General features: G+C 35.8%; 3 protein-coding genes, 1 long non-coding RNA gene and 1 other non-coding gene across 21 annotated transcripts in view; 2 read left to right on the forward strand and 3 right to left on the reverse strand.

Annotated features, from left to right (window-relative positions):
• Positions 1–5,403, forward strand: part of LOC125675355 (uncharacterized) — a 35,042-nt gene extending 29,639 nt beyond the window's left edge. Inside the window, exons 7-8 of the mRNA XM_048912967.2 lie at positions 798–847; positions 4,724–5,403. Of these exons, the coding sequence (XP_048768924.2) occupies positions 798–847; positions 4,724–5,134 (461 nt within the window). The 3' untranslated portion in view covers positions 5,135–5,403. The remainder of the gene's footprint in view (positions 1–797; positions 848–4,723) is intronic.
• A 14,107-nt stretch (positions 5,404–19,510) lies between these two features.
• On the reverse strand, positions 19,511–21,458 carry LOC125677423 (uncharacterized). Its single transcript, XR_007371121.2, has 3 exons — positions 21,214–21,458; positions 20,367–20,492; positions 19,511–19,702 (listed from the first exon to the last, which is right to left on the reverse strand). It is a non-coding gene; the product is annotated as an uncharacterized LOC125677423 (long non-coding RNA).
• A 3,471-nt stretch (positions 21,459–24,929) lies between these two features.
• LOC125673309 (USP6 N-terminal-like protein) lies at positions 24,930–95,417 on the reverse strand. 17 transcript variants are annotated; one of them, XM_056158106.1, is made up of 14 exons: positions 95,212–95,417; positions 91,802–91,897; positions 70,598–70,677; positions 62,813–62,898; positions 61,685–61,727; positions 58,482–58,562; positions 51,969–52,076; positions 49,102–49,211; positions 47,719–47,833; positions 38,332–38,386; positions 32,855–32,949; positions 32,641–32,706; positions 32,362–32,461; positions 24,930–28,943 (listed from the first exon to the last, which is right to left on the reverse strand). In XM_056158106.1, the coding sequence occupies exons 2-14, from the start codon at positions 91,806–91,808 to the stop codon at positions 27,880–27,882; spliced, it is 2,010 nt and encodes a 669-aa protein (XP_056014081.1). In that variant the 5' UTR covers positions 91,809–91,897; positions 95,212–95,417; the 3' UTR covers positions 24,930–27,879. The 17 variants fall into 17 exon arrangements, with proteins under 17 accessions (XP_056014081.1, XP_048765798.2, XP_056014080.1 ...); XM_048909841.2 differs by having other exon boundaries at positions 38,305–38,386; XM_056158105.1 differs by having other exon boundaries at positions 95,099–95,255.
• A 42-nt stretch (positions 95,418–95,459) lies between these two features.
• Trnad-guc (transfer RNA aspartic acid (anticodon GUC)) lies at positions 95,460–95,531 on the forward strand. Its single transcript has one exon. It is a non-coding gene; the product is annotated as a tRNA-Asp (tRNA).
• A 6,491-nt stretch (positions 95,532–102,022) lies between these two features.
• Positions 102,023–110,871, reverse strand: LOC125677439 (prostaglandin E2 receptor EP4 subtype-like). The gene is made up of 2 exons (XM_048915504.2): positions 104,485–110,871; positions 102,023–102,460 (listed from the first exon to the last, which is right to left on the reverse strand). The coding sequence occupies exons 1-2, from the start codon at positions 105,244–105,246 to the stop codon at positions 102,272–102,274; spliced, it is 951 nt and encodes a 316-aa protein (XP_048771461.1). The 5' UTR covers positions 105,247–110,871; the 3' UTR covers positions 102,023–102,271.
• Between the last annotated feature and the right edge of the window lie 1,929 nt (positions 110,872–112,800).

Consider the following 112,800-nt stretch of genomic DNA (forward strand, 5'->3'; position numbering starts at 1 on the left):
AAACGTTTCGCCGGATAAACCGGACTTCGCCGAACAAGGAACGCGTTGGCCGAAAGAGAAACGGACATGAAACGTAAAGGAACCGAGACGAACGGATTAACAATTTTGTTTTCCGTTGGACGTCCGTTAGCGTTTTCCGGTAAGGTGTCATACCTTTAGCAAAAGATAATTTCTGAATTTTGTTTTTTGAATAACAGTCATATTTTTAAAATGCATTCAATGGAAATTTGTGCGAGAAATGAAATATTTGCAATTTAAATCGTCATTGTGTTGCGATATTCATCAAAACAATGTTCCTATCCCTTCAAACATTTGTGCATATGATGATATTATGGCGTTCTAAAATGATGGCCCGTGAGAAAGAAATATGAAATTTATGAAATGAACGGTTGGATTCGACATTTGATATTACTTTCTGATATATTTCAAAAACAAATTATACATTATTCCAAAACTTTAGAAACATTAGCGAATGTTTAACGCTGAGAGATGTACAAAGCTGAAAATATTTACATTTTGAATGTTTACCTTCGATATCTCTACCAATGGAAATGATATATGAACAATGAGCGTATGAATCTTGTTATATAAAGTTCGATTATCTTATTATTTTAACGGCTAGGACTATTGCAACAGAAAATAAATTTCCTTTCTGAAAATACATGAGGGTATGAACAGCAACGTTTCACGCCAGCAGACGATACTTTACATGAACAGCAACGTTTAAACGCTTAATTTTAATTTTACATTTTCCAACTTCAGAATGCAAACCAACGGTCATTACTATTATTTTGCAGATGATCGCCCTGTAATCAAACCTCGAAAACGGAAGAACAGAATAAAAAAGGTATTTAGTCAAGCTTAGGGGTATGTTAACCACAAAGTAGAGTTTAGGGTGTGTTAGCTATAGAGAAGAGTTTAGGGGTGTGTTCACTATAGAGAAGAGTTTAGGGTGTGTTAGCTATAGAGAAGAGTTTAGGGGTGTGTTCACTATAGAGAAGAGTTTAGGGTGTGTTCACTATAGAGAAGAGTTTAGGTGTATGTTCACTATAGAGAAGAGTTTAGGTGTATGTTCACTATAGAGAAGAGTTTAGGGGTATGTTCACTATAGAGAAGAGTTTGGGAGTATATTCACTATAGAGAAGAGTTTAGGAGTATATTCACTATAGAGAAGAGTTTAGGAGTATATTCACTATAGAGAAGAGTTTAGGAGTATATTCACTATAGAGAAGAGTTTAGGAGTATATTCACTATAGAGAAGAGTTTAGGAGTATATTCACTATAGAGAAGAGTTTAGGAGTATATTCACTATAGAGAAGAGTTTAGGGGTGTGTTATCTATAGAGAAGAGTTTAGGGGTGTGTTATCTATAGAGAAGAGTTTAGGGTGTGTTCACTATAGAGAAGAGTTTAGGGGTGTGTTCACTATAGAGAAGAGTTTAGGGGTGTCTTCACTATAGAGAAGAGTTTAGGGTGTGTTCACTATAGAGAAGAGTTTAGGGGTGTGTTCACTATAGAGAAGAGTTTAGGGGTGTGTTCACTATAGAGAAGAGTTTAGGGGTATGTTCACTATAGAGAAGAGTTTAGGAGTATATTCACTATAGAGAAGAGTTTAGGGGTGTGTTCACTATAGAGAAGAGTTTAGGGGTGTGTTCACTATAGAGAAGAGTTTAGGGGTGTGTTCACTATAGAGAAGAGTTTAGGGGTGTGTTCACTATAGAGAAGAGTTTAGGGGTGTGTTCACTATAGAGAAGAGTTTAGGGGTGTGTTCACTATAGAGAAGAGTTTAGGGGTGTGTTATCTATAGAGAAGAGTTTAGGGTGTGTTCACTATAGAGAAGAGTTTAGGGTGTGTTCACTATAGAGAAGAGTTTAGGGTGTGTTCACTATAGAGAAGAGTTTAGGAGTATATTCACTATAGAGAAGAGTTTAGGAGTATATTCACTATAGAGAAGAGTTTAGGAGTATATTCACTATAGAGAAGAGTTTAGGGGTGTGTTCACTATAGAGAAGAGTTTAGGGGTGTGTTATCTATAGAGAAGAGTTTAGGGTGTGTTCACTATAGAGAAGAGTTTAGGGTGTGTTCACTATAGAGAAGAGTTTAGGAGTATATTCACTATAGAGAAGAGTTTAGGAGTATATTCACTATAGAGAAGAGTTTAGGAGTATATTCACTATAGAGAAGAGTTTAGGAGTATATTCACTATAGAGAAGAGTTTAGGAGTATATTCACTATAGAGAAGAGTTTAGGAGTATATTCACTATAGAGAAGAGTTTAGGGTGTGTTCACTATAGAGAAGAGTTTAGGAGTATATTCACTATAGAGAAGAGTTTAGGAGTATATTCACTATAGAGAAAAGTTTAGGAGTATATTCACTATAGAGAAGAGTTTAGGAGTATATTCACTATAGAGAAGAGTTTAGGAGTATATTCACTATAGAGAAGAGTTTAGGAGTATATTCACTATAGAGAAGAGTTTAGGAGTATATTCACTATAGAGAAGAGTTTAGGAGTATGTTCACTATAGAGAAGAGTTTAGGGGTGTGTTCACTATAGAGAAGAGTTTAGGGTGTGTTCACTATAGAGAAGAGTTTAGGGGTATGTTCACTATAGAGAAGAGTTTAGGGGTGTGTTCACTATAGAGAAGAGTTTAGGGGTGTGTTCACTATAGAGAAGAGTTTAAGGTATGTTCACTATAGAGAAGAGTTTAGGGGTATGTTATATAGAGAAGAGTTTAGGAGTATATTCACTATAGAGACGAGTTTAGGGTGTGTTAGCTATAGAGAAGAGTTTAGAGGTATGTTCACTATAGAGAAGAGTTTAGGGGTATGTTCACTGTAGAGAAGAGTTTAGGGGTATATTCACTGTAGAGAAGAGTTTAGGGTGTGTTCACTATGTTCACTATAGAGAAGAGTTTAGGGGTATGTTCACTGTAGAGAAGAGTTTAGGGGTATGTTCACTGTAGAGAAGAGTTTAGGGGTGTGTTCACTGTAGAGAAGAGTTTAGGGGTATGTTATATAGAGAAGAGTTGAGGTGTATGTTCACTATAGAGAAGAGTTGAGGTGTATGTTCACTATAGAGAAGAGTTTAGGTGTATGTTCACTATAGAGAAGAGTTTAGGGGTATGTTCACTGTAGAGAAGAGTTTAGGGGTATGTTCACTGTAGAGAAGAGTTTAGGGGTGTGTTCACTATAGAGAAGAGTTTAGGGGTATGTTCACTGTAGAGAAGAGTTTAGGGGTGTGTTCACTATAGAGAAGAGTTTAGGGGTATGTTCACTATGTTCACTATAGAGAAGAGTTTAGGGGTATGTTCACTGTAGAGAAGAGTTTAGGGGTATATTCACTGTAGAGAAGAGTTTAGGGTGTGTTCACTATGTTCACTATAGAGAAGAGTTTAGGGGTATGTTCACTGTAGAGAAGAGTTTAGGGGTATATTCACTGTAGAGAAGAGTTTAGGGGTGTGTTCACTATAGAGAAGAGTTTAGGGGTATGTTCACTGTAGAGAAGAGTTTAGGGGTGTGTTCACTATAGAGAAGAGTTTAGGGGTATGTTCACTATAGAGAAGAGTTTAGGGGTATGTTCACTATAGAGAAGAGTTTAGGGGTATGTTCACTATGTTCACTATAGAGAAGGGTTTAGGGAATGTATCTGTAGAGAAGAATTTAGGGGTTTGTTCACTATAGAGAAGAGGTTAGGGGTATGTTCACTATAGAGAAGAGTTTAGGGGTATGTTCACTATAGAGAAGAGTTTAGGGTATGTATTTTATGGAGAAGAGGTTAGGGGTATGTTCACTATAAAGAAGAGTTTAGGGTATGTTCACTATAGAGAAGAGTTCAGGAGTATGTTATCTATAGAGAAGAGTTTAAGGGTATGTTTACTTTAGAGAAGAGTTTAAAAATATGTTAACAATAGAGAAAGATACCATGTCAGTAGATGTATTTGAATCAATCACCACATGGTAAGGAGACACCTGATACTATAATTTTTTTTAATTATTTTTGCAGCTATTCCCTATGTATAGTTCATGATTTATACTTTACAAGAGGGTTTTTATTCAGATATAAACACGCTAGAAATTCGCATTCTATTCATTTAATACTATTTGCTGGCAACCGGAAGTAGAGAATATGAATATGTAACCGTGCATTTAAAGATATACCTGATTATCCCTGAAAATTGTAAAAAAAAAAAATAAAAAATAAAAAAAATAAAAAAAAGTTCTGGAAATCGTTAAAACATATAATCGTTTGTGAATTGTTTTTTAGGAAAATCTTTCAAGCAATTTGCAGAAAATTAGAAATTTGAAAACAAGAGAAGATACTCATTTTGGGTACTAATGGGGGGTATAAATTTTAGAGACCTTCTAGTATACCTTTTAACAATTTGAACCTCACCATTTTGTTATACATGTAATATCAAATGTACTGTACTAGATTTTGTTTTATTTCGACATACTTCAACATGTATAAAATAGTAGCAATGAACAGTAATCGAACGTGCCCTAGCCGATATAAACCACCATGACGTGAGCCTTTCTGCAGTTCTAATACGTTCTGGACAGAGTTGTCTTTGGATATCTAGCAATATATGACTATTTTACCGTAGTCTATAACATTACACCTTTGTAAATACATGTGGTTGAGTTTTTATAGCAATGTCATCTTACATGTAGATATTTAGAGAACGTATAGGGTATTGATATTTCTTCTTTTTTCTTCAATGGAGGGTAAAACTAAAGAAAGCATGAGAAACAGTGTTACTGCAGAAAATGTTTCTGATCGGAGAGAAGGCGGATCAGAACAATCAAGTACAGATCTACAAACAATCGGGGAGCATGGTGGGAATACTAGTACTCATGAAGAACAGCTTGTTAATCCAGAAAGTGCACAGAACACAGACAGTGGTTTTCAGTACGTGAAGGATCGCGATCCTAGTGAGAATTCTCGTTTTGAAGTCAGACAAACTGGACATGCAAGAAACACAGAGGGTATGCCACCTGTTGAACAAACGGATCGTGAGTGGTTGCTTACAGAAAATATCACTCCAAAAATAAGAGAATACTCAGAGATAACAATTGACTACGATGAAAAAATTGAAGATTACAATCAACAAGTGCTGAATGTTTTGCCGACTTGATTTTCAGAGCCGAAAAGTAGCTAACAGCCATTCTTTTTCCTATCAACGTGCATATACTTTATTTCATTTGCAAAACGCGGTTTCATTGCTTCATATGTTTGACTTTATCAATATTCTAATTTCGCATCAAATAAGTTGACATTAGGTTGCACCGTATGACGTCCTGGGAATGCATCACCATACATTTTGCTCTTTTTCTCATGTTGTTGCTATTGTAATAATGTGCCGTGTTAAATAGAATTCAAAATTCTTATCTATAATAAAAAAATAAACATAGAAACAGTAATTAATCTTATCTATAAAGAAGTAGAACAAAACGGATACCTGGAAACACCATTGATGGCGTCAGGTGGCTAAGAGGACTAAGCATCCCCTGTCGACCGGTCACACTCGCCTTGTGTCCTATATTGTAATCAGGTAAACGGAGTACTCCGTAGTTAAAATCAGTATGTAAGGTAATAGAAAATGATGCAGGAAACTTTTCCTTCGTTTCAGTACATATATTTCTTTAATTTAAAATATGTAAACAGTTTTATATTTCAAGTTAAGTGTACTGTATCATACAGTCTTATTCCGCCTATACAATGATTGTAAAATTTTGATTCCATATACATACATATTTCTTCGAGTGGAAATTCAAAGGAATGGGTGAATTTCAAAATGGTCTATGACAAATAAAGATCTATGACTAGTATATCATTAATATATCATCTTGAGACCTCTAAACTATGTTAAAACATTATTCCAAATGAACATTAGTTCGAATTCGCATAGATCTTTATGTTGCGATATTAGAATTTCTAGAATGCGGCTTTAATTTGTCTGACCTTGAAAAATATTTAGCTTGAAAAAGATAATACAGTATCTTTTTCCTTAGACTTCTCTCCCATTCACCTCTTGGATTGTTGATTTTAATGCGAGATCTGTGTCTTTTGATTGACTTTGTAGTTTAGTCGTGTTCTTCTGGCAATCATATTATTATTTTTCGTCGCCAGCACTATTTACCATATCAGAAGCATCAATGGTACGGACTACCAAATATTGTTTTGAACTTAATCACTCCATATCATTATCTTCCCACCATTTTATTTCATAGTCACATTGTTTTGGAAGTTTTCCCTCTAAATTTATCTGATTTCTGTAATTTCAAGAACAATTCTATTTTCATCCCGACCCGACCATGGTACAAACTCTCTACACCATCTGACGTCAGTAAACACGCTTTACCAATCTCTACCCAGAGGTATCGTTCCTTAAACTCTCTTACAATTGAGAGCAAGGAACGAGAACTCTGGGTAGAGATTGACGCTTTACAACAAAACCACGCGGGTACGTTAAGGCAGGTTATTAAAATTTTTACTGGGATAAAATCCGCGAAACAATGTGACGTCATAATTGAAATAAGTATATCACTAAGTATATATTAAATTCCGATTTTATTTTTTATTTAAGTTTTATTTATGCATAAAATAAACCATGCAGCTACTAAGATCCAACGAAATTCGAAATGCTATACTGCTGTTGTGTAATTTCTGTCTGATCGATATGAAAGTAAACTGATGACGTCATGACTATACATCGAGTGACGTTGACACATGCAAGGAATTTGTTTATGTGTGCCATGCAAATATCGACAAAATGTAGAGTATTTGAAATATATGACATGGGATATATGGAATATATATGTGAAACGCTGAGAATTTATTGATATTAAGAAGGTATGTTGATATCATTCATTGACAACTTTGTTTAACGGAGAAAACATTCCATTTAGCATGTCGATCCGATTTTCCTCTGTCACAGACTGAAATAAAACTGCAAAAGTAGCACATTAGCCCGCATACCTTTAGAGACTTTTTATACACCGTTTGAAAGGTCCTAAGCTAATGTACACGGCAATTACTGATAGAATCCTCTGTTAAGAAAACTTTTAAAGAAAACTACATAGCATCATGCAAAATGTAAAACATGAGCTAGATGGTTTCGTGTTTAAATGTTCAATAATTATTTCTTATTGAAAGTGGTAGGATTCTATCAGTAATTCTGATATACTATGGGTATTTTACCGTCATTATCGCCAGTTAGACCAATATTTGAATCTTGGGATAATGTGTTACTTTTACATTTTCTATTAAGGTACCTCCATGATCTATTTATAACAGTCATGCAATGACGTCATACGGAAGCGCATGTTTGTCATGTTGTTATGATACAAAATGTTCTCATGTAAACAACCAAAATTGTTTTTAAGAGTTGGTAGCTCCCTCTCTCTGTGTAAGACAGATTTTAAAAATTATGCAGTTTACGTGCATAAATGAAGCATGACCTGTCTTAACATACCCGCGACCATTCTTATCACCCAGTACAACAATGTATTATTCTTGTTACCAATGTAGTTTATTGATACTTGTCGTTTTTCGTGGAGTGTGTTATTTGTTTATGTAATATATGTCTCTTGATAAAGACGAGGGTTGCGGCGAAAATTTGAGTTTTAAATAACCAACAGTGCTTTTATCTTTACTGGCCTTGTATCTTCTCAGATCCGACACTTTAAGAAAGTAGGGTGTTGTTGGGTTTTCGTGCTTTTATATATATATATATATATATATATATATATATGTACTAAGTTCCAACAGCACCCGATGCCTAAAAGTGTCGGATCCACAACATATTTATACAAAGCACTAAAATGACCTACGACACGAACAACCAGATTAATTCATGTTTCGAATTAATAAATGTCAATCGCAATACTCATGGGCAACTTAGCTCACATGAGAGGTTATACATCAATGGTGATAAGTAGGTTGTATTGAAAGGATGGAAAGAAATAAAATTGATCACACTTTTCATTTTCTGATATTTTTGAACAATTGATTTTGCCACCTTACATGCAAGAAAGTAAATACACATTGATAATTCAGCTCACCAGAATATTACGATCTTAGTCATTAAGTACCAATGAATAGATTGATATGATGAAGAAAACTATATGATGTGGGGTGCTTTATTATCTCAAGACTGATCCTATTTTCATGTGCCAATCCCTTTAGAATCATATTGGATTAAAAAATTTCTGTAAATTAGCTCACCTGAAGAGAGATAATCATTGCTTTCTAACAAAAAATTCAACGAAAGAAATGTTTTGAGAAAGTGTTGTATGGAAAAAGGATTCAATAATGAAATATACACTTCCTCTGTAATATCTGGGGATAATACCTCCATCCGGGCAATGTTTCAAATTACTGGATTAGCTCACCTGACTTTGACATTCCGCATGATCTGCTAAATAAAGTATATAAGGGGTGTGATGCCTGCTTTAGAGATATTATCTTTGCAAATAAAGCGGAACGAACATCAAGGCAAGGTAGAAGACCACAAGGACTATCATTTACCGCTCTCGGTTTGGGACTATCATTTACCGCTCTCGGTTTGGGACTGTCATTTACCGCTCTCGGTTTGGGACTGTCATTTACCGCTCTCAGTTTGGGACTGTAGTGGTACCACCTGGTGGCTCCTGTTACACTCTAAATCGTCGTTCCATCCCAAAATCGTCGCCCCGGCGACGATTTGGGACAAGATTGTGCTATCATTAGGGGCGACGATTTGGGGTGTACACCCCAAATCGTCGCCCGTCCTAAATCGTCGCCCGCCAATATTTCATTGACGTTTATACGATAGATTACACAGAATATATTTTATTGTGCCCCCTTTTATATGCAGGAAGGGTGGTTTCACTTGGTCTGTTTGTTTGTCTGTCCGCACTCATATCTCTGGTGTTTGTCGACCTATTCAAGCCATTGGGCTGGAATTTTGTATGTAGATTACAAGTGACCATCTGACATGCCTCCCCAAAAATGAGAATTCTGGAATGAGATTTTAGAGCGCCGCGAGCTGTGTACAATTTTCAGCAACTCTGCAATATCTCTGGTGTTTGTGAACCGATATGTTGTGTTCCTGGCATGTGCTTCCCGTAACATGAAATCTCTTGATCGCGTACTCAAAGCGCCAAGAACTGTCATAGCGAACTATTTTTGACTGTCACTCTGGTATTTGTGAACCGATTGAGCTGAGTTATATGGGACGACTAAACATATATGTTTCATTTCATAGAAAGAGAGATAGCAACGGGTCAAACAAAATTTTGAAAAATAAAGAGGAAGGATGGGCGTTTCTCGAGGTTTTCACGAGTGTCCAAACGGTGGCTAACAGGCGTAATCTAATTAATCTGAGGTCACTAACACATCTGCGGTGCACAAGGCCTAACAACCCCATTATCAGCAGAATGACCCTACAACAAAATGCAAAATGATTTATTGTCGGATCTCTCTCTCTCTCTCTCTCTCTCTCTCTCTCTCTCTCTCTCTCTCTCTCTCTCTCTCTCTCTCTCTCTCTCTCTCTCTCTCTCTCTCTCTGGTGTATGCATTATACAATGACAAACAAGAGGCTATATTTATTATATGCATTATACAATGACAAACAAGAGGCTATATTTATTATAAATATCATAGTGTACAATAAAATATATTGGAGTTGGTAATCAAATTACTTTTATCTCCAAGAATGGTCAGCTGTAAAATAGAATATATGGACAGTCTAAAATGCATGATATTTGAATGTATAATAATGCATGATGCTGAACTTTCTAATTATACAAACTTTGACCACATACCTTCATTATCCGTAGTAAGTATATCCAGGGTAAGGATAGGGGTATGGTAAGGGGTAGGGAACATATTGTACTCGTCTTCCGCCGCCAAAAGCACGTCCGAACAGAGGTGCCAACAGTAAACCCCCAAGGAAGGCCCCACCCCAGTTGTTCTGGGCCGTTGTCAGTCCAGCAACACAAAACATCACCACAAGGACCAGGAGTCTCTTCAGCATCTACAATATAGGCCTGACAATTTACAATATAGGCCTGACAACTTACATTATAGTCCTGACAACTTGCATTATAGCCCTGACAACTTACATTATAGGCCTGACAACTTACAATATAGGCCTGACAACTTGCAATATAGGCCTGACAACTTACATTATAGCCCTGACAACTTACATTGTAGGCCTGACAACTTACATTGTAGGCCTGACAACTTGCATTATAGCCCTGACAACTTACATTATAAGCCTGACAACCTACATTATAGGCCTGATAACTTACAATATAGGCCTGACAACTTGCAATATAGCCCTGACAACTTGCAATATAGCCTTGACAACTTACATTATAGGCCTGACAAATTACATTATAGGCCTGACAACTTATATTATAGGCCTGACAACTTACGTTATAGGCATGACGATTTACATTATAGGCATGACAACTTACATTATAGGCCTGACAAATTACATTATAGGCCTGACAACTTATATTATAGGCCTGACAAATTACATTATAGGCCTGACAACTTATACTATAGGCCTGACAACTTACAATATAGGCCTGACAACTTACAATATAGGACTGACAAATTACATTATTGGCCTGACAACCTACATCATAGGCCTGACAACTTGCGTTATAGGCCTGACAACTTACATTATAGGTCTTACAACTTACATTATAGGCCTGACAACTTACATTATAGGCCTGGCAAATTACAATATAGACCTGACAACCTACATTATAGGCCTGACAACTTACATTATAACCCTGACAACCTACATTATAGGCCTGACAACCTACATTATAGGCCTGACAACTTACAATATAGGCCTGACAACTTACAATATAGGCCTTACAACTTATATCATAGGCCTGACAACTTATATTATAAGCCTGACAACTTACGTTATAGGCCTGACAACTTACTTTAAATCAGCATGTGATATTTACTGATACATTCAAAATACCGGAAATCATATGTATACACACAGTAGATAATCTATAGGTAAAATTATCTATGTTGAATTAAACCACAGTATTTTACTTGAGAAAGAAAATGGGCCTGTAAAAGTAAAATTTTGCAAAAATCTAGTGGTACTATGAGTTTTACTATATTTTACAATTTTTATATAATATGTAGTAACAATTCATCTCAACAAATTTTGCTTTGGTTTTTAAAGTTATACAATTATACATTCAAATAGTTTTTTATCTTAAAGAATTTTATTCAATTAAAATTTGGATCATGTCATTCAGCGCATCATATGAGAGTTAACTGTAAACTAGAGGATTTATTTTGTTTAACAAAAAAAAAAAAAAAAAACATAATCAAAGTCTGCTAAGTCTGAAGAATCAACACATGTCAAAATCTTGCATCATAATATTTGTGTTTTGTACTCTTGTTACAGGAAATAGTTTTCATTGATACTGAATTGCCAAATATGTTTGACTGATTAAAGGCTTTAATTAATTTGTAATGAATCATGTAGAATCTATAATTAATGGTGTATACGTTTAACTTACAATAGCGTCTAGAAAATATATATTTCAACGTATTTGCACTTACCTTTTCTTTCTAAGCTTTGGCACTGAATATCGACTTCTTTAATTCTGACCAAATTTAAGTCTGTAGTCCTGTAATGAAACTGTCTAATGTTGATCGATGCTCAACATAGACTACTATACATAATTAACATAGGCAGTAATTAAAATTATCTACTTATTACAGTCGACATAATGAGCATGCCGTGTACCTAGGCGTTGTACAGAGAGGTCCTTTATGGCCATTTCTGTTACTATGCGTGTACAACATGTTTACAGACTTGGGGGTATATTATGTGAACCAGGATTTTATTGTCTATTCGGCTATGGTTTTTGTCCTGTAGACTGTGTCTCGATCGGAGAGAAAATTTCTGAAACCTGTTTGTAACTGATTAAATTTCAGACGTTATTTAGATAACACTATTAGTGCTCTGTAGTACAATCACAACTGTACGCACATACCAATCCAGTGAAAATAGGAAAAACCATTGTACTTGTGAACTACTTCTGTGGATTAGAATGTAAAATGCATGTTCGTCCTTACAATGTTCACGTTCAATGCCCATGCGAAGCAATTCTAAACCTGGGGGCATAAAATTTGCTATTGGACAATTTCTTAACTGGGTTTCTGTGATTTTTTTTTATTATCAAGTGCATCCTATTCATGAAGGACTGTGTTGTGCGAAGTCCGTTTCCTCTCGTTTAGTCCCCCCCTCCCTTATATTGTCGTCAACATTATACACTGTGGTACTGTTCCTCACTGGTTAATCTATTGCAATAATTTTCTAAGTTATTACGTGTAGACAACAAGAGGCCGGTGGGCCACATCGCTCATCTAAGTCACCTTAGCCCTAACATGGTTCACCTGTTGTGATATTTAAAAGATGTTTTATTTTCATGAAAATTTGACCCCAAAGGATCACAGCATAACTAAAAATGAATTCACATCAATATGACTGACATTATCTTGCTCTTCTGGATAAGACCAACGTCACAAGGTCATAGATGATGGTATGATATGAAAGACCGTGACGTCAGAAATCTATATACAGAACAACAAAGCTCCATCTTAAGTGCATATCTATGATTAAACCATGCAGAAAGCTTTTGTGTTAGGTTTTCAGTGTCATAATTATTCATTTTAAGACTTTTCCAAGAATTTTGTCAAAATCTGGTAATGGACACGGTGTACAGTGCCTTATTTGGTTACCATTGGCAACGTCATCTTACCGTACTCCAAATAAAAGTGAAAATTTTGAGGTTTTTTTATTAAGTAGATTTATTTCATTCATTATCAACTTCAGGAAAAAAATAACTACATGTCTATAATACACTGTACTTGTATTGAGTGCCATATCCAACATAAAAATAGTTCAGGAGATATTGAATTGGTAAGATTTTATTTAAACTGGTCAAACTTCTAGGTCAAAAGATCAAACGCCATTGCATCACAAGGTACATGTATCTATATACAAAATATTAAAGCACTGTCTTACATAGTTCAAGAGATATTGAATAAATCAGGGTTTTAAAAAGTAGGTTACTCCAAGGTCAAAAACACCATTGTGTCACGCCTTGCCATAAAGAATTTATATACAAATTATGAAAGCCCTACCTAAAATAGTTCCAGATATACTTAAAAGGTTATGTTTTCTTAAAAGTAGGTCAAAATCAGAGTGCAAGGTCTGTGGTAATGCACTTTTAAAAAGTTGCGCACTTTGAAATTTTTTCCCAAAGTGCGTTAAATTTGGGACTAAATCAACGCACTTTGAAAACATTTTTCAAAGTGTGTTGTGGTTGTACATCATAGGCTAATTAGCAGCGTGAATAATAAGTGTTCTATTTCTTTCTCAAAACGAGAGGAATTGATCTACCGTTGTTGGAAACGGGGAAGGGAAAACCAAAGATACATGCCAATCTTTATGATTTTTACAGGTAAATAATTCAAATGGATTGCATGTAGATGAGCCCTACCCCTAATTTAATGAAAATTTGAGTTTAGATTCGCATACTTACTACACTAGCATCTACAGAGTCTCGTTACAGGTCAAATTTGAAATGATGACCATCTCAAAGGATCCTGCTCTTAGCAAAATACATGCAAGGTAGCTTTAAAATATTGTTTTCGGAGGGGACCATTCTGTAGTCAGCAAATTTTAAGGTTTATGGGTGAAGTTTGAGCCTGGCAAAGCCAAGGGGAGAGCAATATGCTCCAAATAAGGATTTTATACAGAGAAGTTAGTTCGCCTTTGACCCTTGATCTAGAAAATTGGTTCATGACCACTGCACAACCTCCACCCATGAGCACTCTATGGGTGAAGTTTGAACCCGACTGTGCCAAGGGTAGAAAAAATGTGCTCCAGATGAAGATCTTACACAGATAGGTTTATCTACAGTGACCTTTGATCTAGGAAATTGGATCAAGATCACTGCATACCCTCTACCCATGGGCAGTCTATGGGTAAAGCTTTGGCCAGACTTGGTCAAGGGAAAGGAATATTGTTCAAGACAAGAAATCGGACGGACGGTCGGAGGGACGGACAGTCTAATCATTGCGGGGCTCTCACAGAGCAAGACCCTTACAATTACCCAAATCCACAAAGTGTCTAAATCTAATATCCGGAAGAGACGTCATAATCAAATTTTAAGGTTCAAATAATTCTTTATCATCTTTGAAGGCTTCAAGAAAATCGACCGAGTCGTGCAAAATTTGTTTTTGGTGGGTTCTTTTTTATTTTTATTTATTTATTTGCAAATTGCGTCCATATGGTCAATATTCATGCACTTTTTAAAAAAAAAATTCAAAGTGCGTTGACTTTGTCCCAAAAACGCACTTCAAATGATTTTTTTTTCAAAGTGCGTTGTAACAAAGGTCACAATGTCAAAGGACATGATATGATATGAATTGTCTTGTCGAAGAAAATTACATTCAAGATTTGAAAGATTTACTCAAATTAAGCCCGTTTTGGGCCCAAACTCTGTGATACCATAAATATAGAAAGGGATCTAACTCTGACCCAGATAAAAAAAAAAAAAAATAGCCACTTGCTTCAAATGCCTAAAAATCAAAAACTAAGTGCGATATGCGTAATGTGCTGGTCTCCTTGAATAGATTAATGTTTTAACTACTTACATGCCAAATGCAAGCCACGGGGTTTTAAAATAACAGAGATATACGTCATCGTTCTCTCGGTTTCACTTGTTTAGTTTTACTAGGACATTTACCGGTCCAGGTCACGGAGTCGTTTCTCGCCTATGACAGCAGCAAAATTCAGACTAGTGAGGAAGATTTCGGTCCTGTCAATTAAAATTTCACATCAATTATACACTACTTACTTCCTCATACTTTAATAAAGTTTTTCGTGTAGACGTTACACGACTCATTTTTTTCCTCAGCAGCATCAACTGTTTACAAGATCTGCTATTTTAATGAGAGCACTACGCTATATACTTAAAATCTCAAAAGTCTTAAAATTGATCGAAGCATTATTCTTGTGATATTGCACCTAGAGAAGGAAATTAAACATTAATTTTTGGCTTTCTTCATTTTTTATTTTTGTTTATTTTATTTCATTTAGATTATCTTTATGCATTTTCCGGACACACCTGTGGTCACGCGGAATGGACCCGTGTATTCCCAGGTATCCTCAGGCGGTGGCGAACCCTATTTCACCCCGTCCTTGCCTTCCTTCCTTTCCTGTTTGAGGGAGGGAGGGGTAGGTTTAGGGATGCCTCAGGTAGAGGAGTGAGGTTTTCTGGCATTCAGTTTGGCTCCAAGGAAGGTTATAGCTTAGATTGGGATATGCAACGTAGGTGTGACTTCCCAGGGAATCTAATGGGATTAGATTCGCCCAAGAAAAGGTCTGGACATGGCACCCTAGGGTTTAGCGATTGGGATAGGTGGGAGGAGAATTTCTTGTCCCCTGGTGGGGGGACAGTTATTCCTAATGTCCCGGTGAGGCCTACTCCAGTCAAGGGGGGTAGTTATGTACCCAGCTCTTGGAGTCTCCCGGAATATCATAGCCCTTCTCTGCATTCCTACATTCCAGTGTCAAGAAGGCCAGCCCCACCCCCTCAGTCATGGGTTGATGATCATGCCCTAGGCCTGCTTAGTCAGGGTTTACCCCAGATGAGCTTGGGTTCACGCTTGCATCACCCCACTCCTGGACCGTATTCCCCAGTTTCCCCATTTTCGGAGCTAGGGATTACCTACGGGAATTAACAGCCCCCACAGCCCAGCCAGGGCCATGATCTGCTAACAGGGTCCCCAGCCTCGCATGCTTACCCATCCCATGTGCAAGACCCCCCCCCCCAAGCCTTTGATACCTCCCATGTCTGGCGGTTACGCTAGCACACATATGCCCTACACTACCATGGTGACTCCTACACTACCATGGTGATTCCTCCCTATCAACAGCAGGGGCCCTCCACCTATCCTGGCACCACAGTTTGTGGGTTGGGGGATGAGAGGGGTAGAGTAGCCAACATTCAACCCCAGTCAGGAGAAACACACGGCTACCCATGTCCTAAATCATAATGTATCGGTTATGCAAGAAAATTCGTTTGGAGTGTTTCCGGTTACGAGTTAAAAGAGAACAACACGCCGCTTCGACAGGTAGGTAGATCTGATTTTTTTCTTGTTTATGATAATTTAACCACTGTTGACGAAAATCGGGGAATGTAGTCAGCTGTAGAAATGATTAAAGTACACGAAATAACCACAATTACCCATATCTAAAGCGGCAAGACGATACGAGATGATTTTCCGAGAGCAGAAGGAGGTTGAATTTGAAAATTTCTCACAACTCTCGATTGTCAGGGTCAATATCGGCTCAATCAGCTAACCAGTAGAAATAAGTTGACCACTCTAGGGACGATTTGTGCAAGTTAAAATTAAACTATTCTGCTATTTTGATGTTGGTATTTGTATTTTGCCAAAATTTCATGTCTTACGTTTTACATTCTTTTGTTGAATGCATTTATATCTACTTGTATAAAGGTTGACCTACTTTCCGAACTCTCCATTCCTGAAAAATAATGGAGTGTTCGAACAAAAGAATGACGTCATAGGTGGATTTTAATTAGAGGAAAAGTTGGTTAATACACACCCGCTGCATCTTTTGTTATTACAAAAGGGAAGCAACGTGTAGTGTCCAATTTTTTGCTATTTTCAATGATCTGGTTTATCAAGAAACCAATGTCATGCGACTAGGATTAAGTTTATGTTACTCGGTACCGGAAACATTTGAAAACCATGCAAGTAGTATTTCATGTATCACTGCGTCTGTGTTTATTAAGCAAACTTTTTGTGTGCGGAGAACACTGTTTGTCAATTACTTCTTAGACCCATTTTCTACAAAAAACACAGGCACCTGGAGTATGGATATTACTACCCTCCCCCCTTTTATGATAATTTTTGTGGCAATAATTTGTCTTTTTAAACCACAGGCACTTGTTTCATACACGAGTCCCCCCCTCCTTAATAATACCACAGGCACTTGTTTCATACATGAGTCCCCCCCCCCCCCTCCTTAATAATACCACAGGCACTTGTTTCATACACGAGTCCCCCTCCTTAATAAGGAGGGGGGGGGGGGGCTCATGATGTATGAAACAAGTGCCTGTTGTATTATTAAGGAGGGGGGACTCGTGTATGAAACAAGTGCCTGTGTTTTATACGTATTTTATTATACCGGTAGAAGGCCAATCTCTAAAACTTACAAAAAGCGTGAAACGATTACATGAAGCGAGAAAGGGATGAGATAGACCGGGAATTCACACATTTCAGAGAATTTATTGGACCCCCCCCCCCCCAATTATCAAAGGGGGGGGGGGTAGTAATATCCATACTTCAGGTACCTGTGGAAAAAATACAAGTACTGATACCATATTAAAGTTTTTTTTACCGCTAACTTCAGCTGTTCCTATGCAAAGATTCATTGAGTGTTTTCATTTCCATCCCAATACAACATACACTATTTATTCTATTATTTTGTATTTTACAGATGGAAAGAACTCAACACATGTGTGAATATAAAGAATGCGACAAAGTTTACCATCAATTAAAAGGGGAAACTGACTTTGCATATGAAAATTCAACATAGCTTTATTGACATCGGTCACTTACTTGTTTTGCCTTTGTTGTTTTTGTTTGGTATTTAACATTAAAGAGAGATTACTTGAGTATGGTCTCTGCATGGTTATACCTACTTCCGTTCAGGTTTATCAGCATTTTACAATCTGAGAGTTGTCCCTTCTTAAAGGACACAACGCATGTTTCTAAACTTTCTCATTTTTTCAGCAAAATTAACTCTTTTTATGCCTAAAACTACTTTAAATGTGTTTTAAATGAAATATTTTGCGTAGTTTTCGAGTTTGAAAGCGATGAAATTCAAATCTTGCGATATGAATATTTTCTTTCGCTAGTTTACGCGCCATTTTGTGTGACGTCAAATGCGCCCTCTGGTTTGAAAACATCTATTAGCCATTTCATAAACAGATTAGATTTAATCGACAAAAAACCAATTGTCACGTTAACGGCTTGTAGATAATAATGCATTTTAAAGATGTTTTGTGCCGTGCTCGGGTGTACTAGTTGTCGGTAGAAATTTAAAGGATTTAGACTGAGTATTTTTCAATTTTTCGAAGGAAGGTACGAGAAAAAAGACGTGGATAATTTTTTTGTTGGAGCAAGAACTTGACCTTAAAAAACACACCCAGTCACCTTTTCAAACATCGCTTGGACAGAGACCCTGATAAACTGCGAGAAAATGGATATATCGAAGCTATAAGCACTGGTAGCATACATGTATAGCATACATTCTGTTTTGCTCTTCAAATTCAATACACACTCGGATCAACTGACCTTCACCTTGTAACAACATATATCGACGATACAATGTAACTTCTACCAACTGGTAGATTTACAACAACAAAAAATAAAGATACAAAATAATTGAACTTTTAATTATACAAATAATAGAATATTGTATTTCCTAACTTTAAATTGAATTATAAAATTATTTCTTTATTGAACTCGTAGCATCTTGAGTGCGTCAGTAGGCTATAACGCCGTGCTCCCACTTCGTACTTCCTAAAGACGTGCAGATCACAATTCAAAAATAGTAATAAGGTTACTTTATCAAAATAAAATAATGTGATTACCACTTTAAATTTGAATATTTTTATTGATTTGTGTGTGTGTTGTCTTTTTTTCTTCTTTCTGAAATGCACGTGTGACAATAGCTTGGCATAGGGCCTTGTTGTCAACAATTTAACGTATCATAATTTGTCTAATCCAAAAATAAATGATTGCACTGTTTATTTTAGAAAAACAGCGCCAATTACAGATGTATAAAGGAATAACATCCCCAAACAGTTTGTAGACAGCGGCCCACATAAACATTATTTACTCACAATTTTGCCGATTTCATACACGCTTTACTCGCTATATTTGGGTATTTACATCGTTATATGTGTGCTCTCTTCTAAAACATTTCAAAGCAAACGTTACAGTAGGTAAGACACTTCACTTTGTATACACGGATGTTTCGAGTGATGCTTGTGACAACATAATGTTTTACGGGCTGTTATTTCTTTGCATAGAAAAAACCGGTATCAAATTGCAGGTACCTTTCATAATAGCAGTTTAGAGAGAAAACGTTTGCTTTGTTTTATAGCAATGTTTTATGATTTTTGAGAAAGAAGTAGGTTTTGTAGGGCATCTACTCTCACCATTATCTTAACGAATCTGATTTAGGGAAACAGCAATTCTGGAAGAACTCTACCCCGTTTGGTTAATTTTCATTCAGTGGTTCTCGTGTGGAATTTAGTCAGCGGACAAAAGACGCCAAATGGTGACAACAACTAATTTGATATTATTGGTCAGATGACGAGTATTCCGAATGTCAATTTTTGTTAGTTTATTAATTTATTCTACCACGCTCAAAATTAACTAGTATTTTTATTACACATTAGATTCTGATATGTAATCAAAGTTTAGTCCAAGTCTCTGTGGCTGCAACAGCTTAGAGTCGTTTATTCTGTAACCATCATGTTGCCTGATGGGTTGTTCTCTGGCATGTCGATTTGGTGCATTCGGTAAATATATTTTTTTGGAGGCGATCTCTGTCTAATGGTCCCTGTGAAGTAGAGAAAACGTTATCATAATCACAAGACCATATCATGATAGCTTCCATGCTTATAAATTCATCCTAAAGAGTAAATTGACAAAAGATCGACACCTACATGTATATAGTGTATCACCCCCCCCCCCCCCCCCCCCCCCCGGGAATCTGACTATGGCCTCTTAACCATTTTACTAGAAAATCAATAAATTTCTATATCCTAATATGAACTAATTCCTTATAGAATTTAACATTTTGTGTTCTGAATTTGAAGTAAAGGACTAGACCAGAAAATGCAAAGTAACAACATATTCTGTGCAACATCATGTAACGATTGGTGGACCGTTCTTGGCACACTGATTTTGGCTGCGGATAACTCCGTTTGCCTGATCGGGGTGTGGAGCTCACGGCGGGTGTAGCCGATTGACGGGGGATGCTTACTCCTCCTAGGCACCTAATCCAACCTCTGGTGTGTCCAGGGGTCCGTGTTTGCCCAACTCTTTATTTTGTATTGCTTATAGGAGTTATGAGATTGGTCACTGTTCGTTATCTTCACCTTTCATCAAGAAAGCATTAGCGTTACCTAAGTATTTGACAATTAAACGTCATGCATAAGTATTCGACATTTACATAATCCGTTAATTTTCTACATAGTCATAAATAAGTTGCTTATACACACCTTAGAATAATACACTCTATCTTCTTCAATTCTCTGCACCTACTATACACACAGTTGATATACTATCTGGGTCTATCTTTGGTTCCAGATAAGCAGCATCTTTATTTAGTTTTGGTGAATACGTTCCTGAATAAATATACATATACGAGTACAATGCATGTACATTGAAGAAAAATATCTAAAGCTAATAATTTTTTTAAAATTTTTTTTTGCATAAAAAAGAATAGAGGTGAATTCGCAAATCGAAAACAGTATCAATCTTTTTCTACCTAACACGACTAATATTTTTGAAATACCTTCGTTACAAATATAAAAAAAAATAATTTCAATAAATTCTTATTGCAGATCCAGAATCGTACATACTAATCTAAATTACATCACGTAATACAAACTCATTCAGGTGCGTAATACTACTGTATCTATCAGCGGAGTGTGTATTAACCAAATTTTCCTCTAAATCTTAACCAATCCATTAAATCATAACTTATCCCCTAAAGCATTACCTGACCCGTTTGGATAGAAATTTTGGCAAAATACAAACACCAACATGAAAATAGTAGAATACTTTAATTTAACTTGCACAAATCGTCCCTAGAGTGGTCAACTTATTTCTATTGGTTAGCTGATTGAGCCGATATTGATCCTGACAATCGAGAGTTGTGAGAAATTTTCAAAATTCAACCTCCTTCTGCTCTCGGAAAATCATCTCGTATCGTCTTGCCGCTTTAGATATGGGTAATTGTGGTTATTTCGTGTACTTTAATCATTTCTACAGCTGAATACATTCCCCGATTTTCGTCAACAGTGGTTAAATTATCATAAACAAGAAAAAATCAGATCGACCTACCTGTTGAAGCGGCGTGTTGTTCTCTTTTAACTCATAACCGGAAACACTCCAAACGAATTTTCTTGCATAACCGATACATTATGATTTAGGACATGGGTAGCCATGAACAGAACGACACGCACCATTCTCTGGATATTCTGCCCAGGGCTAGATCCAGTGTCTCGCACCACGTTCCAGGTCCCCCCGTACTCTTGTGTAGGGGAGCAGTAAATGGCCTTCAGTAGACACGCACTCCAGTACAAGGATTTGCGGTGTGATGGAAAATCTAACTGGAAGTCCTTCCTGCACAAGTTTGTTCGCCTGGCCCGCAGCCAACAGTGGACTGAGATGGAACAACATGACCAGTTCTGCTTTTCATTGGAGGGGACGGCGAGCGACTACAACACCCTGTTGATGGAAATAGACCGCAGTCTCTCTCTGGCTGACATCATTGGGCGGTTCGAGAAACGTTTTGGGTCATCTACACCAGGTTTCACGCATCAGTTGAACTTTCAGTCAGCATCACAGGGTGTGGGCGAGTCATTACGACATTAGTCAGACAGGGTGCTCATCCTGGCCACCCAGGCTTTCTCGTCTGTGCCGGATGTACATGTCTATGCCATCCCATGGCTGTGCTACGGTGCTGAGGACAGGGACGCAGGACTCTATGACCTGGACGGCCAGCCCAAGACAATTGGGGAAGCAGTCGACCGAATGCAGTACTATCAGCATTCAGTGAAGTCAGATGAAGTCATCCAAGCCCGTGAGGGATGTGAGCCAGGTAGCTGGGGATGAAGCCCCCAATCGGGCAGGTACGCCCAACCACCGGGTTCATGGTTGAGATGGTGGTCCAGGGAGTGACGTTGGGAAGAGGACAAGTACGAGCCCTCTCCCAGGGACATGTCACAAGGATTCAAGCCCCCCCCCCCCCACTAAGGATATCCTGGTGCCAGAACTGCTGGGATTTGGGGCAGAGAACCAGGGAAATAGGGATGACTTGCCGGATCTGGAGCCCTCGCCCGTTCAGGAGGAGGCCTGCGCAGATTCCGCGTCCAGGCCTAGTTAGTGCCAAGAGCCAGTAATGGTGCAATATCAGCCCAAGGAGGAATGCGGGCTGGAGGTGGTCAGAGGCCGAGCCGAGAGCAGGACAGGAGACATACCCTTACGGCATGCGGGAGAACCCTGTGGAGACTCGTCTGTGCCAATCGGGCAGGTACGCCCAACCACCGGGTTCATGGTTGAGATGGTGGTCCAGGGAGTAAGACTACAGGCAGTGGTAGACACTGGGGTGGAGGTGAGTGTGTTGTTCACCCAGGTCTACGAGGAGCTCGACCCCAAGCCTCCCATCAAACAGCATGTGACGTTGGTACAAGCAGGGGAAAATGCCAGGATGAGGGGCTTCATCATTGGCCCTGTGGGAGTCCGTCTTGGAGACACAGAACATAGTGTTGTTCTGTATGTGGCCCCCTGCAGGACCAAATGCTGCTAGGTATGGAGTTTCTCCATCAGCAAAAGGCTCATTTAGACCTGGAGCATGGTACCATGACTTTAGGAGAGGAGAAAGTCCCCATGACGTTCGGACGCACAGGAAGGGGACAGGAGGCCCAAGTTTCAGTAACTAAGTCCATCTGGGTCCCAGCTGCTTCAGTCGTCCTATGCCCTTGTTGTTTGGATAAGGAGTTGGAAGATATTGTAGCCAGCTCTCAGATGACCTATTGGTGCCACACTTCTGCTAGGGAGAGCACGGTGATGACCAGCATTGTCAACGCTTCTTATGATAAGGAGAGCACGGTGATGACCAGCATTGTCAACGCTTCTTATGATAGGGAGAGCACAGTGATGACCAGCATTGTCAACGCTTCAGATGAGGAAGTGTCTATCTCCGGAGACAGTGTGATAGGGTCAGCCTTGGAGGCCGAACTACGGGTGCTGGCGCGTGCGGACCCCCACACTGAAGCAGGGACTAAGCTCAGCACATTTACAGCAAGAGTTGATGTTGTCCCTTTAGCTTACCCTGGAACTTGGTCAAATTCCAAGGAGGTCATATTGGATTAGGGGGGGGGGGGGATCCCCCCCCCCCTCGAGCCGACTAACATTGGTGAGAAAATCAGTGTGATTGAAGCCCCAGCTGTTGGCCTCACTCAATGTGCGCCTGGTGAAGGTGTTCCGGATGGTTACAGTGCCTCAGTTAGCGAGGCGTCTTGGAACTATGTCTCCCGAGAACTTATCGGGTTCCCAGATTGGACCCAAGAGGCGGAGTTGGACTTCGAGACGGATCTTGTGGGACACGACTCATTCAGGACCCAAGTCCGACAGTTCAGAGGTATCAGGTTACCTTGGCCCCCACCTGGATTCAGAGCTGATGGGAGGATCTATTGATCTTTTTCAGCTAGGGGTGTGCGACCCAGGGCTAGCCCTGGCCCACACTGGTTGGGATTAGATTAGTCCCAGTCAGTTTTCTCTGGGGCATTTACCTGGACTTTCCTGCCGGAGCCCTTTCCGGCATCCTCGGATAGTCCCTTCAAGAGGACGTGTTGCGCCCACCTTGACCATTGATTGGACCCTTTTCTCCGTCCTTCAGAGAAAACGGGGGGGGGGGGGGTGTAGTATATGGGGAGTCTTCACCAGTACGACTTGTTTATTCCCGGATTGGAGTGGAAACGAGATTCCCCGCGGTTATGGAATATGTACAGTAGGACCTACCCGAAGCTGAGACCGACAGCAGACAGAGCAGTTAAGTTCGTGGGACCCATATTTTATGTAAAGACATTGTAATAAACTCCACAGATACTTTCTCAGTGTTTCTCAAAATGGCTGATAGAGTCAGGAGTTGATGTTTTGAAAAATAAGCGACCCAGATATGGCGAACATAGAGAACTTTATTAAAGTATGAGGAAGTAAGTAGCGTATATTTGATGTGAAATTTTACTTGATAAGTTCGAAATTTTCCACACTAGAATCCACCCGGTGACCTGGACCAGTAATTCTCCTAGTAAAAATAAACACTTGAAATCGAGAGAACGATGACGTATATATCTGTTATTTTAAGAATTGGCATGCAAGTAGTTAAAACATTAATCAAGGAGACCAGCAAATTACGCATATCGCACCTAGTTTCTGATTATTTAGGCATTTGAAGCAAGTGGGTAGTTTTTTTTTTTTATCTGGGTTAGAGTTAGACCCCTTTCTATATTCACAGGTGCTTGGGTCATAATATATGAATACACATCTAACCTTATACATATATTTACATATGTATAAGGTTAGATGTGTATTCATATATTATAACTCTGGTATCACAGAGTTTGGGCCCAAAGCGAGCTTAGCCCCGGTAGTGTTTAAATGTTCAATGTCTATTTAAATGTTGTGAGAGTGTTTTATATATTGCGAAATTGTGTTTTAGAAATACATAACCCTGACTAATATTGTAAACGGACGGACAGAAATACATAACCCTGACAATTACTGTGAACGGACGGACAGAAATACAGAACCCTGACAATTACTGTGAACGGACGGACAGATGACCCTGACAATTACTGTGAACGGACGGACAGAAATACATAACCCTGACAATTACTGTGAACGGACGGACAGATGACCCTGACAATTACTGTGAACGGACGGACAGAAATACATAACCCTGATAATTACTGTGAACGGACGGACAGAAGGAAATGCATATACAACTGCCCTGATCACTCTCTACACCATTATTAACTCAACAAACGTGCCCATTACGGTAGGGGTTTTAATGTATTTATTAATGAAGCAAACATAACAATTCTAGACTACAAAACAAAGTTGCATAACTTAAAACTCAGGAAGCACCTTAATTAAGACAGTTCGTTTCTACTCAGTAGTTGGTATCACATAAATCTAATATACAACATGAGGGGGGTCTACCTGCGTCTATGTCCAGCTATCTTGATGTACAGTGTTTCAATCTATATACAGATGGATGTTGTTTTGTCCTATAAATTCCTCATTACTTTCACTAAGCATGCACTCTGAACAACGAAATTAAAAACATGAACACTGAGAGATTCTTTTTATAAAAGATACTTTTCCCTGTTACAATATATGTACTATATAAATCCTGTCTTGTTTCAAGCTTTAGTCCTTGTAACAATGTGAACTAAATGCTTTAGTCCTTGTAACAATGTGAACTAAACACAATGGATGAAAGGTTGAACTGCAGTCACAACTGTTGATGTTTGCTATATGAATTCAGCATCTTTCATACTAAAATAAGTGAACAAACCAATTTCCTTGTTAGGTCTTTACCTCAAGTATACATATACTTTATAAAAGGACACAATTTATATATTGGAAAAGTACAAAACATCTGCTTCGAATTCCTCTTTGAGGTAGGATAATGACCAGTGCTTTAAAATGGAGTATCTAACGGTCTTCACAATACAGAGATTCTACTACAAAAATTCTGAAAGCCTGAAATGCAAGCCTTCAAGTTGACAAATTAATTATCAAAATGCATTAACATATTACATGAAGAGTGTGATTTTCAAAATACACAAATGGATGCAGTAGCCACTTCTGTTCCTCCTCACAACCCCTCTTCTATACTTTGAACCAACTTTATAAAATTCACATTGAACATTTTCAAACAGTTTGGTAATACATTTCCACTTTTTGTAGAAATGTGTTGATATGAACACAGAATATAGAAGACAAGTACTTTTTATAATATCAAATATCCTCTATCTAAGTATATTTTAATATGGGATAAACATTTGAAAATCACATACATATTTAAAAATAGAAAATTTTCACATTCATTAAAGAATACACATGCATGACCTTAATTAACATGTACAGTCTTTAAACCATCATTTCCTATATATTGTAAAGATATGTCATGATTAGGACTTCCACATGATGTGAAGGTAAACATTACATAAAACGCCCGCTAATAAAAAGTCATGAATTCACTGGGTTTCTATCGCCTTTAGAATCCCACATTCAGTCTCACTTCTCCAGGTGAGAGTTGTGAAATGGACTGTGGATTTCTGATGATGAGTTTCCCTTGGCAAGTATGTTTAAAACAAAATAAAACACACAACTTGCCACTGACACCACATGATTGATACACACGTATTTCATTGTAATCTACAGTGTGCCCTTATTTAGCTTCATTACATTTTGCTGATTGTACAAAGTCTCCAAACACGTGTCCCCCTACAATACCAGCACTAAGGATTTCGTAAAGCTATGTTCTAATACATACGAAGACCATTTATAGTCCATATTGATTGGCTGATGCATTGTGGTTTGAAGCACTTAAATGAGTATAAAGAACAATCATAACACCTAATGTATCCATTTCTTGATGGTTTAACACTCACCCCCACCCCCAAAAGATTCTGGCTAACATCATGTGAAGCACCAATCTGTAGCAGGTAAAATTAACTTTGATTGCTAAACTAAAACTAACAACTTCAAAAGTTATAATCCTTAAATGTAGTTGTCTGATGAAATTTAAAAATCCTTTTCAGTATCACTGAATTTCTCAGGTGGTGCAAGTTTCATGAAGAAAAAAATAATAATAAAAATATCAACCCTTATATCTCTCCTCAATCATGAACATATTTCTTTTTCTTTTTAAAAATGAAAATTAAAGACTTTGAAATTGCTCCAACTAATTAAATTTACAGCATTCCAAATTACACATCAAATGTTTCTCTTCACTAATCAACATTCTCTCTCAACAACTGACAAGTGTTAACTTTTAATAGTTGTCATGAACAGCTGTGAACAATTCTGAGTATTCTACTACAATAAAAATGAACAGACATTCATTGTCTCAACACTTCACATATATTTTCCTGAACTTTACATCTAGGCCCTTTCATCCTATTTTGAAATCTAAGTATTCCATTCTCGTGTCTTTATCACAAATTTGAAAAAAGAATGACAACATGTAAAATATACAAAGATATTTACAAATTTTCTTCTCAGAGAAATTTAATACTTTGTTTTTACATATCCCCCAACACTGAATTTTTCAAGTTTTAAATAAAATAAAATTGAAAATGGATATCCACATATTGTTTATCCATTTCCAATTAACTTGAACTTTGAACCTTATTTCAAGTTTTTGTGTTTTATTTTTCCTCTTTCACCTCAATAGAGCTAAGTATCCAATTTCTTTCCCCTTTACTAGAATCAAACAGTATCCATATACGACACTAATTCCATATCAAGGAGGTCAAGTTTATTCTGTTCTTATTTTGAATGAATTAATATACATCATCCATATGCTTTAAACAAATCATGTCTCCAATGTAATAGGACACAATAGACAAACTAATAATAAAAAAATGGTACATTTAATACCACACAATCTATAGGAAAGACAAATAACATGCATTTGTAGACAGCATATGTAAGGACATCACCTACCACAAAATCCTGGACAGTGTACACAATCATAGTAAAAACGTTTTGTTGAATTTTTTCTCAAGATAATTTCAAGTTACAAATCATCAAGAATTATCATAAACTTCCAAAAGACATTCAAATAACCTGTTTCAGGTAGTAATAATCCAAAAAAAATTATCAAATCATTCAATTAATATTCAGGTGAAAAAAATAAATGAAGACAAAAATTTTCCGAAGTTAAAGTCTGACAAACCGTCAGAAAAACATGAACTATAAAACCTGAGTCTACAGCTGACTAGTTTTAATCTGAATCTGATGCTTGCTAACTAACCGTTGGTTAAAATTGGCAGATGACACCACGAGTTTTGAGGAATTGTGCACATTACGCCGGGATGTATCTTCATCTGTATACCCGTTAGGATGCCCATTATGATCTGTTTGTACTTTGAGTTTTGACACATATTTTGAGGGGCTGCTGTTGATGTCATTGGCACTTTTAGCTCCTTGTCTGTAGGAGTCGTCCTCCATTGTCACGTCATGATTTGCATTAGATGAGTTCTGGTTGTAACTCATGTTACTTCTTGATTTAATGAATCCATCTGATTTACTGGCTGGTATGTGAATGGACACTTCATGATGAACGGGTACTTCTGTTAGCGTTGTTTCCACTGCATCATGGAAGCTGGCTTTTGAAGATGTGTTAGGACTTTTATTGTCACCCATATTATCATAGTCCGAGTGAACTGAGGGTGATCTCAGCTCTTCAGCAATGTTTTCTATGGTTGTGTCACGGGACGGATGTCCATTCTCCATCCCAACCAACTGCTCATCCAGATCATCCATCATGGACATTTGTCGTAAACCCTCCATGTCAGAATCATCAGCATACGATGTCCGAGAACTCTGCATTGAAGCTTTCGAAAACGAAATTCTCGAATTGGCAGCAGTATCATAGTATGTAGAGGTGTCATCCATGGAGTATTCTGACAACCGACTGGAGTCTGTCCGGCTCCTTGGCATCTCGGGAGTGGCTGCATTGTTCAGTCCCCGCCTTTTCAGATAGCCAGCTTTGCCTTTGTGAGGATTCCTTTTAAAGTGTTCATCAATTGTCTCTGGGTTACGACCCTTAAGAATTTGTTCAATGCTAGGTTCTATCTCTAGACCAAATGGCAGTGTTGGTTCCTCATTCACTTTAGGACGTGGAGGAAAGTCCATTTTGGCTTTGCGTAGTTCCTCAACAGTTATCTGTAGCTGGTCTATAATAGTATCATCATCATAACCAAAGTTCTTCTCTAGTTCTGTCTGAAAGAACTGCAGGATTTCATCAGGACCCATTCTCATCAATTTCCCTACAAATACAAAAGACATTTAAAATCACAGACTTGCAATTTTCAATTTCCAAACAGTGATTGCATTTACGATAACAGTGTTTCAGAAGTCATCCAAAATAAATGTACATATAGTTAAGGCCTAGACATTGACAAATAAGGGTGAAGCATTTACATACATGTTTAAATGAACAGCAATTATAAAAGAAACGGTTTTCTTTAAATGAGAAAAGGAGGAAGTATGGCATATCAAATTTAAAGGATCAAAAGCTCATGAAATACCCTTAGTAGTCTTTGCATTTCGAGTTGTTTTTTTGGGTTTTTTTACTTTGTGAATAAAAAGCATTTGTGTTGTGTTAAGGAGGTACTCTACATCATCATAATGGCTGACTTTCTTTTAAAACATGGATGAAAATATGAATATCAGCAATATTTGTCTATTCATTTAAAAAAAATATCGCCTAGCTGAGTAGTTCAATAGGTTACATGTAGCACATCGACTGCTGAACTGTAGATTGTGGATTCAAATCTAGCGGGGTTTTTTAATTTTTTTCCAGATTGCTTTCTACCAAAACTTCATTTTTTGACTAAATAAAGTAAATTTGAAAGTTTTCGATTTCAAATTATTATTGTACAAACCCTCCACTTTTCATCCATATCAAATTTCTCTGGTGTAGCACACCTCCTTAATAACGATTGATTCACTCTGACAACTTAATCATCAATGACTCCGTTTACAGCATAACGGACTTACATTTGTTGAATAAAAAACTTTCGAAAGACTTTTAAAATTCAAATCAACTAAATTGCACCATAATCAACACTTTGTGAAAAATACCAAACTAGTGAAAAATGTATTGTCATTAAAGTTAAGTGTAAAATTATATACGTTTTAATAATGAAAAACAAAACAACCACCATTTGCATTCATCATCATATTATTCATTGATTGAACAAAATATTGGGTTTATCAAATAGAAATCGTTATTTCTGGTAGTGACTTTCACTTTGTCTCCCAATCCTACTATCACCTACTAACTCCCATGTCAGGGTTCAACACTAACATTAGTCAGTTAGTCTCAGACTAATAAATTTTAATTCAGACTAATAAAATCTTTGCCTAGTCAGTCCGATCCGACTAATAAAAATTTCTGCTTAACAACTTGTTTAAATTATCGATGTACGATTGTCGACAATTTACTGGAAAACAGCAATGTATTTTTAGCTATCTAGCATGGCGGGTAGTTACGTAATTCCTAGTCAAATCAACGCTTACTTGGAGTAATTGATTTTACATGAGTAAAACGTTTCAGTGATCATGATTAGTTTGACACATGCCGTAATGAAGTAACTAGTTTCATGCAACCAGACATTCTGCTTTCTCCGAAAATCTCCGGCGAAGATTTGCGGAGACAGCCGAGATTTCCAGGAATCTTGGACGAAAAATCGAGACTGGTTAGGCCATCATTAAAAATATTTTTGTTTGATGTACTCCGACCCACATTTTTCAAGGTGGGTCGGTAGGTAGGTTTTTTTTAAACATCATGTAAATTTCTAATATTTTCTTTTAAAATAAGGAGAATTTTCTATTTTTCAAGGGAACCAAAAAAAAAAAAAAAAAATTTTTAAATTGCTGAATAAAATGATTGGGTAGGAGCAAATTTGATGGGTCTGTCGGAGTACATCAAACAAATCAATTTTTATTTTTGGCCTTATGTTATAGGTACATTGTACATGTATTAATTATAAATTAATTTTGTTTTTAAATTACACATTTATTTCCCTATTTATTACGGACTAATAAAATTCCCCATGTATAGTAAAGGTAACCAGGCACTAGTCCGACAGGACTAATGCCTAAACAAGAGGCCCATGGGCCACATCGCTCACCTGAGTCACCTTGGCCCATATCTGAAGACTTTCCATATATATTTGCATGTAAAACCTAATAGTCCCTATTATGGCCCAAACTACCCTTTGCAAACTTGAATCTACACTATGTCAGAAAGCTTTCATGTAAATGTCAACTTCTTTGGCCCAATGGTTCTTGAGAAGAAGATTTTTAAAGTTTTTCCCTATATATTTGTGTGCAAAACTTTGATCCCCCTTGGGGCCCCATCCTATCCCCGGGGGCCATGATTTGAACAAACTTGAATCTGCACTATGTCAGAAAGTTTTCATGTAAAAATCAGCTTTTCTGACTCAGTGGTTCTTGAGAAGAAGATTTTTAAAGATTTTTTCTATATATTTGTATGTAAAACTTTGATCCCCTATTGTGGCCCCATCCAACCCCAGGGGCCCATGATTTGAACAAACTTGAATCTGCATTATGTCAGGAAGCTTTCATGTAAATCTCAGCTTTTCTGGCTTAGTGGTTCTTGAGAAGAAGATTTTTAAAGTTTTTCCCTATATATTTGTATGTAAAACTTTGATCCCCCCTTGTGGCCCCATCCTACCACCGGGGCCCATGATTTGAACAAACTTGAATCTGCAATATGTCAGGAAGCTTTCAGGTAAATTTCAGCTCTTCTGACCCAGTGGTTCTTGAGAAGAAGATTTTTAAATGACCCCACCCTATTTTTGCATTTTTGTGATTATCTCCCCTTTGAAAGGGACATGGCCCTTCATTTGAACAAACTTGAAAGCCCTTCACCCAAGGATGCTTTTGGCCATGTTTGGTTGAAATTGGTCCAGTGGTTCATGAGAAGAAGATGAAAATGTGAAAAGTTTACAGACAGACAGACAGACGGACGCCAGACAAAATGTGATCAGAAAAGCTCACTTGAGCCTTCGGCTCAGGTGAGCTAAAAAGTTAGTGACGAATCCTGCATGTAATGTGATTACATTTTGGTGACAGCCATTCTCCCCATCCTACTTACTCATGTGTAATGTGATTACATTTCAGTGCCAGCCATTCTCCCCATCCTACTTACTCCTGTGTAATGAGATTACATTTCAGTGCCAGCCATTCTCCCCATCCTACTTACTCCAGTGTAATGTGATTACATTTCAGTGCCAGCCATTCTCCCCATCCTACTTACTCCAGTGTAATGTGATTACATTTCAGTGCCAGCCATTCTCCCCATCCTACTTACTCCAGTGTAATGTGATTACATTTCAGTGCCAGCCATACTCCCCATCCTACTATCACCTACTAACTGCCATGTAATGTGACTACATTTCAGTGCCATCCATTCTCTTCATCCTACTTACTCCTGTGTAATGTGATTACATTTCAGTGCCAGCCATTCTCCCCATCCTACTTACTCCTGTGTAATGTGATTACATTTCAGTGCCAGCCATTCTCCCCATCCTACTTACTCCTGTGTAATGTGATTACATTTCAGTGCCAGCCATTCTCCCAATCCTACTATCACCTACTTACTCCTGTGTAATGTGATTACATTTCAGTGCCAGACATTCTCCCCATCCTACTTACTCCTGTGTAATTTGATGATGTTGTAGGCCATGGCTGTGAGAATCTTCTCTCCCTCCAAAATAAAGATGTCCCAGAGCCTCAGTGTCAGAGTAAAAGGTATCTATGCAATATAATGGCATAGTAATGTACAAGTCGTACTGACTGGTGCTTCTACTGAACACCTTTTTAAGTATTTCTTAGCTACATATCAGGAAATATATTCAGGAGGTAATGAACTATTACATTTCAATTATTACATAGATTCTATTGCTAAAAACATAGGAAATCAACATTTCTTACTCTGCCCAGAAAACACTGCAAAAACCACTTAATTGTGTACAAAGATGGGTAGATATCATTTCTCTCCTGTAAAAATAAGTAAAAGATTTGAATGAATTGTTCATTAATTGCATTAAATACCAATCAAATTACAATCCAAAATCAAAAGATATTTGAAACCAATGCGATTCAAGCACTGATACATGTACTTAGCCTATATCCCTTGGAAACTTACAAAATACTTGCGGACTTTGGGCAAGAATTTCTTTAGTACCACATCATGGTGTTCCTGATAGCGAAGAAGTTTAGGAAACCCTGGTATAAAAAGACCTGGAACAATAGAAAACAATGAGCTGTAGCTTCAGAATCAGAACTTCACTACAACATTGAAATAACGGCCTCTATAAAACACTTCTTTAACATCACAAAATTTCCACATCTTATTAAGTTAAATACAGATACTGTCTCTCAGAATTTTACCACTGCATTTTTAAAAATTTTTACATTGCGAAAATTGAATTCATATTACTTATTATAAATTGTAACAATCTGAATATTAGCATAGAGCATATACCCTGAAAAAGAACACTTTTTAAGTGTTCTTTCACTATGGCATTTCCTAACTGAAAATTATACACTACGTTAACTGAACCATTCCAATATATATGTATATGCATGCAGTTATATCATGTCACTTCACAATGTGAAATCAGTGATGGACAAGTGTTAAATTCCTGGTTGATAGAGGTTATCATTATTATTTTTTTCAAAAATATGCAAAAAGCAGGCAAAATCTATATTTGAAATAATTTTGATTGGATTGGATTTGAATTTTTTCCCCACTAAATAGTCTAAAACTATGTTATTTTAATTACATGGTATTGCCCACCTTTCACACAGATTACTTAATAAAATATCAGTTGGTCAGTGGTTGGAATACAGTACAGCTGGGTTTTTTCCATGGGGTGATAATTTTGGGTTACGTATGTAATTCAGACGTTGGGTACCATACTGCCAAATTTTTTATAGCTGTTAAACTTTGCACCCAAATATGTCTGCAATCCTAATACATATTTTCCCAAGAAAAATAACTCTGTACACATAGTATTCTTCAGGTTGGAAGGTACTGGAGGTTTTTTTTTTATTGAACCATTAACAGATCTGCTCTGCTTATCAATACTTATGTTTTGGAACTCCATGTCTGCCAAAATATATTCTGCTAAAATTATCTACACACGTATATACATGTATATATGAACAGTGTATGAGCTAGAAAATCACCAAATTTTACACCCATGGGAAAAACCGCTATACGATATGGGTTAGAGCAAAACTATAACAGAAATTCGAAATCAAACAAAAACAAAATGTGTTTGTGAAACGTAGACACTAATGCCCCCGCCAAACTCCAAGGTCATGCAGTCTTATCACCAACCATTCAAAAATTATGGCCAAAGTTTAAGTTTTTCAAAAAAAGGTTAAGCCCGAAGGTAAAGCCACAAGCTCAAAAATTTTGGTACGAAAAGAAAGATCTTATCACAAGGAATACACATGTGAAATATCAAAACCCTAACACAATCCATTCAAACGTTATGGCCAAGGTTAAAGTTTACGGGGGCATGAAAATGTTTGGAATAACAAATAACATGTGAAGTTAAAGATAAAAACACCATATACTGTATTAGTTTTAAAGCCATCTTGATTTAAAACAATGTTTGTCATTAGAGTTCATTTGAGCAATCCTGTACAGGTATTCCTGAGTAAACTATACCATGACGATTATTGATGACCACTAAAAATTTACATTGACTAAGCACTGATGGACAGCATAGTCATCTTATACATACTGTCATATTTCTACACATTTTGAAAAATAAAATCCTTGAAATGGTATTTAGAAACATTCTTCAGAAAAACAAATCTGCTTGACAGACAGATGGACAAAATAGACAATATAACATGATGGGGCTATTTAAATTATATAACTCCAGTGTGCTCCCTTACATGTAGGGGCTATTTAAATTATGTAACTCCAGTGTGCTCCCTTACATGTAGGGGCTATTTAAATTATATAACTCCAGTGTGCTCCCTTACATGTAGGGGCTATTTAAATTGTTTTAGAGTCAACTACAGTACACACCTGACTAAATACTGTTTTACATGAAAGCATTCTCTACATGTATCTAATGAAAATACATTGTACATGTATTCATACACCTGTATTATAAGATATTCCATTACATTATAATATAAGGAATTAACCTAGACACAATCTATTTCTATATGTTATACAATCCCCATAATGATTGAAAACATTCCAATTATTTGTAATAAAAGTTTTGCAAAGAAAATAAAAACTTCGAGAATCAAGATGGCTTTGGAAGGACATGTATATATATTTCATCGTTGCTTTCCAAGCCTTCCACAACGGTTTGACAAATGATTTCTGTATAGGGACTCCCAGTTAATTCTCTATCTACACATAACTACATATAGGAGTTTTTTTGGAGAGAGAGAGAAAAAAAAAAGAGAGAGTGGATTAATCCCTCTTAATTTACATTGACATAATAAGTGAAATATAATATAAGTGAATATTATGGGTTAAGACATTCTGTGAATGTTTCAATCAAATTGGTTAAGAGTCTGAATATTTATCATTTCAAGAATGCTAGACAATGTATTAATAAAACGATTTATTATATAGCTAATTATAAATTATAAAATCTGAGTAAAATCTAGAGAATGTTAGGTTCAATACCCTGAGAATTTATTGAACGCTAACTTTGCATTGCGTAAAATGTGTGCGCCCGAAACATTCCGAGTATGAGCGTTCAATATTGACCTTACTGTAACTACGTAAACAAGCCAAAATGGCGGGTTTAATATTGAACAGTTAAGAAATGCATGCTGATATTGCACACTTTCACCTTAGATGCCAATATTGATGAATTCTCGTCTATTTTGGAGTATTTTGAGTGAAAAGCGATATAATTCAACAACTAAAATACTTTAGCTATATAATAAAAGGGTTATTAAGGTCTTCCGTCTCCTGCGGAAGACCTTACTATTATTGTTCGCGTTCTTCTTCTTCATTATTATTATTATTATTATTATTATTTTCCTTGGTAGTACACGCGTTTTTCTCAGCCATTTTTCGATCGATTTTCACGAAATTTTCAGGAAAGATGTCTTTTGGTGACGAGACTTTGCTTGCAAAATTTCGTGCTTGACGTCACTTCCGGTCAGGAGTTATCTCTCTTTTAGTGACTTTTTGAAGGGCCTTGTTGTCCACGCATCTCCTCCGTTAGTTTTGAAGCTAGAGTCTTGAAATTTCTACACAAGATAGAGTAAACATTTTAGAAGATTTGTGGGGGATTCGATTTTACCGGAGGCGATTTGCCTAAACGCTCGCCTGGACCTGAAAAAAGGGATGCCAAAATTTTTCGCCCATTTCGGCGATTTTTGACCTTTGATCTCCAATATCTTTTTTCTTGCAAATATTTTGTTAAGACATGTAGAACAAAAGTTGTGCACATTTACGAGATCTTTTCGAAAATATCAAGATTTAGGTGCTAGCCCCTTAAATTAGGGATCTAGAAGGGCTCAAAGTCTACATCAAATATCTCAAAAATCGTTAATATTTTGGTATAAGTCAAAGAACAAAAAATGTTCATTTCAACAATCCAAATCTATTCATATCAAAATTTAGGTCATATGTTACGTAATAAGAGATTTTAAGGGCCAAAACCATAAATTTTTTACCCCTTGTATCTCGAAAACGACAAATATTTTGAAAAGCAATAAAGAACAAAAGTTGTTCAGAATGATGATCTGAACAATATGCATATTTCGTTTTTACCCTATGTGGCCCCGTTAGGGAGCTACAGTTTGGCCCCTAAAAATTACTTCTAGAAATAACTCGAGAACGGTCAAGAATTTTTAAATACTTGTTGAACAAAACATGTTTGAAATGTCATGACCTTTCTTACGATATCAAGCAAAAGGGGCTGATTCTTTAAATTAGGGGCCCAGAAGGGTCCAAAGGTTTATGAGAATATCTCAGAAACTATTAATATTTTGTAATAAGTCATTGAAGCGGAAATGTTCATCTAAACGAGCTTGTTCTTATCAAATCAAAAAGTAGGTCATATGTTACGTAATAAGGGATTTTAAGGGCCAAAATCATAAATAATTGACGCCTCATATCTTGAAAACGACAAATATTTTGAAAAGCATTATTGAACAAAAGTTGTTCAGAATGATAATCTAAACAATATGTACATTTCGTTTTTTCCCTATGTGGCCCCGTTAGGGAGCTACAGTTTGGCCCCTAAATATTTCTTGTAGAGATAACTCGAGAACGGTCAAGAATTTCTAAATACTTGTTGAGCAAAAAATGTTTAAAATGACAAGGCCTTTCTTACGATATCAAGCAAAACGGGCTGGCCCTTTAAATTAGGGGTTCAGAAGGGTCCAAATGTTTTTGAGAATATCTCAGAAACTATTAATATTTTATAATAAGTTGTAGAAGCGGAAATGTTCATCTAAACGAGCTTGATCTTATCCAATCAAAAAGTAGGTCATATGTTACGTAATTAGAGATTTTAAGGGCCAAAATCGTAAATATTTGACGCCTCATATCTTTAAAACGACATATTTTTTGAAAAGCATTATTGAACAAAAGTTGTTCAAAGTGTCATAACCTATCGATCAATATCAAAAAATGGGTCTGTGGGCCTCATGGCTCGCCTGTAGAGTAGATTTTTGTCGATATCAGTCGATTTCAAAAACTTGTAACTGGTAAATATTTTGTAAGGACATATTGAACAAAAGTTGTTCTATCGATTGATATCAAGAAATAGGCCTATGGTCCTAATGGCTCGCCTGTAGAGTCGATTTTTTGTCGATATCGGTCGATCTCAATAACTTTTTACAGGTAAATATTTTGTAAAGACATATAGAACTAAAGTTGTTGAGTCTATAGAGGGCTAACAAATGACATCAAGAAATAGGCCCGCGGGCCTTATGGCTCGCCTGGAGAGTCGAATTTCAAACGAATTTCACCGCAACTTTGCTTCAGAAGCTTATGATATGAAAAATTGATTATATCTAAAGTGTCTTAAAGTCGGAAATTAAATTGGGACTCATTTTTCTTTTTTTCTTTTTTTTTTTAACTCCGAGTGCATCAACAAATCGGACGGAAGACCTACTCGTTGCTCGCAACGAGATCGTGTCTAGTTGAACTTATATTGGTGAATATTGGCACTCGCAAGCTTGTGCATTTTGACAGCCAACGAGTGCCAATATTCACCAATATAAGTTCAATAACCCTATAGTATTTGAATATGCTGTAACTAGCAAATAAAGATGTCTACCACTTCAGTAAAACATTTACACCCCAGAATGAAAATTCTCACCATACAGAGTCAAAATTAAAGAAATTTGTATAAACAATTGCACAACAATTCACCGCTACCAAAGTTCTACTTTCCTGAATTTTCACTTTAATATCATGAGTATATAACATCATATTTTTTGTAATGTAATAGATTTCTTCATTCTATTAGACAAAACTTAAAATCTTTGCTAATATTTCTGACATGTGAATTTTAATGATTTATCACAAAATAAAACTCTGCGCAGTAAAAAGATACAGAAGAGCTGTAATGTTTAATATAGCCTTACCATGCATCAGTCGGCTCTGTATCTTACCATGCATGCCATGTTGTTTACTACAGAACAGCTGAGACAGGCCCCAGAATGCTTCCTAAAACAGCAATCAAAGAATAAATAGCAAGAAAATATCTCATATCCCATGCCATGTACTTTAATGTAAATAATCAAATGTTTCTTAAGTTTCATATGCCATCAACCTTTCCCCACAAATCAAATATTTCTTCCCCCAAGGAAGCATATAGTATGTAAAAATACATTCATTGACTTTCTGTTAATCAAAACTTGACAATTGAATAGCTTGGCGTAAATTAGGAAGACTTGCATTTCTTTACAAACAGTGATCAGTAAACAGACAGAGGGAGAGGCTGAGGACAGACTGAGGGATATAAGACTCTCTTTTTAATAGCCATGAAATACATGTATAAGGTAATTCCACCCGAGGGTTGTTTGAAAAAAAAGCCGTATAACCCGAGGCTTTGCTGAAGGTTTTACCACATTTTTGCAACAACAAGGGTGGAATTACCTTAATATTTCAAGGCAACTCATATAAGAGCGTACTTTTCTCTCATACCACTAATTATTTTTCATTTTCCTTGTGCCCAGTGACACCAATATTGAAAATTTTCAAATTTAATTTAAGTTTCCGCTATCTATTAAAAATGACCCTGGAAACGAATTCTATGACCATAATTTTGGCAACTGCATTGCTGGTAATAAAATCAACCCATAGTGTTTGAGTGAATAATATTAGAGTCATTTCTCTTTGAATAAAAACCATGAGATCCCAATAACAGTTATATACATACCTGTACACGCACACAAAATAGTAATTTTATTTTTGCTGTTTTATTTATTACATATATCAAAACATTTAGTTACAAACCTTAATGTCAATAGTTTAACTGTAGTAAAGAAAACCGATATGTAATAAAAATGAGTCCTGACCATAATACTTTTGGAAGTAACCGTATTGGCCTAAATCAATACTGGGATGACATGTGACATCATCTGGCAGTAAAGCATGAAATCTTTAGATCTTCTAAAGTATCAATTAATCAAAATCTGAGTTCAAAATCGCAGATTTTCTTGTTATTAATAATTCATGTACAGTTATTTAAAGGGACTGATTCACGATTTTCCTCCAAATTTTGTTTTTCACTTCAAATGATCAAAATATGTTTAGAAGCTTTCTCAAAAAATTTAGGTTATTCATTATGACAGAAGCTCATTATGGAGAGTTTATTATCTGTTTTGAAAACAAAGATTGGGGTGTGTTATTGTATACAGGGTTTTCAAAATAAATGGATTCTGATCCTAGTTTATTATATTTATCACATCTCAAGTATACTTTAGGTAAAATGTGTCATTTAAAAGTTAAAATTTGTGATTGTACAGAATGAAGATGCTTTAAAATACAAGATTAATGTTTCACTGGTTTGTTTGTTTACATAAAAAGACTCGAGTCTTTGTTTACATAACACAGAAGTAAAGCTAACATATTGCTTTTATCCTTGCATTCAGACGGTCTAAATTTTGGTTGTCAACATTCAATGAGCTATATTTTTCATTTTTGACATCAAAATTGAAAAATCATTTCTTTCAAAAAACGTGAACCAGTCCCTTTAACAAGTGTGTATGTGTAAACAGAGATACCAAGAGGTTTTTGTTAGCGGGTCGGAATAGACATTAAATTACTTTCGTTTTCCTAAGGGCTATTCCAGAAATAAATACATGGGGGGGTCGGGAGGCACCTTTTGTATATACCAAGCACCCATAAAAAAAAAATAAAAAATTACCCCATGACCCATCAAATTGATAAACTCATTTTACAATGACCCATCTAATTAAAAAAAAAACTAACCAGACCCACCACAAAAATATATTTTAAAAAATGAAAATGGTACAAATCTCGCGAGGTTTTCGGGACAAACATTCTAGTCAATGACGCGGTAATGCCTGTGCGACATTGTATCACAGTAGTTCTGAAGAAACGATGTCACATCAACAATCAAAGGCATCTATGGCGGGAATGTTGGAAAGATAGGGAGTCCAAACGATGCTATTATCATGAAATGGGTATGGATATGTTTTTCCACGAATCGTTCGTCTTCTAATGGAGCCCGCGCCCGGAGGCCTCTATCACCATCACACTGACTGATAAATATAACGCATCGGTACCCTCGTATAAATCAACTGAGGTTTGCCTATTTTTATTAGAAAACGGAACACCTATTGGTTTCAAAATATTCCCAAAATCGATGCACTGTAAACTGTAATAATCTACAGAACAGAGTTCGCCGCCATCACGTCCAAAGGGACCCTACTAAACGCGCCTCTAATTTGAAGAGTGCCGTAATGGAAAGTTATGCGATGCAAAGAGCGACAACTCGAATAGTTCTATGTTACTTCCGATTTCCGATTTCGAAAGCAGCATTTCGAAAGCACGTTCTCAATTTTCCCTCCAACGTTTTGTAACCAACACGACAAGAGCGAAAATAAAAATATTCTGAAAACTCAACACCCACGTGGCACAAAATAAAACAATAGAAACTACCCACTACCCATAATAAATATTTTTTTAACAGTCCAACCACGGACCAAATAAAATCTGAAAAAATACGACCACCCACACAAAAAAAATATCATTTGCCGCCCGACCCTCCCATTTGATCATTTCTGGAACAGCCCTAACTTACAAGGGCTCAAGTCTCACAAACACTGGAGACACTTGTTACATCAGAGACGTGTGGTCGTTGGAAGAGGAGGAGGTGCAATGATAAAATTTGTAGAGCTTGTGAGATAAGATAAAATTAGATACAGTCAAAACTGCCATAGCGACCCACTGTATTAAGCGACTCACTGTCGTATGTGACCATAAAAAGTTCCCCCAAGACGTTACTCTATATATTTTACCTGTATTAAATGACCACCTGTCTGACGCGACCAACGACCATGATTTTTACCTTTTCGTGTATTTTCACGAAATTTTATCTCTATTTAACGACTGTGCATTTTTCTATTACAACGTAATTATTACTTTCGATTTCGGTTGAGCCGACTATTCTGGGAATTATCACCCCTAACACTTTCGTTTTCAAACACACGACTATTCTGGGAATTATCGCCCCTAACACTTTCGTTTTAATACGCACAATTTGTAAGTGCCCTTTTGAACATATGATATGTGTGCCCTCTCTAGATCCTAGATTTAACACTATGTCACTGATGTTGTTTTTGTAACAAGCAGACAGATTAAATATTCATCCGCATTTGTGTATTGAGTTACTATGTCATGTGATAAGAAAAATAGAAATATCTTTCATAGCTTTCTTTTATAGGATATCAGTATATTAAGTGAAAAAGCAATTCCTATCAAATCAGCTATGGTCACTTAACGAAAAAGTATCTCTATCTATTCTGTTATGAAGTGAGGAGAAAGTGATCCCTATCTATTCTGCTATGAAGTGAGGAGAAAGTGATTTCTATCTATTCTGCTATGAAGTGAGGAGAAAGTGATCTCTATCTATTCTGCTATGAAGTGAGGAGAAAGTGATCTCTATCTTTCTGTTATGAAGTGAGGAGAAAGTGATTTCTATCTATTCTGCTATGAAGTGAGGAGAAAGTGATCTCTATCTTTCTGTTATGAAGTGAGGAGAAAGTGATCCCTATGTATTCTGTTATGAAGGAGAAAGTGATCCCTATCTATTCTGTTATGAAGCAGGGTTTGACATTTACTATTTTGAGCACTAGACCAGTTGGGCTACTTCAAATGATTTTTACTAAATCTGACTTTACATCCACTAGCCCCGACCAACTTTCCAGAAAAAAAACTCGATAGATTCTCCATATATATCTAAATACTTAATTCAAATTACAAACGTTAAGTTTAAACTACAACGTATTTAATTGTCTCAAACAAATATTTAATCTTATCATTCAATTTGATGCTTTTATTTTCAAACACATTTTCTGTTTCTTTAAATTCTACCCGTCACAGAAATTCTTTAGTCCATTTAGAATAAAATGACCTCAACCTTTCTTATTATTTCTAATTCATAACCCTGCTTCGTTTCTTCCCAACCCTTTCCTTTTTTTTCTCTTGGGACATCTTTCCTTGAGGACGAGAAGTCGTATTTGAATATAGAGACATTTCCGCACATATTTCAACAACTAAAAATGACTGTTTACAACATAATTTATTAATTTGATAAACACTTTCTTATGAGTATTTAATTAAATTAAACTGGTTTTTTTTTTTTTTTAAATAAAAATGAATTAAATTTATATCTATTTATCCGAAACATAACTTTACACACATATTAACATCAAGTAGATGTCGTAAAACATCACTTCCGACCGTGACTTATTTATTAGAACTAAAAATAGAGATTATGTCAACACGCAGTTCAAAATTGCTCTCAAACCATTTGCAGTTATTTTCCTAGTTAAGAATAAAATATCTTCTGGTTTAACCCTTTAACGCCCAGTGACGCCTTTTGACGCCTTTTATGTGCCGACGTGATTAAATTGGGGGCGTTTTGTTAATAATTGGAATACAATGAAACAAATCATATTTTCTAAAAGTAGAGTAAAAACTAAACAATTTTTCTACTCAAAGTTTTTCTGTGCGATGTTGGGAACTAGTCGAAAACATGCATTCAAAATCGCACATCGTTACCGGAAAGTAGGAAATTTAAGCCGAAATGACAAAAATTGTGTTATATTCTGTTAGTAAAATCTTTTCTAAAAAACAAAATATTTAAAAACGTATATCATATTCGGAAAGGTTGAAACAATTGCTTCATTTTTTCTTACGGTCATATTTAGGTACGGGCAAGTGTCATAGACCTATTAAATCTTCATAAAAGTAATGCATTTTATAAGTTAAACGATTTGACATTAGCGTGCGTGTGTATTGCGCAAATAGATTATATAACGATACATAACTATATTTACGTGGAAAAACTAAATAAATTTATAACGGTAAATCTGTGATTGGGTTTTAGTTTTTGTTTTATGAATTAGAACTACTGTTTTACAACCTAAATACAATGTACATTTATTTCCCTATGTAAGCGTGTCCGCCTTCAGCCTAGGTATACGTGTGTGAACAATGGCTAATAGTACCTTAACATTCACGGATTTTTCTTACGGATTCTTACGTATTCCACAAATCCATAAAAGTACACGGAATGTTACGATTTAGACATGGATACCAACGAGTGATTTACGAATGCTTGTGAATTGACTACGAGTCGGAGATCCGTAAGGACTCGTAAGAAAAATCCGTGAGTGTGAAGGTGGTATAATGCGCACAGAATTTGTGGGTTTTTTTTCTCTCTATCTTTTTCACATACATGTCCGCATTCAGCCTAAGTATATGTGTGTGAAAAATGGCTAAAGCGCACGGGATTTGTGGGTTTTTTTTCCTCTATATCTTTTTCACGTACATGCACCATATAATCTAGAAGAATAAAGTGTTGTTTACATTTGAGTGTCTCGCATGCATGAATTAAAAAAAAGGTATATATGTATATTTTCATTAGATGAATAGGCAATAAATATGATGTAGGCTATGGAACGGACTAAAATACATTTTTTATAAGTTAATCATTACGAGCAAGTTGTCAGTGTGTGCTAGATGTAAGTATGTATACTCATTTAAAAATGTTAGCGTTTAGATTATGATTTTTCCGTTTATTTGTAATAATAATCTGTTAGAATTTAAAGAAAAATAACTTCAGTACAAGTAAGTCAAATGAGTTGTTTTGACTAAATATTTTCATTTCTTGTTACGTTGTCATGACTGTAACATAAACAACGCATAATTTAATCATGGAGTATAGCGCTGAAAGCGATACAGGCTCAGTTTTGTTGTCCGTTGGGTCACCGTCAGACATTGGTGTAGATGACTACAGTTCTGAAAAAGTTTCTATAATAAGGACAATGAATCAGAATATATAGAAACACGGTCACCAGTGTACACTGGGCAGTCATTTGAGTGACATTACGGACGAGGATTTCTACTTCTAGTCGCATCAACTCCATAGCGTAAATATTGTAAAGTTCCATGAAGATGTTGGTCCTTCTCATGAACTTGACTCCTTATATGAGGGGGCGTACAGGGGGTGGTCCTCTCCCCCTCTCTTCCCCTGAATAGTGATGAATTGCATATTTCATATGGGTACTAAAGCGTATTGCATGCCAGTTTACTACCCATATGCACGGCAGCGATTATGATACATATAGATATAACAGGCTAACGCGATATTTGCAAATGTATTCTTTATATTCTGTATTCTTTAATTGTTTCTTTTATCTGTTAAAACACAATGGGCACGGCATTGAATACGTATAGCCGTTGATGCAGATTAGATGTGAAAAAGGAAAAACGAAGGAGTTATAAGAAAAGAAGTATAAGAACCTCCCCACTAAACCTCTTTCTCCTCTCCCATGCACCTCCTTCCTCTCATCCTGTCCGCCTCCTCTTATATCATGTATACTGTTACTTTCTGCTGATATTACCTCTTGTCAGTTTTGGGGAAATAGCAAAGGTTATAGATATGTAAGAAACAGAAAGCAGATCGAGTACAGGACAGCCTGACCCCAACTGGACCCCGACAAACGAAATGCGTATCTTTGATGGGAATTAACCAATTACCCGATATCAAAATATACAGAGACATATAATCATTTCTATGATATGTACTGGTCAGATGACAATGCATCGGTAATTTTTTAAAAATATTTTATGACAATGGCAACAATTTTGATAAAATTTCCGTTATTTGAAAAAACACCATAAAACACACACACACACATACACATGATTCTACAACATAGAATATTCATATATGTAAATACAAAATATTGCAAACATTTTGAATTATGTCAGAGAAAAAGTACGATTGTGTACGGTGCCGACGAAGACTCTCTGATCTACATATAGTACTAAATAGTGATGCTTTTAAAAGTACGCTTAAAATATTAGTAATGAATTATCACTACATGTAAAATCATGCAAGAAAATGTACTCTATTGATTGAATATTGTTTAATGTCCCTCTCGAGAATTTTTCACTCATATGGAAACTACTTTGTAAAAAGGGATTGTATTATGTACGGTACATACTCAGTACACAAAGACCTGCAGGATAACCGCATTACGACATGCAGGTATTTTATACAGGACAGGCACGTACATGTATGTTGCATAATTTTTCAACAGGGGGAGTGGAAGCCGGAAAAAATCCCTACACCACTGTCTAAATTTCTTGACGAGCATATAAAAATAAATAAATGGATACATGAATAGATAAACCAAAAACATAAAAAAGTTCTTCTTTAGGACAATCAGCACTTAAATTCTCCAAACTCGGGGTGGGGATGCGGGAGTAACGTGCAACCTTTGAAAAATTCCGAAAATAAATTTTAAATTCAGGTTTGTGACATGTATTAGCACCGACTCATAAATAATCCCAAACTTCGACTTCTTAAAAAGGGGGAGGGGTTGTGCACCTTTCAATACATGTACACAAGTTCAATTCATAACTTCGACTTTACATTTTTATATTTCAATACTATTATAAAATATGGGAAGGGTCACCAAATATATCTTTTAACATTAAAAGGTGTTGAGAAAAGTTGGGGGATGGCAACACCCTCTCCCCCTATTCTACGTGCCTGCAGGAAACACGTTTTATGTTCTATGGTTGAACACCCCAGGTACCGTGAAACCTCACAGGCATTACTCTCTAATGTGATTTCTCACTAGACGTTGCCCAGTGTCTGATCGGAAACTTCTTCAGTCCGATGAGAAAACGGCTTGAATGTGAGACACATCAGCGAAAAAAGTGTCGGTGCCGATGGTGTAGTTTTCTATGCGTGATCGAGGCGAGACAGTGTACGCATTATTTTTATAATATAAATAGAAAAAATTCAGTAACAATTAATTTAGATCATATAACGCTGTAAATATATGGTACACTGTTTTATCATGAAATATTCACCGTCGCAAACCACGCCTAATGTACATACGTACGGTACTCCCGGACTTAGTAAGCGTGACTTGCGCGGATGCAATGTACATGTATTTGGCTTATTGTATTATAAACGAACTAAGCTATTGACGCATTTATGATCTACTGAACAATATTATATTAGAATTTGGAGAGTAAAGGTATTTAATTTCTATAGGCATATGGTTGTATGTATTGTAGGTTTATAAATCTTGCATGTATATTTGAACTTGTACTGCTAGTTTTCATGATATCATTACGTACATGACGTAAATATTGTGATAGTTTATTGAACAATTTTTCTATTTCACGGGAAGAAAAGGATGAAAAACTCATTTTAGCGATTTATGGGTTATCGTGTTCCCATGGCAACCATAACATCAGATCATACTACATAATTCAAAACTTAGTGTAGCAGTTTACTGGTCAATTTGTATTTTCATGTGAAGGAAGGAATGAAAAATCAACAACAAAAATGTACCAGAAAAAAACCAACAACATATTTTTGTCATTCATGGACTCATTTAGTTGCCATGGTAACTGTAAAAATTCGTTACACTGCATAATTAGAAACTTACTTTTTCATTTTGAAATTTTTATGAGTTATATTCTAAAAATATGTGTAGAGAAAGTTTTAATTTTCATTAAAAATTTTCTTCAAGTTTTAAGGAACATTTTACAATAATTACAGGCAGTCTACTGTAACTTTTGCGCATCTTGTACTTCAATGTTTATGTACATGTATAATTATATTTACAATAAATGACACTTAATTTCATGAATGCATGTAATACATGTATATGAATACAACTATTCCTAAAATTTATTTAAATGATGGCTGATAAACATTCAATTTGTGTGTTTTAGGTGACGAAACTGGTGAAAAAACACATTTTTGGGGATCTGTGGGGTATTTTTGTTGTCATGGCAACCGTTACAGCACATTTTAGTGCATAATTAAAATCTTCAAGATTTTTCCTTTCAGAATATGCATAGGTTATATTACGAAAATGTGACTAGAAAATGCTTTAATTTCAATTTGAAATATTTGTATCTGCTTTGAAGGAAAACTCGAAAATTTCTGGTAGTTAAAGGGTTAAAGTAAAGTCTCTTGTTTATTTTTTTAACACGACCAGTCGGACTAGTAAATCAACATTTTACCCAAACGGACCTATCATTTAGTCGGTCGGTCAGACATGTCTTAGTGTCAAACCCTGTGAAGTGAGGAGAAAGTGATCCCTATCTATTCTGTTATGAAGGAGAAAGTGATTTCTATCTATTCTGTTAGGAAGTGAGGAGAAAGTGATTTCTATCTCTTCTGTTATGAAGGAGAAAGTGACCCCTATGCATTCTGTTATGAAGGAGAAAGTGATCCCTATGTATTCTGTCACACTGTGTAGACTGACCTCTTCATTAAGATACATTAGGAGAAGTGCTGCGATTTCACTCATTCCTTGACAGTACCCGACCTCCGTGTTATACGTCGAATAGGCTGCTAAGACATGGAACAGGGCTTTTTGTCTAGAGAACATTAAAAAAATCATCATTACATCTAATAAAGAAAAAAAATGAAAAAACATTTCTACAACAAGAGACGCATGGGCCACATTGCTCACCTGAGCCACCTTTGCCCTGCCATTGTTCAGCTGTTGTGATATCCCCCCCCCCTTTGCCCTGCCATTGTTCAGCTGTTGTGATATCCCCCCCCCCCCCCCTTTGCCCTGCCATTGTTCAGCTGTTGTGATATTTTAAACAATTTTTTTTTATCAATCTTTAATTCCATGAAAACTTTGATCCCATATTGTGGCCCCAACGGATCACAACATAACTGAAAATGAATTCACATAACACAGAGATGCCTCATGATAGGTCTTTTTGTAAAAAATGTATATACAAATTATGAAAATCAATAGATTTTTAAAAAGATTTTCCCCATATATCAGCATATAACAGTTTGATCCTCCATTGTGGTTACACCCTAACCCCAGGGAAACATGAATTGCACAAACTTGGATCTAATCTATGTCAGGAAGCTTTCATGAAAATTTGAACTTTTCTGGCCTAGTGGTTTTTGGAGAATATTTTTGTATATTTTTCCTATATACTCAAATGTAATATTTCCCCCTATATACTCCAATGTAAACTTTAATTGATCCCCCATTGTTGGCCCCACCCTACCCCTAGGGGCCATGATTTGAAGAAACTTGGAATCTGCACTATGTCATGAAGATTTCATGTAAATTTGACCTTTTCTGGCCCAGTGGTTCTAGAGAAAAAGATTTTTAAAGATTTTCCCCCATATATTTTCATGTAAAACGATCCCCTATTGTGGCCCCACCCCTACCCCTTGGGGTCAGGATTTGAACAAACTTGAATTTGCTTTATATCAATAAGCTTTCATGTAAATTTCAACTTTTCTGGCCCAGTGTTTCTTGAGAAGACTTTTAAAATGACCCCACCCATTTTTGCATTTTCGTTATTATCTCCCCTTTGAACAGGGCATGGCCCTTCATTTGTTCAAACTTGAATCCCCTTCACCCATGGATGATGTGTGCTCTTGTGGTTCTGGAGAAGATGAAAATATTAAAAGTTTACAGACAGACAACAGGTGATCTGATTTAGCTCTCTTGAGCTTTCAGCTCAGGTGAGGTAAAAAATGAATGCAGTCTTTAGCAATGGATTTATTTAATGCATACTCTAAAGTTAAAGTTTACATTAAGTCCCACAATATTTTACCAATACATGTCATATAATGCACTTTTCCCACACTATCATCAATCATTACTCACTTGACGCCGTATCTTTCACGGAACATAATATGATTTCTATATGTTCTGTTGACATCTATATCAATCTGACGTATGTGTGGAGACTTTTTCCTAGCTCGGTTTCTCATTGCCTGAAGAGAATATTAAATATCCATTTAAACTATAGCATTGACATCTTATGGTAAATTGTCCAACATAGTTTTTCAATATTTACAAATCAGATTTACATGTATATAATTTTTTTTTATAGCATTCAAACAAAGTACACAATTCATCTTCAACAAATGGCCCACAGGCCTTATCAGTCACCTGAGTTAAAAGTATCATTAGCCCCAAGGGCTGTGAAATCTATACTAATTTTCCAGTTCTGCATATCTAAGCAAGATTCCGATATTCAGCAGCAATATACAACAAGATATGTTCTTCAAGCACAAATGCCCCCAAAAGTGCCAATACTGATGAAAGACTTTTACATAATAAACGGTATGTTATATTAACACTATAAGACTGGTTTGGACCTGTCTTGCAGTAAAAATCCTATGATTGCAAAATTCACCATTTTTTGGTATGCTAGAGTACCCGTAAATCACCCCCCTAAGCCAATTTGCGTCAGAGCAACGGCCTGTGCGTGAAAATTAATAAACTAACATTTTCATCAACTTTAGTAACAAATTAGCTGTCATGTGTATCAATAATCTGTTTACAATTATATCTTGTGAAATTTCTACTGCCAGATTTAAAATGGAGGATTCTATGTTTACCAAATGACGTTATATCCTATTTTTGTCCTCTGGAATTTTATAAAGGCCAAGTCAATTTTATTTTGTTTTTCTTGTGATTTTTTTCAATAAAAGGCAAAATAAAAACATCAAAGAATGAAATAAATCTTCTTGAGGGTATATTTTGCAAACTTTATGAGATGAATATGTAAACACTTAATAATATTGACTATGTAAACACTTAATAATATTGACTATGTAAACACTTAATAATATTGACTATGTAAGTTGTGAACGCTAATGAACGCTTAGGGAATGAACGCTAATTGATCAAAAATTGCATAAGTGGAAAAAAATAATATAAAACTTGAAACAATTTTTTTTTTTTCATTTAAAAAATCTATATTACATGTAATTAATGTATTTTGAATTGCGAAGAGAACATAAGAAGTCATGTCCTCTCCTAATGATCTTTTTTCAGCACATGATCCCAACTTTCCCCAGCCCCACTGTGAGCACCAGTCACATTTGATCAACTTGTCTAATAAAAGCGCTTGTGTGATTCAGACTTACAGACACTAAAATAAATATAATGACGGTGCATTCAATCGGGAGTTGATTTTACAAAATTGCCATTAAGACAAGGTGAAAAAAAAAACTTAAGGAAAAAACGAATATGGTGGTGATCTTTGATTAATTGATTGCATTACTTGTTTAAAACCCATTTCTTCAGAAAAGTCATGATGTAGTTTTTGTTTCTTTCGTCGACATTCGATATTAATAAAAATTACCGAATAGAGAAACAATTCGAAACGTACATGCTGCCCAAGAAAACTGTGGGGACGATTTTAGGGGACGAATTTAGGGGTTACGAAGATACATGTACATCCTTCTCTACTTTTTTCCCTAAATAAACATTTATTTTTTATACATATATCAGCAAAATTAAAGAAGTCTTTTTAAATGATAAATACAATAATTACTATAATAATTTTGGCCCCACCCTGGAACCAAAACCCCTACCCCTGAGATCATGAAATTTTACAATTTTGGTAAAGGACTCTCTGCTCCTTCTAGATATCAATTTAATCTTATTTTAGTATTAATACCAAAAAGGACGATAATTATTTAAACGTTTTACACATTAACACTATATAGCATACACAAAGTTTGGCCCTGACCTGGAGTCAGAATCTCTACCCTGAAGATCATAAAATTTACAATTTTGGTAGAGGCATGGCTATGCATTTAGTTTTTCTTACAAATGTGCAGTTGTAGAGAAGATTATTGAAGATTGATAAATTTTTGGTAGTTTTTGCCCTAGCCCTTAAAGACCCAGGGGTGCAGTAGTCCTAATATTACAATTTATGCCCCCTTGTTCCAAGGATGCTTCGATCATATTAAAGAAGTAGGTACAGTTTCTAAAGTCATTTGGCCCAAAATATTGATGATTTCACTTGGAGCTCAAACCCTGGCATTCAAATAAGGAATAGATTAGTAAACCCCAAATCCACTCAGTTTGATCAGCAAAATGATTTGTGTCATATGATGAGAGCTAGAAGTTGGCATAAAATTGCAAAAATGCCATTTCCAATGAAAATATCCACTAATTCAGGTGATTTTCCTTTCAGAAAACATACAACGCATGCGTCAAGCAAATTCATATTCAAGTATGTTTTTCATCTAAAAATAATACACAATGTATATCACTTTCATTTTGCTCGACAATACGCACATCTTTTCCTGAGCAATAATCTGTATGACATTTGACAGTTTTCAGGCTTATTTTGAAAAAAAGGCGGGAAATGTCTTATTCATGATGTCATAATGCTATCCAATTAGGAATATCATTCTGATTTTGTTGACATAGTATACCTGGCATATATTTTACTTTCTTAAAACGCTGATTAAGGTTAATTCCAGACACATTTTATAAAGAGAAATTCTTTGGCCTTTTTATGTATACAATCGTACCTTGTTCTTTGAAAAGAATTGGAATGGTAGTTATCAAGAAGTTAAAAATGTTCAATTGATAACTCACGATGGATGACGAACAAAGATGGGTGTACATTGCAATAGGTCACCAGAGTTACTCAGGTGACCTAAAAAAAACAACAACAAAAAGTTTAAAATTTTTCTATACCAGTAAAGAGTTATTGCCCTACATACCATGTATACACCATTCTGTTCCTCTCGGGTTTTATGGATAGACAGAATCCTGGCCCAAACCAGTCCTCTTAAACTTGCAGGAATTCCCTTATATATCCTTCTCACAATCTGTCACAAAGAGATCACATATGATTAAATGATACAATCCTTAATCTAACTTACAAGTAGAATCCTATTGACACTCATTTTAAAATATCAATAAACCAAATTAAATGCATGAACTGTTACCCATTGTAAATTTTTCTCTTGAAGAACTTTTATTCAGATTTCATCACTTTATAAAGCAATTCTACATCCTAATAAACCATCAAATATTCACAATTCTTTAGCATTTTTTACTACAGAGCAAGCATTGAAATTAATGGTTGTTCAATTGCCCTGGACAAGTGAAATTCGCTTTTGGTCAAGTGACAATGCAGACATGTTTGCCCAAGTGGGCAAATGATAATTTAGTTATTTACAAACAATTTCATAAATTTCTGATCGATATAATATAAAGCACATCATACATTGATACAGAGTCAAAATGAGAGAAGAATATCCATGTCATTTATTGTAATTTCAACTCAGTTTCTGGTATCAATTGATCTTCAAGTTAGTTCAGTCTTTAATGGAAATTACTTGAGATATTTTCTTTCATTTAGTGAGGTATATGACATTAGGAACAAGATGCCCATGGGCCACATCACTCACCTGAGCCACCTTGGCCCTGCCATTGTTCAAGGTCAACACCGAAGTATAACAAGGTCTTGCCATAAAATGATATATATACAATCATGAAAGCCCTACCTTAAATAGTTCAGATATTTTAAAATGGGTCAGGTTTATTTTTAACGTCAAACTTAAAGGTCAAAAGATCAATCGCCATTGTGTCATGTCTTGCCATATCAAAGAATCTCTATACAAAATACAAAAGCCCTACCTAAAATAGTTCCTGATATACTATGGTTATTGCTATAAGTAGCAAATCGTGTTGATTTCTGGTATTTATGTCCGAGTAATAAATAAATAAATTATAAATAATTTTATAAATTGCAATAAATTCGGGGGGAAAAAATTCATTTTAATCTATATCACATATCGTTTTAACATATGACTGTGCAGATCCAATACGAATGGGATGTAGCTATTGTGTTGTAGCTAAAGAACTTACTAGTATTGCATGAAAAAGATGGATTTAAATAAATGTTTATTGTGTACAAACTCTTAGCTAGCACAATGAACACTATTTTTTATATGTAGCACTACTACATATATATAGTGGAACCTCATTTATACATTTATGGTTTATCATTACGTTGGAATTTTAAAGTTCAAAACCATTTCTTAACATAACTATATAAAATATACATGAAGTGAAGTACATTTCCTAGTCTATTAGGAGATTAGTGATGCTTGATTGATCACAGATCTAGTGGGGTCCACTCCCTAGTATTGAAAGCCATTGATAAACAATTATTCAAAAATAGTGTTTAATTAAAAATTGCACTTCGTTAAACTCTGTAAAATTTACTTCAACAACCAGCTTGGGCATCCACAAACAGCTTGGATATTAGATAAAACAAAATATAGACTACAGTCCCTCCCTGACATCCTAAACAAACACTGTATTGCTGGTGTGATCACTGGGATTTCCATGCTGGTAAATAAAGTTGAGGCACACTGATCACAAATTAAAAAGTAGTACCAGCACAAGACATACAACATTTGTACATATAGCATCTCACACGGGTGTAGACTTCCAATTTAATAAACCAGGAACGTAAAAACAAGGTTCCAGCTAGAAAATTAACTGCACTTTGAGATTAAGCAGGGAAAATTAGGGTTTGGGACTTTGAAGACATTTCAACATAAACTGCCTTTAGTGGGGTAGGGTAATCTGATCAGGAGTCGAACTTCACTGCTTGTTGAAGTTTTTTAACAGCTTGTTATCGATTCAATAATAAAGGAATGATAGACAACTCTTGCTTATCTCACTTGTTTTTCATTCAACCAATAGTTAGAGTTACCCTTCTTTAAAACACTCCTTTTGTTAAGAAGTTTGAAGTGCCGGGAATTTTTAATAAGGTATGTAGTGTGTTTTTCTTTATCGTATTTTGAAAAATCTATTTGGTTTCATAACTCCACTTATCAATATTTAAACAGAGGGATAAAATAAATTAGCTTCTTTGAATAAATTGTATATTCTTTTAGATAGTTTTCTTAAGTTTTGGACACATAAGGCTAAAAAATATTAATGTTTAGTTTCTCAAGCACTTTTTTTTTTTTTAAATGAGGCAGGCAGGTTTTTCTTTCTTTCTTCTTCTCCAAATCAAGCTTTTTTAAAATACTAAATCATATTCATACGCCATACAATCAGAGTCCCAAATATTCAATATGTTTTATTTTATTAAAAAACACAACGAACACGCTCTCCAAGATTTTGTGTTTTTATATGAACTCAAAACAGAGCAAACCAGTGTGATTAAAGCAAGTATTCATTTCACCATGAAAAGTAATGTTTTCTGGGGGGTTTTAAAGACCCAAATAAAATACCATATGGTTTCTTCACGGATCACTGGATGTGGGCGGAGCTCATCTATGGTCATTGTTATTTACCTGGCCAAGAGATCAGGGTGCTGTGTATACTTTTGATGTACACAGGAAGGGTCTCAGGGCCATCTGCAGTGTTTCTGTGGTCATAGTGTTTGTATAATGGCTGTATCCCTATGGCTAGATGACACACAGTCTACACCACCCCCTCTTTCTCTTTTACTCTCAGTCATTGGCTAAATGAATAATTTCTTTTATAAATATAGAGCTATCATAAATTGATAATATAAATTATTTCAATGAGTTTTAGAAATTAATGGGCAAATTATTGTTTGATTTCTGATTGTTTAATTTATAATACATGTAACTATATAGAGGGGGAAAATTAAAATTATATTAAAATTGTGTTGATCAGCGGTCTTTTTAAAAACAATTGAATTACGAGAAAATAGCAGTTGTGTACAGGTCAATGCTATCAAAACTCTATAATACAGGGCTTCCTCAAGATCTAAAGAATGCCTGCAGGTACTGGCTGTTATTGTTATCAAAACACCTCTCTGGGGTAGCTCTAGACCACAGTTTCTGCAGATGTCACTCCACCCGAGATCTATTGTTAAATGTTTGATTGACAGATGGCTAACAATTTGGGGGTGTTAACTTAAAGTTGGGTCTTTAAGTTCAAGAGCATCTTCAATGTTGCGTTTTCGCTTCAGTGGAACACTTTTAATAACAGAGCATTCTGGGCTAACAGGATACGCCCCACTCTCTCTCACGTAGTTTTAAGAGTTCTTGCCACAAATCTTTAAATCATCCTGAACTTTAATACGGTACTTCAAGTGCCATATCACAGGTTACATTGCATCTCACAAAGCATTTGTCGAGAAGCATGTTGATTCTTGGAGTGCGATTGTCCATTGTCTTGAGGTCTTGAAGATTGGAACCACAAGAGTACTGGTATAGACCTAGAATCTCCTTTTATTTACACGGATACGACCAGTCCCCACGGTCTACGTGTCCCTTCACGATGCTGTTAAAAAGATCATCGCTGGTACAAAACTCACTGAGCCCCCAAATTATAGAGGGCAAAGCCCTCTCATGGACCGAAGAGCATAGCTTTCCCTACAGGTAACACGCATATACATGTTTAAAAGTTAAATATAGAAAACTAATGAAAAATTAAACCAAGTCTATGGAACTTAAAAATTTTAGTCCCAATGACGGCGATTCGAATATTAGCGTGTGGACATGTATTTCTCCATTTTGAATCTCGTGTACTCAAGTTCACGTCTTTCTGAGATGTTATATAAAATCTGTAAAAGCATGTAAATCTTATTTTCATATATATATTAATCATATATAATCAATTCTCGATTAACGCAATTGTACCATGTCTCCTATCTTTGTGAATTTGCTAAACACAGACACTGGACATGATGTCACAATGCACTGTTTACATCAAATGTGTTTTGTTTCCTGCGTTCAATGAATAGGCGGATCAAACAGTGCTAACTTTGGGATATGGTTTTTTTTTTTTTTTTAGTTTGTTCCTGTTATGGATATAGATCTAGATGCAAATACTTTTGCTTCGCCCTCAAAAATGGTCACGCCATAAGACATATTACTCCATGGAAAGATAACATGGGGTACATACACAATTTGTGCAGACAACAATGTCATTCTGGATCAAATCTTCATAGTATATCAGACTATATCACCACGAGACTAGCAGTTGATTATAACCCGCCATGTTGTTTACACGCTTTGAAATATGTCTTAGTCATTTGGATGTTTAGTTTTGGCCAGGTATTTTTAAAACCGGAAACAGTTACATGTAAGTATAAAAATTCTGGAAAATACGTAAAAAAAATAAATAAAAAATTTTAAATGCGAGATTTAATTTAGGAATGCGGCGGTGCCTGAGAAATTAAATACTAATTTTTTTTTTTTGCTTAATCTACTAATAAATCACTTAAATTCATTTAAGATATGCAGTATGACATGGAGTCAAACACCAAAAATGATCGAAAGTCGAAAAGTGTTTGACTCCAGATACAACAATTAAAATCCATGGAAATATACACCCAATTCATTAATTTTGAAAGTGTATCTTCTGGGTTTTTAATCATTTCCTATATTTTTATCGACATGAAGTTATGAATTGAACATGTGTATTTCAGATATCTGGAGTTTTTGAAATTTTATATACATGTATAGGGAATATGGCCGGGACCACCAATTGCATTCAACATAAGTAGCGTATTCAAAATAATTTGTATGCGAGATACTGATGTTCACCTGTATTTTGATTGTTGAATAACTATTATACAAATAGGAGAAGAGATTATTTTGAATAGTTGTCAGCAAGGCAAGTCAGTCATCATGTTTTAAGATTCTCAAAAGTACCAAAGACAAGGCAAAAAGACCATACAAATGAGAGCTGGCCTTTGTTGAATCATGGAGACTTGATTGATATACATGGGCATCAGGTTTGCCCTATTTCTAAAAGATTTACAGATATTACCACAGTTATGTCATTAAATTGTATATCAAAAATTTAACTAGCTTCTTTCCAAATGAATTTAAGCAATAGTTGCTTGGACAAGTAAATTTCAGAATTCTGAAAAACAAAGTGACATTGAAGTTATGATGTCAGCAACTGAGTTACGGTAAATGTGGTGTACCTGGTTTATCGCAATTCACCTTTGAATTAGAACGCTTTGGCCAATATAGTATTGCGTTGTATGACGACACAATTGAATCTGTTTGTAATACAATTGCGAAATGCAACAGAAACTCTCATTGGTCCATATGTATAAGTCCGCCCAAATTCCCTTATACGGGAGTAGTCAGCATTTGAAAACATGACGGCCAGATGCTAGATGGAAAAAAAACTTCAAAGGAAGAAACAGAAAAAGTTGTATTCTTGTGTTGTTGTCTCATAAATTTAATATAAAAAAAATTCCTAACATATTTTCCTACTATACTTGTGTCCAAACATACCTTCAAATATTTATTAAAGCCCCATACGACCCCAAAACTCGATCACAGCTTTTGATGATTTTGTTCGTAGACGTAGCCATGTTAGGTAGCCAGTCAATTCGAATCCCGGTTCATTTCCATATTGGCACAATAGCGTCTAGATGTGTACTAATACCCCACAAATATTTTATCTAAATTGTTTAAATAATATACCACCCCAGTCCTATTAAATGATAATTATTCAAATAGCTAAACTCACGGCAGTGCAGCTTTCATTAGTCATGAGCGGCCGTGCCGGCCGGTCTCCATCTAATGTCCTTATGTAGCATTTTCGTTCATCTAGAGCTTATTTTACCTTTACAAAAACTGGTACAAAAATGTTTTAATTTCTATTAATTATTCGTGTTGATAATAAATGAAGAGCAAATACATAATTACAACCGATTTTATGAATAGATACCAATAGCAAGAGTTCGAATTGACCGGCTATCTAACATGGCTACGTTAACAAACGAAATCATTTGAAGCTGCGAGATTTCGGGTGGTGTGTGGCTTTAATGAATATTTGAAGGTATGTTTGGACGCAAGTATATAGTAGGAAAATATGTTAAGATTTTTTTATATTGAGTTTATGAGACAGCAACACAAGAATACACCGATTTCAGGCCTCAACCATCCGCAGCTTTTTGTGACCCGTAAATCAAAGGTTTTTATAAGAGGTGGATCTTTTCAGAGAGCTATGTACACTGAATCCGCTCGAGAAAGTGGGCGGGCTGTAATCGGCCAATGAAAACTCTTGTTGTATTACATCAAACATGTCATTCAAATTGTTCAATCGTCTCATTCAATTGTGTCGTCACACAACGCAATACTATATCGGGTAAAGCGTTCTAATTCAAAGGTGAATTGCGATAACAACACAGACACACATAAACTTTCATGTCTTTATAAATAGATTTGTCTTAATCCCATCTTTTGATTAATTCTAATCTGATCCCTTACCTTTTCCCCTGGGTAGTACTGTTCCCATTTATTAATCATCTTCATCCATTTCTTCTCTCTCTCTCTCTCTATCTCAATAGCCTATTGTAATAGTAAAAATGGCTATAAATCACCTACTACATGTACATGTATATCCATCTTCAATTTCTGAGTTTTTCAACCAAACAATAATAAAACATTTTATAAAGATAAAAGATATTAACCCAATAACTCCCTGTAAAAGAACACCACCAACAGTGTCATCATCATAATACAATGCAATTATGTTCTAAACTACAGCAATATCGATATATGCAATTATACAAGCTGGAATTCATTTAAAAGTAAAATTGGATTTCATTCAGACAATGTCATACAATTACTACTAAATATTTATGAAATATCATTCAATGGAATATTTTGATTTTTCACTGGGAAACATTGTATGCATGTGTAATCCACCATTAGTTCATGATGTAATACATGCATATCAAACAAGATGACCACACACCTTATCAGTCATCTGAGCATTAGTTAAAAGTATTACTAGCCTTAAGAGCTATGAAATTGATGCTAATTTTCCTATTCTGTTTATTTATAAATCTAAATTCTATAATATTCTGCAGGAATATAAAACAAGAGGCATTCTTAAAACCTAAATGTCCCCAAAAGTGCTCATACTGATGAGAGATTATGCATGCTATCTTATTAGCATTTTGAAAGCAACGAAATTCAAATCTTACGATATGCATATTTAATTTCGATATTTTACGCACCATTATTAAGTCATATGCGACCTTGAGCAAAAAAGTTTGAAAATAGCTATCGGCCATTTTATAAATGGATTACATTTTATTAACAAACAAGCCAATTATCACCTTAACAGCTTGTAGATAGCACTGCATTGGGGTGTTTTTTGCTGCTGACTGGTGTACTAGCTGTGAAAAGAGATGTGGACTGAGTTTTTTGTTGTTGTTGTTTGGTGGGTGTTTTTTTTTTTTTTTTTTTTTTTACATTTCTTGAAGGAATGTGTGAGGGAAAAGACTTGGGTAATTTTTGTTGCCACAGGGACTAACATAAACAAGAGTACTGTAATCGACATATAAAACGCTCATGAGAAGATTATTTTGTGACATTGATTGGCAAACATGGCAAAAATGCCAGCAGGAGTTGAACTTTACTTACAGTGGTATCTCACAGTGAGCCATCATCAAGCTGTAACATATTACTATATGTTTTGTAACATATGAATAAAGGAAGGTCAGCTATAAAGCAACACAATTTGTTTTTGCAAAAGTTTAAGCAAAATCTATTATATCAGCTCAATCTTATATGAATGTAACAATTTCCTTTTATTATGAAATTCTTGGATTCTCATCCTCTTTAAAACTCCCTCAACAAGACATCCATATGTTGAGAATCAAAATCCTTGCAAATTGCATATCTTCCAAGTTGTTTACAAAGGCAACCCTAAAATCAATAGGGGTCATCTACTCCTTAGGATGTACCAAGTCTGTCAAGCAAAGGGTTCTCAAGATACTGAGCTGTGTCCAGAGTGGATTGACTCTTGACCTTAGACTATGTCACCTCAAAATCAATAGGGGTCAAGTGTTCCTTAATATGTATCAGTGTACCATCAATAAAGCAAATAATTCTCAAAATATAGAGACAATATATACTATGTCCAGTCTGACCCTTGACCTTTGACCATGTGAACCCTGAATCAATAGGGCTTATCTACTCCTTACAATGTACCAAGTTTGAAAAAAAGAGTTTTCAAGATATTGAGCGGATTACATCTTCCCATGTCCAGGGTGAATTGACCCTTGACTAATACCCCCCCCCCCCCCCCCCCCCCCCCCCAAGATTGCAGATACAGTATGTGGATGAGAAAATATAATACAATTGTACGTTCTAAACTGACCTGCAATGATTTGAAATCTAATACAAATGAATCCATGGAAAATTCCTGATTGACTTAAGAGCATAAAACGGCATTAGAAATAAACTCTGGACAAATTGTGTCTATTACTACAAGTACAACCAAACCAGAAAATGTCCGTAACTTCCATAACTGTTAAAATATTTCAATGAATATAGAAGATGCACAACTACATTATATATGTAAGATGAGAATAAAGTTTAAATCAAATCTGTTCAACAGTATTAGAATTAAACTCTGGACAAAGTGCGCAACCCCCAAAATGAAAAGAAAATGTGCGCAACTTCTATAACTGTTAAAATATTTTAATGAAAATAGGAGATGCACAACTACATAATATATAGAAGATGTGCATAAAGTTTGAATGAAATATGTCCAGCGGTATTAGAAATAAACTTCGGACAAATTGTGTCTACGGACAAAGTGATTCCAGTATACCCCCCCAAACTTCGTTTGCGGGGGGTATAATAAGGGTCACTTAGGATGCACAAGTGTACCAAGTTTAATGTCTGTCAATTAGAGGGTTCTAAAGATACTGAGCAGAAAAGCCTTGGTCTACAGACTGACAGACAGGTGCAAAACAACATGCCCCCTCTTTTTCAAAAGGGGCACACAAAAAAATCATGTACTCTCATGTACTATTTCCTAAAAACTGACAAAGTTTAACAATATGTAATTTTCTCAAAAATTGAAGGAAAAAAAATCAAAATCCTTTCCATTTGCATATCTTCAATATATACCCATACAAACACTCTATAAAATAAGAAGGTCCTCATTTGAAAACTGTGGGAAAAGTTAACCGGACAAATTATGTACCGGACATTAATTTTCAAATAAAAGGGCAAAACTGCTCAAGAGATATCAAAATACATCAAAATTACAACATGATCAAGAGAGACCCACAAAGAAGCTACATAGCAAGTTTCAGCTTGATATATGACAGGGAAAGAAACAGAAAACCCTAACAGATGAATGGACAGATGGATGGACAGACGACAGACAACAGGTGATCAGAAAAGTTCACTATAGCTTTCAGCTCAGGTGAGCTAAAAACTGTTCAATTGTTAACACACAATGGATGACAGGACGCTAGGTCACACAAGTTTACTCAGGTGACCTAAAAATTTGTTTTCTGTGATATAAACAAGATCCACACACTATGATATAAGCAAGCTCCACACAGTGAAATTTGTTTTCTATGGTATAAGCAAGCTCCATACAGTGAAATTTGTTTTCTATATGATATAAACAAACTCCACACAGTGAAAGTTGTTTGTAATACCTTTTTTTCTGCTGCATCTCTTCCTTCAGGAAGTCGGTGGTCACTGAAATGTACACATTAAAATGGTATTTTGTTATTTCATAAGATATTGCTTAATGTTTATTTTCAAAGCACAAAGTGAATGTACAGTGGTGTATATCATCTTACAACTCACTGGTGTGTACAGTATACATACATAAATAAATATGTGATTATCTTACAACTCACTGGTGTGTACAGTATACATACATAAATAAATATGTGATTATCTTACAACTCACTGGTGTGTACAGTATACATACATAAATAAATATGTGATTATCTTACAACTCACTGGTGTGTACAGTATACATACATAAATAAATATGTGATTATCTTACAACTCGCTGGTGTGTACAGTATACATACATAAATAAATATGTGATTATCTTACAACTCGCTGGTGTGTACAGTATACATACATAAATAAATATGTGATTATCTTACAACTCACTGGTGTGTACAGTATACATACATACATAAATAAATATATGATTATCTTCCCTTTTGAAGGGGCCGTGGCTTTTCATTTGAACAAAAAACTTGAATTCTCTTCACCTAAGGATACATGTAATTTGTATCAAGTTGTATCAAGTTTGATTCAAATTAGCCCAGTGGTTCGCTATTCCTGTATATGAGCATGTAAAACTATGATCCCCTAATATGGCCCCACACTAGCCTCGGGGGCCATGATCTTAACAAATTTGAATCTACTCTATATCAGGTCATTTCCTCTTTAGAGGATGGCTGTACACAAAGTTTGATGCCAATCAAGCAAATGGTTCTCAAGGTATTGAACAGACAATATCTACCTATATCCAGAGTAGTTTGATCCTAAGACCTTAAAAACCAATTCGGGTCATTTACTCCTTTGGTAAAACAAGTGTCTATCAAGCAAAGGATTCTCCATACATTGAGAATACAGGATCTTTCTATGTCCAGTTTGACCCTTGACCTTTGGCCTAAAAATCTATTGGGGGTATTTACGTCTTAGTTTTACGGGTAGGATTCTAAGTTCATGTTAAGTTTTTGGACCCTGAGGAAAGTTGAAAGGCCTTGAATTTAGATATTTTCAGGATATTGTGCATATACAAAGAGCAGTGTACTTACTGAATAAATCCCCATCGGTCCAGGACGTGGTACACCTCAAAGGCTGGATCCTCCCAAGGGTCAATCTGGGCTCCCTCTTCTCGCCCCTGAAAGTGAAAAATTACAGACACATTTATGTACCCTATTAGGGGTGTGTATTGCTCAAGATTTTTCGATACAATATTTTCTGATGTGATATCCGATACATTGAATATACAATGTAGTTAAGCATTTTCTAAAGTAAAATATCAAAATTTAAAAAAAATTAAGTGGTTTAATATCTTTTATTTCATAACAAGACAAACAATGACAATTAAAGTCTGAGGAAACTCCAATGTCACAATGTAAAAGCGGGGATTAAAGTATGAGAAATCTCCGATGTGTCACAATGTAAAAGCGAGGATTAAAGTCTGAGAAATCTCCGATGTGTCACAATGTAAAAGCGGGGATTAAAGTCTGAGGAATCACATGTCACAATGTTAAAGCGGGGATTAAAGTCTGAGAAATCTCCGATGTGTCACAATGTAAAAGTGGGTATTAAAAAGTCTAAGGAATCTCTGATGTCACAATGTAAAAGCGGGGATTAAAGTCTGAGGAATCACTGATGTCACAATGTAAAAGTGGGAATTAAAGTCTGAGAAATCTCCGATGTGTCACAATGTAAAAGCGGGGATTAAAGTCTGAGGAATCACTGATGTCACAATGTTAAAGCGGGGATTAAAGTCTGAGAAATCTCCAATGTGTCACAATGTAAAAGTGGGTATTAAAGTCTGAGGAATCACTGATGTCACAATGTAAAAGCGGGGATTAAAGTCTGAGGAATCACTGATGTCACAATGTAAAAGTGGGAATTAAAGTCTGAGAAATCTCCGATGTGTCACAATGTAAAACTGAGGAATCACTGATGTCACAATGTTAAAGCGGGGATTAAAGTCTGAGAAATCTCCGATGTGTCACAATGTAAAAGCGGGTATTAAAGTCTGAGGAATCTCTGATGTCACAATGTAAAAGCGGAGATTAAAGTCTGAGGAATCACTGATGTCACAATGTAAAAGCGGGGATTAAAGTATATTGAGAAATCTCCGATGTGTCACAATGTAAAAGCGAGGATTAAAGTCTGAGGAATCTCTGATGTGTCACAATGTAAAATCGGGTATTAAAGTCTGAGGAATCTCTGATGTCACAATGTAAAAGCGGGGATTAAAGTCTGAGGAATCTCCGATGTCACAATGTAAAAGTGGGGATTAAAGTCTGAGGAATCTCTGATGTCACAATGTAAAAGTGCATGCATGGGATTAAAGTCCGAGAAATCTCCGATGTACGTGTCACAATGTAAAAGCGGAGTCTGAGGAATCACTGATGTCACATTGTAAAAGCGGGTATTAAAGTCTGAGGAATTGTGTTCCTGTTAGAAGCCATTTTTAAATTATGAACTTCGATCCCGACTAATAAAAGGGCTATTTTTAAACCCGACATTTTATCGTATCGTAGAAACACTGTATCGTATATCACTGGACAGGCGTATACCAGTACATTTCGATATATTGATTCACCCCTATACCATATCCATCATGTCCTACTGAGACCAAGAAAACTTTTAGCTTCCAATTCAAGTGCAAGATCAACTTTTCAAAATTCAATTCAACCACACATGTGACCGTTATACTCATTAAAGCATGTTTGTTTTCAAGAACACAGTGTGTTTGTATGAATTGGACATTTATTTTCAGTTTTGTTGTAATTATTATGTATGTTCAATTTTGTTATAATGCTATAAGATGCATGTCTTTCGCAGTATAGAATAATTAAGTATATGCAACAAGGGAGTCCGCGCTGAAAAAAATGTTCCCATCCGTGCGCGTCTATAAGCTTAGATCTTTTCAATTCGCACTGAGTTAGCATCTGCCCGTCGCACTGTGACGTCAAATGTTTTGACAGTAGCAGATGAACATCACGAATGCTGTATATTTCATTTCTTGCCACTTAATGTGCCCCTGTCTTAAAAATTGTGACAGGAGGTAAACAGGAAAGCTCTGTGTGTAAAATATTTTTCAAAAATTGACTTAATTTTTTTTTTCAATCAAAGAAATTTAGAGAATCATTGGGAATAAAAATCCTTGTAATATGCCTATATCTTCAAGTTGTTTAGTCCTTAACTGTGAGAGGACAATGTATCCACTTTGTAATATTTCCTCAAAACTGACAATATTCAACAACAAAAATTACATTTTAAGAGGGTTCTCAACAGAAAACTGTGGGATTTAGCCAAACAAATCATGTACCTTCCATATTTAACATTACATATTCTAAATAAAGGGACAAAACTCCTGCAAGAAAGGTCAAAATGAATTAGAATTGCATCATAATCTAGAATGACCTATGGAGAAGCTTAACAGCATGTTTCAGCCTGATATATGTGACAGTAGAGAAATGAAAGTAGAAACAGAAACGTTCCGATGGTTAGAAGTTCAGATGGACCGACAGCGCTGTACCATAACACATCCTGTCTGATTAGATGGGCCAGGTGTATTAAAAAACAAACTAAAAGGATGTAGTTCCCAATTACACATGCAGGTTAAAAGAAGTCTATATCATTATCCTGATCAAATCCAATTTAAGAAACAGACTCATCCTCTCATAGCACAAACACAATATTATAACAGCATTGTTATAATCAACTTAATGCATTCTCTCATGTGTGTATTGATAAGCATTCAGTACACGAACAAAATCTATAAACATGATAATTAAGTCCTTGAGGAGTATGAAGAATCTCTGTGCTAACTTAATTCTACTAGGTTCTACTATGTCATGACCAATTGATCGGGTTTCCCATTTTTCAAAAATTACTTGCAGACTTTACATATAGCCTTACAGTTCTACTTGATTGTTGGTCTGCAGTGCAAAACACTTCAAGTTAGTGGATTTCTTATTTTCAAACAATTTGGCTAAGTTTGTTTGAAATAAATTTCCTGTTCTTGTGTATAGCTTTAAGCAGTGTTCCATCATAACATACACAGACATTATTCAGTAATTTTTTCTAAGATTGTGACTGTTCAATCTGGCACCATGACTACAAAGAAAAAATAGACTTATAGTCCACAAGATGTGTTTGTGAAACAATGATGCCAACATTATGGCAGCAAAGTAATTATGGTATCCAAAGAAAGGCCTTGTCACAAGGACTACACATATGAAATCCCTATCACTAACCATATAAATGGCCAAGCAAGGTTAAAGTTTTTCAAAAATGGCCCAAACTCCACGGTCACAAGATTAAAAATTTGGTACCCAAAGAAAAGTCTTGCCGCAAGAAATACACGTGTGAAATATGAAAGTCATTCAAAAGTTAAAGTTAAGATAAAACATTTTGCGGACAGACAGACCAAAACTATATGCCTCCGAACAAGGGGGGCGTAAAAATGAGATTTTGTTGTATTCACACAATAACTCGACTGTCTATTTCAAATATATCTGCATTAAATGAAAGGTGAAGATAACCAACAGTGATCAATTTCATAACTCCTATAAGCAATACAAAATAGAGAGTTGGGCGAACATTGACCCCTGGATATACCAGAGGTGGGATCATGCAGGTACCTAGGAGGAGTAAGCATCCCTTGTCGACCGGTCACACCCTCCGTGAGCCCTATATCTTGATCAGGTAAACAGAGTTATCCATAGTCAAAATCAGTGTGCCAAGAACGGCCTATCAATCGGCATGAAACACGTCAGACAGCATTTGACCCATGCAATGATAAGTTGTATTGGCAAACTAGAACGTTACAGTACCCGCAACATTATTCTTGACATTCCTATCGTGTTCTATCGTGCATGTATCCTATCGTATCGTGCGTGTATCCTATCGTATCGTGCGTGTATCCTATTGTATCATGTTTTGCGTTTATCAGGTTTTCCGTTTTCTATCGTGTTTTGCATTTATCAGGTCTATCATGTATCGTGTTTTGCGTGTATCAGGTTTTCCGTTTATCGTGTAGCTTCGGAAACTATCGGGATTGTATATTAAATCGAATGAAAAAGTACGATACTTTTCGAAAGCTTTATTCGTTTTGTTAAAGAAGCTATTTTTAGGAATCAAGAAAAGAAAAAGAGCCTTTATTAAAGTATATTTGAAAGAGAACATAAAGCTGTCGATTTTAAGGCAGAAGAAGAGCTATTTTTCTGTCCAGAGAGGGTGAAAATTTATCACAATTTCATTCTAAGTAGTATGAAAAGTAGGCAATGGTTTGCTGAGCAAACCTGGGGGACAGTAAATCTGAAAGTTCCTTCATCTGAAGTTCATAAACATTTGTTTGTCTAGAAACAATTATTTGTAATTAACACTAACAGAGAAATAGGAAGTTCTGATTTGAAAGGAAAAATCAGTAAATTACATTGTTTATTACATATATTTTAATAAAGGCTCTTTTTCTTCCGATTTTTTCCACCTGTATTCTATTTATATAACAACTACTGAACTTGTGCGCGTCTGTGTATCACCTGTGTTTTGAATGCAAACATTGTCAGGGACGTTGTATTTCACACATTTAGAAGATTAAGGTTTAAAAGGGTGCAGTGGTGTTGCATCTCCCAAAAGTCTGTTCAACTGGGCATGAGTCGTTGTTGGGTTTTTTTAATTGTACATGTACCAATAGTCGTACGGGTAGATACTGAAAACTGATGCTGGTTTTGATGATTATATGAATTTTTTTTACATACTAAACCCAAAATTTTTTAAGCATTTAAAATAATGAATTTAAAAATATAATGTAATTATGTTGTAGGTATCAAAATTTCGTTCTCTCTAAATTGCTTCTAAATTTACAACATTTCTATCAGGTTTTCCGTTTATCGTGAAGATCGTTTATTGTGTTTTGCGTTTATCAGGTTTATCGTGTATCCTATCGTATCGTGCGTGTATCCTATCATGCGTGTATCGTGTTCCATCGTTTATCATGTAAAGAATAATGTTGCGGGTACTGTATAACGACCATAGAATTTGCAAAATGCTGATTTTGAACGAGACTGTTGGAACCCCTGCATCATCAACTTGTTTGTCAGTAGCCTGCTTCGATTTAAAAACTGACCATATGCAGAACAAGCTCTTGCGTATCGAATCAGTTGAGAGATGTTAACACCACATGCAGGTGAAAATGGAATATTGCTACATAAATATGGGAAGTTGACGATGGAGAAGTTGAAATCATCAAATTAAATTTAATTTATTCTCAGTTTATGTTCATGGAGCTGGGGTATTTAAGATATTTTACCCAACATTGTATGATGCCTACACCATAATACAGCCCATCAAATTAAGATAGGTGTATATAACAGACAAGAGGCCCACAGGCTTTATCAGTCACCTGAGTACTAGTAAAAAGTATCACTCCTCCCAAGGACTATGAAAACAAAATTCATAAATTCTAATGTTCAGCAACAGTATCAAACAAGATGTGTTCTTAATGCTTCACTGCCCTCAGGCTTTACGTAATATAATATGTGTATTAACATTAAAAGATATGACTAATCTGGACCTATCCTAGAGTCAAAACCCTGGGTTGTGAAATTCACCATTTTTTGTACATCCTTTTCTGCTATTCCTAAGTATGCATTTAGATTCTATACAGTATCAACAAACTTAAATAAGTCCATCAAATCATTATTTAAATTTTGACACCACCATTAAACCAAACCCTTACCCATAGGATCATGCAATTTGCAATTTTGGTAAAGGACTACCTACTCCTTCTAAATATCCATTTAGTTTCAATTTAACATCAATAGCACTTAAGAAGATGTTAATTAAAATGTTTTACACATAAACACTAATCTCACCAATAAAACAACAAAACTATAGACACAAAACACACACAATACACTTGCACACTTTTTTCACCAACGATAAACAAGGAGAACAAGTGCAATCCACATAAACAAGACAAGGGCCACATCGCTCACCTGAGTTACCTTAGCCCATATCTGAAGACTTTCCATATATATTTGCATGTAAAACCTTAGTCTGTATTAAGTGGCCACAACCTACCCCTGGATTGATTGATTGTATCTTGCCAAACGTCTCACTCAAGAATTTTTCACTCATATGGGGACGTCACCAAGACCGATGAAGGGTTTCAAATTTAGGCCTATGTTCGGCACTTATGGCCATTGAGCAGTGAGGGTTCTTTAGCGTGCCACACTTACTGTGACACGGGTCATCCGTTTTTAAGGTCATCTCCGAGGACCCATGACATTCACACCTGATGCCGAGCGTTTGGCGATGGAAATATCACTACCTGTTTTAACAACTTCGGTCTGTCGCGGCCGAGATTCGAACCCGGCCTCCCACATACGGGGCGAACGCTCTAACCTCTCGGCCACCGCGGCGGTACCTACCCCTGGAGGCCATGATTTTTACAAACTTGAATCTGCACTATGTCAGGAAGCTTTCAGGTAAATCTCAGCTCCTCTGGCCTATTAGTTCTTGTGAGGATGATTTTTAACGGTTTTTTCTATTTATTCCCAATTTCCCATGTAAAACTTTGTTCCCCTATTGTGGCCCCAATCTACCCCCGGCGCCATGATTTGAACAAACTTGAATCTGCACTATGTCAGGAAGCTTTCATGTAAATCTCAGCTCTTCTGGCTCATTGGCTCTTGAGAAGATGATTTTTAAAGATCTTCCCTATATATTTCTATGTAAAACTTTGATCCCCTATTGTGGTCCCAATCTACCCCCGGGGACCATGCTTTGAACAAACTTGAAGCTGCACTAAGTCAGGAAGCTTTCATATAAATTTCAGCTCTTCTGGCTCATTGGTTCTTGAGAAGATTTTTAAATGACCCCAACCTATTTTTTGCATTTTTGTGATTATCTCCCCTTTGAAGGGGGCATGGCCCTTCATTTGAACAAACTTGAAAGACCTTCACCCAAGAATGATTTTGGCCAAGTGTGGTTATAATTGGCCCAGTGGTTCTTGAGAAGAAGATGAAAATGTGAAAAGTTTACGATGTCGATGGACAAATTTTGATCAGAAAAGCTCACTTGAGCCTTCGGCTCAGGTTGAGCTAAAACTAATAATGCACTAATATTAAGATCAATTTATAACACTAAATGATGGCACTAAAATTACATGCACATCCAAAAAAGACATCAAGGGATTTTAGAATGTTCACCGAGCTAAATGCTATGCATGAATCGGCACGAATTGACCGAATACACTGGGCAGTTTGATCGGCGTATTTAAGGATGAGATCTAACACCCAAGTTAGGCCCTATTATGTTAAATAACTGACTATTTCTTAATTGAATACTGCCTTTAGTCACCTGACTATGTACAAGCCGTTACCCAAGTTACGTTCAATTTAGTCCTACATGTTTTGTACCAAAGCTCTCCGTAAAAAGAATTCTTTAAGTAGCGATACAATTATTATAAAATCTTATCAAGAAATTGTGGACATGCATTTATAAGGTTTTTATTTCATATAAATTGAACCAGAAAGATGGTTTAATTTTGTATGAAAAAATCTACAGGGAAATTCTCTGTCATATTGGTCTCACCACTGTGTGACTGACAGTGAAACACAAAATCACAAATTATTAAAATATATATATACACCTTTCTTCACGTTTCCAATTTACAACATCGCTAACATTCAATTGGTATGACTTTACAGAGACTGTAGCTATACTGATGCAGAAACTTCAACTAAAAATCCACAAACATTAAAACTAGTTTCCATACAATATTGAACTCTTAGGTACTTTGCATTTATCCCCCCCCCCCCCCCCCCCCTGTGTTTACTCACCTTGTCATATTTGCTGACAATCTCCCTTCTCTCCTCCTCAGCTCTCAGAACCTCATCATACTCATTCATGGATGGTGAGGCTGAAATACACAAATAGAATTGACAATCAATTACCTACTCATGCTACAACTTTTTCTGTGGCATTTCTTTTTTTTTTTCTTTTTTTTTTTTTAAAGTTTTGTACAATATATACAGAAAATTTTGTCTGTTAACTGATTGATGTTCTTGTCTCACAAGAATAAATTTATTAATGCACAGGTAGTGACTTGTGAATGACCAGATGGGATATGATTATTGCAAAATCAAGGAGCATGACAAGGATGTATATTTCTTCAGATTATCCACCTGAGTTATACTAATCTACTAACATTTTTACTTAAAACATTGGGAAAAGATATTCTGACCATATTGCTGCAGTTCTAAAGCTTAAATTAATGCAATGTAAACCTAAATGGCTCTTTAAATAAATTATTCAAAAAATTCCTGAAACATTGAATTTTACATACATTTGTACATCAAAAATCTTTTGATTTACTCATAACTATCAAATTTACAGTGTAATCTCTAGCTAACAAATCATGACTCATTACACTATAAATATTTCTACAACCCGGCAGTTGTTCCGCCTATAAACAATACTCCATCAATTAAAATATGCAGCTCCACTTCAATGTATGAGCAGTTAGTAAAATCAGCCCCACCCCTTCCTGTACTTTAATAGTTTTCCCTCCAAAAACTGGGTCAAGGTAGCTAATAATAATGAATCAATTTATAAGAACTGATTCTGATCATCTTAAAAATTTCAATGGGATATTAATACATTCATTGTAAATTGGCCAGTGATTATGCTTTCTGACACCTTAGTCTTCCTCCTGTTGCACTACAAACAGGATCATATACATGTATGGGTGATACATCTAAGGTCTTACATTTACATCAACTGTCGAATTGTTGGTGATTCATGCACACAAAATTTTTGCATGAATAAATTCTTACATGTTATACATGTACTGCAACAAACACAACATGCAGTGGTTTTCAATTCAGTCTACAAACATTTCCTCAACTATAATACAATAATAGTGGTATCAATGGGAATCAAATCAGTCTCCTCCAATCTAAGTGTTAATAATAAACTGTTTCCTCATTTTGTACGTGCATTAGCAGTGTCACAGGACCACATCACACCCCCTTTCCTGTCTGGAAATGTTTGCAATATATTGTGTATTACCAGAAATCACTATAAAATTTTCACAATACATTGAATTTCTTGTGTTGAGAACTTTTTCCAATAATACTAATTCCACTCTTTAATCATGTTAATCTATAAAACATACATTTAGTTAATAGTAAATCTAAGTATATATATACATGTATATATATATATATATATACATATATATATATATATATATATATATATATACATATAATTATATAGACATAACAACAAATGTAAATCTTCAGACGATTTACATTATGAAAACATATGTTGTTATGTCTATATAAATAAATATATATATATATATATAAAATTCAATAAAAAAGCAGGAAAATATACAGTTCCAAAATATATTTAAATCACAAGTGCTTTCTGGATTTTAACATCCATCCTCAGGTGAATACAAATTAATAATAATATATATATATATATATATATATATATATATATATATATATAGCCAACTGATTTACAAAGACAAATTCTAAGTTTTTGTTTGACCATTTAACATCAACAAAAAGGAGAAGGAATTCATTTATACACACGTATCTAATCGATGATAATAATCTCATATGTTCTCAGATTTGAATGTCAACATCAGAATTCCTACTGACGAAAACAACACTGACAATCAGTTGTTTAATCAACATACATTCCAAAGTACTGAAGAAGTAAATTACCTTTAGAAATTCTACACATTGTCCTTTTTACCCATTTATTCATCTTTTGTATAACATATTAAATCCCTGTACACAATGTAACATTTCCACTTCATCAACTGAAAGAACTGTTTAATCCACTCTCTTGAGGAAAAAGTCGGAACTTTAACACCAGAAACAAAAACGAAATTCTTCAAACATCGCCTTATAGAGAGTTTCACAGCTGTCAATGCATGCTCAAACGGAAAAGGAAATTCTCTATTCATTCATATGGCGTCTGCAGGAAGAAGTCCTAGTATAATACTATATGTGCTAAATATACACATATCTGTCATGTTAATTATCTCAGTTATACCTTTTCAGATCATTTAAACCTGTCAGCATCAATCGAGAAGAAATAGAAATATTAACCCTCCATATCCGTGACGATTGTGACATCATCAGAACAATAGTGAACTCATCTCCCTCTACCAAAGGTTCACCAAGTATGTCTAAACTAATAATCAACTATACCACTCATCTATCAGTGTGTCATCATTCCTTGACCTCCACAAGGACTATAAGCAGGAAGGCAGTCAGTTCCTCCCTGCACTGACCAGTGGCTATCTTAAGTATGTGTACTGCATGCTGCATCATAGCTGATTGTCAACACTCTACAAACAGTTAATACACCAACTCCCCTTTCATCCCCCTCCTCCTCCTTCTCCCTGTGGAGTTCTGATCAGGATCAATTTAATTTTGATCGGGCTTGGTTCAAATTGGAAAAAAAATTGTAATATTTCTGAATTTTGGACACTTCAATTTCTTTTCATTATTTGTCTAAATATATCTTTTATCCATTTGAAATGTTTCTTGATAATTTCAGTCGAAAATCTTAGTAAAATTGATTGATTGATTGATATTTTCCACCACACTCAACAATTATTCAGTTGTGGCGCTCAGTTTTTATTGGTGGATTAATTGATTGTATATTGTTTAATGTCCCTCTTGAGAATTTTTCACTCACATGGAGACGTCACTACTGCTGGTGAAGGGCTGCAAAATTTAGGCCTATGCTTGGCACTTATGGCCATTGAGCAAGGAGGGATCTTTATCGTGCCACACCTGCTGACACGGGACCTCAGTTTTTACAGTCTCATCCAAAGGGCCGCCCCATTTATTTGCCTTTTACGACAAGCAAGGGGTACTGAGGACCTATTCTAACCCGGATCCACACGGGATGTTTTATTGGTGGAAGAGAGAACCCAGATACAATGTACCTGGGAAGAGACCACCAACCTTCTGAAAGTAAACTGCGAAACTTTCTCACTTACCGAGGTGAGTGGGATTCGAACCCGCGCTGACCAGAGGTGAGAGGCAGTGTGTGATGCTCTAACCACGGAGGTCCGGGGAAAAAAAGACTGTTAACAATTATCTTTTGGGAGTTTTCTCCCATATCGCCCCATAAGCTTCAAAATCTGAAATGGGAATTGGGGGTGAGATGATTGTTTGTTCACTAATTGGGCTCAATACATCATGCTACTATGATAAAAAGTGGGGAGGGGGGTCACCCAATGTACAGTGTATCTTACTTTGCATGTGAACACAATTAATTTTATGCATGTAAATAAAATTATGGAAAATGAACATTTTTTTAAAAAAATAATGGGAGGTGGGGAAACCACCTTGTTTCACATCACAAGCATATCATAAAATTTCAACGAGTGGTTGCTCTATTAGATGCAGAAAATCTAGCATTTTCTGTTGTTGCACGGAACAGTTTCCTCAATACAAGATCTGCCACTTCATTATTTGCATAATGATGTCAAAATATGCAAAACATAGACTATGATGTCACATATATCATCTTGCCCCACCTAAGAGGGACTATTAGACCATGGGCCAGTAACACATTACCTCCCCCCCCCCCCCCCCCACCCCCTCTAGGGATTTTTCTACACTATGATTTTTTGAAAGTGTGTATAAAATAAACTAAGATAAATGAAGGTTGTTTGATAAATTTATGTTGGGGTGTTTTCAAGATATGGCCATTTGAATTTATAAAAATTTTGGCAAATTCAACATGGTTGTTACGTTGTTCCATACCGCATTAAAGACAGTGTATTAAGGAAAGTGATACATATTTTTAAATGTCTACAAATTCATGTCTTACGAAATTATACAGTGTATACTACATTCCCAAAATAACATGTACCTATCAACATGTTCAATACTAAATAAACATTATGAAAAACTGTTCATTCCTATAGATACTATAATCCATAGACCCTATCTTTATATGATATATATATACAATCGTGAGTTAGTAAATATAATTTTCAACATAAAAATCGTTGTCCACATTTCCATGTATCACACGATATATCTAATGTATGGAAGCCCATAAATGTATATAATCAATAAAAAGAAAGCACATGGATTACTTTTGAAATGGGGGAACCCTGATAAATAATGGCTCGACTATTAAGAATATGACATATTACAAACAATAAAATAATTTATGAATAATTTAGATTAATGAATTGTATTAATCTACAATTGTAAAATAGATAAATATATTGTCATATGTAATATTGAACACCTTTTCAATCTTCAGCTTACTTATAAAGATGTCACATAAGACAGAGTCCCAAGAATAATAGAGGCATAGATTGTTTACTAGCTTTAAATGGTGCCTTGCATGGTTTCAATCGCTGGTGTTATAATAATTTACAAATATTAATTAGTTACTAGGAGTAAAACTTGAGCATTGACGAAGTTGCGCTGAGTCAAGTGAACTGTAAGACTAAGAGACGTTCACTCAACCTGTGTTCACTATCGACACTTTTCCCCGCCCATAAATGTCTGTTCTGTAATGAAGAAACTCAAGTACAAGGAAAAAACACAAACTTGTTAATTAAAGTGTGTGACAAAAACAGTAGAAGCCATTTAAAAAACTCTGCATACAATAAAAGTGACTATAACACAATAAATTAGTTGGTTGATTGTATATTGTTTAACGTACTGCTCGAGAATTTTTCACTCATATGGAAGCGTCACCATTGCCGATGAAGGGCTGCAAAATTTAAGCCTATATGCTCGGCGCTTACGGCCATTGAGCAGGGAGGGGTCTTTATCATGCCACACCTGCTGTGAAACGAGACCTCAGTTTTTGCGATCTCATCCAAAGGACCGCCCCATTTAGTCACCTATTACAATAAGCAAAGGGGTACTGAGGACCTATTCTAATCTGGATTCCCACGGGACAATGGTTTTCTTGCCCCATTATTTGCCTCTTACGAAAAGCAAAAGGTACCGAGGACCTATCCCTTCTAACCTAGATACCCAAGGGACAACTATAAGTAAAGTTCAGTATATTGATTTGGTTGCTAAAGGGGGGAATGTTTTATCCAACCTGTAGAAAAACATACACTAAGTCCGATGATCTAAACAAGTCAGAACCTAAAATTGATATAATTCTTGAGCAACATGGAAAGGTATTTGACTTTATCCAAATATATGGAGATAAATATCGTGTAGAATTATGTGGTTGAAAGTATGACAAAGCTAAGAGAGAGAGATACTTGTCATTTATCCCGATTCATATAACTGATTACAAAACTTGAAACCTAAATAAACAACACAAAGAAAATTTGGTAGCAAAATTGAATTTCGGAAAACTCCAAAGGCAAACTTATACAATCTGCATGTGTTGCTAATGAATTGAGTCTGCATTTGCGTCAAGTCAAAGAATCTGCTATGATAATCAAAAGGCAGATTTCTGACTGCCACAAAATTGCCATGCAATAACTTACTATGGCCACCTTTCCATCATCTCTGAATACATGTGTATATAATATCTCATTGCATGTCTCTCTCAAGTCGTATCAGACAATCCATCTTATTTTCAATGGCAAAAAGGTTTTCCAAATCATACTCTCAGGACATATGTGTCTCAGCTATGGATGGCAAATGGATATTACTTAAGCACCTCACGTTTAAAATGACTATGCACCATCTGACGAGAAGTACTAAGTTAATTACACTATCAAACATGTTATCTTACTGTAGATTGATTGATTGTACCTTGCTTAACGTCCCTCTCGAGAATTTTTCACTCATATGGAGACGTCACCAAGACCAGTGAAGAGCTTCAAATTTAGGCCTTTACTCGGCGCTTACGGCCATTGAGCAGTGAGGGTTTTTTAACATGACACACCTACTGCGACACGGGACATCCGTTTTTAAGGTCACTTCCGATGACATCCACACCTGATGCTGAGCGTTTAGCGATGGAACTGTACTACCTGTTTTAACAACTTAGTTTGTCGCGGCCGGTTGTAGAAGTTACTCACAGACTCAAGAGTTTGAAACTACTATTTGCAATGCGATTACAAATTCTGGATCAATATTGCATGTAAGAATATCTCTTACTAATAACTCAGTAATTCATATACCTCACCTTAATGTCAAACAACTTGATATCTAAACAAGGGGTTAAGTTCTTTAATGCAAAATACATTTTTGCAAATGTCCACATCGTGTTTGTAAGATTCTCGAAGTTTTTCCATTTTTAAACAATACTTTAATTACTTTCATGAATTGGTCCCAATCTTGAAAAGGTCCCCTTGCATTAATGTCAAACAATCTTTTTCATAATTCAAGGGTTACATACTTTCAAAAAATAATTGTTTTCAAAGGTCCATATTATTTATAAATGATCTGAAGAACTTTTCCACTTTTCGGTGATTTTTAAAGAAAAAAATCATGTTTTAGCACCAGAAGTCATAAACATCCCCAATTATTAATGTCAAACATCTTGTCAATCAAAGGGTTACATAAGTTCACATAATACTTGTTTGTAAATGTCAATGACATCTATATCGGATTTGAAGAGTTTTTTCTAGTTTTCGGCTATTATTTTTACGAATTTTTGGTTTTTGCCCCCAAAATCTAAAAGGTCTCAATGTTAACAATCTGATTTATAGATAAAGGGTTACAGACTTTCAGAAAATAATTGTTTTCAAATGTCCATGTCATCTATATAGGATCTGAAGGAGTTTCCTATTTTTCATTGATTTTTAATGAAAAAAATCACGTTTTAACCAAAAACTCGTAAATGCCCTCACATTGTCAAACAACTTTATATATAAACAAAGGGTTATATTCGTTCAAAAAATACTTGTTAGCAAATGTCAATGACATCTATATCGGATCTGAAGAGTTTTTCCAGTTTTTGGCTATCATTTTTGCAAATTTCATGTTTTTTGCCCCAAAACTCGTAAATGCCCCCACGTAGAAATGTCAAACAACCTGATTTATAATCTAGGGACTATGTACTTTCAAAAAATACTTGTTTGCAAAAATCCCTAGGGGGGTCCCCCATTACCTTTACTAGCCCATGGTCTATATATATTTCTTTATTTTGTCTGTCAACTGAAAAATAACGTTTTGGAAACTTATAGCATTCAATGCGTTCTATGTCTGTTAATGGTCAAGATTCTGGCTGTCTCTTTGTCTGTTAACGGTCAAACTTCTAGCTGTCTCTATGTCTGTTAATGGTCAAGCTCCTGGTTATCTCTGTCTATTAAAGGTCAAGCTTCTAGCTGTCTATGTCTGTTAATGGTCAAGCTTCTAGCTGTCTCTATGTCTGTTAATGGTCAAGCTCCTGGTTATCTCTGTCTATTAAAGGTCAAGCTTCTAGCTGTCTATGTCTGTTAATGGTCAAGCTTCTAGCTGTCTATGTCTGTTAACGGTCAACCTTCTAGCTGTCTCTATGTCTGTTAATGGTCAAGCTTCTGGCTGTCTCTATGTCTGTTAATGGTCAAGCTTCTAGCTGTCTATGTCTGTTAATGGTCAAGCTTCTCTCTGTCTCTATGTCTGTTAATGGTCAAGCTTCTCCCTATCTCTATGTCTGTTAATGGTCAAGCTTCTCTCTGTCTCTATGTCTGTTAATGGTCAAGCTCCTGGCTATCTCTATGTCTGTTAATGGTCAAGCTTCAAGCTGTCTCTATGTCTGTTAATGGTCAAGCTGTCTCTATGTCTATTAATGGTCAAGCTTCTAGCTGTCTCTATGTCTGTTAATGGTCAAGCTTCTCCCTATCTCTATGTCTGTTAATGGTCAAGCTTCTCTCTGTCTCTATGTCTGTTAATGGTCAAGCTCCTGGCTATCTCTATGTCTGTTAATGGTCAAGCTTCAAGCTGTCTCTATGTCTATTAATGGTCAAGATTCTAGCTGTCTCTATGTCTGTTAATGGTCAAGCTCCTCAGGCTATCTCTATGTCTGTTAATGGTCAAGCCTCAAGCTGTCTCTATGTCTGTTAATGGTCAAGCTTCTAGCTGTCTCTATGTTTGTTAATGGTCAAGCTTCTAGCTGTCTCCATGTTTGTTAACGGTCAAGCTTCTAGCTGTCTCTACATTTGTTAACGGTCAAGCTTTTGCTGTCTCTACGTTTGTTAATGGTCAAGCTTCTAGCTGTCTCTATGTTTGTTAATGGTCAAGCTTCTAGCTGTCTCTATGTCTGTTAATGGTCAAGCTTCTAGCTGTCTCTATGTCTGTTAATGGTCAAGCTTCTCTCTATCTCTATGTCTGTTAATGGTCAAGCTCCTGGCTATCTCTAAGTCTGTTAATGGTCAAGCTCCTGGCTATCTCTAAGTCTGTTAATGGTCAAGCTTCTCTCTATCTCTATGTCTGTTAATGGTCAAGCTTCTCTCTATCTCTAAGTCTGTTAATGGTCAAGCTCCTCAGGCTATCTCTATGTCTGTTAATGGTCAAGCTTCTAGCTGTCTCTAAGTCTGTTAATGGTCAAGCTTCTGGCTGTCTCTATGTCTGTTAATGGTCAAGCTTCTAGTTGTCTCTATGTTTGTTAACGATCAAGCTTCTAGCTGTCTCTATGTTTGTTAACGGTCAAGCTTCTAGCTGTCTCTATGTCTGTTAATGGTCAAGCTTCTAGCTGTCTCTACGTTTGTTAATGGTCAAGCTTCTAGCTGTCTCTACGTTTGTTATTGCATGGTCAAGCTTCTAGCTGTCTCTATGTCTGTTAATGGTCAAGCTTCTAGCTGTCTCTATGTTTGTTAATGGTCAAGCTTCTAGCTGTCTCCATGTTTGTTAACGGTCAAGCTTCTAGCTGTCTCTACATTTGTTAACGGTCAAGCTTTTGCTGTCTCTACGTTTGTTAATGGTCAAGCTTCTAGCTGTCTCTATGTTTGTTAATGGTCAAGCTTCTAGCTGTCTCTATGTCTGTTAATGGTCAAGCTTCTAGCTGTCTCTATGTCTGTTAATGGTCAAGCTTCTAGCTGTCTCTATGTCTGTTAATGGTCAAGCTTCTAGCTGTCTCTATGTTTGTTAACGGTCAAGCTTCAAGCTGCATGTCTCTATGTTTGTTAATGGCCAAGCTTCTGGCCATCTTTATGAGGATGTGGAGGTTTGTCTTCATCAAAAAGTATGAGGGCAGCCATTATTATTTAGTAAATTGTAAGAAAACAACTTAACTTAGGATAGCCAATAGCCTGTCGTAAAGTAAGCAAAACAAAAAAAAAAAACCATTGCCAAACAGGTAAGCAGGTTGGAGTGATAAACTCTTCTGATCATAAAACAATTTGCCTTAGTGACAGGGGCACTATGGAGTCATCTATGCATAATAGTAACACTTTATCTATTTCAGACCAATAATTGCAATGATGAATACTATAAATTCATAGTGTTATACTTGCGATAAATCTAAAAGAAAGCTTTAAAGTAAGTCCCCTGCTTAAATTGTAAACAACTACATATACAACAAGAAGCCAATTGAAAAGTGCACCTGATGATTGACACAAATTATAGGCACAAGAAATTCCTGCAAGTAGACTCTGAACAAGCTGACAGCAAATGGAGGCATCTAAACATTTGCAGTCCATGATACACACGGAGGTCAAAGAGTACTAACTTATGGGTGTCCAGGTAGCATAATGGTTAACGCACTTGCTTCTCAATGCTGCGACCCGAGTTAGATCCCCATGATCTATAGATTGTATGTGAGAGGGTATTGTGGTCACCCACTCGGACACGTGGGTTTCCTCCCATATCAACAATCTCTTCACGCCAAAATTCGATAATGAGAAACATTAATAAAAGTTGTAGAACTTAAATGTTAAGCATTCTAAAATATACAGGCTGATCGAAAAAAAGAAAAGAAATGCATCATACAATTTCCTATTCATTTTAGACATGAGAAATACTTTAATTGCTTTATTGATAACACAAAAATTATGTAAAGGATGGGACAGCAATCAAAGTATCACAACCACTAATGACAATTGAAGTCATTTACAGTTCAAGGTGACCAAAGTGACTGCCTGACAACTCCTTCCCATGGATGTAATTAATCTGTAACAAGAAATGTTTGTAAAACATATGCTCCCCAGGGTGCAAAATTGAAAGGGTTATACACATGTATGCACCATTTAGGAGACAATATATTTCTATGTCCAGTTTAACCCTTGACCTTTGACCATGTGACCTCAAAATCAAAAGGGGTCATCTACTCCTTAAGATGTACCAGTGTACTGAGTTTGATGCCTGTCAAACAAAGGGTTCTCAAGATATTGAGCATACAGTAATACTATATATTCCGAAATACATGAGTGACCTCAAAATCAATAGACGCCATTTCCTCCTCACAATCTATCAGTGCACCAAGTCAATGTCTGTCAAGGAAAGGTTTCTCAAAATATTGAGCGGACAGTATCTTGCTTTGTCCAGAGTGGATTGACTCTTGACCATTGACCTTTTAACTTGAAAATCAATAGTGGTCCTCTTCTACTCATAACCAACCCACATATGAAATATCATTACAGTCAAATGAATGGTTCTCAAGATAATGAGCAGACAACATGTGGTCTACCGACAGGTGCAAAGCAATATGCCCCTCTTCTTTGAAAGGGGGCATAAAAAACTGTCCAAGAATGGTTGTTCCACTCTTAACTGCAGAGCTTGGACCAGTTGTTGCAGAGTCTGAGGCTACAGTTGTCTTTGGCGGATGCACCTTTCCAGTTTATGTCCCATGCATATTTGATAGAGTTCACATCTGGTGATTTGGATGGCCAAAGAAGAATCTGGATATTGTGTCTTTGCAGAAGATCACATGTTAGACAAACAGTATGTGGTCTGGCATTGTCATGTTGGAATACTGCTCCAGGATGTTGCATTATTGGAATCACATTTGACGGTATGACTTCACCAATATACTGCTGAGCTGTCGAAGTATCCTGTATGTGAACCAATGCTGTACTGCCTGTATAAAATATTATTGCCCACAACATAACACTGCCCACAACATAACACTACCCCTCCAAACCGGTCAACCTCGGACCTGAACGCAATTTTGCACAAAACGCTCCAGTGTTGCTGTGGCCATACCTTATGAGTCTGACCACTGAAGCCATGTTGCAGAGTCAGAACAATTCCATGAACAGGCCTGGAGGTTATAAAACTCTTTTGAGCACATTTTCATACTCGAACTCCGTGCTCTAAATCGTACTCATACTCAAAAGTAAAGGTTAATAAAAGTTTTATAAAATCATTCTAATACTCAAATGAAGTACATGCTCAAGATTTTTTGAGTATGATTCAGAGCTTGCTCAGAGTTGTTCTCAAAATAAAATATGGCTGAGTTTGAGTACGGTAGAAGTTTTATAACCTCCAAGCCTGGTCTGTGCGCTCTAACCCCAATTTCACAGTCAACCGTGAACAGTGTGATCTGATATTCTGCGAATCCCAGGAAAGGCAGATGCTAGTACTGATGCTGTTGTGAATCATTGACAACGATGATGCAATCAGCTGAAGTGTGCTGCGGACATCACACGTAGTCTAGCTGCTCATGAACATCATTTGTTTAACTCTGCTGTTGATATCTGCTCTAAAGGCATGGTATGGTACGTTGTGCAACATTAATTGAGCTGCTTTGTGCAACATTGAAATCAATTGCAACTCCAAACCTGCTTTTAGTTGTCTAGTTACTGAATAAAATGGAATATGGATAAATTTGAGTGTAAAATATTTTATGACCTTAACCAATAAAAACATTGCAAAGGTTTATAAATAACAGCTCCAATGTCAGAAAAAAGTAAAAGGGGTGAAAAATACATAAACGTAAGACACAGCTAATGTAATTATTTCTATATATTAAACGTAAGACACAGCTAATGTAATTATTTCTATATATTAAACGTAAGACACAGCTAATGTAATTATTTCTATATATTAAACGTAAGACACAGCTAATGTAATTATTTCTATATATTAAATGTAAGATACAGCAATGTAATTATTTCTATATATTAAACGTAAGATACAGCAATGTAATTATTTCTATATATTAAACGTAAGATACAGCAATGTAATTATTTCTATATATTAAACGTAAGATACAGCAATGTAATTATTTCTATATATTAAACGTAAGATACAGCAATGTAATTATTTCTATATATTAAACGTAAGATACAGCTAATGTAATTATTTCTATATATTAAATGTAAGCAACACACATCATGTCACAATTCTATGTTTAAAAATTGAAGTAAATGTAAAACGGTTGGTATAAGCATAAAAACATCTTATTTACCATACATTTCTGGTGAATTTCTTCCATTACTAAAGTGCATTTATAATTCACATTAAAGCCATGGACAGATATATGCATCCTGGTGTAAAAATCATTGTTCCTTAGAAAGCATACTTATTATAGAAGAGCGACACATCACAGTGATTACGATATCAACAAACATACCTGGACATGTTCCACAAACCCTACATAGGAAATTTTATTTACACCAATAAAACAGGTTTGGTATATAAATCTGGATCAGTAGGCGTACAACTTTAATGTCAACACCCAAATGAAGTCATATATTAAGGACATTCTACCTTAATAAGCAGTACACACCAGAGATACACCTGCACAAAATTCAAACAAGGATATACAAAGAAATGTGTGAATATGATTTATTTCTACTTTTAAGTACATTTGTAGTACTTATACTGAACATGACCGGATGCTCCTTTGCAATGGATGGCTTCAAAACTTCAAAATGTGTAAACCATCCATAATTGTTGTTGTAACAGAATACAGAACTCCTAAGAGTGTGATTTAACAGTACGTTTTACAACTGAACTGTTACAGTAACACTGGTCACAGCGAACATGCTTATAACAAATTCATGTTTACAGTGTATTCCTTGTAGTTTTAATTTATACAAAGGGTTCTGTTTAATCCAATAGCCCATTTCTCAGGAAAATTATTAGATTAACCAAATATTTGATATGCTGATTTAATTACCATTTAATTCATACTTTATGTATCTCTCACACCTCTACATAAAGACTTTATTAGAAGTTTATAATGTACTTAACTGAACAATTCTTCACACCAACATTCCAATGAACAATATATATCATCGGTAGTATTACATATAGCATTTATTAGCATTTTTTGTCGGTATTCATTTATTCAATCATTTGTTCAAATTTTTGCAAGCAGAGTTCTGCCCTTTGATGTGAACACATTTAATGAGTGACCATTTTGGCCCCACACTGATACCAAAACTCCTACCCCTAGGATCATGAAATTTACACTTTTGGTTAAGGACTACCTGCTCTTTCTAATTATCTATTTACTTTCAATTTAATAGTATCTATAGTATTAGTGAAGATTTTTTAAGAAATATTTTTACACATATTACACTATATTATAAGTTTGACCCCACCTCAGAATCAGACTGAAGCAGCTACCCCAGGATCATGAAATTTACAATTTTAGTATAGGCCCTCTTGTTCTACATAAATATGCATTTAGTTTCTGCAGTTGTAGAGAAGATTTTTTAATATTATTCAATTTTGCCTGCCCCTAAAGCCCAATGGGTGCAATTTATGTAACCACCATCCCAAAGATGCTTCATACCAAATTTGAAAAGAATTGGAATGGTAGTTATCAAAAAGAATTTTAAAATGTTCAATTGTTAACACATTTAATCACCAACCATTTTGGTCCCACCCTGATACCAAAACCCCTATCCCTGGGATTATGAAATTTAATACAATTTTGGTAAAGCACTACCTGCTCTTTCTAAATATCCATTTAGTTTCACTTTTTTTTTTATAGATAAGAATCATGTATTAAGTTTCATTTTAGTATCAATAGCACTATATACCCCGGGGATCGAAAAATTTACAATTTTGGTAGACACTGGTATTAAACTGATGATAGTAACGATCATTACTATCATCCCAAGATGGCGGAAGGAAATTCCGGAAAGACCACGTTTACTTATCTTATCTATTTGTATTGTTTATTTGCGAATGATATCAGGGGTCGAAATTAGCGAGAAATACTCGCAAAATGCGAGTACATTTGAAAAATAGCTAGTAAAAATAATGGACACTCGAAAATCTTAGCGAGTGGTGATTTACAAACTATGATCGTATCGTATCCGTTTTATACGGTGATGCGCTATTCGCTTTTCTCAAACTTGCACTCTGAATCATACAAACGCTTACATGAACGACCGATTTCAATAACCGTTTTTATCCGGATTTTTCTTTTATGATTTTTTAAGAAACTCGGAGTCAAACAAATGCTTTAGAAATTGGACATCGCATATCGACATGTGCCACGAGTCCTGTTCACCAATAGGGGTGATTAAATTGAATAATTCCAAGTATGATGTTTTTGTTATTCATTTATCTACAAAAAAATATCGGAATCTATGTTTTACCAAGTCTTCCGGTAGTTATTTTTATCAGAATCATGAGAATGCCATTGTCATATTGAGGTCGGGTTGTAGTGACGACACGGGTGCATTTCTCACCGCGTAGACGATTATCAAAAAAGTCATAGGACTCGTGATCGTGCTGCTTATAAAACCACGAGTCCTGTATTCACTTTAAAAAATCACTAGTGACAACCCTGATGTGGCATGAAATTGGAAGACTGGATCTAGACCTGCGGTAAACAAGTCGTGGATTAGACTGTTAGAGGTGCGATAATCAAGAGACCTAGACATTGCACCATATGACTTACGTAACTTAGTGTCTTGTCCAAACGCTGCCTGTTGACCCACTAGGCTCATTAATGATGGGGAAAATCACTGATTGAATATATATATATATAAAAAGAGCACTGCTTCATTATTTTCATTTTAGCTTGTAGGTTTTCATTTTAGCCTGTGGATTTTTTACCCACAGGCTAAAATTAGCCTGTGGTAGAAAAAGTTAATTTCGACCCCTGATGATATGTAGGCAAGAAATATCGTACACTAGCAACAATTACGATCAGGTGTTATTTTATCTTTTATACGGCTCATATGAACAGAAAATTCGTCATTGAAAAAACAGCGAGGATGATAGTAACGGAAATGAATGATAATAGTAACGTAAGAACTTTCGTAACGAAATCATCCTTGCTGTTTTTTCAACGACAAATTTTCTGTGGTAGACCAATATGCATTTAGTTTTTCTTACAGATGTGCAGTTGCAAATAAGATTTTAGAAAATTAGTACATATTTGGCAGTTTTTGTTATGCTCTCAAGGCCCCCAGGACTCTGTTTTACAATAGAACTTGTACTATTAATCAATGTAAAGAATAAAATAAATTGCAAAACACAAGTTGTTCATTTTGTAAATGGCCCACCCCATTTCTGCAAATTGATATTATGTTTCCACAATAAAAAAAAAAGCTGATTCCGCAATCTTTTTTTTAACTATTCTGCAAAAAATACAGCATTATGATTCCGTAAATATCTTACCTGGATTACAAAAAATACAGCATTATGATTCCATAAATATCTTACCTGGATTACAAAAAATACAGCATTATGATTCCGTAAATATCTTACCTGGATTACAGGTAAATACAAAGTATTGTTACCAGGATTACAAAAAACATAGCATTTCTATGGCATATTATATTAAAATTCTAACAATACAACATACAGCACTGCAAAAAATACTAGGCTAAACATTCATTCTTAATTCTAGGTAGCACAACATAAAACGATCTAAACTGCATGTGTATCAATTTGGTGCCTGAACATCTTATTACCATGTGTTTGTTCAGGCACCACATTTGTACGCAACAGTCCTTCAATTTGGGATACTTCAAGTTTCATATATTTCGCATATTCTGTACACAAAAAGTCAAGTTCATCTTTGCCACTTTTGTGTACTGTTGCTGTTGCTGTCAAGAGACATGATTTTGATGTAAGTTGTCGTTTGGAGTTTTTGCAACACGTCCATGAATACTAGTGTTGAAAAATTGGAAATTTTTCATAATCAATAATCGGTCATAATTGGAAGAACTGTATCGATCAATGATCGATATAATCGGTATTTACATGTAGATAATATTTATTATTTTTGGAGTTACTTCTATTTAGTTTTATGGATATGTGCAGTATACACACTAGCTGGTGTCACTGATTTCCAAATTTTCAATGTCTGACTCTTCCCTGCACATGTCTCGATATAAAAGCGGGATTAACAGTCAGATGAATCTTGGATTAGATATTGATTAGTGTACAGGCGACAATCGATTATGAAAAATAGAATCGATAATCGGAATCTAAGAGCCAAAAACGATCAACAATCGTTTCATCACTAATGAATACAAATATATCTGGGTGTGGGGAATTGATATAGGCATGATATGACTCTGGTCCATTTGAAATGCGCTTTCCCCAACATCTGGAGTTTCTGCCCAAATTTGTGGTGGAAACCTAGTCTTAAGATTCTGCGTGCACACATCAGATCTTATAATCACACGAGTTGAACTTTTCACAACAGGACAATACCGGAAACATAATGCTTGGGTACAGCAATAGTCGTGTATTTCTTTGCGGAAACATAACTTTTTTGCTGATGCTCAAAATGTGCAGAAAACCTTTGTAAATTGTGGTCTAGGAGTCCTGAAATTTACAATGTATGCCCCCCCCCCCCCCCCCCCCCCCCCCCCCCCCCCCCCCCATCTCAAAGATGCTTCAAACCAAATTTGAAAAAAATCCGAATCTAGAAGTTAAAAATGTTCAATTCTTAACACACTACAGATGGTGTCTGATGCTGACAAAGGTGATCAAAACTGCTAAAACTTTAAAATCACAATTTCCTTTTAATAGATAATCATTGTATTAAGATATATGCAGAAGATAATAAAAATACATGTGCATATATATAAAACTTTCTTGATTAAAAAGTTGAAGGAAAATTGCACTGTGACTCTTCACAACAACAATTTTTTTTCACCATATGCCCTGTAAACCTACAATATTTACCAGCCAGTACCAATTCTTACTTGTCCTACTCCAATTTCTTGACTTTTCCATTTAATACCTTCGATAATTGGGAAAAACTGTCTTACTTGATAATAGTACATTTACTACATATATTCTAACTCCCTTTCCATTTCTGTAATTACATATGTCAGTCATGGTGTTGACAGCAAAACAATAAATTGCATTAATGATAATCTTAAAAACATAAACATCCATACATCAAACCATGAAATGATTATAAAGATGGCTTCATCAGTGATCAGATAAAATCTTAATTTATCTGTAAGGTACAAAAGAAATATGTTTGTCCAGTATGTTCAGGTATAACTCAGTTCAAATTACTGTTGACAAGTTATAGGTAGTGTTGAATAACCGTAAAAATTCCATAAGGCTAATCTTTAAAAAATCTTTGTTTGCAGTTGCCGACTCACCTTTTTTGAGTGGGTAGGTAGGTAGGATATTTTTTTTAGAAATAAATAACATTTAACTTGAGTTTCACTTTTAATATGTAACTGCACACTACATTTGATTCAAGCGCTTAAATGACAATATAAACTCTAACAGAAAAATTAAGTTTCGATATCCAGAAAATTGAAAACATCAAAAGAGAAAAAAACAAACAAGAGGTCCATGGGCCACATCGCTCACCTGAGTCACCTTGGCCCATATCTGAAGACTTTCCATATATATTTGCATGTAAAACCTTGGTCCCTATTATGGCCCAAACTACCCTTTGCAAACTTGAATCTACACTATGTCAGAAAGCTTTCATGTAAATGTCAACTTCTTTGGCCCAATGGTTCTTTTAAAGCTTTTTTCTATATTTGTATGTAAAACTTTGACCCCCCCCCCCCCCCCCACTTGTGGCCCCATCCTACCCCCTGGGGACCATGATTTGAACAAACTTGAATCTGCACTATGTCAGAAAGTTTTCTTGTAAATATCAGCTTTTCTGACTCAGTGGTTATTGAGAAAAAGATTTTAACTATATATTTGTATGTAAAACTTTGATCCCCCTTGTGGCCCCATCCTACCCCCGGAGCCCATGATTTGAAGAAACTTGAATCTGCACTATGTCAGAAAGTTTTCATGTAAAAATCAGCTTTTCTGGCTCAGTGGTTCTTGAGAAGAAGATTTTTCCTATATATTTGTATGTAAAACTTTGATCCCCTATTGTGGCCCCATCCAACCCCCGGAGCCCATGATTTGAACAAACTTGAATCTGCATTATGTCAGGAAGCTTTCATGTAAATCTCAGCTTTTCTGGCTTAGTGGTTCTTGAGAAGAAGATTTTTAAAGTTTTTCCCTATATATTTGTGTGTAAAACTTTGATCCCCCCCTTGGGGCCCCATCTTATCCCCGGGGGCCATGATTTGAACAAACTTGAATCTGCACTATGTCAGGAAGCTTTCATGTAAATCTCAGCTTTTCTGGCTTAGTGGTTCTTGAGAAGAAGATTTTTAAAGTTTTTCCCTATATATTTGTGTGTAAAACTTTGATCCCCCCCCCCCCTTGGGGCCCCATCTTATCCCCGGGGGCCATGATTTGAACAAACTTGAATCTGCACTATGTCAGAAAGTTTTCATGTAAAATTCAGCTTTTCTGGCTTAGTGGTTCTTGAGAAGAAGATTTTTAAAGTTTTTCCCTATATATTTGTGTGTAAAACTTTGATCCCCCCCTTGGGGCCCCATCTTATCCCCGGGGGCCATGATTTGAACAAACTTGAATCTGCACTATGTTATGTAAAAATCAGCTTTTCTGGCTCAGTGGTTCTTGAGAAGATTTTTAAAGATTTTTCCTATATATTTGTATGTAAAAATTTGATCCCCTATTGTGGCCCCATCCAACCCCAGGGGCCCATGATTTGAACAAACTTGAATCTGCATTATGTCAGGAAGCTTTCATGTAAATCTCAGCTTTTCTGGCTTAGTGGTTCTTGAGAAGAAGATTTTTAAAGTTTTTCCCTATATATTTGTGTGCAAAACTTTGATCCCCCCTTGGGGGCCCATCCTATCCCCGGGGGCCATGATTTGAACAAACTTGAATCTGCACTATGTCAGGAAGTTTTCATGTAAAAATCAGCTTTTCTGACTCAGTGGTTCTTGAGAAGAAGATTTTTAAAGATTTTTCCTATATATTTGTATGTAAAACTTTGATCCCCTATTGTGGCCCCATCCAACCCCCGGGGCCCATGATTTGAACAAACTTGAATCGGCATTATGTCAGGAAGCTTTCAGGTAAATTTCAGCTCTTCTGGCCCAGTGGTTCTTGAGAAGAAGATTTTTAAATGACCCCACCCTATTTTTGCATTTTTGTGATTATCTCCCCTTTGAAAGGGACATGGCCCTTCATTTGAACAAACTTGAAAGCCCTTCACCCAAGGATGCTTTTGGCCAAGTTAGGTTGAAATTGGCCCAGTGGTTCTGGAGAAGAAGTCGAAAATGTGAAAAGTTTACAGACAGACGGACAGAAAGACAGACGGACGCCGGACAAAATGTGATCAGAATAGCTCACTTGAACCTTCGGTTCAGGTGAGCTAAAAACAACAACACAAAAACAAACAAAAAATTGATGAATAGCTGAAAAAAAAATTGGGTGGGGTATATTTTAGGTGGGTCAGTTGGCAACTGCAAACAAACAATATTTTATTTTAGGCCTAATTGATAATCGGGTCAAAATCGGAAGAACTGTATTGATCAATGACCGATATAATTGGTAGTTAATAAAATTCATTAACTACCAATTATATTGGTAAGAAAAGAAATAACCCAAAAAATAATAAACATTTAATGGTTATTCTTTTTGGGGTTATTTCTTTTCTTTTTAGTTTTATGGATATATGTGCAACATACAAACATCTACTAGCCTATTAACAAGGAATTTTAAATTTAAGCATATTTTATTGAGAAACTCAATATTAACGAGGAATAAAATGGGTGGTTTTTTTTTCTAGCCATAACATCCAGATTGGCTTTAGTTTTAAGAAACCCAAAAGTTTCCAGACGTCCCACTTGGCTTTCACTGGGTAGGAATATATGCAAGTTATCAACTAATCCGACTCTATCCCCCGCTTTTATATCGTGAAACGTGCGGGGGAGTGTCAGAGCAGACTCCATATGAAATAGTGGGAATTCAGCGACACCAGCTAGTGTCGCTGCATTGCCTGCATGTACCTTTGCAACTTTATTTCCAAGATCTACTATTCAAGACGCGAGGTATTCAGTTATCGGATGATTGTTCTACAAGTTAATCATGACTAATACGATGCTATTGCCATGTAAAAAGCCGTAACACTGACATATGAAGCATCACTTTGACTTTGGTTGCCTCCTTGCCATTCGAGTTCTTTGCACATGACACCAGCAGACAAATACACAAAATTCCAATCAACGTCAAAGTAGAATACTCATCCGATAACTGAATCCTTTCCAGATCCGCGAAATAAAGTTGTAAATGATAGGCAAAGCAGTGACACTAGCTGGTGTCGCTGAATTCCCACTTTTCATAATGGAGTTCACTCTGACTCCCCACCCGCATCCCCCACCCCCCATGTGACATGTCACAATATAAAAGCTGGGATAAGAGTCAGAGGAATCTTGAATTAGTTATCAACTTCATGATTGTTCAATATCCATGATGATAAATGATATCGGAAGCCTTCTCCCTTTTCAAATATACTAATTGATGTATATGTAGTTGATTCATTTATTGTGGGTTTGTGTTCGGGTGACAACCAATTATGAAAAATGGAATCGATAATCAGAATCGACAAGCCAAAAACGATCAACAATCAATTGTCGGCAACAATCGTTTCATCACTAGTTATAGGAAAGACTTGTAAATGTACACAGTATTTCAAAGGGTCTTAATTGATTTGTATCTCTATGAAGATAGATCATCTTTAATACAGCATTAATGTTAATTTGCATATATGTTTCCTGTGCATACATGTACAGGTATATCCAATTAATTTGAAATCCTGATTTATAAAAAAAAATTGAATTAAACAATGGTGATTCATAATCTACCAATACTTACTCATCATGAAAATAAAAAGATGAACCTTAAGAAAATATCCATCTGCTTCCCTTACACCATTACTGTTAGCATGGTTAGGTTTGGTCAATATCCATCCTGCAAAGTCAATGCAAAGAAATCATCTATTTATTCAAAAAAATCTCTCTATATGTATTTATTTTGATATATCTATCTTTGTGTGCTTCTTACAGACACTCAGGGGTCGAAATGAACTTTTTCTACCACAAGCTAATTTTAGCCTGTGGGTAAAAAATCCACAGGCTAAAATGAAAACCTACAAGCTAAATTAAAAATAATGAAGCAGTGCTCTTTTTCATGCTTTTTTAAAATCAATTATTTTCCCCATCATTACTGAGCTTAGTGGATCAACAGGCATCATTTGGACAAGACACTAAGTTACGTAAGTCATATGGTGCAATGTTTAGGTCTCTTAACCATCACACCTCTAATCCACAACCTGTTTAACGAAGACCTGTCTAAATCCAAAGTCTTCCAATTTCACGCCACATCAGGGGTGTCACTAGTGATTTTTCAAAGCGAATCCCGAACTCATGGTTTACAAGCAGCACGATCACGAGTCCCTTGAACTTTTTTTGATAATCATCTACGCGGTGAGCATTGAGCAGTGCACTCGTGTCATCACTACAACCCGAGAATTAATTAATGTAGATAGGACATTATGATAAAATTGACTACCGGAAGACTTTGTAAAACATAGACTCCGATTTCTTTTTAGATAAATGAATAACAAAAACCTCATACTTGGAATTCAATTTAATCACACCTATAAGTGAACAGGACTCGTAGCACAAGTCTATATTTTTCATCATAACGCGATGACCGACCTCTAAAGCATTTGTTTGATGCCGAGTTTCTCAAAAAATCATAAAAGAAAAATCCGGATAGAAACAGTTATTTAATCGGTCGTTTATGTAAGCGTTTGTATGATTCTGAGTGCAAGTTAAAGAAAACCGAATAGTTCATCACCGTATAAAACGGATACGATACGATCTTGGTTTGTAGATTACTACTCGCTAAGATTTTCGAGTGCCCACTATTTTTACTCGCTATTTTCTAAATGTACTCGCAATTTGCGAGTATTTCTCGCTAATTTCGAGCCCTCCAGACACTTCATCTATTTGAGGACCATGACTATGTATAGTGTCAATCAATTACATCAGACACAAATTAATCAAAGATCTAGAGATAGATTTGTAAGTATTATACACTCAAAATAATATGAGCACATTTCCAAAGAAGTGTGCAGGCACGCATACAGCTAATTTTTTATCACCTATGCCTCATCTTCTCTAAATACATGTATATACAGTTAATTTTTTATCACCTATGCCTTATCTTCTCTGCATACATGTACCCGGATATATACAGCTAATTTTTATCACCTATGTCTCGTTAACACACCCATATGTAGCCCTTAGTTGGACACCAGAAGGAAAAAGAAAGAGAGGAAGACCGAAGGAAACGTGGAGAAGAACAATAGAAAGAGAGAGGAAAGAACTAGGTTTTGGGTCATGGACAGAGGCAGCAAGATCAGCCCAGGATAGAAGTAAATGGAGAGGACTTGTTCATGGCCCTATTCTCCACGAGGAGAGAAGGAATTAAGTCAAGTAAGTCATGTCTCGTTTTCTCTTTAACGTAAATTGGCAAATATATTTACAACATAACAAAATTAATACACTCCAACTGTATTCCAACTCTTTAATTAAAGCAATCAACATTTTATGAATTCAGCTTTAGGATGGTCTGGAAGCAATTTGTCTTCAAAATGTACCTTGAAATTTGTATAATGCATTTAATTAAATTACATGTATGTACTAATTTAAGATTGGTTGGAGAGGGTCAAGTTGGATTTTTTAAGATGCTGAATTTTCATCAATAACTAGACACAGTGACTTGCACAATAACAGCAACATCGTTTGTAATCACCAGTTCTATTGATCTTTTTAGTCTGTTTTTGGAAGTTCAAATTCATGGTTTAACTTTTTTTATGAAGCATTGTTTTTTCTGGCTTGTGCAGCACACATTTTTGCTCAAAGTTTACAAGTAAGATTCTAAATGTTTGGGTGGGCTTAACAGTATTTGTGAAAACTGTGCTTGTGTTACCTCAACAAGAATTGTCAGAAAACAACATAGCTGACTGAGAAGCCACTTGGTTAAAAGGTTGATGAGTCAAAAGTATTGGTACCAAATGAAAGGCCTAGTCATTCCCTTGATTCCACAGATATAGCAAAAGTTTTTAAGAGAGGCCTGGTCATGAGGCATCCTTATAAATGTAAAATGTCAAAGCCCTATCCCCCTTGGTTCAAAAGATATAGCAAAAGTTAGACTTTGAAAAGGACACTAGGTCAAAACTATTGGTACCAAATGAAAGGCCTGGTCATGAGAAATCTATTTATGTGAAATATCACACACACACATACACACACATCCCTCGGTTCAAAAAGATATAGCCAAGGTTAAAAGTTTTCTCTTGAAGTGTCAGTTGAAGCCACCACTGACACCGGGCAGGGAACATGACAATAGCTCTACAGACACTCGTCCTGCTAAGCTATGCAGGAATTGAAAACATATTTTTTGCGAAGGAATAATACAGTCCCTGAAATGTTCTCATTATTGATTTAATTTTCAGGTCATACATGATGTTTTTCAATAATATACAATTTTTCATGATATTTCAGGTGCATAGTAGCCTATCTGTGTTTCTTCAAAAGAACATGGAGTATATTACCAGGTTTGTTATGAAGTTAGCATATTTTGGCCAGTACAAATTGATAAAGTGATGCACATGTTTATCTGTTCAGTCATATACAAGTACTTTGTAAACTTGATACTTTAGCCAGAATCACTTATAGGGAGTAAACCTTCTGTTGAAGGAGTTTGAATTTTTCTGTTATTTTCCTGCAAAATAGATTCTCAAGCTATTAAAACATTTCTGATGGTCTGAGTGACTGATCACAAGATATAAATTAACATCAAACTAGAATGTGACAAACGTCACATTTATTGGTCTAACTAGGCCCTATTACTACTGATTACTATGTTTTATAAATTTTATGTGCACACTACCGAAATAAATAGAAGACAATGCAAAATCAAACACTGAACAGAGCAAACAGAGCTTCGATCATACGATCCATGTACAACTTTAAACAAAGGTAATATACATAAATTAATCAGAATGATACCATGGTATACAATAAACTATAAAAATATAAATCAAAGGGACACTTCTGGACATCATAGCAAGTCGTTTTTACACTTGCACATGGTACTTACTATATTTTACAGATTGTTGTAAGATTGTGTCACATAAATAGTCACACTGTTCCACTTGTCCGTAAGTATTTACAAACAAACAGTAGCAGAAACTGGAAAAAAAATTACCGTACCCCGAAAACAGGAAACTCCTTTCGTGATGATCACGTGACTTTGAGAAAACCACCTTTCAGGTTTAGTTTCGTATAATGACGAAGGATAATCCCATCGTGTATGAAACAGGGAAACGAATATAACAAACTCTTTGGGAATTGATTAACTGATGTATTTCTTTGCAGTCTATAGATAATGCAGTTTAAGAACTGTAAAGTGTCTTTATAATGTTAATCTGTTCAATAATATTCCACTAAGTAAACATCAATCCTCGGTAGTATAGTGGTCAGTATCCCCGCCTGTCACGCGGGAGACCGGGGTTCAATTCCCCGCCGGGGAGGATTTTTTTCCCTTATAAATAATTCCCGAACTGAAAAATGATAATGTAATGGTTGGGCTTTTATTTTATTATTTTAGTTAATTTAATTCCTGTCTCATTCATTCATGTGCAGCGCTACAAGTTTACCAGTATTTTGTGTACAATTTTGTGTTTGAATTAAACCTAAACATCAATTGAAGTATTTCAACTCTATATTACAAATATCAAGGTTTAACGTAGCAACAGCTATGCTTATTGAAAAATCTAGAAAAGCATGTTTTCAAATGAAAAGAATCATTGGTATTGATAACCCATGTAAACTTTTAGAGAGACTTTTTTTTATTGTGGTGAAATATGGGGAGTGGATATCTCATTCACAGATATTTCAAATATGAAAAATTTTCACTTAAAATTTATTAAAGATATCCTCGAAGTTCACTGCAAAATATCCAATACTGGTTGTCTAGCAGAACTTGATAGACTACCACTTTGGTCCGAAATTTTACTCTGAGGTATTAGATAATGAATCTCCTGATAACTTCTGATTCAAATTTGGCTTTTAAACTTTACCAATCCACAAGTGATTACAATACTTGGACTAGGAAAATATTTTCTATTCTAGATAATCTGGGATTTTCAAACATTACAAAATATACTGAAAGGTTCAATTCAACACCTTTTATCAAACATAAAACAAAGAATCATTCATTGACCAATGTACTCAGGAGCATTATAGGACTGTTCAAAACGATTCATCGAAATATCGATACTGTTCAATGTAAATGCTAATTTCAATATTCCATTCATTGCCTCGATTTTCGGTTCGATACGTTTATTACAAACGGGTTCAGTAAAATACATCAGTCTCGGCCAGTACATATTATTTCTACCTGCATGAGGGACAAAATAGCGTCAAATAATGTTCAAACTGTTGTTTGCCTTGAGGTTAAACTATATCGGTTTAAACTACAGTGAACAGGCATCTAACCGTTTGGCAGTTTTGCTTTTAAAATTATGATTTTGAATCTTGATAATTTTTTCTTCAATGTCATTATTGGTTTCTTCTGTAAATTGCATTGTATTGAAAGTATTGAATCGTGGCATAAGTATTGCAATATGTATCGTATCGTGAAGGGGGCGTATTGTTTCAGCCCAAAGGAGCAATCCTCAAAAATCTTTGGTTCAGAAAATTTTATGAAAAATTATATATACGAGAAAAGAATATATATTTATATATCAAGATGCATTGAGACTTTTGATGGGCAAGCAACCTAGGGTCATCCCTACCCCCACCATTTTTTTTATTGTTCAAATGTCTTTAAATAATTTCATCCCTCTAAAGCAAATATATTACCGGTATTGTTGCACATGACAAAATGCATTAACCATATTATTTCCACCCCATTGGCCATCAGATTGAAAATGAAAATTTCAAAAACTTACTGCACATCTACAAGACACCAACAAACATCTTCCTAAGGATAATTTGGCTAAGTACTGCGTAAAATATTTAGGAGTTCTGGGAACCAGATTTTTGTAGAATTTTACGATCCCATTTGGCCCACAGGCTAAAATTCAAAGTTCCAACACCTTATTACACATCTACAGGACACACCTATCATATTCCAAAACATCAATCTGTTACTGCTTTTAATCAAGGGAGTTTGAGGGAGAAGAAAGGGTGGCAGACGGACCAGGGTCACAACAATTTCTTTGGAAAGTGCGGATATAAAAATGTTTTTGTGCAATTCTTTATCTCAGTTAGTTAGACGGAAGTCAGAAATAAATTTATTTGCTAACCACCGCCCCCCAAAAAATCCCTTGTTTCATCATTCTATTTGTACATAATGCATTAATTAGGGGATTTACGAGATGAATATCTAATTGCAATAGTATACTTTCTATTGCTCCCTTATAATGATTATCAGAATTAATTTCGATTTCTACCACGTTTGGGAGCGATTTCATTTGCCTAAATCGCAACATCTCTCTTTTTGCATATTCCTGTCTCTACATCGAGCAAAGGATTTTACAATTTTATACATGTACTGTACATATGAATTTAGATATTGAGTTGAAAATTTCTTTACTTGGACAGTATAATGCCCTTATTCTTATCTCGACAAAGTTATACCCAGAGAACCTTAACTCCAATAATAGAGAAACGAAGGAGGAGACGGTAAATTTATATAAACATTAGAGTAGCGGTTGGTCCGAATTACAATATTTTTTTCCATCTCGTAAAAACGCTATTAAATCATCGCATGTATGTAGTTATGAGACTGTACGACATATCATAAATTATTTCACCTGTTTTAACCCAAATTATTTGATTTTAAATCGATGTTTACAAATAACCGCGTCACTCTGCCATTTCAAGTGACAGTCACGTGACCAGTTCAAACTTTCAGATCATCGGTGGTCTTATCTGTGTAAAGCTGTGTATTTTGTTATAACAGTACCGTACCATAAGTTTAATAGAAATAAAAATATCAAATACCGCTTAGTAATTCGTTGTTTTACGCTCTTTCAGCCTTAAAACTAGACAGTTGCGTATGAGTTAATACATCATGTTGGGATTCCCCTGACGAGTGTGGGTCTATTTATAGACGTCTATTATGGGATGATTTATATATGTACCCACTATATTTACTTTCTAAATAATATTCGCACTGTTTTCTTTTACATGCAGATATTTTCAAGCATGTAATTAAAGGAAAGTTAATAACTGTAAAGTAATTAATCTGCTTTAAAGTAATTATGTACAAAAATAATACATGAACATCGGGTCATACAGCTTTAAAAATTGACCCCATTACTAATCTAATTTTGATCGGGGTCAATTTTTAATGTTAAGATATGACTAATGTTTGGACGCTCTTGGAACAATGATTTTGACTGCGGATAACTCCGTTTACCTGATCAAGATATAGGGCTCACAGCGGGTGTGACCGGTCGACAGGGGATGTTTACTCCTCCTAGGCACCTGAACCCCTGACCCATGAATTTCGCATTTTAGGCAGAGGGTTTCGTGGATATCATAAACATGCATTTAGTTGGGGTTTTTTTTTCAAATGTATATGACAGTAGAGAAGATTTTGAATTCAAAGATTTAATACATTTTCACTATATGGTCATATTGGCTTCGCCCTAGGACCTGAGGCCCTCACCCAAGGGCCATGAATTTCACAATTTTAGTCGAGGTTTCATGAACATCATAACCATGCACTTATATTCTCTTATCTTCAAATCAAAAATAGTAATGATTGGCCTTGTAATTTTCGAAAAGAAGTTAAAAATGTAAAATTGTTAACGGACGACTCACCACGACGACCGGTGACAATAGGTCACCTAAGTTTACTCAGATGACCTCAAAACGTTGACAAGAAACTGAACATTTTGACTTAGAGAAATAGTCGAATCACACTAAAATCCATAACACATATGCTGCCTTGTGTGTGTGTGTGTGTGTGTGTGTGTGTGTGTGTGTGTGTGTGTGTGTGTGTGTGTGTGTGTGTGTGTGTGTGTGTGTGTGTGTGTGTGTGTGTGTGTGTGTGTATTTTTTTCCCTTCCACAAAATATTCATTAAGAACTAATGTTTTACTTCACTGGAGTTGAAAGAGCTTTCAACCCAGGTGTGATTTTTCTTATCACATTTTCTCCGTTGTCCGTCTGTAAACTTTTCGCATTATCATCTTCTCCAGAAGCACTGCGCCAATTTCAATCAAACTAGGTAAAATCATCCTTGGGTAAAGAAGATTCAAGTTTGTTCAAATGAAGGGTTATGCTCCATTCAAAGGGGAGACAATTAAGAAAACACAAAAAATAGCGTGGGTTCATTTAAAAATCTTCTTATCAAGAACAACCGAGTCAGAAAAGTGGAAATTTACTTGAAGGCTTCCTTACGTAGTGTAGATTCACGTTTGCTTAAAGACCCAACTTTAAGTTAACGCCCCCAAATTTTACCTGTGTGGTGATCAATGATAAGCCGCTGGTCAATCAAACTTTTAACAATAGAGCTTAGGTTGATTGACGTTTGCAGAGACCATGGTCTACAGCTACCTGAGAAAGATGTTTTGATAACAATCATGGCTAATGATGACCGGCAGTCTTCAGATCTTGAGGAAAGCCCCAGTATACCTGAGTTTTGATAGCATTGACTCGCACCTAGAATATTTTAATTTCTAATGTCCCCCACACAATGCAAATTATCACCGTATTTTCTCTCTCCATCTTTATACATGTATTATAGATTAAACAATCAGAAATCAAACAATAATAATAATTAAAAAAACAACAAACAAACATAAGTTATTCTTTATTGGCGCAGCACATCAACATGTATAATGGTTATATTGCCCATGCCTAAAAATGTTACAGTAGTTTAAAAAAAATGCTTCTGTTTGAGATACCACATGGATTATAAATTACACAATCAGAAATCAAACAATAGTAAAAAAGCATAAATAAGTTATTGCGATATTTCTATTTATAATTTATCACGGCTTTATATTTAGAGAGAGAGAGAGGGAGAGGGAGAGAGAGAGAGGGAGAGAGAGAGAGAGAGAGAGAGAGAGTTATTGAGCTATTTATAATTTATCACAGTTTTATATTTATAAAGAGAGAGAGAGAGAGAGAGAGAGAGAGAGAGAGAGAGAGAGAGAGAGATGTGTGTAAAACTGTAGCAATAATATAGATGAAATAATATGGCATGGCAATAGTGTTTCATACGTATGACAATAATTACTCATTTAGTCAATGATTGAGAGAAAGGGAGAGAGAGAAGGGGGGTAGACTAGCTATGTGTCAGCTTCTGTTTGGGATACCATCGTTACACAAACACTACGTCCACAGAAACCCTAAAGAAAGAGAGAGGAGGGGGTGTAGACTTCGTGTCAGTTTCTGTTTAGGGGTGCCATCGTTACACAAACACTACGTCCACAGAAACCCGAGAGAGAGAGAGAGAGAGAGAGAGAGAGAGAGAGAGAGAGAGAGAGAGGAGGGGGGTAGACTTCGTGTCAGCTTCTGTTTGGGATACCACCATTACGCAAACACTACAGCTACAGAAACCCTACAGACGGCCCATATTGAGGGGTATCTTGATCATTCTTCATTTGGTTGTACATGTACACAGATCTAGATCTACTTGGATTTATTCATTCTCTCGAAACATGAATATTTTACCTACTACACCCACGACACCGCGAACTCCCAGGACACCAGGAAGTGCCCGGAAACGCCGGGTAATATTATATTTAGGAAATTATTTATATACGATATATAACAATTTAATTAGAAGTTTTAAAAATCAAAGGTTTAGAAATGGGCTAAACCTGTCATTTGCAATACATAAATATGACCAAGTTTGAAGGTTTACGGGAAATAGAAATGCGGTATGCATGTAGGTAGAAATTTTAATTATTTTTTTGTTGTTGCACAAATCAAGACACTAAGCATAATTTGTAATAACCTGAGAAATTTCCCGTGTATGTCATAAAAATATACACAACAACTGATCTCTTGGGCAGGTAAATTCCAGGTAAATAACATTGACCATGGATAAGCTCCTCCCACATTCAGTGATCCGTGGAGCAACCGCACGGTGTTTTTTTTTTTTGGGGGGGGGGGTCTTTAACTCATGGCCACCGGGGGTAGAGTGGGTTCACAACAGGGATCAAATAAATGCAGATATGAAGGAAACATATTTTGAAATATTTAAAAATATTTAGAACAGGGCCATGATGCAAGCATTCCCATGATGAAGATTCAAGTTTGCTCAAACTGTGGTCCCCGGAAGGAGGGTGGGGCGACAATGATCAAAGTTTATAATGGGGAAATAAAGAATTTTTTTTTCAAAAACAATAGGGTCACGATTAATCATATTGATGCAAGCATCCTGGGGTAGTGCAGATTCAGGCTTCTTCACATTGTGGTCCCGAGGGTAGGTTTGAGTTACAACAAAGGGATCAAAGTTTTTTAAAAAAATTCTTCATCTCAACAACAACAGGATCCTGATTAGTCATAGTAACATGCAAACATCTACAGGTAGTTGAAATTCAATTTTGTTCAATTCAGGGGTCCAGAGGCAGGGTAGGGTCACAATAGGAGATAAAGTTTTCATGTTGGAATATACACGGAATAATTAGAACAAAGTCTTTTCGAGCGTAGCAGGACCAAAATAAATCATACCAAAATGCTAACATTCCTAATTTGTGTGTATTCAAGTTATCAATCCTGGGGTTCGGGTGGATCATCGAAGTTCACTCTGTGTGTGTGTGTGCTTTGTGATGAGTAGTGTTGACATGTGACGGTGTGTGGTGTTTGGGCGTGTGTGTAGTGTAGGCGTGGGCTGTGGGTGTATATGGGTTGTGGGCGTGTTTGTGGGGTTAGGGCGTGTCTGTGTGTGTGGTGTGGGCGTATGGTGTTAGTGTGCGTGCCTTCACACACCACACATTGAACAACCTCTAGTTACCCCCTGACAACATTGAGAATTTAAATAATAAAATCAATCAAACACATGTACAAGTTCTATTCATACTATTATATCATCTATATTTACATGTACAAATTCTATTTATACTATTATATTATTTATATCTCTCTATTTACATGTACAAGTTCTATGCATACTATTATAGTATCTATATCTCTATATTAACATGTACAGCTTCTATTTATACTATTATATTATCTGTGTGTCTCTATTTTTCGCAGTTTTTCGAATCAGAACCAGTCCAAAAAGTTCAATGTATTTTTAATGCCTACATGGCCTCCTGGGAAGATCTACAGCACAGTCTATATACCAAGAGAAACTTCTGCAGGCTCTCTTTCCGGAGTACGATATAGAGCCAGGGGTTGATAATAGAATTCATATAACTGAGTCTTATCAGCCATAGTTCTACTGGCCCATTCCCCGCCACCAAGCCTACAGCATGAAGGAACACGTTTATCTGTAAGCAAAACAAGATACAATGAACACACACACTTGTTAGTTAGTTTTTTAATTTACGTCCACATTTGGGATTTTTCACTCGTATAGGGACGTCACCAGCTGCAGCTGAGCAAATATATTGACATATACATGGCGCTCAAGGCTCAAGACATATTATACTAACACCTACAGTGCATGGGACTTCTGTTCTTAAGGTCACATTCGACATACCCGAGAGTTTTGCTTTTGATGCAAGGCTAAGGAACACTTCCTTTATATGATCAACGTTAAAAGCTTGACGTGTTTGTTTTTTCCTGATATCTTGTTGCCATTTAGTTGATAAACGTCTTGCTTTTTACTTGGTATCATATTTATGGAGCGCCAAATTAACATAAACTCAAATAATTGAAGATATCTTCAATTATTTGAAGATATCATCAATTCATTTGATGCGCGCAACAATTTAATTAAAGATCTCTTCAAATAATTAATGATATCTTCAATTCTGAATTATTGCGCGCATTAAATGAATTGATGATAGCATTAATTCTTCTGCTGAATTGATGCGCGCTTTAATTGAATTAATGATCTCTTCAAATGAATTAATGATATCAACAATTGAATTGATGCGCGCTACAATTCAATTGAAGAGAGCAATAATTGATATAATGCGCGCATTAAATCAATTGATGAGAGCAATAATTGAATTGATGCGCGCATTAATTCATTTGATGAGAGCAATAATGGATTTAATGCGCGCATTAATTCAATTATTGCTCTCTTCAATTGAATTAATGATATCTTTAATTCATTTGAAGAGAGCAATAATTCTTTTAGAGAGAGCAAATAAATAATTAAAGATATCTTCAATTCAACATATCCACAATTGAATTAATGATCTCTTTAATTGAATTGTTGCTCTCTTTAAAAGAATTGATGCGCGCATTAATTCCTTATACCAAAGCATTGTAAATAATTAAAGATATCTTCAATTGAATTAAAGAGATCATAAAATTATTTATACCGAGCTCTAAATCAATTATTGCGAGCAATATTTCTACGAAATTGATGCTCTCATCAATTGAATTGAAGAGAGCAATAATTGAATTAATGCGCGCATCAAATCTATTATTGCTCTCATTAATTCAATTGATGCTCTCATCAATTGAATTGAAGAGAGCAATAATTGAATTAATGCGCGCATTAAATCAATTATTGCTCTCATTAATTCAATTGATGCGCTCATTAATTCAATTGATGAGAGCAATAATTGAATTGAAGCGTGCATTAATTCATTTGAAGAGAGCAATAATTGATTTAATGCGCACATTAATTCAATTAAAGAGAGCAATAATTGAATTGATGATATCTTCAAATAATTGAAGATATCTTCAATTATTTGAGTTTATGTTAATTTGGCGCTCCATACATATTTGTATGCATTTATAAAAGGAGGACAGTTTTAGACCAAACTGTAGACTAAAGGTTGTCTGCTTGATATTTAATCAAAGAACCTCATGCTTGATGGTTAGCATATTTAGCATTGGTACATGTACAGTGTTTGTCCCTAGATAGAAGATGACCCGTATTGATTATTGGGTCAAAGGTCAAGGTCAGACTACTACAATATCGAAAAATATTGTCTGGAGAGAAGCATTTGACAATAAGTAAACTTGAGACAATGTTTGCTCTTAAAGAGTATGATCATTATTGATTTTTAATTTACAAGATCAAAGGTTAAGTTGAAGTACAATTTTGTACTAACAAACATACTTCCGCCTATCAGTACTCTCAGACCCTATATATTCTATTAATAGCGACACTTATCCTGTTGACACCTCACCCTGTTACACCGAGGCCTGCCGTCGTGCTTGCCTGGTTAGGCTAACCACCCATAACATACCATCGCCCGTCTTCTGGCGGCCAATAATGACACCATTGGAAAGGTTACTCAGTTCATACAATGATACATTATAATATAGGCTTTGAATTTTGTTTCCAGATTTTTTTTTCTAACAAAGACAAATAAATTTCAGAACTTACAATGAATGGACTAAAAAATGCCACATAAACAAAGAGCGCTACGACCAGGAAGATTGTCACGTGACTGTCGTAGATTCCGGATACTCGGTGCTCGTCCAGCAGCTTGGCTCGGTATTCGTTGTTTTTACAAGAAAATGCTATGGAAGCGACGTTGGAGATGAAAGTAGAAAATACAACACACAGTCCACAAAGGGAATAGATAAGAGAATTCACGCGGTTTCCAATGGAGGTCTGCGTGAAATCAATGAAGCACCACGACCCAGGAAAGTAAAGCTGGCTGTTTCCGACACCAATGAGATGGATGCTGCATATGATAGCCACAAAACACCAGATGGCGCACAGGACACCGAAATATCGTAAACGAACCCAAGTTGTTCTCCACAGAAAGTTCCTCTGTCTTAGGCACAGATACCTGTCAATGGCCAGGCTTGCATTGATCACACCTGACGATAATTGTGTGAAGGAAAATGTAAACGACACGGCATCACAGAGGGGCTCCGTGTAACACCAAGTGAAGTTACTAGAATATCGCAAAATGGACACCGGATACAAGACGCACGACTGTAGGAGATCTGTACAGACCAGACCGGCGTATAATATGTAGAAGGAATGCCACTTGTGATACTTTCTGTTTATCAGCATAAGAAGCAGGGCTATAACATTCCCCGCTATAACTAGGCTATTTTCCACGTGAGTTGGAACCTGACTGGCATGGACAGTCTCATTGCAAACGGCATAGTGATATCCTATGTCCGATGTCATCGTCAATACTAGTGATATACATGTATTTTCAATTTCCTTTTAAAATTAGAAAGTTGTTTACAGCTTACATGCAATGACTTCCTGAATCAATCCTATCTAGATGTACGTACCGATATAGTCACAAGTAACTCAAATTAAGATCATATTCGTTTTACATATTGACATCATTGATAGTGCATATTTGTAATGTTTTAAATATATTGGTATCCATGTACCGTGCGCTTTGAGTATTTCCAGTTATTTTTCAAATGATGCGGAAATCTCGTGATCACGTGTATAATGATTGAAGAGAGTTGCGACTCGAGCTTCGCTCGCTATTTTAATAGTTCGGCTGATTGGTGAAAAAAAATTGCTCACTTGATAAGGAAAGCACCAAATTTGGCATAGTGGTAGATTTAGGTCTTCTAGGCAATATTAGCTATGGACCCACTTTCAAAATTCAATATGGCTGCCATTTTCAAAATGGCCATCAATATGACATATGTTTTTGCTTGTTTTATTAATATCATCCCGATTTTTAATGCCAGAAGTTCAAAATTTTACACAATTGATCTATGGTGGTTACGTAGAAAGCTTTTATAATCAAAATTAGTAAAAATGTAATGAAAATGGTGCCCATGGTGTACATCAAAATTGCGATATTAGTGTTCATCAAATCATTGGAAGATGGCAATTCCCGCCTGTTTAAAGACTCGGTTTTACTTTTCATTCTTTGCACTCGATCATCCAAATTATGCTAGATGGGTACCTACTCCTTTATGTCATATAACTAGGCTACAAGATAATGTTCCAGTAGTTGACCAGGAGTTTCAGAATGCAAAATTCGTTTTGAAGAAATCAGCGATAGTAATAGATTAAGCCCATGAGCAGAATAATAAGTTAATGAAAGGAGATGGTGGAACAATCGGCCTCACGGAGCTTACATGTAGCAACAACGATGGATGGTGTCAGGTCCAGAAATAGCTAGGATAATAAATAAATTCTAATCTACTCAGGAACGATTAACAAAAATGAAAACAAAGGACCAGGCTTGGAGGTTATAAAACTTTTACTGTACTCATACTCAAACTCAGCCATTTTTGTTTTGAGTATAACTCTGAGCAAGCTTCGAAACATACTAAAAAAAAATTGAGTTTGTACATGTACTCCATTTTAGTGTGAAAATGATTTTATAACAGTTTATAACCTTCACTTTTGAGTATAAGTGCAATTTAGAATATAGAGGTTGAGTCTGAGTAAGAAAACATGTTCAAAAAAGTTTTATAACCTCCAGGCCAGACTTCAGGCAACACGATCAGGTCAAGGGTAGACAAAACAAATTTTCAAAGCTTTAAAAACTTTCTGTTCAGTTGTAGAAAATATCGTAATCCTTTCTTGGAATAGAGCAAAGATTCTTTAATCTTGGACACATGGGATATTGTTGACAAAAAGTTGCAGAAACAGTTAGTAAGGTAGAGATATTGGAAAACAGCAATTTCCCCAGTTTGTAACAGAACGATTAGAGAGTACTTCAAAGTCTTTTTACGAACCATTTTATATAGTCGTCAACAAACTAAAACAGAATCATATCAGAAACAACAGACTGTATCATTAAACAGAACTGTGGCCTCTAAACAGAATCATATCAGAAACAACAGACTGTATCATTAAACAGAACTGTGGCCTCTTTTCACAATTATATGTTTCATGGTGATCTCCTGTGATTTTTCAAATATGAGAACCAAGTCTATCCGCCATCCCTATCACAATTTGATGAATTATGCAATGGATCAAATTCAGGATCTTACAAAACTAGAGAACATTTCTGAATCATGCAGTGAGACTCCGAAAGTTGATGCTTTGGTTATAGATGGTACTGTACTTATTAAAATGCCTATTACTGGGGGTATAAGTCATCTGAAGATAACTTTTAAGATATTGTTGCGCACCACATACAAATGTATACGGGATCAGCTTCACTCTGTCAGATAAGTTAATGTGGTTTGGGATGAGTATTTTTCAGACAGCTTGAAAATATCGGAAAGATGTAGAAGAGAAAATGGGTGTGAGACGGAGGGTTTTGCCAAATTCTAAAGTTCCAGAAAATTGGGAAGCTTTTTTGCGAGTAGACGAGAACAAGAATGAATTGTTTGTCTATTAATTTATCTCGGCAGCTAATTTGAGATGAATTTATTTGGTGCCGAAAAACAGACCATCACCTCTAAAGGCAGTTCGCTCATGTGCTTTTATAAAACAAAGAGACACTGGTTAACTGGAACCATGCACACAGGAAGAGGCAGACACACGAATGATGCTTTGTGTTAATGACGCAGTGGCTGAAGGACAGGGGTTTGTCGTGATTCGTACAGCTGATACCGATAGCAATATCTTGTTTTAAGAAGACTGAACAGATATAAGGGAATTGTGAGGTTTAGATACCTGTCTATCCACAACATTGTCAATGCTCTTGGACCTGACCAGGTGCATGGTCTTTTATTTTTTCCATGCATTCACAGGCTGTAACCAGGTATCGTCATCTGCAAAGAAGTGCATGGGACACATAGATAAACTATAGACAATTAACAGAAACTTTTGACAACTTATGTGACAAGAGTCTGTCACCAATAGCTGTTCTAGATCATATAGAAGTGCAGCGCTTTGTTATACGCATACGATAAAGCTAGTGAGTGTATGACAGTCAATGATGCAATTTACTAGAAAGGGCAGAGAAATAGATGGTATTCCTCCAACAGAAGCAGCGTTGCTTCAACACACAAAACGAGCATGTCACATAGTTAGCCAAGTCTGGGACAGATGTCTAGAACCTACCTATCCAAAAGTGGATCCAGGAACTTGGGGGTGAAAAAGGAATCAAACAGATATGTGGATTCCATTTTGTACATCACTACAGGAAGCATCAGCATCTTGCAAAGTGGATGCAAAGGAATATCTAAAGTGTCAAGGCTAATCTAACCTGCACTGTCCTTTGTAGTTATGGCGGGGAAAGTGACGGAGACTAGACCTTGATCTCAACCTTTAAACTTCATTAAATGTCTATAAAACATACTTTTCGTCATTCTTTTTCAATCAAACCTAATCCCGTGGGGATCCGGGTTAGAATAAATCCTCAGTACCCCCTTGCTTGTCGTAAGAGGCGATTAATTGGGGGCGGTCCTTCGGATGAGACCGCAAAAACCGAGGTCCCGTGTCACAGCAGGTGTGGCACGATAAAGATCCCTCCATGTTCAATGACCATAAGCGCCGAGTATAGGCCTAAATTTTGCAGTCCTTCACCGGCAGTGGTGACATCTCCATATGAATGAAATATTCTAGAGAGTCCCTTAAACAATATTTAATCAATCAATCAATCAAACAACCCTGTTTTCATTCTGCCGTACTACTATACGGATTTATTATTTGGCAAAATTTATGCTGAAGACATTATTCACTTACTGAACTTTAAATTTGCAATTAAAAGAAAGGTTTAATTTTTTTAGAAGCTGTGAGTCATTGGGCATGGAGTAAAAACCTCGATTTATGTCAAAACAAAAGATTGGGCGAAAACAATTTGAACGATTTTATCACTTTCCCGCCATCTTGAAAATGGCGACCATATTGAATTTTTCAGAGTGAGTTCATCATAGCTAACATCAAAGAAATTGTGTAGAAAGTTTCATGCTTTCCTTATATCAAGTGAGCAATTTTGATAAAAATTTGCACCAATCAGCCGGACTATATATGGTCGCCATTTTCAGATGTATTATGGAATAACATCATCAAACAGTTTGTAGACAGCGACCCATATAAACATTATTTACTCACAATATTGCCGATTTCATACACGCTTTACTCGCTATATTTGGGTTTTTACTATAGGATTAAATATTCTTTTTGAAGAATTTATCGATGCGTAAACTCCGGACATTTTACTCACAAACTGAATAAAAGTGCGAAGCAACAACGATTTAAATGTTGCCCATGGTAAATAAATTAGGCCCCTAAAAGTTGAGTTTTTAATAATATCTCGTAGTACTTTCACAATCCGAAGGGCTTAAGTCTGTATTGTGGTTAATTATCGCAAAATTTCGGCGAACGAACTATTAGAATTAATTACTATAAGCATAAAGAAGACGAAATGCATGTAATGTTGTATACTTTGAAAACATGAGATGTGTCCTTTAAGTTATGTTATTCAATCACATATATGTTGACTATTCTTTTATTTTTTAATTTTATTTACTGTCAGTTACAGCTTGTATTTAAACTCTGAACTATTTTAGATAAAACCTTACCAGTCTACACTCCCTATGCAATGTTACGTACTTCTACCCTGACGGTGTGCGTAGGTATGGGCCGGACAGGTAAAAAAGGTTTTTAGTATACATGTATAGGTTCTCGCTCTCTCTCTCTCATGCAACCCTTTCTCTCTATTTTTAACCAGTGACATACAAACACAATGGACAACATAAAACGAAATATCAGACAGGTGGCTACATGCATAAAACTTCAAACAAGACTAATCGTCATCCTTTAATTCCCAAAGTATATCTGGCAACCAGTCTTTTGTATACATGTAGATCTTCAAAGAGGATTAATATTTCGTAAATTAAACGCATGAATGATATTTATCCACAACCTAGATAAATATAGAAATAAACCATGCATGTTTATAACAAATGAAGTTCAGGGGGTAGATGATAGTCTATGTTATTAACCTGGCCAAGAAATCAGGGTGTTGTGTATACTTTTGATAATACAGGATGTGTCTCGGCCGATTGCAGACTTTCTGAGGTCACATATATAGTAATTGTATAATGGTTGTATTCCTAAAGGTAGCTGACACTCTAGATGCACCCCCCCCCCCTCTATCTCTTAGTTATTGTCTCAATGGATAATTTCTATTATAATATATATAAATATACATTATTTCAGTAAGTTACAAGTTTTAGAAATTAATGTGCAAATTATTGTTTGATTTCTGATTGTGTAATTTATAATAATGCATACAGAGGGAGGGGGGTTAAAATTATATTAAAATTGAATTGTTCAGGGGTCTTTTTTAAGATATTGAATTACGAGAAAATGGCAGTTGTGGACAGGTCAATGCTATCAAAACTCGGGTATACTGGGCTTCCTCAAGACCGAAAGAATGCCGGTAGGCATGTGCTTTTATTGTTATCAAAACACCTCTCTGGGGTTCCTCCAGTCCAGTCTCTGCAGACGTCACTCCACATGAGATCTATTGTTAAAAGATTGATTGGCAGGCGGCCTACCATTGATCACGCTACAGGTAAAATTTGGGGGTGTTAACTTAAAATTGGGTCTTAATGGTGGTGTACCTAAGCCTAAAAGAGGAAGTACAGGTTCAAGTTAATTTACATGTAGTACACTCAAATCACACATATATGCGATACACGAGGTAACAGTACAAATACATGAACAAGAGATAGATCAAGCAGAGAGTTCTTGCAAAAAAACCCCAAAAAAAACAACAGCGACAAAAATGAAACAAAATACAGCCCCCCCCCCCCTTGAATGTGTTTAGAACTAAAGTCATAGTTACATAACTATACAGGTATATCAGCGGATCGTGAGTTACATAATCATACTGGTATATCAGCGGATCGTGAGTTACATAATTAGACTGGTATATCAGCGGATCGGGAGTTACATAATTATACTGGTTTATCAGCAAATCGGGAGTTACATAATTATACTGGTATATAAGCGGATCGTGAGTTACATAATTATACTGGTATATCAGCGGATCGGGAGTTACATAATTATACTGGTACATCAGCGGATCAGGAGTTACATAATTAAACTGGTATATCAGCAGATCGTGAGTTACATAATTAGACTGGTATATCAGCGGATCGTGAGTTACATAATTATACTGGTATATCAGCGGATCGGGAGTTACATAATTATACTGATATATCAGCGGATCGGGAGTTACATAATCATACTGGTATATCAGCAAATCGGGAGTTACATAATTATACTGGTATATAAGCGGATCGTGAGTTACATAATTATACTGGTATATCAGCGGATCGTGAGTTACATAATTAGACTGGTATATCAACGGATCGTGAGTTACATAATTAGACTGGTATATCAGCGGATCGTGAGTTACATAATTAGACTGGTATATCAGCGGATCGGGAGTTACATAATTAGACTGGTATATCAGCGGATCGTGAGTTACATAATTATACTGGTACATCAGCGGATCGGGAGTTACATAATTATACTGGTACATCAGCGGATCGGGAGTTACATAATTATACTGGTACATCAGCAAATCGGGAGTTACATAATTATACTGATATATCAGCGGATGGGGAGTTACATAACTATACTGGTATATCAGCGGATCGTGAGTTACATAATTAGACTGGTATATCAGCGGATCGTGAGTTACATAATTATACTGGTACATCAGCGGATCGGGAGTTACATAATTATACTGGTACATCAGCGGATCGGGAGTTACATAATTATACTGATATATCAGCGGATGGGGAGTTACATAACTATACTGGTATATCAGCGGATCGTGAGTTACATAATTAGACTGGTATATCAGCGGATCGGGAGTTACATTAGACTGGTATATCAGCGGATCGTGAGTTACATAATTAGACTGGTATATCAGCAGATCGGGAGTTACATAATTATACTGGTATATAAGCGGATCGTGAGTCACATAATTATACTGGTATATCAACGGATCGGGAGTTACATAATTATACTGTATATCAGCAGATGGGGAGTTACATAATTATACTGGTATATCAGCGGATCGGGAGTTACATAATCATACTGGTATATCAGCATATCGGGAGTTACATAATTAGACTGGTATATCAGCGGATCGGGAGTTACATAATTATACTGGTATATCAACGGATCGGGAGTTACATAATTATACTGTATATCAGCAGATGGGGAATTACATAATTATACTGGTATATAAGCGGATCAGGAGTTACATATTTATACCGGTATATCAACGGATCGGGAGTTACATAATTATACTGTATATCAGCAGATGGGGAGTTACATAATTATACTGGTATATAAGCGGATCGGGAGTTACATATTTATACCGGTATGTCAGCGGATCTGGAGTTACATAATTATACTGGTATATCGGCGGATCGGCAGAACGGACTAGAGGATAAGGACAACAGCCTTTTCCAAGCGAACACACATTTTTCTTAAGTGAGTTTTACTACACGTTGATATTGTTACTTACCCAAGTGCTTTCGTATATCTGGAAAGGTTTTATATTCTAATATAGGATATTCATTGCTACTTTTACAAGTATTGCAGATTCTTTCATTTCTCAGATTACCACACCATCTACCCACTTCCAGATAGTGATAGTTTCTAAGTTTCCTAGGCAGAACAATGAAGTAATTTTCACATTTGACTTTTGTTTTAAATATTCTGTATATTGTACCTTGGGGGAACCGAACGTGTCAGGTTTTTGATTGACAATAGTCTTCACTAATTTAACATTACGGGGATTTTGCTCATTGATAAACCACAATAATGAAGGATGTT

This window comes from Ostrea edulis, chromosome 3, assembly GCF_947568905.1.
Source record: "Ostrea edulis chromosome 3, xbOstEdul1.1, whole genome shotgun sequence".
Lineage (NCBI taxonomy): Eukaryota > Metazoa > Mollusca > Bivalvia > Ostreida > Ostreidae > Ostrea > Ostrea edulis.

What these genes read in the sequence shown, in the direction of transcription:
- LOC125673309 (XM_048909837.2), bottom strand. Translation starts at nt 72,542, where the DNA reads ATGAATAAATGGGTAAAAAGGACAATGTGTAGAATTTCTAAAG. An exon ending in ACAGAGCCGACTGATGCATG is followed by an intron (nt 32,950 to 38,304) that starts GTAAGGCTATAT and finishes CTATTGTTCCAG; the next exon opens with GTCTTTTTATACCAGGGTTT. An exon ending in CCAAAGTCCGCAAGTATTTT is followed by an intron (nt 32,707 to 32,854) that starts GTAAGTTTCCAA and finishes TTATTTTTACAG; the next exon opens with GAGAGAAATGATATCTACCC.
- LOC125677439 (XM_048915504.2), bottom strand. Translation starts at nt 105,246, where the DNA reads ATGACATCGGACATAGGATATCACTATGCCGTTTGCAATGAGACTGTC. An exon ending in CATTTTTTAGTCCATTCATT is followed by an intron (nt 102,461 to 104,484) that starts GTAAGTTCTGAA and finishes TTTTGCTTACAG; the next exon opens with ATAAACGTGTTCCTTCATGC.